Consider the following 144,179-nt stretch of genomic DNA (forward strand, 5'->3'; position numbering starts at 1 on the left):
CGTCACCCACCACTGAAACAGTCCATTGTCAGATATTTAGGCCCCGGCACCCAGGCAGAGGAGAGAGGTCCCGTAACAGAGAATCTGTCTTCATGTCAGCAGAGAATCAGTCTGCATGTCATAGCAGAGAATCAGGCTTCACGTCAGCCACCACTGCAACAGTCCATTGTCAGATATTTAGGCCCAGCACCCAGGCAGAGGAGAGAGGTCCCGTAACAGAGAATCTGGCTTCATGTCAGCAGAGAATCAGTCTGCATGTCATAGCAGAGAATCAGGCTTCACGTCACCCAACATTGGAACAGTCCATTGGCATATATTTAGGCCCAGGCACCCAGACAGAGGAGATGTTCATTCAACTTTGGGTTGCCCCGCAATATAATGGTAAAATGAAAATAAAAAGAGGATTGAATGAGGAAGTGCCCTGGAGTACAATAATATATGGTTAAGGGGAGGTAGTTAATGTCTAATCTGCACAAGGGATGGACAGGTCCTGTGGGATCCATGCCTGGTTTATTTTTATGAACGTCAGCTTGTCCACATTGGCTGTAGACAGGCGGCTGCGTTTGTCTGTAATGACGCCCCCTGCCGTGCTGAATACACGTTCAGACAAAACGCTGGCCGTCGGGCAGGCCAGCACCTCCAAGGCATAAAAGGCTAGCTCTGGCCACGTGGACAATTTAGAGACCCAGAAGTTGAATGGGGCCGAACCATCAGTCAGTACGTGGAGGGGTGTGCACACGTACTGTTCCACCATGTTAGTGAAATGTTGCCTCCTGCTAACACGTTGCGTATCAGGTAGTGGTGCAGTTAGCTGTGGCGTGTTGATAAAACTTTTCCACATCTCTGCCATGCTAACACTGCCCTCAGAGGAGCTGGCCGTGACACAGCTGCCTTGGCGACCTCTTGCTCCTCCTCTGCCTTGCCCTTGGGCTTCCACTTGTTCCCCTGTGACATTTGGGAATGCTCTCAGTAGCGCGTCTACCAACATGCGCTTGTACTCGCGCATCTTCCTATCACGCTCCAGTGAAGGAAGTAAGGTGGGCACATTGTCTTTGTAGCGTGGATCCAGCAGGGTGGCAACCCAGTAGTTCGAACACGTTAAAATGTGGGCAACTCTGCTGTCGTTGCGCAGGCACTGCAGCATGTAGTCGCTCATGTGTGCCAGGCTGCCCAGGGGTAAGGACAAGCTGTCCTCTGTGGGAGGCGTATCGTCATTGTCCTGCGTTTCCCCCCAGCCACGCACCAGTGATGGGCCCGAGCTGCGTTGGGTGCCACCCCGCTGTGACCATGCTTCATCCTCATCCTCCTCCACCTCCTCCTCATCCTCGTCCTCCTCGTCCTCCAGTAGTGGGCCCTGGCTGGCCACATTTGTAACTGGCCTCTGCTGTTGCAAAAAACCTCCCTCTGAGTTACTTCGAAGAGACTGGCCTGAAAGTGCTTAAAATGACCCCTCTTCCTCCTCCTCCTCCTCCTGGGCCGCCTCCTCTTCCATCATCGCCCTAAGTGTTTTCTCAAGGAGACATAGAAGTGGTATTGTAACGCTGATAACGGCGTCATCGCCACTGGCCATGTTGGTGGAGTACTCGAAACAGCGCAACAGGGCACACAGGTCTCGCATGGAGGCCCAGTCATTGGTGGTGAAGTGGTGCTGTTCCGCAGTGCGACTGACCCGTGCGTGCTGCAGATGAAACTCCACTATGTCCTGCTGCTGCTCGCACAGTCTGTCCAGCATGTGCAAGGTGGAGTTCCACCTGGTGGGCACGTCGCATATGAGGCGGTGAGCGGGAAGGCCGAAGTTACGCTGTAGCGCAGACAGGCGAGCAGCGGCAGGATGTGAACGCCGGAAGCGTGAACAGACGGCCCGTACTTTATGCAGCAGCTCTGACATGTCGGGGTAGTTGTGAATGAACTTCTGCACCACCAAATTCAGCACATGCGCCAAGCAAGGGATGTGCGTCAAACCAGCTAGTCCCAGAGCTGCAACGAGATTTCGCCCATTATCGCACACCACCAGGCCGGGCTTGAGGCTCACCGGCAGCAACCACTCGTCGGTCTGTTGTTCTATACCCTGCCACAACTCCTGTGCGGTGTGGGGCCTGTCCCCCAAACATATGAGTTTCAGAATGGCCTGCTGACGTTTACCCGGGGCTGTGCTGAAGTTGGTGGTGAAGGTGTGTGGCTGACTGGATGAGCAGGTGGAAGAAGAGGAGGAGGAAGCAGAGAAGGAGGAGGTGGCAACAGGAGGCAAAGAATGTTGCCCTGCGATCCTTGGCGGCGGAAGCACGTGCGCCAAACAGCTCTCCGCCTGGGGCCCAGCTGCCACTACATTTACCCAGTGTGCAGTTAGGGAGATATAGCGTCCCTGGCCGTGCTTACTGGTACACGTATCTGTGGTTAGGTGGACCTTGCCACAGATGGCGTCGCGCAGTGCACACTTGATTTTATCGGATACTTGGTTGTGCAGGGAAGGCACGGCTCTCTTGGAGAAGTAGTGCCGGCTAGGAACAACATACTGTGGGACAGCAAGCGACATGAGCTGTTTGAAGCTGTCTGTGTCCACCAGCCTAAATGACAGCATTTCATAGGCCAGTAGTTTAGAAATGCTGGCATTCAGGGCCAGGGATCGAGGGTGGCTAGGTGGGAATTTACGCTTTCTCTCAAATGTTTGTGAGATGGAGAGCTGAACGCTGCCGTGTGACATGGTTGAGATGCTTGGTGACGGAGGTGGTGGTGTTGGTGGTACATCCCCTGTTTGCTGGGCGGCAGGTGCCAACGTTCCTCCAGAGGCGGAGAAAGAGGCCGAGGCGGCAGCAGCAGAAGAGGCCGAGGCGGCAGCAGCAGAAGAGGCCGAGGCGGCAGCAGCAGAAGAGGTAGCAGGGGGAGCCTGAGTGACTTCCTTGTTTTTAAGGTGTTTACTCCACTGCAGTTGATGCTTTGCATGCAGGTGCCTGGTCATGCAGGTTGTGCTAAGGTTCAGAACGTTAATGCCTCGCTTCAGGCTCTGATGGCACAGCGTGCAAACCACTCGGGTCTTGTCGTCAGCACATTGTTTGAAGAAGTGCCATGCCAGGGAACTCCTTGAAGCTGCCTTTGGGGTGCTCGGTCCCAGATGGTGGCGGTCAGTAGCAGGCGGAGTCTCTTGGCGGCGGGTGTTCTGCTTTTGCCCACTGCTCCCTCTTTTGCTATGCTGTTGGCTCGGTCTCACCACTGCCTCTTCCTCCGAACTGTGAAAGTCAGTGGCACGACCTTCATTCCATGTGGGGTCTAGGACCTCATCGTCCCCTGCATCGTCTTCCACCCAGTCTTGATCCCTGACCTCTTGTTCAGTCTGCACACTGCAGAAAGACGCAGCAGTTGGCACCTGTGTTTCGTCATCATCAGAGACATGCTGAGGTGGTATTCCCATGTCGTCATCATGAGGAAACATAAGTGGTTGTGCGTCAGTGCATTCTATGTCTTCCACCGCTGGGGAAGGGCTGGGTGGATGCCCTTGGGAGACCCTGCCAGCGGAGTCTTCAAACAGCATAAGAGACTGCTGCATAACTTGAGGCTCAGACAGTTTCCCTGGTATGCATGGGGGTGATGTGACAGACTGATGGGCTTGGTTTTCAGGCGCCATCTGTGCGCTTTCTGCAGAAGACTGGGTGGGAGATAATGTGAACGTGCTGGATCCACTGTCGGCCACCCAATTAACTAATGCCTGTACCTGCTCAGGCCTTACCATCCTTAGAACGTCATTGGGCCCCACCAAATATCGCTGTAAATTATGGCGGCTACTGGGACCTGAGGTAGTTGGTACACTAGGACGTGTGGCTGTGGCAGAACGGCCACGTCCTCTCCCAGCACCAGAGGGTCCACTAACACCACCACGACCATGTCCGCGTCCGCGTCCTTTACAAGATGTTTTCCTCATTGTTATCGTTCACCACAACAACAAAAATATTATTTGACCCAATGTATTGAATTCAAATTCAGGCCTTTTTTTAAAGACACCTAACACTATCTGGCTATCTATTTAGGTACCGTATTACACTAATACAGGCACAGCAGTAACAACAGATTTAGCTGACTATAAATTTGAGGTATAGGTTTACTGACAGAATTAGACTTGGAAATGCACAGTAGCGGGTGTGTGAAGTTATTCAGAATGACCCTATGTGCACCTTGAATCTGATATACCCTTTTAGGGATACATTTAAAGTAGGCCTGATACAGCAGAAACCACTAAATTAGGAAATTGCTAAATTGGGAATTGTATTTCAACCCAGAACAAAAACTGTGCTTTGACGGACACTAAATAACTTGCCCAGCCACAGAAATAACCACAGATTTAGCTGACTATAAATTTGAGGCCTAGTATTTAGGCGCTGGGTGACAGGTATAGGTTTACTGACAGAATTAGACTGGGATATGGCCAAAAAATAACCACACTATTGATGGTTAAATGCACTTGGTGTGACAGCTTGACCAACCACACTATTGAGGGTTAAATGCACTTGGTGACAGGCTCAGCTTGCCCCTGATGTAGTATATGGCCAAAAAATAACCAGACTATTGATGGTTAAATGCACTTGGTGTGACAGCTTGACCCTGATGTAGGATTTAGCCAAAAAACAACCACACCATTGAGGGTTTAATGCACTTGGTGACAGGCTCAGCTTGCCCCTGATGTAGTATATGGCCAAAAAATAAACAGACTATTGCTGGTTAAATGCACTTGGTGTGACAGCTTCACCCTGATGTAGGATTTAGCCAAAAAACAACCACACCATTGACGGTTAAATGCACTATGTGGCAGCTTGTGCTGGCACACCACAAGACACAAAATGGCCACCGATCACCCCAGAAAAAAGTGACTGAAAAACGCTCTGAGCAGCCTAAAAACAGTGAGCAATTCAATAGCAGCAGTTCAATCATCCATAGCTGCAGATCTATCTCTGAATGAAGTCTTTTGGAGGAGTTAATCAGCCTAATCTCGCCCTACTGTCGCAGCTGCAACCTCTCCCTACGCTAATCAGAGCAGAGTGACGGGCGGCGCTATGTGACTCCAGCTTAAATAGAGGCTGGGTCACATGGTGCTCTGGCCAATCACAGCCATGCCAATAGTAGGCATGGCTGTGACGGCCTCTTGGGGCAAGTAGTATGACGCTTGTTGATTGGCTGCTTTGCAGCCTTTCAAAAAGCGCCAAGAAAGCGACGAACACCGAACCCGAACCCGGACTTTTACGAAAATGTCCGGGTTCGGGTCCGTGTCACGGACACCCCAAAATTCGGTACGAACCCGAACTATACAGTACGGGTTCGCTCATCCCTACTGGCCACAGATCACAGCTGAGCACGATGTGCGGGACAGCAGCGGCAAGCAGGGGCACAGCGGCGCACAGCAGCCGCTGTTACAATTTTTTTTTTAAATCACCATATTCTTACCATAATAACTTTTTTATAGTTATATGCTATATGTGTAGGGGCTTCATTTTTTGTGGAACAATCAGCAGTTGTTATTGATATGATTTTGGATATATTGTGACTTTTGATCACATTTTATAAAAAAAAATTGGCAATTTTGACCTTTTTTTCCTGTTACATTTATTCTAAGGTATTTCTATAGAATAAATATACTGAATAATTATTTTTTCATATATTTTGAAGCAGTTTTTTTATTCTTTATGATTTTGAAGGTCATATTTGAGCCTAAAAAAATTCATATATTTTTTTTTATTCTGAACAATCATGGATCTTTTAAATCCATTATTTGTACAGAATTGCTTATTTCATATTTTGGCCTGCCACGTTCTGTACAACATAAGAATAGCAGCTTCAATACCCTGGATTTCTTCAGAGAGACCAACTGCATTGAATTCAATTATCTTCATTGGATACAGAGGATGCCGGTAAGAAGCCCGGAAGTGCAAACTTCCGGGTTTTTCACCCGTTAGATGCCATGATCTCACTTGATCACGGCATCTAAAAGCTTTAATGACCGCAATTGGCATTATTGCCAGTCTTGGTCACTATCCATGGGCCTTTGCTGTTAAAAACAGCAGAGACCCGCCGGCCATGACACCCGCTGCACGTGCGAGCTAGCTGCATGTTTGCACTTCACTCCAGTATCTTATATGTACGGCGCTGGTAGCACAGGACTTAAACACACTGTATGTTATTGCCGTCAAATGTGCACTTAAACTCAGACATAATTTACTATTGCTGTCATTGCATTCTAAAGAGTTGGGGAGAAAAAAAATTCTATAAAAAATAAATAAAAATAAATAACACATTTTTCAAAAATTTGGCAAATCAAATCCGAAACGAATCTTGACTGGTTTGCTCATCTGTGGAATATGTAATGTCTTTTATGCTATTGTGTTTTACATAAGTATTAGCATTTAATTTATATCAAATTTGATTTTTTAAGCCATGCAGAAAAATACTGATTAGCCAAAACACTGAAACCATCTGCCTTGAGATCTGAAGATTGAGTCAATATCTGGAACTTTTTGTTGTTTATCTAAAACCATTCTTTAACAAATTTTGCATTGTGATAGACATGGCATATTGGCATATTATGAATGATGCTACTTCCATTAGGGAATACCAGTGCCATGGAGGATCGGGAAGTTACTTATCTATACAATAGAGAGATAAGAGAACCTGTCGAAGTTTAGTTCAGTTCAGGTTTGCCAAATTTTTCAAAAAGTTTGGCTAGGACCCAAAGCGGTTCCGGCCAACCAATTGTCCTCAAAATTGGTATGTAACACCCTCTATTCTCCTAGGACATAATTTTTAAGAAAACATGCTATCTCTTTTCATTTATTTTTTTATAAATTTGTGCTTTCTCTACCGCCCCTACATACGCTCTTGAATGCAATGACAGCAATATTAAATCATATCTGAGTGACAATAACATACAGTTGCAAGAAAAATTATGTGAACCCTTTGGAATGATATGGATTTCTGCACAAATTGGTCATAAAATGTGATCTGATCTTCATCTAAGTCACAACAATAGACAATCACAGTCTGCTTAAACTAATAACACACAAATAATTACATGTTACCATGTTTTTATTGAACACACCATGTAAACATTCACAGTGCAGGTGGAAAAAGTACAATACTGTCAACTAGCGCTACACCACGTGGAGTTCGCAGCGGTGTATTGGCAGTCCCGTAACTTGCCAATAAAGTAATGTGCAGACCAGCTGTACACAACGCAGATAAGTACCTGTAAATAAAAGTGTAACACCGCGCGCTATAGTAAAACTACTACCGAAGAAGTTACACAGACCGCTCTCCTCTTTATCACGTACTATGCAAACTGCTATAGATAATATATTTGAGTCCGGGTCCTACCTTCACTCAGATGTATCTACCGCGTTATAGTGTTCCGTGATGGTCCACGTGTCTGTTCTGTGTTTGATGCAGGGCAGGAGACGTGGGTCCAGGAGAGGATGGCTGTGGCGTCGGTTTAGTATTAAGGCACTAGGATATAGTTCGCCCCGGCCGGTAGCAAACTACACCTGTTACCTGTTTTTGATTAAAGCTCACGTCTGAGCTGGTGACGTCACCGCTGGTAAGCTACGGGTAGCAGTGGAGATCAATCCTACGCGTTTCAAGTGCAGCGGCACTCTTCCTCAGGGAATGTTACCTCCACTGCATTACTGCTTGTTATTTATAGTCCGTGCTGTCCATCCTTCCCACCCCTTTGTCTCTGTACTTATTCAAAACCAAATAGTTCAATTTCTGAGTTAAGGCCTTTGGGCAACATGGTATCCAGGTGAAATATCCATTCTGTTTCTTTTTTCGATTGTTTCTTAATGTAGTCTCCTCCTCGGGCATCTAATTCTACTTTCTCTATGCCCATAAAGGACATACCTTCTAATTGTCCTCCATGTTCCTCCGTAAAATGCCTAGATAGGGGATGTCCTATAGATTTTTTCTTTATATTATATATATGTTCGCTAATGCGTTTTTTCAATTTTCTCTTAGTGCGTCCAATATATAACTTATTACAGGGACATTTGATGGCATAAATAACCCCTTCTGTGTTGCACGAGATGTGGCTCCTTATTTTTTGTTCAAAAGTGCCCTCAAGGTTTTTTATGTGCTGCATTTTTACTGTATTTTTAGCTGTACTTTTACATGGGGCACATATTTTGCAGGGAAAAAATCCTTGCGGAAGATTGGTTTTTATATTTGCCTTTCTCCCCACAATTCCTGCACCTTTACTGGTCGAAGCAATCTTACTACCTATATTGGTTGCCTTTTTATATATGAAGACCGGTCTTGTTGGTATGAGGTTGCCTACAATTTTATCTTCTTTTAGTATGTCCCAATATTTTCCTACGATTTTTTTGAGGATATAGGATTGTGTGTTATATGGGATTATAATGGGTGGTATTTTATCTTTCATTTCTATTTCTTTCTGTTTTTTATCTTCATTTTTCTTTGTTATTAATTTTTCTCTTTCTATCATTTTTATTTCTTTTTTCTGACATTCCACTATATCCACATTATATCCTTTTGCTATAAACTTTTTTCCTAGGATCTCTGCCTCTTTCTCGTATTCATTAATTTCTGTACAATTTCTTCTTAGGCGAAGGAACTGACTTCTAGGGATATTATCCAGCCATCTGGGCAAATGACAACTCTCTCTATTGATATAGCTGTTTGAGTCTGTGGGTTTTGAATATGTTTTTGTGCTAATACAGTCCCCTGTAACATAGATAGTGAGATCTAAAAAGTTAATTTCATTGGTACTGTGCGTCAAAGTAAAATCCAAATAAAATTCATTTTTATTAATGTCTTCTAAAAATAATTTAAGTGCACATTCCCCTTTATCCCAAATAAAAATAACATCATCGATGAAGCGCCGCCAGAGGACGAGGCCCGCCCGGAGCTCGCCGTTGGGGTGGATATGATCCGCCTCCCACCGCCCAACGTATAAATTTGCGAACCCCGGTGCGAACCTCGTCCCCATCGCGGCCCCCCATGTCTGCAGATAAAATTCCTCCTTATACTTAAAATAATTTTTTTCCAATATAAATAAAATGCATTCCCCTATGAACTCTATTTGGACACTATCAAGTTCACTTTTCTGATATAAAAAATGTTTGGCTGCTGCGCATCCTTTTTGGTTTTCAATGATGGAATACAAGGATTTTACGTCTAACGTACCTATTATGTATCCTTCTTTCCATTTTATATCTTGTAAAATTTGCAATACATGATTCGTATCTTTTAAAAAGGAAGGTAGCATTTGTGCGCACGGCTGTAGGAATTGATCTATATACTTAGATAATGTACTGGTCAGGCATTCTATCCCAGATACAATCGGTCTACCTGGGGGTCTCTGTGTATCTTTATGAATTTTCGGATTTTGATAGAAAATTGCTATTTTTGGATTTTTTATGTCTATGTATATACTTTCGTTTTTATTTAGGATGCCTTTCATTTTGCCTTTTTGTATTAATTGGTTTAAGTCTTTTTTGTATTCCTCTGTGGGATCTTTTTTAAGGTGTTTATATGTTTTTTGATCACCCAAAATATTTAAGACCTCTTTCTCGTAATCATCATTGTTTAGTATCACAATGCCGCCCCCCTTGTCTGCGGGGCGGATGATGATTTTATTGTTTTGTTGCATATTCCGTATTGCATCTCTTTCTGCCTTAGTTGTATTACCCATATGATTTTTTCTATATTTATTGACATCTTTAGCTTTTCTTATTTCTCTAGTAACTAAATTTGCGAAGGTGTTTATGGGTATTGAATACTCATTCAATGGATCGAATCTAGACTTTGTTTTCAAATTTGTGTGTATGTATATATTCTCATTAGCATCTTGATTATGTCTCTTTATTATATTGTTTTTCTCTTTTTTCTTATAATATCTTTTTAACGCCAATTTTCTCATAAATTTCCTTATTCCCAGGAAGGCTTCAAATTTGTTAAAGTACGTGGTGGGGGCAAATTTTAACCCTTTCTTTAAAATGCCATTCTCTGCTTTTGTGAGGGTATGTTTACTCAAATTATATATTTTTTGTCCTAGATTTTCTATATTGTCATATTCTTTTGTTTGTGCCGCTATTATTTGTTTACTTCTTTTCCTTTTATTATGTTTGCCCCCTCTGCATCCTCTTTTTGTATATCTTTTTTGTATATCCTGAAAAAATCCTGTTGCGTTGACTTTTTTGCCATTTTTTTATTTTTATTATTAATACTGTTGTTTTTCCTCATACTTCTTGTTTTACTGTTATATTCCATCATTTGATTTTCCTTTGGTCTCACCACCATCTCCACTTGACTATTTGTATCCCTTTCTTCCTGATCTATATTACTTGTATTTTCTAAATTTCTATTATTTTGTCTTTCCTCACTATTTTCTCCAAGTGGTTTTTGTTTATTTTTGGATGCCTGCTCTTTATTCGTTTCTATAACTATATCTATATCTTGTCTCTGTTCATTTTCTAATGGCTCAAATCTATTTTCTGTTTGTATTGAAAATATTTCACTATTTATATGCCTTATTTCAGGATTATTTTCTCTATGTTCTTTATTTCTCCCTTTTCTTATCTCTGGGGTATAGTGGCTGCTCTCCTCCTCCGCATGAATTGTAAAATTGGAAGGTAGCTCCTCTAAATCTTCTTCTTCCGTTTTTTCTACTTCTATGCTACATTCGTCTACCGTCTGAAATGTATTCCCCTGATTTTCCGTCTCCTCTATTTGATATGGTATATAATCTCTATTGAATTTTCTTCTTTTTTTCTCTCTAATTTCATCTTCTCTGTTATGAATGCGCCTCTTGATGTTATCTACTAGTCCTGCAATGTCGGGGTCATCTTTCCACGGACGTAAGTCTTCAAATAGCTGTTTTATAGTATCATTTGTATTCATCAATCTTTGTTTCCTTTTCCTAATTATAAACTCTACTGTCTGCCGTGCAAAATCATGTAACATTTGTTTCCATTCTTCCATTATATTATAATCTCCCATGTCTCCTGATAGTGTTTTTTCAATTTTCAGACCTCTAGGGATTATATCAGATTCTAGATATTTTTCTAGAGATACAATTTCCCATAAGTCTCTCATTTCCAGAAGCAACATATTTTCTAGTTGTTTCAAGATGTTTTTGACATATAGGAGTTTTTGATTTTTAGTTGGTGTCATATTACGTCTTGAAACCTCTATTCCAAATAGCAGTTGTACTTTTTGTATACGTTCCTTTCTATCCCACCATAAACTTGCCATGTTTTTATTATTAATTAGTTTTATTAAATTATTAGGTTTTTGAATGTTAAAAGAAACCTATATACTGTGGTGTATAGCAGCCAATAGTTGTAACGGGTTTGTTATAGATCAACATACAATACTGTCAACTAGCGCTACACCACGTGGGATAGAAAGGAACGTATACAAAAAGTACAACTGCTATTTGGAATAGAGGTTTCAAGACGTAATATGACACCAACTAAAAATCAAAAACTCCTATATGTCAAAAACATCTTGAAACAACTAGAAAATATGTTGCTTCTGGAAATGAGAGACTTATGGGAAATTGTATCTCTAGAAAAATATCTAGAATCTGATATAATCCCTAGAGGTCTGAAAATTGAAAAAAAACACTATCAGGAGACATGGGAGATTATAATATAATGGAAGAATGGAAACAAATGTTACATGATTTTGCACGGCAGACAGTAGAGTTTATAATTAGGAAAAGGAAACAAAGATTGATGAATACAAATGATACTATAAAACAGCTATTTGAAGACTTACGTCCGTGGAAAGATGACCCCGACATTGCAGGACTAGTAGATAACATCAAGAGGCGCATTCATAACAGAGAAGATGAAATTAGAGAGAAAAAAAGAAGAAAATTCAATAGAGATTATATACCATATCAAATAGAGGAGACGGAAAATCAGGGGAATACATTTCAGACGGTAGACGAATGTAGCATAGAAGTAGAAAAAACGGAAGAAGAAGATTTAGAGGAGCTACCTTCCAATTTTACAATTCATGCGGAGGAGGAGAGCAGCCACTATACCCCAGAGATAAGAAAAGGGAGAAATAAAGAACATAGAGAAAATAATCCTGAAATAAGGCATATAAATAGTGAAATATTTTCAATACAAACAGAAAATAGATTTGAGCCATTAGAAAATGAACAGAGACAAGATATAGATATAGTTATAGAAACGAATAAAGAGCAGGCATCCAAAAATAAACAAAAACCACTTGGAGAAAATAGTGAGGAAAGACAAAATAATAGAAATTTAGAAAATACAAGTAATATAGATCAGGAAGAAAGGGATACAAATAGTCAAGTGGAGATGGTGGTGAGACCAAAGGAAAATCAAATGATGGAATATAACAGTAAAACAAGAAGTATGAGGAAAAACAACAGTATTAATAATAAAAATAAAAAAATGGCAAAAAAGTCAACGCAACAGGATTTTTTCAGGATATACAAAAAAGATATACAAAAAGAGGATGCAGAGGGGGCAAACATAATAAAAGGAAAAGAAGTAAACAAATAATAGCGGCACAAACAAAAGAATATGACAATATAGAAAATCTAGGACAAAAAATATATAATTTGAGTAAACATACCCTCACAAAAGCAGAGAATGGCATTTTAAAGAAAGGGTTAAAATTTGCCCCCACCACGTACTTTAACAAATTTGAAGCCTTCCTGGGAATAAGGAAATTTATGAGAAAATTGGCGTTAAAAAGATATTATAAGAAAAAAGAGAAAAACAATATAATAAAGAGACATAATCAAGATGCTAATGAGAATATATACATACACACAAATTTGAAAACAAAGTCTAGATTCGATCCATTGAATGAGTATTCAATACCCATAAACACCTTCGCAAATTTAGTTACTAGAGAAATAAGAAAAGCTAAAGATGTCAATAAATATAGAAAAAATCATATGGGTAATACAACTAAGGCAGAAAGAGATGCAATACGGAATATGCAACAAAACAATAAAATCATCATCCGCCCCGCAGACAAGGGGGGCGGCATTGTGATACTAAACAATGATGATTACGAGAAAGAGGTCTTAAATATTTTGGGTGATCAAAAAACATATAAACACCTTAAAAAAGATCCCACAGAGGAATACAAAAAAGACTTAAACCAATTAATACAAAAAGGCAAAATGAAAGGCATCCTAAATAAAAACGAAAGTATATACATAGACATAAAAAATCCAAAAATAGCAATTTTCTATCAAAATCCGAAAATTCATAAAGATACACAGAGACCCCCAGGTAGACCGATTGTATCTGGGATAGAATGCCTGACCAGTACATTATCTAAGTATATAGATCAATTCCTACAGCCGTGCGCACAAATGCTACCTTCCTTTTTAAAAGATACGAATCATGTATTGCAAATTTTACAAGATATAAAATGGAAAGAAGGATACATAATAGGTACGTTAGACGTAAAATCCTTGTATTCCATCATTGAAAACCAAAAAGGATGCGCAGCAGCCAAACATTTTTTATATCAGAAAAGTGAACTTGATAGTGTCCAAATAGAGTTCATAGGGGAATGCATTTTATTTATATTGGAAAAAAAATTATTTTAAGTATAAGGAGGAATTTTATCTGCAGACATGGGGGGCCGCGATGGGGACGAGGTTCGCACCGGGGTTCGCAAATTTATACGTTGGGCGGTGGGAGGCGGATCATATCCACCCCAACGGCGAGCTCCGGGCGGGCCTCGTCCTCTGGCGGCGCTTCATCGATGATGTTATTTTTATTTGGGATAAAGGGGAATGTGCACTTAAATTATTTTTAGAAGACATTAATAAAAATGAATTTTATTTGGATTTTACTTTGACGCACAGTACCAATGAAATTAACTTTTTAGATCTCACTATCTATGTTACAGGGGACTGTATTAGCACAAAAACATATTCAAAACCCACAGACTCAAACAGCTATATCAATAGAGAGAGTTGTCATTTGCCCAGATGGCTGGATAATATCCCTAGAAGTCAGTTCCTTCGCCTAAGAAGAAATTGTACAGAAATTAATGAATACGAGAAAGAGGCAGAGATCCTAGGAAAAAAGTTTATAGCAAAAGGATATAATGTGGATATAGTGGAATGTCAGAAAAAAGAAATAAAAATGATAGAAAGAGAAAAATTAATAACAAAGAAAAATGAAGATAAAAAACAGAAAGAAATAGAAATGAAAGATAAAATACCACCCATTATAATCCCATATAACACACAATCCTATATCCTCAAAAAAATCGTAGGAAAATATTGGGACATACTAAAAGAAGATAAAATTGTAGGCAACCTCATACCAACAAGACCGGTCTTCATATATAAAAGGGCAACCAATATAGGTAGTAAGATTGCTTCGACCAGTAAAGGTGCAGGAATTGTGGGGAGAAAGGCAAATATAAAAACCAATCTTCCGCAAGGATTTTTTCCCTGCAAAATATGTGCCCCATGTAAAAGTACAGCTAAAAATACAGTAAAAATGCAGCACATAAAAAACCTTGAGGGCACTTTTGAACAAAAAATAAGGAGCCACATCTCGTGCAACACAGAAGGGGTTATTTATGCCATCAAATGTCCCTGTAATAAGTTATATATTGGACGCACTAAGAGAAAATTGAAAAAACGCATTAGCGAACATATATATAATATAAAGAAAAAATCTATAGGACATCCCCTATCTAGGCATTTTACGGAGGAACATGGAGGACAATTAGAAGGTATGTCCTTTATGGGCATAGAGAAAGTAGAATTAGATGCCCGAGGAGGAGACTACATTAAGAAACAATCGAAAAAAGAAACAGAATGGATATTTCACCTGGATACCATGTTGCCCAAAGGCCTTAACTCAGAAATTGAACTATTTGGTTTTGAATAAGTACAGAGACAAAGGGGTGGGAAGGATGGACAGCACGGACTATAAATAACAAGCAGTAATGCAGTGGAGGTAACATTCCCTGAGGAAGAGTGCCGCTGCACTTGAAACGCGTAGGATTGATCTCCACTGCTACCCGTAGCTTACCAGCGGTGACGTCACCAGCTCAGACGTGAGCTTTAATCAAAAACAGGTAACAGGTGTAGTTTGCTACCGGCCGGGGCGAACTATATCCTAGTGCCTTAATACTAAACCGACGCCACAGCCATCCTCTCCTGGACCCACGTCTCCTGCCCTGCATCAAACACAGAACAGACACGTGGACCATCACGGAACACTATAACGCGGTAGATACATCTGAGTGAAGGTAGGACCCGGACTCAAATATATTATCTATAGCAGTTTGCATAGTACGTGATAAAGAGGAGAGCGGTCTGTGTAACTTCTTCGGTAGTAGTTTTACTATAGCGCGCGGTGTTACACTTTTATTTACAGGTACTTATCTGCGTTGTGTACAGCTGGTCTGCACATTACTTTATTGGCAAGTTACGGGACTGCCAATACACCGCTGCGAACTCCACGTGGTGTAGCGCTAGTTGACAGTATTGTATGTTGATCTATAACAAACCCGTTACAACTATTGGCTGCTATACACCACAGTATATAGGTTTCTTTTAACATTCAAAAACCTAATAATTTAATAAAACTAATTAATAATAAAAACATGGCAAGTTTATGGTGGGATAGAAAGGAACGTATACAAAAAGTACAACTGCTATTTGGAATAGAGGTTTCAAGACGTAATATGACACCAACTAAAAATCAAAAACTCCTATATGTCAAAAACATCTTGAAACAACTAGAAAATATGTTGCTTCTGGAAATGAGAGACTTATGGGAAATTGTATCTCTAGAAAAATATCTAGAATCTGATATAATCCCTAGAGGTCTGAAAATTGAAAAAACACTATCAGGAGACATGGGAGATTATAATATAATGGAAGAATGGAAACAAATGTTACATGATTTTGCACGGCAGACAGTAGAGTTTATAATTAGGAAAAGGAAACAAAGATTGATGAATACAAATGATACTATAAAACAGCTATTTGAAGACTTACGTCCGTGGAAAGATGACCCCGACATTGCAGGACTAGTAGATAACATCAAGAGGCGCATTCATAACAGAGAAGATGAAATTAGAGAGAAAAAAAGAAGAAAATTCAATAGAGATTATATACCATATCAAATAGAGGAGACGGAAAATCAGGGGAATACATTTCAGACGGTAGACGAATGTAGCATAGAAGTAGAAAAAACGGAAGAAGAAGATTTAGAGGAGCTACCTTCCAATTTTACAATTCATGCGGAGGAGGAGAGCAGCCACTATACCCCAGAGATAAGAAAAGGGAGAAATAAAGAACATAGAGAAAATAATCCTGAAATAAGGCATATAAATAGTGAAATATTTTCAATACAAACAGAAAATAGATTTGAGCCATTAGAAAATGAACAGAGACAAGATATAGATATAGTTATAGAAACGAATAAAGAGCAGGCATCCAAAAATAAACAAAAACCACTTGGAGAAAATAGTGAGGAAAGACAAAATAATAGAAATTTAGAAAATACAAGTAATATAGATCAGGAAGAAAGGGATACAAATAGTCAAGTGGAGATGGTGGTGAGACCAAAGGAAAATCAAATGATGGAATATAACAGTAAAACAAGAAGTATGAGGAAAAACAACAGTATTAATAATAAAAATAAAAAAATGGCAAAAAAGTCAACGCAACAGGATTTTTTCAGGATATACAAAAAAGATATACAAAAAGAGGATGCAGAGGGGGCAAACATAATAAAAGGAAAAGAAGTAAACAAATAATAGCGGCACAAACAAAAGAATATGACAATATAGAAAATCTAGGACAAAAAATATATAATTTGAGTAAACATACCCTCACAAAAGCAGAGAATGGCATTTTAAAGAAAGGGTTAAAATTTGCCCCCACCACGTACTTTAACAAATTTGAAGCCTTCCTGGGAATAAGGAAATTTATGAGAAAATTGGCGTTAAAAAGATATTATAAGAAAAAAGAGAAAAACAATATAATAAAGAGACATAATCAAGATGCTAATGAGAATATATACATACACACAAATTTGAAAACAAAGTCTAGATTCGATCCATTGAATGAGTATTCAATACCCATAAACACCTTCGCAAATTTAGTTACTAGAGAAATAAGAAAAGCTAAAGATGTCAATAAATATAGAAAAAATCATATGGGTAATACAACTAAGGCAGAAAGAGATGCAATACGGAATATGCAACAAAACAATAAAATCATCATCCGCCCCGCAGACAAGGGGGGCGGCATTGTGATACTAAACAATGATGATTACGAGAAAGAGGTCTTAAATATTTTGGGTGATCAAAAAACATATAAACACCTTAAAAAAGATCCCACAGAGGAATACAAAAAAGACTTAAACCAATTAATACAAAAAGGCAAAATGAAAGGCATCCTAAATAAAAACGAAAGTATATACATAGACATAAAAAATCCAAAAATAGCAATTTTCTATCAAAATCCGAAAATTCATAAAGATACACAGAGACCCCCAGGTAGACCGATTGTATCTGGGATAGAATGCCTGACCAGTACATTATCTAAGTATATAGATCAATTCCTACAGCCGTGCGCACAAATGCTACCTTCCTTTTTAAAAGATACGAATCATGTATTGCAAATTTTACAAGATATAAAATGGAAAGAAGGATACATAATAGGTACGTTAGACGTAAAATCCTTGTATTCCATCATTGAAAACCAAAAAGGATGCGCAGCAGCCAAACATTTTTTATATCAGAAAAGTGAACTTGATAGTGTCCAAATAGAGTTCATAGGGGAATGCATTTTATTTATATTGGAAAAAAATTATTTTAAGTATAAGGAGGAATTTTATCTGCAGACATGGGGGGCCGCGATGGGGACGAGGTTCGCACCGGGGTTCGCAAATTTATACGTTGGGCGGTGGGAGGCGGATCATATCCACCCCAACGGCGAGCTCCGGGCGGGCCTCGTCCTCTGGCGGCGCTTCATCGATGATGTTATTTTTATTTGGGATAAAGGGGAATGTGCACTTAAATTATTTTTAGAAGACATTAATAAAAATGAATTTTATTTGGATTTTACTTTGACGCACAGTACCAATGAAATTAACTTTTTAGATCTCACTATCTATGTTACAGGGGACTGTATTAGCACAAAAACATATTCAAAACCCACAGACTCAAACAGCTATATCAATAGAGAGAGTTGTCATTTGCCCAGATGGCTGGATAATATCCCTAGAAGTCAGTTCCTTCGCCTAAGAAGAAATTGTACAGAAATTAATGAATACGAGAAAGAGGCAGAGATCCTAGGAAAAAAGTTTATAGCAAAAGGATATAATGTGGATATAGTGGAATGTCAGAAAAAAGAAATAAAAATGATAGAAAGAGAAAAATTAATAACAAAGAAAAATGAAGATAAAAAACAGAAAGAAATAGAAATGAAAGATAAAATACCACCCATTATAATCCCATATAACACACAATCCTATATCCTCAAAAAAATCGTAGGAAAATATTGGGACATACTAAAAGAAGATAAAATTGTAGGCAACCTCATACCAACAAGACCGGTCTTCATATATAAAAGGGCAACCAATATAGGTAGTAAGATTGCTTCGACCAGTAAAGGTGCAGGAATTGTGGGGAGAAAGGCAAATATAAAAACCAATCTTCCGCAAGGATTTTTTCCCTGCAAAATATGTGCCCCATGTAAAAGTACAGCTAAAAATACAGTAAAAATGCAGCACATAAAAAACCTTGAGGGCACTTTTGAACAAAAAATAAGGAGCCACATCTCGTGCAACACAGAAGGGGTTATTTATGCCATCAAATGTCCCTGTAATAAGTTATATATTGGACGCACTAAGAGAAAATTGAAAAAACGCATTAGCGAACATATATATAATATAAAGAAAAAATCTATAGGACATCCCCTATCTAGGCATTTTACGGAGGAACATGGAGGACAATTAGAAGGTATGTCCTTTATGGGCATAGAGAAAGTAGAATTAGATGCCCGAGGAGGAGACTACATTAAGAAACAATCGAAAAAAGAAACAGAATGGATATTTCACCTGGATACCATGTTGCCCAAAGGCCTTAACTCAGAAATTGAACTATTTGGTTTTGAATAAGTACAGAGACAAAGGGGTGGGAAGGATGGACAGCACGGACTATAAATAACAAGCAGTAATGCAGTGGAGGTAACATTCCCTGAGGAAGAGTGCCGCTGCACTTGAAACGCGTAGGATTGATCTCCACTGCTACCCGTAGCTTACCAGCGGTGACGTCACCAGCTCAGACGTGAGCTTTAATCAAAAACAGGTAACAGGTGTAGTTTGCTACCGGCCGGGGCGAACTATATCCTAGTGCCTTAATACTAAACCGACGCCACAGCCATCCTCTCCTGGACCCACGTCTCCTGCCCTGCATCAAACACAGAACAGACACGTGGACCATCACGGAACACTATAACGCGGTAGATACATCTGAGTGAAGGTAGGACCCGGACTCAAATATATTATCTATAGCAGTTTGCATAGTACGTGATAAAGAGGAGAGCGGTCTGTGTAACTTCTTCGGTAGTAGTTTTACTATAGCGCGCGGTGTTACACTTTTATTTACAGGTGGAAAAAGTATGTGAACCCTTGGATTTAATAACTGGTTGAACCTCCTTTGGCAGCAATAACTTCAACCAAACGTTTCCGGTAGTTGCGGATCAGACGTGCACAACGGTCAGGAGTAATTATTGACCATTCCTCTTTACAGAACTGTTTCAGTTCAGCAATATTCTTGGGATGTCTGGTGTGAATCGCTTACTTGAGGTCATGCCACAGCATCTCAATCGGTTTAAGATCAGGACTCTGACTGGGCCACTCCAGAAGGCTTATTTTCTTCTGTTTAAGCCATTCTGTACTGTTGCAACATACAACTTCTGTTGAGCTTCAGCTGGTGGACAGCCTTAAGTTCTCCTGCAAAATGTCTTGATAAACTTGGGAATTCATTTTTCCTTTGATGATATCAGTCCGTCCAGGCCCTGACGCAGCAAAGCAGCCCCAAACCATAACGCCCCCACCACCATACTTCACAGTTGGGATGAGGTTTTGATGTTGGTGTGCTGTGCCTCTTTTTCTCCACACATAGTGTTGTGTGTTTCTTTCAAACAACTCAACTTTGGTTTCATCTGTCCACAGAATATTTTGCCAGTACTGCTGTGGAACATCCAGGTGCTCTTGTGCAAACTGTAAACGTGCAGCAATGGGTTTTTTTGGACAGCAGTGGCTTTCTCTGTGGTATCCTCCCATAAAATCCATTCTTGTTTAGTGTTTTACGTATCGTAGATTCGCTAACAGGGATGTTAGCATATGCCAGAGACTTGTGTAAGTCTTTAGCTAACACTCTAGGATTCTTCTTCACCTCATTGAGCAGTCTGCGCTGTGCTCTTGCAGTCATCTTTACAGAACGGCCACTCCTAGGGAGAGTAGCAGCAGTGCTGAACTTTCTCTATTTATAGACAATTTGTCTTACCGTGGACTGATGAACAGCAAGGCTTTTGGAGATACTTTTATAAACCTTTCCAGCTTTATGCAAGTCAACAATTCTTAATCGTAGGTCTTCTGAGAGCTCTATTGTGCAAGGCATCATTCACATCAAGCAATGCTTCTTGTGAAAAGCAAACCCAGAACTAGTGTGTTTTTTATAGGGCAGGGCAGCTGTAACCAACACCTCCAATCTCATCTCATTGATTGGACTCCAGTTGGCTGACACCTCACTCCAATTAGCTCTTGGAGATGTCATTAGTCTAGGGGTTAACATACTTTTTCCACCTGCACTGTGAATTTTTACAAGGTGTGTTCAATAAAAACATGGTAAAATTTAATTATTTGTGTTATTAGTTTTAGCAGACTGTGATTGTCTATTGTGGTGAGGCGGCTGCCTCGTGCGGCACCTTCTAGGGGAAGGTGGAGGGGGGGGCTGGCAATGTGAAGCTACTTCACAGTGACAGAATAGTACTCTATGCTCTGTTTCTGTGCTTGTGGAAGGCCAGTCTTGCCCTCAGGATGCACACACTCTCTGCTTTTATTGGGGAGCAGGCAGGACATTCGTTCTGAGACTGCACACAGCTCAGCCAGCCTAATAGCCATCGCTTGTGTCCACAAACACAGTGGAGGGATATGCACTCTCAGACTGTTACTCAGTACTAAAAAGACTACTGGAGTAGCTCAGGACATGCCGCCCCACTCTTAAAAGCAGTGGATCGGGTCCAAAGTCCTTACATCTAGTATCCAGAGCTGCAGATCTGATCGCTCAGTCTTCTGACAGTTTAGTCCCATCTGGCACCAACTGTCCTGTTCAGTTGTGGTCAAGGTGAATTTAGAAATATGAGCTGAGTCACTGGAAGCACAGTCCTGCTGACTAGTGTTGAGCGCGAATATTCGAATATCAATTTTTTTTTGCGAATATCGGCACTAATTTGTGAATATTTTGAATATAGTGCTATAAATTTCGATATTTCGAATATTCTTTTTTTTTTTTTTATTGTTATATTTTTTTCTTTCCCACTTCCCTAAAGTAGTTATTATCTGTCCTTAGGATTCCTGGCTTCCTGGCTGCTCCAGTCAGTGCACGTTGCCGCTTCTGCCGACTTCCCATCACCATGGGAACGTCTCCATACTAGAATGTACTGTCGGATTTGAGAATTACATTGAAATCGCAATTTGATTAATTCAAGTTATAATAATCAAATTGCTATTTCAACTTGGACCTGGTTTACTATGGTTAGCTTGGTAGAATTAGTGAATATGCCGAATGTATTGGTCATATTCCTCAAAACAAACATAACAAAGTATTCTCCATCTTCGTTTTAGCTACCTATTCGTCAACTTCGCTAATTCTAGCAATCATATAGGAAAGTTCACTATAGAGACAGCTAAGTTTAACTCGCTATGCGATTATATTACTTAGCTTTTTTTTTATAAATATAATAATTATGATAATTATCAAGTATTATAATTATTCTATTTATTAAAAAAAAAAGCTAAGTAATATAATTGCATAGCGAATTAAACTTAGCTGTCTCTATAGTCAACTTTCCTATTTGATTGCTAGAAGTTGACGAATATGGAGCCAAAACGAAGATGGAGAATACTTCATTATGATCGTTTTGAGGAATATGACAAATACATTCGTCATATTCGCTAATTCTACCAAGCCAACCATAGTAAACCGGGTCCAAGTTGAAATCGCAATTCGATTATTATAACTTGAATTAATCGCATTGCGATTTCAACTTGGACCTGGTTTACTATGGTTGGCTTGGTAGAATTAGCGAAGATGACGAATGTATTCGTCATATTCCTCAAAACGAAGATAACAAAGTATTCTCCATCTTCGTTTTAGCTCCATATTCGTCAACTTCGCTAATTCTAGCAATCAATTAGGAAAGTTGACTATAGAGACAGCTAAGTTTAATTTGTTATGCGATTATATTACTTTGCTTTTTTTTTAATAAATAGAATAATTATAATTATTCAAATTATTCTATTTATAAAAAAAAAAAAGCTAAGTAATATAATCGCATAGCAAATTAAACTTGTCAGCATGTCAGCAGTAGTGATGAGCGAGAGGTGCCATATTCGATTTCGACGAAATTTGCGTATATTCGCTAAAATATTAGTTTCATATTCTTCTAAATCGATTATTCGTCATTTTTCTAGTTATCGCGATTATTATGAGATTTAAATAATCGCGTATTGCGATTGTAACTTAAGGCAACTTTCCTATTGGTTTGATATCTAGAATTAGTGAAGATGAGGAATGTGACGAATGTATTCGTCATATTCCTCAAAACGAAGATAACAAAATATTCTCCATCTTCGTTTTAGCTCCATATTCGTCAACTTCGCAAATTCTAGCAATCAAATAGGAAAGTTGACTATAGAGACAGCTGTGCTTAATTCGCTATGCCATTATATTACTTTGCTTTTTTTTAATAAATAGAATAATTATAATACTTGATAATTATTATAATTATTCTATTTATAAAAAAAAAAAGCTAAGTAATATAATCGCATAGCGAATTAAACACAGCTGTCTCTATAGTCAACTTTCCTATTTGATTGCTAGAATTAGCGAAGTTGACAAATATGGAGCTAAAACGAAGATGGAGAATATTTTGTTATCTTCGTTTTGAGGAATATGACGAATACATTCAACATATTCCTCATCTTCGCTAATTCTACCAAGCCAACCATAGTAAACCAGGTCTAAGTTGAAATCGCAATGTGATTACTTCACTTTATATTAATCGCATTGCGATTTCAACTTAGAGCTGGGTTTCTAATGGGTCAGCTAGCTAGAATTAACAAAGTTAACGAATATGGAATATAGCAGTGCTAAGTTGAAATCGCAATGCGATTAATATAACTTGAATTAATCGAATTGCGATTTCAACTTAACACTGCTATATTCCATATTCGTTAACTTCGTTAATTCTAGCAAACTGACCCATTAGAAACCCAGTTCTAAGTTGAAATTGCAATGCGATTACTTCGTTATATTAATCACAATGCAATTTCAACTTAAAGGGGTATTATCATCTTAATGATCACTGTTAAATCTGCTAATGATTTAACAGTGATCATTTTTCTAAATATAGTTCATTAACAAATCCCCACCCCTTCGAAAAAATAAACCTATACTTACCTGAGTGTTGTCTTCCGTTACCCCTGGTTAATGCCACCGCTCTTCTCAGGAATCGTGGTGGCCGTGCGTGCGCAGACGACTTATTTTCTTTTCCCGGCCGGCCGCCCGCTGTACTGAACGCGCACGCCGAGTCCGCGCATGCGCCCTGGTGACTTCTTCCTGGCAAGTATACTATACTGGCCAGGAAGAAGTCACCAGGGCTCATGCGCGGACTCGGCGTGCGCGTTCAGTACAGCGCGCGGCCCGGCCGGAAGAAGACATCAATGAAGATGGAGCCCGACCCCTGCCGAAACCAGGAAGTGGACGGCGCGCCGGGAGCAGGTAAGTATTAAACCGCGTCTTGAGAAAACCCCTTTAATTCTCACATACGACAGTACATTCTATTATGGAGGCGTTCCCATGGTGATGGGGACGCTCCATGAGCACGGAAGTCGGCTGAAGCGGCAACGGGAAATGACTGGAGCAGCCAGGAAGTCTCAGAACAGGTAAGAAATACTTTTGGGAAGTGGGAAAGAAAAAAATATAACAATTAAAATAATAATAATAATATTCAAAATAACGAATTTATAGCGCTATATTCAAAATATTCGAGAATTAGCGTAGTGCCGATATTTGCGAAAAAAAATTGCTATTCGAATATTCACGCTCAACACTAAAGATTATTAGTAGAGTTGAGCGAACACCTGGATGTTCGGGTTCGAGAAGTTCGGCCGAACTTCCCGGAAATGTTCGGGTTCGGGATCCGAACCCGATCCGAACTTCGCCCCGAACCCGAACCCCATTGAAGTCAATGGGGACCCGAACTTTTCGGCACTAAAAAGGCTGTAAAACAGCCAAGGAAAGGGCTAGAGGGCTGCAAAAGGCAGCAACATGTAGGTAAATCCCCTGCAAACAAATGTGGATAGGGAAATTAATTAAAATAAAAGTAAAATAAATAAAAATTAACCAATATCAATTGGAGAGAGGTCCCATAGCAGAGAATCTGGCTTCACGTCACCCAGCACTGTAACAGTCCATTGTCATAAATTTAGGCCCCGGCACCCAGGCAGATGAGAGAGGTCCCATAACAGAGAATCTGGCTTCATGTCAGCAGAGAATCAGTCTTCATATCATAGCAGAGAATCAGGCTTCACGTCACCCAGCACTGTAACAGTCCATTTTGTTATAAATTTAGGCCCCGGCACCCAGGCAGAGGAGAGAGGTCCCATAACAGAGAATCTGGCTTCATGTCAGCAGAGAATCAGTCTTCATATCATAGCAGAGAATCATGCTTCACGTCACCCAGCACTGTAACAGTCCATTGTCATAAATTTAGGCCCCGGCACCCAGGCAGAGGAGAGAGGTCCCGTAACAGAGAATCTGGCTTCATGTCAGCAGAGAATCAGTCTTCATATCATAGCAGAGAATCATGCTTCACGTCACCCAACATTGGAACAGTCCATTGTCAAATATTTAGGCCCAGGCACCCAGGCAGAGGAGAGAGGTCCCGTAACAGAGAATCTGGCTTCATGTCAGCAGAGAATCAGTCTTCATATCATAGCAGAGAATCATGCTTCACGTCACCCAGCACTGTAACAGTCCATTGTCATAAATTTAGGCCCCGGCACCCAGGCAGAGGAGAGAGGTCCCCTAAAGAGAATCTGGCTTCATGTCAGCAGAGAATCAGTCTTCATGTCATAGCGGAGAATCATGCTTCACGTCACCCAACATTGGAACAGTCCATTGTCATATATTTAGGCCCAGGCACCCAGGCAGAGGAGAGAGGTCCCATAACACAGAATCTGGCTTCATGTCAGCAGAGAATCAGTCTTCATGTCATAGCAGAGAATCATGCTTTACGTCACCCAACACTGGAACAGTCCATTGTCAGATATTTAGGCCCAGGCAACCAGGCAGAGGTGAGTGGTCCTGTAACAGAGAATCTGGCTTCATGTCAGCAGAGAATCAGTCTTCATATCATAGCAGAGAATCATGCTTCACGTCACCCAACATTGGAACAGTCCATTGTCAGATATTTAGGCCCCGGCACCCAGGCAGAGGAGAGAGGTCCCATACAGAGAATCTGGCTTCATGTCAGCAGAGAATCAGTCTTCATATCATAGCAGAGAATCATGCTTCACGTCACCCAGCACTGTAACAGTCCATTGTCATAAATTTAGGCCTCGGCAGCCAGGCAGAGGAGAGAGGTCCCGTAACAGAGAATCTGGCTTCATGTCATCAGAGAATCAGTCTTCATATCATAGCAGAGAATCATGCTTCACGTCACCCAGCACTGTAACAGTTAATTGTCATAAATTTAGGCCCCGGCACCCAGGCAGAGGAGAGAGGTCCCGTAACAGAGAATCTGGCTTCATGTCAGCAGACAATCAGTCTTCATGTCATAGCGGAGAATCATGCTACATGTCACCCAACATTGGAACAGTCCATTGTCATATATTTAGGCCCAGGCACCCAGGCAGAGGAGAGAGGTCCCGTACCAGAGAATATGGCTTCATGTCAGAAGAGAATCAGTCTGCATGTCATAGCAGAGAATCAGGCTTCACGTCAGCCACCACTGTAACAGTCCATTGTCATATATTTAGGCCCAGGCACCCAGGCAGAGGAGAGAGGTCCCGTAACAGAGAATTTGGCTTCATGTCAGCAGAGAATCAGTCTGCATGTCATAGCAGAGAATCAGGCTTCACGTCAGCCACCACTGTAACAGTCCATTGTCATATATTTAGGCCCAGGCACCCAGGCAGAGGAGAGAGGTCCCGTAACAGAGAATATGGCTTCATTTCAGCAGAGAATCAGTCTGCATGTCATAGCAGAGAATCATGCTTAACGTCACCCAACATTGGAACAGTCCATTGTCATATATTTAGGCTGAGGTTCATTCAACTTTGGGTTGCCTCGCAATATAATGGTAAAATGAAAATAAAAATAGGATTGAATGAGGAAGTGCCCTGGAGTACAATAATATATGGTTAAGGGGAGGTAGTTAATGTCTACTCTGCACAAGGGATGGACAGGTCCTGTGGGATCCATGCCTGGTTCATTTTTATGAATGTCAGCTTGTCCACATTGGCTGTAGACAGGCGGCTGCGTTTGTCTGTAATGATGCCCCCTGCCGTGCTGAATACACGTTCAGACAAAACGCTGGCCGCCGGGCAGGCCAGCACCTCCAAGGCATAAAAGGCTAGCTCTGGCAACGTGGACAATTTAGAGACCCAGAAGTTGAATGGGGCCGAACCATCAGTCAGTACGTGGAGGGGTGTGCACACGTACTGTTCCACCATGTTAGTGAAATGTTGCCTCCTGCTAACACGTTGCGTATCAGGTGGTGGTGCAGTTAGCTGTGGCGTGTTGACAAAACTTTTCCACATCTCTGCCATGCTAACCCTGCCCTCAGAGGAGCTGGCCGTGACACAGCTGCCTTGGAGACCTCTTGCTCCTCCTCTGCCTTGGCCTTGGGCTACCACTTGTTCCCCTGTGACATTTGGGAATGCTCTCAGTAGCGCGTCTACCAACGTGCGCTTGTACTCGCGCATCTTCCTATCACGCTCTAGTGCAGGAAGTAAGGTGGGCACATTGTCTTTGTACTGTGGATCCAGCAGGGTGGCAACCCAGTAGTCCGCACACGTTAAAATGTGGGCAACTCTGTTGTCGTTGCGCAGGCACTGCAGCATGTAGTCGCTCATGTGTGCCAGGCTGCCCAGGGGTAAGGACAAGCTGTCCTCTGTGGGAGGCGTATCGTCATCGTCCTGCGTTTCCCCCCAGCCACGCACCAGTGATGGGCCCGAGCTGCGTTGGGTGCCACCCCGCTGTGACCATGCTTCATCCTCATCCTCCTCCACCTCCTCCTCATCCTCGTCCTCCTCATCCTCCAGTAGTGGGCCCTGGCTGGCCACATTTGTACCTGGCCTCTGATGTTGCAAAAAAACTCCCTCTGAGTCACTTCGAAGAGACTGGCCTGAAAGTGCTAAAAATGACCCCTCTTCCTCCTCCTCCTCCTCCTGGGCCACCTCCTCTTCCATCATCACCCTAAGTGTTTTCTCAAGGAGACATAGAAGTGGTATTGTAACGCTGATAACGGCGTCATCGCCACTGGCCATGTTGGTGGAGTACTCGAAACAGCGCAACAGGGCACACAGGTCTCGCATGGAGGCCCAGTCATTGGTGGTGAAGTGGTGCTGTTCCGCAGTGCGACTGCCCCGCGCGTGCTGCAGCTGAAACTCCACTATGGCCTGCCGCTGCTCGCACAGTCTGTCCAGCATGTGCAAGGTGGAGTTCCACCTGGTGGGCACGACGCATATGAGTCGGTGAGCGGGAAGGCCGAAGTTATGCTGTAGCGCAGACAGGCGAGCAGCGGCAGGATGTGAACGCCGGAAGCGCGAACAGACGGCCCGCACTTTATGCAGCAGCTCTGACATGTCGGGGTAGTTGTGAATGCACTTGGTGTGACAGCTTGACCCTGATGTAGGATATAGCAAAAAAACAACCACACTATTGAGGGTTAAATGCACTTGGTGACAGCTTGCCCCTGATGTAGTATATGGCTAAAAAATAACCACACTATTGATGGTTAAATGCACTTGGTGTGACAGCTTCACTCTGATGTAGGATATGGCCAAAAAATAACCACATTATTGATGGTTAAATGCACTTGTTGACAGCTTGCCCCTGATGTAGGATATAGCCAAAAAATAACCACACTATTAATGGTTAAATGTACTTGGTGGCAGCTTGTGCTGGCGCACCACAAGACACAAAATGGCCGCCGATCACCCCAGAAAAAAGTGACTGAAAAACGCTCTGGGCAGCCTAAAAACAGTGAGCAATTGAATATCAGCAGTTCAATGATCCACAGCTGCAGATCGATCACTGAATGAAGTCTTTTGGAGGCGTTAATCACTGCCTAATCTCGCCCTAACGTCGCAGCTGCAACCTCTCCCTATACTGATCAGAGCAGAGTGACGGGCGGCGCTACGTGACTCCAGCTTAAATAGCCATAGTGCTGGGTGGGTGGTTACTCCCCATGATCCAGGCCAGGTTTTGACTGGCTTACAAAAAGTCAGCCAGCAGGTTCAGGGGTGTGATTACCTGGCTGATGGTGGAGCTCTGTGTAGCTGTGTGTTTTTGGAGCCGATTGAAAACCGGAGGGTCTGTGCCGAGAGACAAAGGACAAAGCAAGGTCCCCATCCACTCCGTGGGGAGTACGGTACTGTGCCCTAATCCATTCTATGTGATTTGTTCAGATTCAAGACTGAATAGTTTTTTCTTTAAGTGTCGGCTGAAGTAAGCTGATCACTGCCGCCTGTTGAATTGTGGTGTGCAAACAATAAAATACAGTCGTGGCCAAAAGTTTTGAGAATTACATAAATATTGGAAATTGGAAAAGTTGCTGCTTAAGTTTTTATAATAGCAATTTGCATATACTCCAGAATGTTATGAAGAGTGATCAGATGAATTGCATAGTCCCTCTTTGCCATGAAAATTAACTTAATCCCCAAAAAACCTTTCCACTGCATTTCATTGCTGTCATTAAAGGACCTGCTGAGATCATTTCAGTAATCGTCTTGTTAACTCAGGTGAGAATGTTGACGAGCACAAGGCTGGAGATCATTATGTCAGGCTGATTGGGTTAAAATGGCAGACTTGACCTGTTAAAAGGAGGGTGATGCTTGAAATCATTGTTCTTCCATTGTTAACCATGGTGACCTGCAAAGAAACGCGTGCAGCCATCATTGCATTGCATAAAAATTGCTTCACAGGCAAGGATATTGTGGCTACTAAGATTGCACCTCAATCAACAATTTATAGGATCATCAAGAACTTCAAGGAAAAGGGTTCAATTCTTGTTAAGAAGGCTTCAGGGCGTCCAAGAAAGTCCAGCAAGCGCCAGGATCATCTCCTAAAGAGGATTCAGCTGCGAGATCGGAGTGCCACCAGTGCAGAGCTTGCTCAGGAATGGCAGCAGGCAGGTGTGAGCACATCTGCACACACAGTGAGGCAAAGACTTTTGGAAGATGGCCTGGTGTCAAGAAGGGCAGCAAAGAAGCCACTTCTCTAAAAAAAAAACAGCAGGGACAGATTGATCTTCTGCAGAAAATATAGTGAATGGACTGCTGAGGACTGAGGCAAAGTCATATTCTCCGATGAAGCCTCTTTCCGATTGTTTGGGGCATCAGGAAAAAGGCTGAAGCGCTACCATCAGTCCTGTGTCATGCCAACAGTAAAGCATTTTGAGACCATTCATGTGTGGGGTTGCTTCTCATCCAAGGGAGTGGGCTCACTCACAATTTTGCCCCAAAACACAGCCATGAATAAAGAATGGTACCAAAACACCCTCCAACAGCAACTTCTTCCAAAAATCCAACAACAGTTTGGTGAAGAACAATGCATTTTCCAGCACGATGGAGCACCGTGCCATAAGGCAAAAGTGATAACTAAGTGGTTCGAGGACCAAGGTGTTGACATTTTGGCTCAATGGCCTGGAAACTCCCCAGATCTTAATCCCATTGAGAACTTGTGGTCAATCCTCAAGAGGCGGGTGGACAAACACAAACCCACTAATTCTGACAAACTCCAAGAACTGATTATGAAAGAATGGGTTGCTATCAGTCAGGAATTGGTCCAGAAGTTGATTGAGAGCATGCCCAGTCGAATTGCAGAGGTCCTGAAAAAGAAGGGCAAATACTGACTCTTTGCATAAATGTCATGTAATTGTCGATAAAATCCTTTGAAACGTATGAAGTGCGTGTAATTATATTTCACTACATCACAGAAACAACTGAAACAAAGATCTAAAAGCAGTTTAGCAGCAAACTTTGTGAAAACTAATATTTGTGTCATTCTCAAAACTTTTGCCCACGACTATACAATTGTGAAATCCCTACAATTGGTGTCAGATGCGGGAACACCCAGGATTGCTTGAAGTAGCAACAAGTTAAATGTCAGAAGCTGTTTTTTTTTTCTCTGGTTGGACTCTTAAAGGGCCAGTAGCCTAAATTACTGAATGGACTTTTTTTGTTGAAAGCAAGTTTTTCAATTGATGTCCTGGATTAAAGCAGCAGTGGAGCTTCAACAAGAGTCAGTGAAAATGGAGGATCTTATCAAGCAGATGGTGCAGAGCAATCTGCAGCAGCAAAGGGCTCATGCAGAGGCTTTGCAGGCTCAACAGCAGGCTAATGCCCATCAGCAGGAGATGAACCACCTACTGTCGGAGTAAATTGCAACCATAAGAGAGAGGGTGGCAGCACAATCAGTGGGGTATGTGGCTGAACAGAATGTGGGCAGAATAAAAAACTTGCAATCTGCCTTACAAAAAATGACTGCAGAGGATGACGTAGAAGCGTTTGAGCGGATCACTGAGCGTGAGAGACTACCAGCTGAGCAATGGGCCAAGGTGCTGGCCCCCTTTCTCTCAGGCGAACCCCAGAAGGCGTATTATGACTTATCATTGCAGGATGCATGGGAATACTCCCGACTAAAGGCAGAAATATTGACACGTCTGGGGGTAACCATATCACTGTCTGAGAGGGTGCACCAGTGGGGGTTTCAGCAAGCCTCCCAGGTCCCAAATGTTTGATCTACTGCACCTCGTCCAAAAATGGCTACAGCCTGATGTCTGTTCCCCAGCCAAAATTGTGAAGTGGGTCGTAATGGACCGATTCATGCATGCACTCTCTAAGCCGGTACAGTGCTGGGTTGCACAAGGAAATCCACAGACTGCAGATAACTTAATATGCTTGGTAGAGAGGTACTATGCCGTAGAGTAAACCCTAGCTGCCTCAGGATCCTTGAACTCCCCCTACTGGAAGGCGCGGGTTGACTCTGAAGTGCAGAGAAAGGGACTAAACCCCCCCAGGGGTGGATGTTTTGAGGCCAAGAGTCAACCAGAACCAACACCATGACCGCCCTTAAGAGAGGTCATCTGCTGGAGGTGCCATGGCCTGGGACATATGGCAGCCCAATGTCCCATCAGCCCAGAACAAATGTACTGTTCTGTGGGTAGACGAACCTCAATGTTTACGTGTAGTGCGGTTCCTAATTTTAAGGAAGGACTTCCTTTTTGTACAATTCATGTGAATGGTAACCCCACAACGGGACTTATGGACTCGGGGTGCCTGGTCACGCTCCTAACGGCCCAGATTCCTCATAAGTTGGTTCCTGGGAAGACCTTGGGAGTCACCTGCATTCATGGTGATACCAAGGTCTACCCAATAGCCCAGGTAACCTTAAAAACAGAAGAGGGTACGGTATAGCACCAGGTAGGGGTCGTGAAGGGGATGATGCACGAGATGATTATTGTCCGAAACTGCCCTGTGTTCTGGGACCTGTGGGCCAAGGCAGTACCGCAACAATGCCCTGGGGCCTCATATAGTCCGGTGCTCCTTGACCCTGAGATGGTTCCTGGCTTTCCATTCTTGGACATGGTAGGCGAGAATGAGGAGGAGTCTGCCCTTGAGGAGATGGTCCTGGACTTAGATGTGTCTCGTGGAAACTTTGGGACTGCTGAGTTCTGAGATGAGACTCTGAAAGAGGCCTTAAACAATGTGGGGGTAGTCAATGGGGCACCCTAATTTTGCTATGAATGAAAACTTGTTGTATCAGGTGACTAAAATCCGGTAAGAATTAGTGGAACAGCTCGTGGTTCCTAAACCATACCAACGCATGGTAATGGATCTGGCACATAGCCATGTATTAGGGGGTGGTCACATAGGGGCTGATAAAACCCTTGAAAGGGTTTTGCAGAGGTTTTATTGGCCCGGGGGGTTACAGAGAAATTAAGGATTACTGCCAATCCTGCCCCACATGCCAAGTAACCTCTCCAGTAGCAAACTTCCGCAGCCCTCTAATACCATTACCAATTATTGAGATACCATTTGAGAAAATTGCGATGGATTTAGTTAGGCCTTTAGTAAAATCTGCGAGGGGGCCCCAATATATATTAGTGGTAATGGATTATGCTACCCGATACCCTGAGGCGGTGCCCTTGAGGAAAGCTACCTCTAAAGTTATAGCCAGAGAACTGTTCCAGATTTTCTCCAGAACAGGGCTGCCCAAGGAAATCCTGACTGACCAGGGGACCCCGTTCATGTCCAGGGTCATGCAGGATCTCTGTAAAGTATAAAAAATTACCCAGTTGTGTACCTCAGTGTACCACCCACAGACAGATGGCCTGGTGGAAAGCTTCAATAAAACTTTGAAGGTCATGTTGAAAAAAGTGGTCGAGAAACATGGCCGAGATTGGGATTACCTGTTGGCGTATCTACTGTTCTCAATCAGAGAGGTACCCCAAGTGTCAACAGGTTTCTCGCCTTTTGAGTTGTTGTATGAAAGGCATCCACGAGGCGTGTTAGATATCGCTAAAGGCGTGTTAGATATCGCTCTCCCCAAAGGGAGATAGTTTCCAAAGAGGTCCAGAGAATGTTAAAACTTGGAGTAATTGAGGAATCAAAAAGTGGGTGGTCTAGTGTCACAGCCTATTGTGTGTTTAGTGACATTTTCCTTCACTTGGTTGCCCGTGACTATGTTTGGTGTTGTATGCATGTGGTGGCAGTGTCTCGGCCTTCTGGCTGATCCCCAGGACATGGTTGCCATGCATGCCGTTGCCCGCGGCAAAAGGTGAAGTGTGTGCTTATTTATATAATTCCCCTTTAAGTGGCCGTCTACCCTTGCCTTGTGTTGGAAGGGTTAACTTCCTTCCTAGTGTGTGTGCACTGGGTGTGTCTGTGTGTGGGTGTGGCTATATGGGCTATTTAGCCTCTGCTGTGATCAGTAGTCTGAGGGGTACTTCAGCCATGGCTAGCTGGAGTCATCCTCCTGTGATATACCATCTGCCAGTGGGGGCCACCTTTGTGGTCATAGGTTCATGTATGGTATTATGAAGATGTTTCTTAGGTCTGTTTTTGTACCCCTTTTCCTTGCAGCTTGGCCAGTGAGACTCCTGTTCCTCCGTGCATAGGAGGAACAGGTTGTCTTACCCTACTCCTAGTTCAGGGCCACCCTGAGGGCTAACAGGGACTATTAGGTTCCGGTGTATGAGCCCTCCCACCATCAGGGTTGGCTCATATGGTTAGGAGTCAGGGTCAGGTTAGGGACGCGATAGGAGGTGACCTGATCCCTAATTCTGTCGTCCTGGCCGAGCAGCCAATAACATCTTCTGGCATCGCACGGCTGAGGGTTTTCCCCATCCTCAGCCGTGACATCTAGTCCCATAGTGCTAGTCCCGAAGCCCAATGAAGAATGGCGGTTTTGTAATGACTACAGCAAATTAAACGAGGTGTACAAAGTAGATGCTTATCCCATGCCCCAGGTGGATGAGCTCATTGAGAGTCTAGGGCCAGCTTGATACATAATGACCCTGGATCTTACAAAGGGATACTGACAAATTCCATTGTTGAGAGAAGCTAGGGAAAAAACTGCGTTTTCTACACCGGAAGGGTCATTCCAGTAAGTTAGGATGCCGTTTGGGTTGCAAGGGGCCCCCTCCACCTCCCAGAGAGCTATGGACCAAATCTTACGCCCACACCCGGAATATACGGCCGCTTACATGAATGAAATAGTGATCTTCAGTCAAGGTTGGAAGAGTCATCTCAGTAAAGTTCAGAGCATTCTAGATGCGCTACGAAAGGCCGGATTCATTATACTGTAAATCCAAGTAAGTGTGCCATGGGGTTGGAAAAGGCTTGATACTTGGGATATATTTTAGGAAGAGGAATAATAAAACCCCTGGTAACTAAAGTGGAAGCTATCAAAAAATGGCCCAGCCCACTTACCAAGAAACAGATTTGTTCCTAAGTGTGCAGAACTAGCAGTACCCCTGACCGACCTTACAAAAGGGAGGGGAAGTCTGCTATGATCAAGTGGTCCCCGGAGGCTGATAAGGCCTTCCAAAAACTTAAGTCCGCCCTCTGTAGACAGCCCATCTTGGTAGCCCCTGACTTATCCCGGGAATTTATTGTTCAGACAGATGCATCAGAAGTAGGCCTAGGGGCAGTAATCTCTCAAGTCATAAATGAGGAGGAACATCCCGTGTGTTACCTCAGCAGAAAACTGTCTCCGGCAGAGCGGAATTACTCTATAATTGAAATGAATGCTTGGCCAATAAGTGGGCCCTTGATTGTCTCCGATACTACCTCCTGGGACGGAGATTTACACTAGTCTCGGATCATGCCCCTCTGCAATGGTTAAGAAAGAAAAAGGGTAAGAATACCCGTATCACCCGTTGGTTTCTAGCCCTACAGGATTTTAGGTTTTTGGTAGAGTATAGGCCGGACAGGCTACAAGGAAATGTGGATGCCCTGTCCAAAGTACACTACATGTTTGCTGGAGTTGCCCAGACCCCTGGCTTTGGGCAGAGGGGGGTTATGTAGAAAGGCACAAGGGACCATCATAGATGGAAGATATGTGTCACCGAGGTTCCTGGCCTCGGTGAAGTAGGAGCCAGTAGTGTATATGTCCGCAGCAGTTGCTGATGGACACTTTGGTAGCTAGCATATCTGTGAAAAGCTAATCCGGGACAGCTCTTATTGGGAGTAGCCATAATGCTGGGCAGATGGCTACTCCCCATGATCCAGGCTGGGTTTTGACTGGCTTACAAAAAGTCAGCCAGCAGGGTCAGGGGTGTGATTACCTGGCTGATGGTGGAGCTCTGTGTAGCTGTGTGTTTTTGGAGCCGAGTGAAAACCAGAGGGTCTGTGCCGAGAGACAAAGGACAAAGCAAGGTCCCAATCTACTCCATGGGGAGTACAGTGCTGTGCCCTAATCCATGCTATGTAATTTGTTTAGATTCAAAATTGAATTGTTTTTTCTTTAAGTGTCGGCTGAAGTAAGCTGATCACTGCCGCCTGTTGAATTGTGCAGTACGCAGACCTGCAGGGTATTGCGATGTGGGGTCACGGTTACATAAGCAAACGAGGATTGCTCTGGGTTACTCACAGTTTGTAGGGAGACCCTGGGCAGGCGTACAGCAGTGATGGAGAGGCTGCCACAGTAGTCCTCTGGGGCACTCTCTGTATGTAGGGACCAGGCCTGATGTTGGGTGAGGTGCCCTGGATGTTGCAAGTGTTTAATGTGCCTGGGGAAAGGTCCCTTTTAAGATTTGTGACGTCAGTGCCTGTAACAGTGGCACACCGGTTGATAGTGGTAATAAGGGAGGAACACGTTGTTGTGGTGAACCAAAACTTCCTTTACTGGAAACATCAACTTTGTACAGTTTAAGTTCAGTTCCACATGGCAGTAGCAGTTATAAGCAGGCTTTCACAACAATGGCAGGTACAATGTTCTTTGCAAGATACTCAGAGGGTAAAACACTTACAGACCAGGCTGCACTTTTCCTCAGAAATCATGTTGTCACGGCCTATGGTGTGCGTAGTGACATTTTCCTTCAATTGGTTGCCCGTGACTACGTTTGGTGTTGTATACATGTGGTGGCAATGTCTCGGCCTTCTGGCTGATCCCCAGGACATGGTTGCCACGCATGCCGTTGCCCGCGGCAACAGGTGAAGTGTGTGTATATGCGTGTACTTCCCCTTAGAAACATAGAAACATAGAATGTGTCGGCAGATAAGAACCATTTGGCCCATCTAGTCTGCCCAATATATCTGAATCCTATGAATAGCCCCGGCCCTATCTTATATGAAGGATGGCCTTATGCCTATCCCATGCATGCTTAAACTCCTTCACTGTATTTGCAGCTACCACTTCTGCAGGAAGGCTATTCCATGCATCCACTACCCTCTCAGTAAAGTAATACTTCCTTATATTACTTTTAAACCTTTGCCCCTCTAATTTAAAACTGTGTCCTCTTGTGGTAGTTTTTCTTCTTTTAAATATGCTCTCCTCCTTTACCGAGTTGATTCCCTTTATGTATTTAAAAGTTTCTATCATATCCCCTCGGTCTCTTCTTTCTTCCAAGCTATACATATTAAGGTCTTTTAACCTTTCCTGGTAAGTTTTATCCTGCAATCCATGTACTAGTTTAGTAGCTCTTCTCTGAACTCTCTCTAGAGTATCTATATCCTTCTGGAGATATGGCCTCCAGTACTGCGCACAATACTCCAAGTGAGGTCTCACTAGTGATCTGTACAGCGGCATAAGCACTTCACTCTTTCTACTGCTTATACCTCTCCCTATACATCCAAGCATTCTGCTTGCATTTCGTGCTGCTTTATTACATTGTCTTCCCACCTTTAAGTCTTCTGAAATAATTACTCCTAAATCCCTTTCCTCAGATACTGAGGTCAGGACTGTGTCGAATATTCTATATTCTGCCCTTGGGTTTTTACGCCCCAGGTGCATTATCTTGCACTTATCCACATTAAATTTCAGTTGCCAGAGTTCTGACCATTCTTCTAGTTTTCCTAAGTCCTTTTCCATTTGGCGTTTCCCTCCAGGAACATCAACCCTGTTACATATCTTTGTGTCATCAGCAAAAAGACAAACCTTACCATCGAGGCCTTTTGCAATGTCACTTATGAAGATATTAAACAAAATTGGTCCCAGTACAGATCCCTGTGGAATCCCACTGGTAACATGACCTTGTTTTGAATGTTCTCCATTGACTACAACCCTCTGTTGTCTGTCACTCAGCCACTGCCTAATCCACTCAACAATATGGGAGTCCATGCTCAATGACTGCAGTTTATTGATAAGTCTTCTATGTGGGACAGTGTCAAAAGCCTTACTAAAATCTAGATATGCGATGTCTACTGCACCTCCACCGTCTATTATTTTAGTCACCCAGTCAAAAAAATCTATAAGATTTGTTTGACATGATCTCCCTGAAGTAAACCCATGCTGTTTTTCATCTTGCAATCCATGGGATTTTAGATGTTCCACAATCCTATCCTTTAATAGGGTTTCCATTAATTTGCCTACTATTGATGTCAGACTCACTGGTCTATAGTTGCTCGATTCCTCCCTACTACCTTTCTTGTGAATGGGCACGACATTTGCCAATTTCCAATCTTCCGGGACGACTCCTGTTACTAATGATTGGTTAAATAAATCTGTTAACGGTTTTGCCAGCTCACCACTAAGCTCTTTTAATAATTTTGGGTGTATCTCATCAGGCCCCTGTGACTTATTTGTCTTCACTTTAGACAGCAAACTTAGAACATCTTCCTCTGTAAAGACACATGCATCAAACGATTTAATAGTCATCCTTTCTAGTGGAGGTCCTTCTCCTTCTTTTTCTTTTGTAAAAACTGAACAGAAGTATTCATTAAGGCAGTCGGCTAGCCCTTTATTCTCTTCTACATACCTTCCGTCCTTTATTTTTAATTTAGTTATTCCTTGTTTTAATTTCCTTTTTTCATTTATATATCTGAAGAATGTCTTATCCCCTTTTTTCATAGACTGAGCTAGTTTTTCTTCTGCCTGCGCTTTAGAAGTTCTTATAACTTGCTTGGCCTCTTTCTGCCTAATCTTGTAGATTTCCTTATCTTCATTGCTCTGGGTTTTTTTATAATTACAAAATGCTAGCTTTTTATTTTTAATGATTTGGGCCACTTCTGCCGAGTACCACAGTGGTCTCTTCCTTTTTTTGCTTTTACTGACAAGTCTAATGCAATTTTCTGTTGCCTTCAATAATGCACCTTTTAAGTAGTCCCATTTCTCCTGGACTCCATGTAATCCGTTCCAGTCTGATAAGGACTCATTTATGACTAATTTCATTTTTGAAAAGTCTGTTTTTCTAAAATCTAAAACTTTTGTTTTTGTGTGGTGGGACTCTTTCACAGTTCTTATATTAAACCACACTGACTGGTGATCACTAGATCCCAAGGTTTCGCCTACAATGACATCATATACCGAATCCCCATTTGTGAATATCAAATCCAAAATGGCCTCCCTCCGGGTTGGCTCCTCAACCATTTGTTGTAGGGATAACCCCAGTAGGGAATTTAGAATATCTGTACTCCTGGTAGAACTTGCTATTTTGGTTTTCCAGTTTATATCTGGAAGATTGAAATCTCCCATAATGATAACTTCTCCTTTCATTGTCATTTTAGCTATTTCTTCAACTAGTAGATCATCTAGTTCTTTAACTTGATCAGGTGGTCTATATATCACACCTACACGAGTTACTGCATGATTAGCAAACTGCAACGTAACCCAAACTGACTCTATGTTGGCCTCACCAACTTGTATTAGGTTAGATTTAATGCTATCTTTCACATACAGGGCCACTCCTCCTCCTTTCTTGCCTTCTCTGTCTCTTCTGTATAAAGAGTACCCTGGTATGGTTATGTCCCAGTCATTTCTTTCATTAAACCATGTCTCCGTAACAGCCACTAAATCTACATTCTCAGATGCCATTATTGACCCAAGTTCATTGATTTTTTTACCTAAACTGCGAGCATTTGTAGAGAGGACTCTGAGCTTATCATTTCTTAACCTCTGTGCATCTGACCTGTTCTGGCATTGTTTCGGGGGGCAATTGGACTCTTTTATTTTCACTCTTTTGCCCCCCCTTCCTAGTTTAAATACTCTTTCGCAAATTCTTGGAGTTGTTCACTAAGTACATTTGTTCCTTTGAGAGAAAGATGCAAACCATCTTTTTTGTACAGTTCCTTTCTATTCCAAGTAGAGCTATCATGAGAAACAAAGCCAAATCCTTGCTCTTGACACCATTTACCAAGCCATATGTTAAACTCCTTTATGCGCCTCTGCCTATCATTCTGAACATTATGTACAGGCAGAACTTCAGAAAATGAAATGGTGGATGCAAAATCCTGTACGTCATTACCAAGTGTGATAAAAGATTTTTTCACCTCTGACACTTCATTGCAAGCCAGGTCATTTGTCCCTAGATGGACAAGAACATCCACGTCCCCTTCCTGCTTTGCTTGCTTAACAATATTAATAATACGTCTTCTATCTCTTCTAGCAGTAGCCCCAGGGAGACATCTCACAAAACCATTTTCTTTAAGCTCCACACTTCTTATGATTGAATCACCCAGCAACAGCTGCTTCCTTTGAGACTTCACTTTATCTTTTTTGTCCTTGGCTGCAGTCTTGCCTACATTAGTCATAGGAGTCGATGGTTTCTCACCCTCTACGCTTGAGTCCATAACCATGTTGTCCTTACATTCTGAGAGTGCTGCAAATGAATTTTGGAGAATCACCGACTGTGGGACATGTCTTCTATCCACCACTCTAAGTCTTCCAGAACCTACAGTAACCCATCTGCCATTTCTGGGGGTCCTCTGTGGCAGTGGCATTGCAGCAGTCCTAGCTGGAGTTTGTTTAACAGATAATTTAAATATCTCAGATTTTAAAAATGCAATTTCCTGCTGCAGTAAGGAGAACTGTCTACAGATCTGACAGCATCCGAATCTCCAAAGAGTGGAACATGAAATAAATGCACAACAATTCCTGCACTGAACCAAGTCTGCCATTTTAAAGAGGAGAAAAAAATGAAAAAAGAATAAAAATTTGTCAATTTAAATCAAACAAATCTTACCTTTTTTTTTTTTGTATTGTTTCCACCTTCCAGCCTACCTCCTGACTATCTCCTGCAATATCTCTTCACTGTACTTAATGTAGTACTTGAAGGTAGAACTTGCAGCTAATGAATTAGGCCAGCTAATGAGTGTGTCTCTATATATACACACACTCCTTCACAAGCTCCTCCCCCAGCAACAAATGTAACAGCTCAATGAGCTAGGCTCATTAGCAAATGCACAATAGCAAACACCTGAACAAATTCCTTACCTCTTCTCAAGCAATGGTTAGCAAAAGAACACACAGATGAGCAGTTGCAAACTCCAAGCCAATCTCTTGCAGTGTGTGTATATGCATGTACTTCCCCTTTAAGTGGCCATCTTCCCTTGCCTTGTGTTGGAAGGGTTAACTTCCTTCCTAGTGTGTGTGCACTGTGTGTGTCTGTGTGTGGGTGTGGCTACATGGGCTATAAAGCCTCAGTTAAAATCAGTAGTCTGAGGGGAACTCCAGCCTTGTTTGTAAGCTGGAGGCACCCTCCTGGTCCCTTATACCATCTTCCAGTGAGGGCCACCCTTGTGGTCATAAATGTTATATGTGATGTTAAGTTGACGTTGCCTTCCTTTTCATGTTTATTACAGCTATAGATGTCCTGGTTTCCTGTGTGTTTTGTGTGTTCTGTCTCCTTAGTGTTTGTGTGGACAGCTATACCTGGTGCATGGGTTCCAGTTAGCAAGGCTGTGGCAGGTTAGTTTGGAACCAGTGTTGTTCACCTGCCATATCTATATGTCTGTATATGTCTCCCCTTCCTTGCAGCTTGGCCAGTGAGACTCCATTTCCTCTGTATCCAGGAGGAACAGGTCGTCTTACCCTGCTCCTAGTAAGGGCCACCGTGAGGTAGTAGGGACCTAAAGGTTCCGGAGTATGAGCCCTCCCACCATCAGGGTCGGCTCATATAGCTAGGAGTCAGGGTCAGAATATGGACGTTATAGGAGGTGACCTGCTCCCTGATCCTGTGCTCCTGGCCAAGTGGCGATTAACATCTTCTGGCATCGCACGGCTGAGAGTTTTCCCCATCCTCAGCCGTGACACCTGTGCACTATTCCTCAGAACTCCTGGCTGTCTCAATTCCAAGGCCCGTATGCCCTAATGCTGGCTTTATCCTTGGTCACCAAAAACTTCCTCAGGTATATATTTATCCTTGCTTTTACTAAGATCCTTCTGCCCTTCAGCTCCTCTCAGGTTGGCTGGAATACTCTTCTGCTCTGCTCTGCTCTCTGGTTATGGGAACTGCAGGTTTCTTTCAGGAGGCAACTCTTCCCCTGCTGACAATCTTCTGAGCTAATTCTGGCTCAATATCCTCAGGCAGGCTGGACTGCATTCACTAGCCTCCTGGTGGCAACTGAAAGCCTGGGCTGTCTAGCTGCCTTTTAGGAGGAGACCCTCAGCTTCTCTCTGTCTCTACACAGACTCCTGACTACACAGACTGGCTCTTCCCTGTCTGGGCCAAACTATATATATTAGGGGCGCCCTATCTCCCTCTAATGTCTAGGAGGAGGAACTACACCCTAATAGGCCTGCTACACACATACCATGGAAAATACACATAAATACATATAAAAATACATTAAAATGGACTGTTAAATACACTGCCACTGTCCCTCAGGAGTAGGAGAACCACATGGCCCAATTGACCCTTTTGTAGTGCCCACATTTACCTAGTGGGACACTACATAGCCGTTGCTGTGATGTTGCCCGTCCTCGGCGCAACATAAGGGGCCCTGCCCAGCTGGAGACTGCACCTGAAAGACAAAAATAATGTAAAGCAGGCACACATATCCACATTTGCAATAAACATCAGGCAGCTTCACTGGAAAAAGGAACAAGTCCGGTGAAAAGGGGCGTCGTTCTCTTCTCTCAGGATAGTATAAGGGAACAGGGGGCGCTGACCTGGTGCAGCGTGTCAAGGATACCAGGATAGTCCATAATAAAATACAGTAGTCCCATAAAACAACATCTCAGAGGCCCACTTGAATTTAGGGTCATCTCTGGGTTCATCACTTTTAAGTTCCAGATTGCACATAAAAAGTCACAGCACACAAAGTCCAAATCATAAAATAAGTGCTATAATGTCTCTTAATCAACCTGAAAATGGGATTAAAAGGGTTAAAGTGCAAATAAAAATAAACAGGCACAACTTGGAAGCAGGCAGGAAGTCCTGTAAACTGGATGGCCCTTAAAGCACTTGGTATTTTCAGTGGCCTACCACCACCACTGAGCCGTGGGTAACTGGCAGCAGCTCATAGGGCCAAAAAGGACTCCTGTCCTGAAAGGGTTAAATCCGCTGTAAAGGGTCCCTCAGCAAAAAAAAATCTAAATCATGGCCTGGCAGGCCTACTTACAAATGGGTGTCAAATTCATACTGGTCATCAGTTGCACCCCTTGGCTCTGCTCTAGGTCCTGGCCTGGATCGAGGATCCATGATTGGCTGGGCCCACAATATAGTGTCAATAGGCAGTTGAATCAGGAATAAGCCTCTCACTGGCATAGGCCCCATGGGTCTGGGGGTGAAGACTGTCGGAGGTCCCATGTATCTAGGTGTACTCAAGGCAGGAGGCTCACTGGATCTGGGCTGCGCTGGATGAAGGCCACAGACCTGGCTCCTGGCATAAGTAAGTCTCTCCGGTGCCGCGACAGCAGCCGCAGTCACAAGGGTCGCCCGACTGGAAGGGACTAGGACCCTGACTAAAGGGCACCTGCGTCCTTTGATAACTCCTTCCTCTCAGGCGACGAAGGCGCCACTCGGGATGTGGCAAGTTGGCGCAGGCCACGAAGATGAAGTTCCAGTCAAACAATCTGGTCTTCCAAACTTTCGGATGCTTTGACACTGCAGGGATCCGTCGCAGTTGCAGCAGGTTCAGGTATGAGATCGAGACTGTTTGGCACGGCCGCCGCAGGTTCTGGTGCCGTGTCGGCCCTTTTTCCTCGCCGTATATTATCCAGAGCGGCATGGAACCTTTCCAGGTTCTCGATCTCCTTGATGGTTTTCTCCCGGCGGGGCAGTTCAGGTGAGGGGTAAGGACTCACCCCTTTTTCAAGTACGGTGGGCAGCCAAAACACGTTGGGCCCGGTAAAGGAACCCCGTTCCCGATATGTATTATGCACCGGCACTTTTCCTCAGAACTCCTGGCTGTCTCAATCCCAAGGCCCGTATGCCCTAATGCTGGCTTTATTCTTGGTCACCAAAAACTTCCTCAGGCATATATATATCCTTTGGAGTAAGTAGTTGTGGATAGCTCACCACCTTTCTCAGTGTGGTAGAGGTGCTCTAGTCTAAGACTGATCACCCAATCAGTCAGAATAAAGTGGAAAATTGTAAAAAAGCGACTGGCACTCGCTATGTGGGTCACAACATCGGCATTTATTAACATAAAATAGCAAGAATTACAGCATGATATTAAAACATCTCTGTATATACAAGAGTCATTACATAAAATGTCTACCTAAATGGTATTAAACAATAAGGCCAGCAATCCACTGGTCTGTAAGCCCTATATGTAAAACAAGGCCTGTCCTAATGACTGAATAAAGTTCCAATGTCCGCTTGTGATGTTTGCAGATTTAAAACTGCATCCGGGTAATGTTTTCTATCCTAAAGTTTATATATTCAGATCTCAATGTCCACAAAGTCCACAAACTGTAGCGTCAGATACCTCTTTCACCGTAGTTTAATAGTATTTGGTGGTCAAATGCTGTGGGGAGATGTCGCTTACCGGTATCTCCAAATGTCCGGCACTCTCGTTCCCCAGCTTTCCACACCACGCTGCTGCACTTGCTTCCGGCGTCCTCGCTCTCTGTTGTGAGTAACATGTTCTTCCAGAGATGTCGCGGGACTTGGTAACTCTGTTCCGGTATTCAAATGCGGTTGTGCTCGCAGCAAGAAGAGAAAAATGGAGCGCTCCAAATTTGAAAGATGGTTTAGATGATCTTGATCATATCCGGATTAATAATCAGGACAGGGATTTAACGCCAGACGCGTTTCGGGGACTTCACTCCCCTTCCTCAGTGGCTAAATCCCTGTTATACATCACATCCTTTTATATCACCATTACATCTGGACTGGAGTATGTATTATGCACATTGCGATATTATTGCGTTTTGCATGCGTTTTTTATGCCACACATGTGTTTTTTCTGTATTTTCATCGTAGTGTTATAATAAATATAGACAGTAAAGGACAAGTTACTACCAAGTTGCTTTTCAATAATAAATATGAAAATGTAAAAAATTTATAAAAAACTGTATAAAACCTTTATAAAATCAACATATGATATATAAGAGGGAAATTATATTCGCTTCTAAGGTCTATATCAATATAGAAGGCTGGTTCTTAGAATTAAAAATAGCAGAGTCATCATTATAATCACATTATCTCCCTTTAGAACTTTATCATTTCAGACTGGTCTAGTGTTGTATAAGTAGATATGGTCTAGTGTTGTATAAGTAGATATGGGGAAGTGGGCCTATCACCAAGGGGGGTCACAGCGCCGATAAATGGCCAGAAATGTGATCCCCCATTGGATGAGAGGCACACCGCCCAAACTCATAGAAAGCCAAAGATCTCTAGTTCTGCATTTAGACCAACTGGTATCATACTTCCAAAATTGAAAATTTGTTTGGATTCTGCTCTTGACATCCGCTCAATGTGATTCCCACCTCTCCAGTGCTTATCGATCTTCTCCAGGGCCACAAAAGTCAGCCCTGTGGGATCTTGACCGTGGGCTTCTTTGAAGTGCCTTGAGAGTGAGTGTTTTAAATATCCTTTCTTAATGTTTGCAATATGTTCGGATATTCTCACTCTCAAGGCTCTTTTCGTCCGCCCAATGTATTGTCTAGAGCATGGGCACTGGACGAGGTAGATCACGCTGACTGAATTACACGTAAGAAAATGTTCTATCTCCCATGTGAAAGAGTTTTGGGTAGAAAGAACCTTCTTTATGTTTCTTGGGGTTTTCGTTATTTTGCAGCAGATGCATTGTCCGCATTTAAAAGAAACCTTTTAAGTTCATCCACCCTCCAAGGCCTGATGCTTCAATTTGGTTCGTCTTAATGGAATGGGCCACTTTAATACCCAAGTTGGGTGCTTTCGTGTATGTTATTTGTGGTTTTGGTGGTATTAACCTACCTATAATTTTGTCCTGCAATAGGTGGTGCCAATGACGTTTGACTATTTCTTCCACTTTCCTCCTTTGTATTGTATAGGGGAGAATTATCCTAAATTGGGAGTCTATTTCATTCTTTTGTACTGTTTTCACTGTCAAAAGTGAACTCCTCGGTAGCCTTCTTACTTTTTCTAATGAGCCCTCTAGTATATTACTAGGATATTGTTTTGCCAGGAATTTATCTCTCAAGTGCATGGCTTCCACTTCGAATTGTGCCCCCTCGGTACAGTTCTGTTTCAGCCTACGGAACTGTCCGAAGAGCACATTCAATAGCCAATTCGGCAAGTGGCAGCTTGAGTGTAAAATAAATGCATTTCTAGCAGAGGGTTTCTGAAAGGTCTTACATACATATTTTTCGCCTATTTTTGTGATTGACAAGTCCAAAAATTCAGTCTCTGTATTCTCAGTGCTTTGAATGAAAACCAAATTAAGGTTACTTTTGTTTAGTTCAGATATGAACATGTTTAAACTTTTTTGGTCTCCTTTCCAAATTACAATAACGTTGTCTATATAACGTCGCCAGAGCACCAGGTCGCCCCCTCTATGCGGGTCTATGGCCCCCCGTTCCCATTGTGCAAGAAACAGGTTTGCATAGCTGGGGGCAAACCTGGTGTCCATGGCGGTTCCTCTGATCTGCAAATAAAAGCTTCCCTCAAAGTAAAAATAATTGTGCTGTAAAATATGTTGTATCCCCTCTAAAATAAATTCTGCTTGCTGTATCTTCATTTCTTTATTCCTTTACAGTTGAGCTTTTATAGCTCTTAAACCAGCTTCATGGTCTATCACTATGTAGAGGGACTGGACATCTAAAGTAGTCATTATCCAGTCCTTTCCCACGGTCAATCCTTCCAATATTTAAATAATTTGGGTAGTGTCTCTCAAATAAGACATCGTGGTTTTGACCATCGGTTGTAGCCACGTATCTACATATCTTGAGAGATTAGATGTTAGGGAGCCTATACCTGAAACTATGGGGTGGCCCGGAGGACTTTCCATGTCCTTATGTACCTTTGGAAGGCAGTAAAAGATCAGGAGTCTTCCGGGCGTCCCCATAATAAATTTTCTGATTCCTGTTTTGACAGGATTCCCATTCCGGCTCCTCTCTGGCAGTATTCCTCTAACTTGTCGTAAAATTTTGAGGTTGGGTCAGCTTCGAGTTTTTGATATGTGGTACTGTCAAACAATTGTCTGGAGCACTCCTGTATGTACTTTACCGTCTCAAGGATTACAATCGCCCCACCCTTATCGGCAGGGCGAATCGTAATAGTGTCATTTTTCTACAGTTCCTTTATTGCTGATATTTCTCTATTCGACAGGTTTTTCCTATAAAATTTTTTCTCTTTTATTTTCCTAAGGTCTGCTTCTACGTTTTTTTGAAAATTACCCACTTCTGGACCTATTTTGCTTCTGGGGAATTTCTTAGATTTCTTTTTCAGATTGGTATGTTTAAAACCATCTTCTGTTTGTAGAGTTGTGGAGATCGGATTTTTTATGAAGTATTTTTTCAGGCAGATATTCCTAATTAATTTTTGAATCCCAATATAAGTATTAAATTTATTTAGCTGTACGCTGGGTGCAAATTTCAGTCCTTTATTTAGCAGGGAACTTTGTGATGGTGTGAGAGTTGTGTTACTTAAATTTATAATGTTCTCCTGTTCTGTAGTGACTGTGTCTATCTGTGGTTCCTTCTTTTTCCTTCCCCTTCGTGTCTTGTTGTTCCTATTTGTTGGTTGTGATAAAACTGGTTCTGGGTTTCCCTCTGATTGTGTATTAGTGGAGTTCTCGGGTAATCTCTCTGTCTCAGACAGCGTGTTTGGTGAGGTGAGTGATGTGATTCTTCCTGTCTGTTGTGGTGATTGTGGTGTCTCAGGTTGTATTGGTGTTTCTGAGGAGTTTGTGCCCTTCTGTTGTGTTCTGGTGATCGTGGATGTCTGGGTTTTAGTCTTGGTGAGTGATGTGGTGGAGTCCCGTCTAAAAAAGGCTGCTGTGCTAGTGTCTCCAGCCTATTTCTAGTTGGAATGGTGGGTCTCGTTAATTCTATAGGAATCAATATATCTCTATTTTCTATCTCACTGTAGTCATTATTTTGTAGTCTGGGGACAAATCTGTGTTTTTTACTTTTTTTTGCAATTATCTCTAGTTCCGTCCTATCCAAGCTACTACATATTCTATCCTGCCATATATTAAAAATACTATCTTTAGGCAATAGATCTATTTTAACTTTCATCCGATTAATATTCTCTGTAATGGTCCCTAAAATCTGGACTCTCCTTTTTATAATCAACTCGACTAGTGCTCGTGATTGTATATGAAGAAGGTTTTCCCATTCAAGATTGAAATCTTCTCCATATAAGTCCTGAGCTGGAGTCTTTAGTAATTGTAGTCCTTTTGGGATCCTGTCTAATTCTAGATATTGGCGCAGAGATCTGATCTCCCAATTTTGCCTCAATTGCTTTACAACAAGTCATGGGTAGATTTTGTCCCCATATTCCCCACTACTGGTGTATCAAACTGGAAGGTATCTACTTTTAGTTTTTTTGCCTCGATGTGACTCCACATATCCATATTGAGATTGATGGGAGCTAAATCCACGTATAGGGTGATACAGAAAATTTGGAGTAAGTAGTTGTGGATAGCTCACCACCTTTCTCAGTGTGGTAGAGGTGCTCTAGTCTAAGACTGATCACCCAATCAGTCAGAATAAAGTGGAAAATTGTAAAAAAAAAGCGACTGGCGCTCGCTATGTGGGTCACAACATCGGCATTTATTAACATAAAATGGCAAGAATTACAGCATGATATTAAAACATCTCTGTATATACAAGAGTCATTACATAAAATGTCTACCTAAAAGGTATAAAACAATAAGGCCAGCAATCCACTGGTCTGTAAGCCCTATATGTAAAACAAGGCCTGTCCTAATGACTGAATAAAGTTCCAATGTCCGCTTGTGATGTTTGCAGATTTAAAACACTGTTCCTTTAAATCAAGGCAATGTGCATCCGGGTAATGTTTTCTATCCTAAAGTTTATATATTCAGATCTCAATGTCCACAAAGTCCACAAACTGTAGCGTCAGATACCTCTTTCACCGTAGTTTAATAGTATTTGGTGGTCAAATGATGTGGGGAGATGTCGCTTACCGGTATCTCCAAATGTCCGGCACTCTCGTTCCCCAGCTTTCCACACCACGCTGCTGCACTTGCTTCCGGCGTCCTCGCTCTCTGTTGTGAGTAACATGTTCTTCCAGAGATGTCGCGGGACTTGGTAACTCTGTTCCGGTATTCAAATGCGGTTGTGCTCGCAGCAAGAAGAGAAAAATTGAGCGCTCCAAATTTGAAAGATGGTTTAGATGATCTTGATCATATCCGGATTAATAATCAGGACAGGGATTTAACGCCAGACGCGTGGGCGGGGCTAAGCTCTGTTCACTTGAATGGAGCTTAGCCGCGCCCACGCTAGTTGATACAAGTCGTGACGTCAGTGGGCCGGCGGTAAACAGTGAGAAGGCCGCGTAGCTGCTGGAGCGCCGCTGCCTTCTCAAACAGCTGATCGGCGGGGGTCCCGCGTGTCGGACCCCCGCCGATCAGAAGCTGATCTATCCAGAGGATAGATCATCAGTTAAATGACTGTGCAGAACCCCTTTAAAAGCTAATTTTCTGATAATGCATTCCATTTAGTTCAGTTGAAAGTTGTAACATAAAATTATCAGACCCTTCACTACAAATAAAAAAATAAATCACCAGTAGACAAAGCAGTGTTCTACCATTAACTCATGCTTGGTTATCCTAATCATGCATCTAAATCCCTGGCCTTTTTTGTTGGTGTCCCTAACACTCAGCCTCTGGGGGCACGTGCCCCCCCTTCCCCCCAGCTTTGCCCTAGATATAGATATTATTGGTGTTTTACCAACTGGTAGCGTACATTCACACATTCACAGGCTATTTTGGTCTTTATAAAAGCCATATGTGGTCAGATGTGAGGCATGGCTGTTTTCATCATCAGAAGCCTTTTGTTACTTGGGGAACTTGAAGCTACACACTAAATCTATAATTTTTAAGTATAAACTTACTAAATGTTTCATTTAGGGCATTCACAATATCTTTGTTCCTCAAACTATAGATAATGGGGTTGACCACTGGGATAAACACAGTATATAGCAGTGATAGGATCTTATTAATGGTTGATGTTTGTCCTTTTGTTGGAAATACATAAACACTGTATAGAGTCCAATAGAATATGGAGACCACAATGAGGTGGGAGCTACAGGTGGAGAAGGCTTTCTGTCTACCAGTACTGGATGGGATCCTTAAGATGTTGACAATAATATTGACATAAGATGCAATAATGATAATGCTTGGTATAATGACTACAGGTATGCTTACTATAATCACCTGAATTTTTACAATGAAGGTGTCAGAGCAAGCTTTTTCTAGCAGAGGAACATAATCACAAAAAAAGTGGTCAAGAATATTTGGTTTGCAAAACTTTAGCATTGACGTTGTTATGACATAAATTAGCACAAGGGTGAAAGCTGCAACCCAACATATACAGATTAACTTCACACAATGTCCTCTGGTCATTATAGAGGAGTAATGGAGGGGATTACAGATGGCCACATATCTGTCATAGGACATCACTGTGAGAAGAAGGCATTCAAATACCTCAAAGACACAAAAGAAATATAACTGAGTGATACATCCAGTAAAAGTAATGATGCCCTCATTATTCAGTAGAATGTAAAGCATGTTGGGAACAATATCAGTGGGTAGTAAGATGTCACTGATGGACAGTTGTGAAATTAAGAAGTACATTGGAGTGTGGAGGTTCTTGCTGGTGGACACCAGGATGATGATCAGGATATTCCCAGTTATTTCTCCACAGTAAACCACAAGCAGCAAAGAGAACAGGAAAATTCTTAACTGTGGACCAGTGTGAAATCCTAGGAGAACAAACTCTACGACCACAGTCAGATTACTCTTCTGTATTTAGGGACAAAAAAATAAGACATTAAATAAAAACATAAGGGGTCAATGATCAAACTGGTGTAAAATAGAAATGGCTTATTTGCCCATAGCAACCAATCAGATTAATTCCTCCTTCACGCTTTGGCACGTCACCTCGCGAGACGCGAGATTACGCGCATAGCCAGCCCGCGCATGCGCATTGCGGGCCGGCAAAAGTTAAAGGAGGAGTTCGTCACCAGCCTGCCAGCCAATGATCGTCGCTGGCAGGCTGATGATTTTCAAAAAATCAAATCACAAGCCAGTTAACACATTATATTTATAAATATAATGTGTTAAATTGCTTCTGTGCTCTCTGCTGGTCCTTTTCGTCGGTTGGTCCCAGCAGAGAGCACACATCACTGTAAGTACACAAGACACAACACATTTAGCCCCAGATCACCCCCCCATCACCCCAATTAACCCCTTGATCACCCCAGTCAATCACTAGTGAAAGGGAAAAAAGTGATCAGTGTAAACTGTCACTTTTTTTTTCCACCAGTATTGACTGTTAGGTTTTAGGATAGTTTAGGGCCCTTTGGTAGGTAGTTAGCGTCAGTTAGCGCCCAGCCCACCGCACCGCAGTCACTGATTCGCTGATTAGCGTATCGCTAATTAGTATTGGTACTTTTATAGTATCTGTAAGTGATCAGAACTGATCACAGTCAGATCTATAATAGTATTAGTGTCACCTTATCTCGCCCTCCACCCAAAACACAGTGTTTGCCTGATCAGGCCTGATCGGTCGCCCACACGTGCGTTCACCTACGCCCGCCCCGCCGCAGTGACAATTTTTTTTATTTTATTTTTTATCACTGCACAATCACTTTACAACTGCTGTGGCGATAAAAAAAAAATCAGTTTTGATATTTTTTATCAATCGCAGCGGCTTCCTGTACTTCGCTAGCCTCCCATTTGTAAGAGAGGCTAGCTTTTTTTCTTGGGTAGTCTCAGGGAATACCCCCTAAATTTAGTTGACCAAATGGCAAGTAAGGGGTATTCTTCTGAAGAGGCCTACAGGCTTCTGACCCAGTCGGATGAGGAATGGGAACCCTCATCTGACGAACGGGTCAGAATACAAACCTGTAGAAAGTTCGGACGATGAGGTTGAGGTCCCTGATACCACTAGGCGTACCCGGCCCCGTGTTGCTAGACCACAGGTTGCGCAGGATCCACTTCAAGGGCAGCAGAGTGAGGCTGGCGCTGTCGGATTACGTGGTGAGGCATACACCAGCAGCGCAGCCCATCCTGGTCCTAGTACCGTAGAACATGGTGAAGTGTCGAGTACCAAAAGGGCAGTTGAAGCTGGTACGGTGGCACGTGCATTAGTTCCCCCGTCGCAGCCACCGCACAGACAGGCCTGTAGATCCCCTAGAGTCCCTGAGGTGCTGGCAAACCCTGATTGGCAGCCCCCAACTTCAGCCGCACCAGTAGTTCCGCCTTTCACCGCCCAGTCTAGAGTTCGGATTGAGACAGCTTAGATCGGATCGGCACTGGGGTTTTTTGAGCTGTTCTTGACTGCGGAGCTCTTGGACTTAGTCGTGGCAGAAACAAATCGGTATGCCACTCAATTTATAGCCGCCAACCCAGGAAGCTTTTATGCCCAGTCTTTCCGGTGGAAACCCGTCCAAGTTTCCGAATTTAAAGCTTTTCTGGGCCTTCCCCTCAACATGGGCCTGACAAAAAACCATGAATTGCGGTCATATTGGTCCACAAACCCAATTCATCACATGCCCATGTTCTCTGCTGCTATGTCCAGGACACGATTTGAGACCATCCTGCATTTCCTGCAGTTTAGTGACAACAGCACCTCTCGTCCCAGAGGCCACCCAGCCACCCATACCTCTGAGCAAAACATTTGCATAGACGAGTCCCTTATACATTTTACCGGGCGCCTTGGCTTCAAACAATACATCCCAAGCAAGCGCGCCCGGTATGGGGTCAAATTGTATAAGCTCTGTGAAAGGGCCACAGGCTATGCGCACAAATTTTGAGTCTATGAGGGTAAAGATCAGACCCTGGAGCCGGTCGGTTGCCCTGACTACCTGGGGAGCAGTGGGAAGACAGTCTGGGACTTGGTGTCACCCTTATTTGGCAAGGGGTACCATCTTTATGTGGACAATTTCTACAGTGTGCCCCTCTTCAGGAATTTGTTTATAGAACAGATTGGCTGCTGTGGCACCGTGCGACCTAGTCGCCGGGGCTTCCCCCAACGGCTCGTTACCACCCGTCTTGCAAGGGGGGAGAGGGCTGCCTTGTGTAACGAAGAACTGCTCGCGGTGAAATGGAGAAACAAGCCTGATGTTTATATGCTCTCCTCCATTCATGCAGACACGACAATCCAAATAGAACGAGCAACCAGTGTCATTGAAAAGCCCCTCTCGGTCCACGACAATAATTTGCTTATGGGAGGCGTGGACTTCAATGACCAGATGTTGGCTCCTTATTTAGTGTCCCGCCGCACCAGACGCTGGTATAAGAAGGTGTCTGTATATTTAATTCAGTTGGCTATGTACAATAGTTGTGTTCTCTACAGTAAGGCTGGGAGAACAGGATCCTTCCTCAAATTTCAGGAAGAGATCATCGAGAACCTCCTGTATCCAGGAGGTTCCGTGGCCCCATCCACCAGAGTAGTGAGCCGACTACACAAGCGACATTTCCCCAATGTCGTTGCTGGTACCTCAACCCAAGCGCCACCCTAAAAAAGATGTTGTGTCTGTAGCAGGAGTGGAATAATGCATGACACCCTCTATTTCTGTCCAGACTGCCCTGACCACCCTGCCCTATGCTTAGGGGAGTGTTTCCGGAAGTACCACACACAGGTACACTATTAGCATAGGGATTGCGTGACACAGGACAGGCACACAGGGCTCTTAGGACCCTTTCACTCACAGCTGCTGCAAACCTCTCCTTTCACCTGGGACAAAGTGCATAATGTACTTCGCCACATCTCTGGACGATTTGTGCTTTGTACATTGTCCTATGGGGAAGGAGAGGTTTGTCCTATAAAAGAAAAATCATCGGTAAGCAAAAAAGTTAATGTTCTGTTCCAAAAGTTCAATAAGGTTTATAAAATTTTATGTTCAGTTCAAATGTTATATAAAGTTAATGTTAATAAATTTGCATTGTGGCCTGTTTTTTTTTTGTTTTGTTTTCTTTTTTTACCTTCCAGGTGGACCAACCGATTAACCTGCTGGAGCACTGATGTGCATTCTGACAGAAGCATTGTGCTGCTGTCAGATTACACAAAAGTCGGTGTATGCGGCGCTGCAAGACAAGATTTCTCCTCTGCAGTAAAAGATACGTTTGCCGAGGCATATGAGCTGAGGGGGCGGCAGTGTTCATATGCTTTGGCAAACACTTTGTATATAAAAAAATAAATAAAAAATCCCGGCAATGATTTATTTAACCACATCGATTGATGTGAATGGAGAAAACGGGTTTGCCAGGGCATACGAGCTGAGTGGGTTTGGCTGTTGGGCGGAGCTGATATGTCCTGGCAGATGCCTTTCCCCTCCTTTTTTTGGCAGAGATTTTTTCATCCACATTGATCAATGCGAATGAAGAAATCTGTGCCGTTCATTTTTTCTTTAGCCCAGAGGCTGAACGGAAAAAAAAAAATCTCATTACCTGTATGCTCAATATAAGGAGAATAGCAAAAACTTCTAATGCTGGCCATACATGTAATGATTGTGGAGACTCTCAAATGCCAGGGCAGTACAAACACCCCACATTTTGGAAAGAAGACACCCCAAAGTATTTGCTGAGGGGCATATTGAGTCCATGAAAGATTTAACTTTTTGTCCCAAGTGAGCGGAAAGGGAGACTTTGTGAGAAAAAACTTTAAAAAAAACTATTTCCGTTAACTTGTGCCAAAAAGAATATTCTATGAACTCGCCATGCCCGTCATGGAATACCTTGGGGTGTCTTCTTTCCAAAATGGGGTCACATGTGAGGTATTTATACTGCCCTGGCATTTTAGGAGCCCTAAAGCGTGAGAATAAGTCTGGAATCCAAATGTCTAAAAATGCCCTCCTAAAAGGAATTTGGGCACCTTTGCACATCTAGGCTGCAAAAACATGTGTCCACACATGTGGTATCGCCGTACTCAGGAGAAGTTGGGCAATGTGTTTTGGGGTGTCTTTTTACATATACCCATGCTGGGTGAGAGAAATATCTCTGTCAAATGACAACTTTGTATAAAAAAAATTGGAAAAGTTGTCTTTTAGAGAGATATTTCTCAAGATATTTCGTGAGGGGCATGGCGAGTTTATGTAAAATTTGATTTTTTGGTCACAAGTTAGTGGAATATGAGACTTTGTAAGAAAAAAAATATATAAAAAATCATTTTCCGCTAACTTGTGCCCAAAAAAATAAATTCTAGGAACTCGTCATGCCCCTCACGGAATACCTTGGGGTGTCTTCTTTCCAAAATGGGGTCACTTGTGGGGTATTTATACTGACCTGGCATTTTAGGGGCCCTAATGAGTGAGAAGTAGTTTGAAATTCAAATGTGCAAAAAATGCCCTGTGAAATCCTAAAGGTGCTCTTTAGAATTTCAGCCCCTTTGCCCACCTAGGCTGCAAAAAAGTGTCACACATGTGGTATCACCGTACTCAGGAGAAGTTGGGCAATGTGTTTTGGGGGTGTCTTTTTACATATACCCATGCTGGGTGAGAGAAATATCTCTGTTAAAAATGCTTGTATAAAAAAAATGGGAAAAGTTGTTGTCACAACCAGACAGCTGAGAAGCTCTGACAGAAGCCTTTCAGAAACTCCTCCTTGAGTTCTCTTTGTTGTGGTATTCAGTTCCTCATCTCGTTAGCCTCTCTCAGCTGTCATGTAGTTGGACTAATTGCTTCCCTTTAAATTCCGCCCCATAATGCATTACTGAGCGGCTTATACTTCTTCCTGGAGTGTGTGTGCATGCTTATCCTGTTTTCCTGTCTGCTACAAAGTTAAGTGCTGTACATTTATCTGTTATTTTCTGTTTGCTGGATCCCAGGTGACCCTGACTCCCTCCGTGTCTGGTGTAGGGAGCCGGTGGTCGTGTCCCCTCACTATTGTAGGGTGTTCAGGGGTTATATAGTCGAGGTACATGGCTATGCAACCATCCACCTCTGGGATCTTTGCATAGGCTGAGCAGCCAGGGAAAGTGCTAGGTCTTGTGCAGGGGTCTCCCCTTGGTTCCTTAGCTTTGGATCTAGTGAGTCATATATGCATGTTGCATTGTCTTGTTTCCCGTACACCGTCCGTGACAGTTGTCTTTTAGAGAGATATTTCTCTCACCCAGCATGGGTATATGTAAAAAGACACCTCAAAACACATTGCCCTACTTCCCTTGAGTACAGCAATACCACATGTGTGACACTTTTCTGCAGCCTAGGTGGGCAAAGGGGCTGGAATTCTAAAGAGCACCTTTAGGATTTCACAGGGCATTTTTTACACATTTGGATTTCAAACTACTTCTCACGCATTAGGGCCCCTAAAATGCCAGGGCAGTATAAATACCCCACAAGTGACCCCATTTTGGAAAGAAGACACCCCAAGGTATTTCGTGATGGGCATAGTGAGTTCATGGAAGTTTTTATTTTTTGTCACAAGTTAGTGGAATATGAGACTTTAGAAAAAATTAAAAAAATCATAATTTTCCACTAACTTGTGACAAAAAATAAAAACTTCTATGAACTCACTATGCCCATCAGCGAATACCTTAGGGTGTCTACTTTCCGAAATGGGGTAATTTGTGGAGTGTTTCTACTGTCTGGGCATTGTAGAACCTCAGGAAACATGACAGGTGCTCAGAAAGTCAGAGCCGCTTCAAAATGCTGAAATTCACAATTTTGTACCATAGTTTGTAAACGCTATAACTTTTGCACAAACCAATAAATATACACTTATTGCAATTTTTTCTATCAAAGACATGTAGAACAATACATTTAGAGAAAAATGTATATAGAAATGTAGTTTTATTTGAAAAATTTTAAAACTGAAAGTGAAAAATGAAATTTTTTGCAAAAAATTCATTAAATTTCGATTAATAACAAAAAAAGTAAAAATGTCAGCAGCAATGAAATACCACCAAATGAAAGCTCTATTAGTGAGAAGAAAAGGAGGTAAAATTAATTTGGGTGGTAAGTTGTATGACCGAGCAATAAACCGTGAAAGTAGTGTAGTGCAGAAGTGTAGAAAGTGGTCTGGTCATTAAGGGGGTTTAAGCTAGGGGAGCTGAGGTGGTAAAATATCATTTTCAATATCATTAAAATATCATTTTTCTCAGCAATGCGGGCACATAAGAACATGGGGCCAACACAAATGCCTTCAGCTGTCAAGCGCACATGTAACAGGTCAGCCAATTTCATAGGTACAAAACTGCTGACAGATGCCCTTTAAAGCCTATTACGATTGCTGGGACTCCTACCTCTCCAGTGTGTTCTGTGCACAGCAGCGCTCCTTCCTATCCACAGTGGAAATACACAGCTCCCTTCTAAAGGTTAGGGGCATTGCTATGCAGGGAAAATCTATGATTGAACAGCAGTGCTCAACCAGATTTCTATGGAATCGGTGAGGGTCTTGCCAATTGGCTATGATATGTAATCATTTACTTTAAAGGGAAACCCCTCTTTATATACTCTACATACTAAATACAGTCAAAGTAAAATCAATGGGGATTATAAAGGAAATAATGAATAATTCGAGGTTATAAAAGAAATTGATAAACCGTGCCATGGTGATCAGGAGGGCAATGATGCTCATCGCATGGTAAAATTGCGCTAAATGTTGTATTAGATATACAGTAATACAAAATACAGTGTGTGGTAGAAGGACTGGGAGAATAATGGCTGAATCCAGGCATGAATCCTCTGCTCCATTGTTTGCACTGGTTGCTTTCAGAAACACTGGTCCACAATATCCATAGAGGTATGTGGTAATGGACAACCTTGCGCCTAGTCATCCGGCTGTGTCCAGGTGCTGTAAGGCTTCTCTCAGTCACTGGTTTACTCTGGTCTGTGCAAGATAGGCTGTTCTCCCTACTCCCTCAGCTTGGCCAGGGCCAAGGGACTAAGATAGCAGTTAAATATTGGACTTTGCTTCTCCTGCTCCTCAACTTCCAGCCTGTTGTAGGGAATTTGCAGCTTAATACATAGAAAATACAATGGGATAAAATGACATACATGAGATTGAAGTGGCCCACTTCCAACACAAAGTGGGACACTGCACTACTGCTGTTGATTTTGTACCTTTTCAATTTCAATACTGAGACAGGATCCATTATCACTATGTTCCTAACCAAACATGCTACCAGCTACCTGGATGTCTACTGGGGACAATCCTAAAGACCATTATCTGGATATTTCACCAGTAAAGTCAACACCCCTTTGAAGGAGGACACCTTTAAACTCAAGCCAATACCAACTTGAAAACAGTCTGTAGGAACTGTTTTCTAAAAAAGCTTTGAATCTTCCACTATTACATGGTTATGCACCTGATTCCTTATAGTACCATAAATAAAGATGTGCCCTTGGGGTCACATCTTATTATAGAACTCAATGCTAACTTCACTACATTATATAGAGATTGTCCTATCTACCATCTGTGACTAATGTAGACGTCAGAGCTATGAGGGAAGCAAAATGAGATTGAGATGAAGAGTCTGATGGCCCCAATGACCAATGAAGGGCTACAAAGGTCAGAAGTACAGTATTTTGATAAATGACTAGTTGAGAATACAGTAGAGGTGTGATGACAAGTGTAGTGATCAGTACTTACATCAGATATTTCCATGTTGCTGAATAAATGTATTCTATTAATAAACATTTCTTGGCATTGCTCGATCTGTGCTCAGAATGTGTATAATATCTGTGTTGTACCGAGACTCCTGGTGCTTCAGTGAGATGTGGCATAGGGATCATTTATAAAACACATGGCTGTATATATGGGCACGATAATGGCATGGGACTCCATGAAGTGTCTCTGTGCAGATAATTTCATGTTTTCTCCTGTGTATCCTGTCTTCTAAATTTAAACTGTATTCACATAACAAAACATAAAACCAAAACAGGCTTAATACAACAACAAATCAAATCAGGGTATGCACATTTACCAGAACATATACCTATAATGTTGCTCACTCCCAAACAACAAAGACATACCCAATATAGTCAAAAATATATCCACTTTATTGCATAAAAGTCCATGTACACAATATATAACAATATAATAGTAATAATTATATTTTTTCTTTTCTAAAATGACTGCTGCACTTGTTACAAAGGGAAAGTAAGAAGCCTGGGAAAGCGATATGACCATGCAGACCATACCATGCAGCTAGCCGATCTGCAGGTAGCCATCCCCTGTGATTTCATAGCCCTATAAAACCCTTATCCCGCTCTGTTACTGCTATTTCACTGTGAGCCAAGCTTAGGGAAAGACGTAACAAATGCTTATGCGCTAGGGACAGTGTTGTAGATAGAATATTGGATGGGGAGAGTGCAGTGACAGTGCAGTGACAGTGTGGAGAGATCGTAAGGAGAGATTTTAGAGACTTTAGGGAGAACATAGGGAGACAACAGAGACAGTGCATGTAATTGCCGTGTGCATGTTGTGGAACTGCTGCCACATTCCCAGTTCATTTGTTAGTTTATACTGTGGCTCAGTATTAAAGGGCGATCTAATATATCGCCGTCAGCATCTTGTTCAACTGCTGCCACATTCCCAGTTAATCTGTTACTTTATACATAGAATTACTGTGCCTCAGTATTAAAGGGCAGCGTAATATATCACCACATTTATCTTGTTCAACAGCTGCAACATTCATAGTTATTTAATCTGTTACATTACTGATGCAGTTACTGTACACTATGGCCTACAGCTTCCTGGGCCTCCAAAGGAACAGACAGTGGCAAAAAATGTTGCTGTAGCAGGCACAAGTAGCAAGCAAGAAGCAGGGAGGAATAATGTTTTCAGATGAAAAAAATGACGAATATTCTAAAAACGAATATATAGCACTATATTTGAAATATTAGAAAATTCTCGAAGTTACAATATTTGCGATGAAATATTCATAATTCAAATATTTGCGCTCAACACTAGTGATAAAAAAGTTGTAAGTACCACAAAAATGGTACCAATAAAATCAAAATTTTGTCCCACAAAAACAAGCCCTCATACAGCTCTGTAAACAGAAATATAAAAAAGTTATTTCTGTTAGAAAATGGTGATGCAAATATCTATATATTTTTTTTAAGTGTTTATTTTTTTAAAGTAGTAAAACCCAAAAAATATATTTGTAAGTTTAGTATCATCATATTCGTACTGAGCCACAAAATACATTGTATGCAGTATTAAATCTTGCCATTACACAGTGCAACTTAGGCTGAGTTCAAACCAGCGTTCAGCCTTTCCGTTCTCCTGCTCTGTTATAGGTTTAAACCTAACGGACCCCATTATAGTCTATGGGGTCCGTAGGCTCCGCTCGCCTCAGTTATGTTCCCAATCCGTCCTTTCCGTTCTCCTGCTCCTATAACGGAGCAGGAGAACGGAAAGGCTGAACGCTGATGTGAAGGAGGCCTTATCTCACAAAAACAAGCTCTCATGCTTCTATATGAATAGAAAAATAAATAAAAAAGTTATGGCTTAGGAAAGGCAGGAGGTGAAAAACAAAGCTGTTGAGCTACTTGCTACTGTAGCAACCAAAACTCAGCTTAGCAGATCTGCATTACAAAACCAACCAACCTTTCCAAAGCTTTTTTTCAGATCCTCAAGTTTCTACAGTTCATTATTACCAGCACAGTATCCCATCAGCATTCTGCTACAAACATTGAGCAATTATATTTTTTTTCAATGATTGTGTGTTGGATAAGACCTGGGAGACAGATCAGCTCAATAACAATAACAAGTCACAGGTTCAGTACACTGATTATTAAACAGTAGCAAAATTGCATTTTTGTTGTTGTTGGGGGGTCGGACAGAGGTACAGTTAAACATCCCTTTCCGTTTACAAACATTACTGACAATTTACAATGGTTTATTGACACAGTAAAATCAGCAATCACATTGTACATGATAATCTCTAACAGCCCATGGAGATTGTCCCTTCTCGAGGGTGGTGGTTGTCCTGTCAACTACAGTTGTTGACAGTTGAAGGTTGAAACTAAGCATGTGCATCCATCTCAGTGTGGTGGACAGAGAAGTTAGAAAAAGACCAAATAGCAGGATGAGCTATACTTATACATATCATTAAATACATTTTCAATTAGATGCAATCAAAAAAGTATTCAGAAAGATCCAGGTGCTAGTTTGAAAACTGTAGTGTAACATGGGGCCGGCGACGCGTGCTTCCTTCGCAGCGCCGCCGGCGCTCTGTGCAAGGAGAGGGTCAAGAACGCAGCCAAGTCGAGCAGCAGAGGAGCTGAGCGCCGACAATGATGATCGGTGCTCAGCTGTGTACTGTGAGTCACGTGACGCAGGCCACGTCATGTGACTCACCAGCCAGGGCTATTTACACAGGCAACCTGCTGGCCACAGGTTGCCTGTGATTGGTCTTATTTCATTCGCCAGCATATTGTCTGTTAGTGTTTGTTGTGTTTTGACCTCAGCTCCGTATTTTGACCTCGCTCTTGCTACCTCCTGCATTTGACGTGACCTCTAGGCTTTGACTCCGGCATGAGTTTGACTTGATCTTGTTTTTCCCTTTTGTATTGTTGTTCATCCTGGCTCCTGATCTCATCTTATATTGACTTTGATATTTGATTAACCCCTCAGTGCCCCCCTGTCACTTTGTTTATTGCTTTCTTCTTTATTGTATTCTTACCTTTAAGGCCCTGCACATACTCAGATTGGGGACCGCTGTCAAGTTGTACACCGTCGCCTAGGGTGGACCGTGCAAGTAGGCAGGGATAGAGGTGAGGGTGAAGCTCAGGGCGACACACACTCCTCCCGTACGTGACTTGTAGAATGTTTTTTTGTTGGCCAAACCCTTGAAACTGGTCTACTAATGCAGTAAAATGCTGGTATATTGATTAATTAAAACATGTTAAATTAAATTGGTACAGTGATACAGAAAAATATATTGAATTAATCTGGCATATTGACATATTAACCCCTTAAGGACTCAGCCCTATTTCACCTTTAGAGATGTCGCGAACATAAAATTTTCCGTTCGCGAACGGCGAACGCAAGTTTTTCGCTAATGTTCGCGAACGGGCGAACCGCCATAGAATTCAATAGGCAGGCAAATTTAAAAAAATCCACAGGGACTCTTTCTGGCCACAATAGTGATGGAAAAGTTGTTTCAAGGGGACTAACACCTGGACTGTGGCATGCCGGAGGGGGGTCCATGGCAAAACTCCCATGGAAAATTACATAGTTGACACAGAGTCTGGTTTTAATCCATAAAGGACATAAATCGCCTAACATTCCTAAATTGTTTGGGATAACGTGCTTTAAAACATCAGGTAAGATGTTGTATCGATCAGGTAGTGTAAGGGTTACGCCCGCTTCACAGTGATAGACCAAACTCCCCATTTAACGCACCGCAAACAGTCCATTTGCACAACCGCAAACTCCCCATTTGCACAAGGTTGGATACCAAGCTAGCCATGTCCCGTTCCTTGTCCTCACTGATGTCATTGAAGGTCTCTTCCTCCACCCAGCCAAGTACAACACCAAGGGTCCCCGAAAGGTGACAACAAGCCCCCTGGGACGCCTGCTGTGGTTGGTCTTCCACCTCCTCAAAGCCACCTTACTCCTCTGACTCATCTTCTTCAGAATCCTCTCTCTGCGTTGCCTCTCTCTGCGTTATTATAAGGCGTGTCAATATCTGCAGTTAAGGCTATCTGTCGGTCGAGTCGTTCTCTGAGGGTGGACCCCAAAGCGCTGTGGCGATGCGTAGGACTTAAAAAGCTCTGCATGTCCTACATCAACAACACGTCTGTAAAGCGTCCTGTCCTTGCCGGCGTAGTCGTGGGATGAGGAGGATTACTTTCACCTCTTCCCCTGTTAGATTCCCTTTGTGCTGTGACAGCACCCTTATATACTGTGTAAAGCATACTTTTTAATTTATTTTGGAACTACTACATCCTTTCTGACTTCCGGTAATTCAGTAACATTTCAGACACTTTCTGCTAATACCGGGGGTCTAGTAGCGTGGCCACCCAGTACAGGTTGTTCTCCTTCAGCCTTTTTATACGAGGGTCCTTTAACAGGCACTACAGCATGAAAGACCCCATTTGCACAAGATTGGATGCCGAGCTACTCCTGTTGCCTCTCTCTGCGTTATTATAAGGCGTGTTAAGTAGTACTATTCCTATCAGTTTAATCCCTGTTACGTCCCCTGTCAGGGGACGTGTATATGGAATCAATTTTAGGAACCGGGAGATGGAAAAAGATGCTTGGTCGGTCCTCCTACTTTCAATTTGGGGCACTGCGAGTGCAATCTACTGTGCCACCAGATAGGAGTGGTGTGTTAAGTAGTACTATTCCTATCAGTTTAATCCTTGTTACGTCCCCTATCAGGGCACGTTTGTGGAATAGATTTTAGACAACCGCAAAAAGAGTTGTCAATAGTTGACACACTCATGACATAAATTTTATACCTCTATGCGTCAATCTTGGTGTAGTGATGACTGTGCTCGTGCACACGTTTGGGAGATTGCAGGCGATGGGGTTTTTTCAAAGCCTATGGTCGTGCTGATGTAGTTCACTGACAGTTAAGTGATCCAGAAAACAATGATTCTGCAGTGTGGGCCCATTGTTGGCCTAGTAGGCCTTATTGATCACCTTAGATGATCACAAAGAAAATTTATGTTTTTTCTATGCAAAATTATCCAGCCGATCGCTTTTGGTCTGTTCACAATGAAGCAACAACCTTATCATCTGCGGTGTGCCAACATTGCCATTGCCAACACACTCATAGAGGTGGTCGCTTCATTGTGATACGCAAGCCCCTTCACCACAACAAGGCAACAATCACGAAGGGGAATTGACACATGTATGTGCCTTTTTTTTTGTTTGGTTTTTGAAGCCACAGTGCAGCACCAGCGGCCAGAAAAATTGATGTTTCCCAGGCAGAAAGTGCCCTAAAACATTGCGGCTTGAACCCTAGTTGGTGGCGGATAAGTCACGCAAGTCATCCGGCATTCAGAGATAAAATACAGCAGCGTGTGGACCATTTTTAGCCCAAGGCAGCTCATCTCATCAGGCCTTTTTTAGTCGAATGTATCGCCCACTGTCAGTCCCTTCGGGATCCATCCCTCATTCATCTTAATAAAGGTGAGGTAATCTAGACTTTTTTGACCTAGGCGACTTCTCTTCTCAGTGACAATACCTCCTGCTGCACTGAAGGTCCTTTCTGACAGGACACTTGAAGCGGGGCAAGCCAGAAGTTCTATTGCAAATTGGGATAGCTCAGGCCACAGGTCAAGCCTGCACACCCAGTAGTCAAGGGGTTCATCGCTCCTCAGAGTGCCAATATCGAGTCGTTCTCTGAGGGTGGACCCCAAAGCGCTGTGGCGATGCGTAGGACTTAAAAAGCTCTGCATGTCCTACATCAACAACACGTCTGTAAAGCGTCCTGTCCTTGCCGGCGTAGTCGTGGGATGAGGAGGATTACTTTCACCTCTTCCCCTGTTAGATTCCCTTTGTGCTGTGACAGCACCCTTATATACTGTGTAAAGCATACTTTTTAATTTATTTTGGAACTACTACATCCTTTCTGACTTCCGGTAATTCAGTAACATTTCAGACACTTTCTGCTAATACCGGGGGTCTAGTAGCGTGGCCACCCAGTACAGGTTGTTCTCCTTCAGCCTTTTTATACGAGGGTCCTTTAACAGGCACTACAGCATGAAAGACCCCATTTGCACAAGATTGGATGCCGAGCTACTCCTGTCCCTTTCCTCGTCCTCAGTGATCTCACTGAAGGTATGTTCTCCCCCCCAGCCACGTAGAATACCACGGGTACCAGATAGGTGACAACGAGCACCCTGGGATGCCTGCTGTGGTTGGTCTTCCTCCTCCTCCTCAAAGCCACATTCCTCCTCTGACTCCTCTTCCTCACACTCCTCTTCCAGCGTTGCCGCAGGTACGGCAAGCGATGATGACAAGGCTGTTTCTGGTGGTGATGGTGACCACAACTCTTCCTCTTCCTCTTCACACTCATCTACGGCCTGATCCAGCACTCTTCGCAGGGCACGCTCCAGGAAGAAAACAAATGGGATGAGGTCGCTGATGGTGCCTTCGGTCCGACTGACTAGGTTTGTCACCTCCTCAAAAGGAAGCATGAGCCTACAGGCAAATAAATTCCCAGCTCCGCAGAGGCTGTCCTAGCAATCTGGTCATACAAATACTCATTGACGGCTTTTTCTTGTTGGAGCAGGCGGTCGAACATTAGGAGTGTTGAATTCCAACGTGTCGGGCTGTCGCAAATCAAGCGCCTCACTGGCATGTTGTTTCGCCGCTGGATATCGGAAAAGTGCGCCATGGCCGTGTAGGAACGCCTGAAATGGCCACACACCTTCCTGGCCTGCTTCAGGATGTCCTGTAAGCCTGGGTACTTATGCACAAAGCGTTGTACGATCAGATTACACACATGTGCCATGCACGGCACATGTGCCAACTTGCCCAAATTCAATGCCGCCAACAAATTGCTTCCGTTGTCACACACCACTTTGCCGATCTCCAGATGGTGCGGAGTCAGCCACTGATCCACCTGTGCGTTCAGGGTGGACAGGAGTTCTGGTCCGGTGTGACTCTCTGCTTTCAGGCAAGTCAACCCCAAGACGGCGTGACACTGTCGTATCCGGGATGTGAAATAGCCCCTGGGAAGCTGGGGGGTGCCATTGATGTGGAGCAAGACTCAGCAGCAGAAGAGGACTCAGCCGAGGAGGTTATCGAAGAGGATGGAGTAGGAGGAGTAGAGGAGGTGGCAGCAGGCCTGCCTGCAAGTCGTGGCGGTGTCACCAACTCCTCTGCAGAGCCACGCATTCCATGCTTGGCAGCCGTCAGCAGGTTGACCCAATGCACAGTGTAGGTGATATACCTGCCCTGACCGTGATTTGCAGACCAGGTATCAGTGGTAAGATGGACCCTTGCCCCAACACTGTGTGCCAGACATGCCATGGCTTCCTTTTGCACAATCGAGTACAGGTCGGGGATTGCCTTTTGTGCAAATACATTTTGGCCGGGTACCTTCCACTGTGGTGTCCCAATAGCTAAAAAATTTTTGAAGGCCTCAGACTCCACCAGCTGGTATGGTAAAAGCTGGCGGGCTAAGAGTTCAGACAAGCCAGCTGTCAGACGCCGGGCAAGGGGGTGACTTTGTGACATTGGCTTCTTACGCTAAAACATGTCTTTGACAGACAATTGACTGTGGGCAGATGAGCAGGAACTGCTCAAGGCGAGAGACGGAGTGGCGGATGGTTGAGAGGGGGCAAGGAGGACAGCAATGGTTGACGTGGCTGAAGATGCTGGACCAAGAGGAGGATGGCGGCTTTGAGTTTGTGTGCTGCTTATACTCATATGTTGATCCCATAGGCGTTTGTGATGTGCGATTATGTGCCTTCACAAAGCAGTTGTACCTAGGTGGGTGTTGGACTTCCCACGACTCAGTTTCTTTTGGCACAGGTTGTAAATGGCATCACTGTTGTCAGAGGCAGACACACAAAAAAAATGCCACACTGCTGAGCTCTGCAATGATGGCATTCTGGTGGTGGCAACAGCATGCGTTGATTGGCGTGCTGTCTGGCTGACCCCGGGTGCCGATGTATGCTGTCTGACTGTGCCACTAGCTCCTTGCAACGACCTCCCCCTGCTTCCAACTCGTCTCCCCCTCCTCTCTGTCTCCCCAATAGAACTTTCCACCTGTTCTTCTTCTCTTCGAGCGGGCACCCACGTGACATCCACGGACACATCGTAATCATCAACCGCTTCACTTGTATCTGACAACTCAGCAAAGGAAGCAGCAGCGGGTACAACATCATCATCATCACACTGTACGTCCATGTGTGTAATGCTGCCTGACTGAGACATATCCCTGTTATCTACATCCTCTGGCAATAATGGTTGCACATCACTCACTTCTTCCAACTGATGTGTAAATAACTCCTCTGACAGATCAAGTGAAGCGGCTGTGGTGCTAGTGTTGGTGGTGGCGGCAGGCGGGCGAGTGGTAACTTGAGAGGTGCCCGAAGCTGAGCTGGAGGAGGATGGAGCGTCAAGGTTCTGAGCGGAAGCTGTAGAAGATTGGGTGTCCTGTGTTAGCCAGTCAACTATGTCCTCAGAACATTTCGAGTTCAGGGTACGTGGCCTCTGAACACTGGGCATTAGTCTAGGACCAAAGGGAATCACAGCACCATGACCACGACGGCCCCTGCGGGTGGCCTGCCTCTGCCTGTTATTTTTTTTTGGATTAGTTAAGTTGTACTATGCGTGCAAGCTACTGTGACACCAGATATGAGTTGCGTTGGTGACACTATGCACTTGCTGCTGGGCCTTAAACACACAAACACGTGTGCAACTGACTGCTATTTATTCACAGTCAAAATTGTTGTTTTTCTTTAAATCTAATCAAATGTGACACCAGATATGAGTTGCGCTGTTGACACTATGCACTTGCAGGGCATGAAACACACACGCGTGCAGGCAACTGACTGCTATTATATTACAGTCAAAAAATGTATTTATTTTTTTAAATGCAAGCTATTGTGACACCAGATATGAGTGGTGGCACTGTGCAAGTGGGCACAGTATGCGCTGTGAGCCTGACACACACGCTGGCAGGCAACTGCAATTAGATTACACAGAAAAAAATAATGAAAAAAGCAGACTTATGTTCTAGTCCTAAAAAGGGCTTTTTGGGGTGCTGTCCTTACAGCAGAGATCAGATGAGTCTTTCAGGACTGGAGTGGACACTGAACACTGCCCTAGCTACCGATTTCCCTATTGAATCAGCAGCAGCTGCACTGTCCCTCCTCTCACTAAGAATGCAGCTTCCGAATGAATCTAAAATGGATGCTGTCCGGGAGGTGGGAGGGTCTGGGAGGGAGGGTCTGCTGCTGATTGGCTGGAATGTGTCTGCTGACTGTGAGGTACAGGGTCAAAGTTTACACAATGATGATGAATAGGAGGTGGACCGAACATCGCATATGTTCGCCTGCCACGGCTAACGCGAACAAGCTATGTTCGCTGGGAACTATTCGCCGGCGAAGAGTTTGGGACATCTCTATAATCACCTTAAGGACCAGGCCATTTTTTGCAAATCTGACCAGTGTCACTTTAAATGCTGATAACTTTAAAACTCTTTGACTTATCCAGGCCATTCTGAGATAGTTTTTTCGTTACATATTGTACTTCATGACACTGGTAAAATGAAGTAAAAAAATAATATTTTTTATTTATAAAAAAATACCAAATTTACCAAAAAGTTTTAAAAAATAAAAAATTTCCAAGTTTCAATTTCTCTACTTCTATAATACATAGTAATTCCTCCAAAAATAGTTATTACTTTACATTACCCATATGTCTACTTCATGTTTGGATCATTTTGGGAATGATGTTTTATTTTTTGGGGATGTTACAAGGCTTAGAAGTTTAGAAGCAAATTTTAAAAATTTTCAGAAATTTTCAAAAAACCAATTTTTAGGGACCAATTCAGGTCTGAAGTCACTTTGCGAGGCTTACATAATAGAAACCACCTAAAAATGACCCCATTCTTGAAACTACACCCCTCAAGGTATTCAAAACTGATTTTACAAACTTTGTTAACCCTTTAGGTGTTCCACAAGAATTTATGTAAAATAGAGATACAATTTCAAAATTTAACTTTTTGGGCAGATTTTCCATTTTAATAATTGTTGTCCAGTTACAAAGCCAAACAGCCAAACCAAACTCAATATTTATGGCCCTGATTCTGTAGTTTACAGAAACACCCCATATGTGGTCGTAAACCGCTGTACGGGCACACGGCAGGGAGCAGAAGGAAAGAAATGCCATACGGTTTTTGGAAGGCAGGTTTTGCTGGACTGCTTTTTTTTTACACCATGTTCCATTTGAAGCCCCCCTGATTCACTCCTAGAGTAGAAACTCCATAAAAGTGACCCCATCTAAGAAACTACACCCCTCAAGGTATTCAAAACTGATTTTACAAACATCGTTAACCCTTTAGGTGTTCCACAAGATTTAATGGAAAATATAGATACAATTTCAAAATTTCACTTTTTTGGCAGATTTTCCATTTTAATTTATTTTTCCAGTTACAAAGCAAAGGTTAACAGCCAAACCAAACTCAACATTTATGGCCCTGATTCTGTAGTTTACAGAAACACCCCATATGTGGTTGTAAACTGCTGTACGGGCACACGGCAGGGCACAGAAGGAAAGGAATGCCATACGGTTTTTGGAAGGCAGATTTTGCTGGACTGGTTTTTTGACACCATGTCCCTTTTGAAGCCCCCCTGATGCACCCCTAGAGTAGAAACTCCATAAAAGTGACCCCATTTTAGAAACTACGGCATAGGGTAGCAGTATTGTTGGTACTAGTTTAGGGTACATATGATTTTTGTTTGCTCTATATTACACTTTTTGTGAGGCAAGGTAACAAGAAATAGCTGTTTTGGCACCGTTTTTATTTTTTGTTATTCACAACATTCATCTGACAGGTTAGGTCATGTGATATTTTTATAGACCAGGTTATCACGGATGTGGCGATACCTAATATGTATACTTCTTTATTATTTATGTAAGTTTTACACAATGATTTCTTTTTTGAAACAAACAAAATCATGTTTTAGTGTTTCCATAGTCAGACGGGAGGAGGGAGGTTAGAACAGAAACTAAGGGCGGGCAGACGCGGCGGAGGGGGAGTGCCTTCGTATGAAAATGACCCAGGGGCCTGGGCACAAGCCGTTGTAACGCCGGGCACCTTCACAGACTCATTTGCATGCGGATTAAAAGTGTTTTTCTCCACAACGATGCTAGCAAGGAACATATATATTTTTTTACTCTTTTTTCAGGTCCATAAAGACCAGTCGACACTTGGATGTAGGACTCATTGATGTTATGGTACTTAGCCTCCTGCTCCTCTTTGTATATATATATCTGACACATTTCTTTACTTTCTGTCTACGTACAGAATGGCACTTAGCTTGGCACTATTGCACTTTAATTTACCTTCGGCAATTGTAATTAGTTCAACCCCTTGGCTGCCCTCCCTATTGGGACATCTTCTCTACATATAGTGCACTGTTTTTTAATACTATTTGTATTTAGTATATTATATGATATGATATGTGATGTTGTCTATATAGAACTATAATATTGAAGATCTAATATGCTGTCCCTTGTTCCCGTGCTTCCATCAATTAATTTTGTACATGTACTTAGTTTTTAAGTGTGCATATCTGCTCCTTTCCTACTTTTGCGCTTGCGTGTTTGGCCCCCTTCCTCCCTGGTGCATGGTCCTCCGCCCTGTGGTCTGCCGAGGCTTTGAGCTCAAGGATACGCGTTCAATGATCATTTATTTATGTATTTATTTATAATTATGCTTTTTGATTGTAATAGTAATTTAATAAATAGATTTTAGGGTTATAAATGCGGATCGTGCAGGGCATGGTCAGAGTGTACAAATGCATGAATTATGTACAAGGTATGCATACAATTAATTGTCCTGATCATAGACGGACCGTGGTTCATGGTTTTTGTCTTTTTATCATTGGGTATATCTATGGAGTCATTATTGATTATGCTTTGTTTATTATATTTGTAAATCACTGCCTTGAATATAGATCTACTATAGTCACTATTGATTGTGTGTTATCGATAATACATATTTATTTATCACTCATTATTTTTCTATTATTGCACCACAATCATGTGATCACTAGTCTCTTATATTTAATTTTATTTTTATTATTCTTTTATTGCAGTACAATCATGTTTTTATCGGTTTCTTATATTATAAAATCATGACCGTGTACTCACCGCTCTGTAGTGAAGACGCTATATGGATTTAACTGGTCTGTGTATCCCTGCTGCTTGCGTTCCATTGCGCTCTTTGCTCTCTGCGTTCCACGGGCCGGATTTGCGCGATCTGGCATCCGGACGTGACGTCGGGGCCGCCGTGCGTTTCCGGTCTGTGGAGCGCATCGCGGTTTCGGCTTCCGGTTGGGCGCCATCTTGCGCAGGCGCAATTGCCTTTCCATCACGCCTGTCACGTACCTGCAGGACAGGTAGTGGATCCTCTGGACCAGAGAGGCGATAGTGCGGGTTGTACTAAAGGACTGGTTCTAAGCAGTTACTGGTCTTCACCAGAGCCCGCCGCAAGGCGGGATGGATTTGCTGCGGCGGTAACTACCAGGTCGTGTCCCCAAATAACAACTCAACCTCTCTGGCAGCTGATAAGGCGTGGTACACAGGGAGAAGGCAAGAGCGTAGTCAGACGTAGCAGAGGTCAGGGCAGGCGGCAAGGTTCAAAGGCGAGTAGACGGTAGCAACGGGTTCGGCAACAGGCAAGGCAAACTAACACAGTGGAACGCTTTCTCTGAGGCACAAGGTACAAAGATCCGGCAGGAAGCTGTGGGAGGAGAAGGTATAAATGGGCAGTGCACAGGTGCAGCCTAATTAAGTCAGCACTGCCTCTCACAAACCTTAACCCTTAATAACCCCTTTGGACCAGGCACCAATCACTGGTGCACTGGCCCTTTGAATCTAAGAGTCCCGGCGCGCGCGCGCCCTAGAGAGCGAGGACGCACACGCCGAGACACTGGAGTGCTGCCTGAGGGCATACGCTGTGAGCGCTCCGAGGCCAGCAGGGGACCCGGAGCGCTCAGCGTAACAGTACCCCCCCTTTGGTCTCCCTCCTTTTTTGGTACCGAAGAACTTGCGGATGAGACTGCAGTCCAGGATGTTCTCCTCCGGCTCCCATGACCTCTCCTCAGGACCGCAGCCCTCCCAGTCAACCCAAAAAAAATATTTTCCCCCGGGAGATCTTGGTCGCCAAGATCTCCTTGACAGAGAATATATCGGAGGTACCGGCGACAGGGGTGGGAGAAACAAGCTTGGGAGAAAAACGGTTAAAGACAGCAGGTTTAAGAAGGGAGACATGGAAGGAGTTATGGATTCGGAGGGAGGGAGGAAGATGGAGCTGATAAGAAACTTGATTGATATGACTCTTGATTTTATAGGGTCCCATGAAACGAGGGCCCAACTTGTAACTTGGGACCCTAAATCGGATGTACCTAGAGGAGAGCCACACCTTGTCACCCGGGCAAAATTCCGGAGGAGATCTGCGTCTCTTGTCAGCTTGAACCTTCATACGGGCGGAAGCCTTGAGGAGAGCAGTGTGGGTTTCTCGCCAGATGGAGGAAAAATCCTGTACAAGACTGTCAACGGCAGGTACAGAAGAAGGAGTGGGAGACTGCGGCAGAGGTGGAAGAGGATGACGGCCAAAAACTACAAAGAAAGGAGACTTGTTAGAGGCAGAGGATTGTTTGTAGTTGTAGGAGAACTCCGCCCAGGGAAGTAGATCAGCCCAGTCGTCATGGCGTGAGGATACAAAGTGACGCAGATAGTCACCCAAAATTTGGTTCACCCGTTCTACTTGGCCGTTAGACTGAGGATGGTACGAAGAAGAAAAGTCCAATTTGATCCCGAGCTGAGCACATAGAGCCCTCCAGAATTTGGAGACGAATTGTACCCCACGATCCGAGACAATATGTTTGGGAAGGCCATGGAGACGGAAGATGTGTTGGAAAAATTGTTTGGCCAACATGGGTGCAGAGGGTAGACCGGGCAGGGGTACAAAGTGAGCCATCTTGGAGAAGCGATCCACCACGACCCAAATAACGGACTTGCCATGGGAGGAGGGAAGATCTGTAATAAAGTCCATGGCGATGTGAGACCAGGGAACTTCAGGTAGAGGTAAGAGGAGACCCGCTGGTTTCTGGCGAGGCGATTTATCCCGGGCGCAAATCATACAGGCCTGGACAAAGTCCGAGACATCTTTCTCCAGAGAAGACCACCAGTACCTTTGGGAGATTAGTTGGAGAGACTTTTGCCCCACTTGAGAATTCGCAGCCGCTGACGTGGAGGTACGTAGGATTTGCCAGGAGGAAGAAGGCGCAGGTCCACGGGAGCGACTGTAATAAGGCGTTCTGGAGGGATAATATATTGAGGTGTTAACTCGTCGCCCACCACATCAGAGGAGCGAGACAGAGCATCTGCCCTAATGTTCTTACAAGCCGGACGGAAATGGATCTCAAAATTAAAGCGGGCGAAGAACAGAGACCAACGAGCCTGACGGGGATTTAATCTCTGAGCAGACTGGAGATAAGCCAGGTTCTTGTGGTCCGTGAAGATGTACACAGGATGTGTAGCGCCCTCGAGTAAATGTCTCCATTCCTCCAGTGCCAATTTAATAGCCAGCAGTTCCCTGTCCCCAATGGAGTAATTTCTCTCTGCGGAAGAGAATGTTTTTGAAAAGAAGCCACAAGTAGAAGTCTTGCCCCGGGAAGACTTCTGGGTGAGGACAGCTCCGGCTCCCATCGAGGAGGCATCCACTTCAAGAGAGAAAGGCTTGGTGGAATCTGGTCTAGAGAGAACGGGTGCAGAGGCAAAGGCAGATTTCAGGGACTGGAAGGCTTCCTCGGCTTGGGAAGGCCAGGATTTGGGGTTAGCTCCTTTTCTTGTGAGGGCCACGATAGGAGCTACCAGAGTGGAATAGTGAGGGATGAATTGCCTGTAGTAATTTGCAAAGCCCAGAAATCTTTGTATGGCTCGGAGACCAGAGGGGCGTGGCCAATCCAGAACCGCCGAGAGCTTGGCTGGGTCCATTTGAAGTCCTTGGGCTGAGATAATGTATCCCAGGAAAGGCAGGGAGGTCCGTTCAAAAATACATTTTTCAAGTTTAGCGTACAGGCGATTTCTCCTAAGACGAGTAAGAACTTGTTGCACATGGACCCTGTGTTGATCCAAATTGGAGGAAAAGATGAGGATATCATCCAGGTATACGACCACGCAGGTGTAAAGTAAGTCCCTGAAAATATCATTGACGAATTCCTGGAAGACAGCAGGTGCGTTGCAGAGGCCGAAGGGCATCACCAAATACTCAAAATGGCCGTCCCTTGTGTTAAAGGCGGTCTTCCATTCGTCTCCCTCACGGATACGGATCAGATTATAGGCCCCTCGAAGGTCCAATTTAGTGAAGATCTTAGCCCCTCGGAGACGATCAAATAGCTCAGAGATTAGAGGCAGAGGGTAACGGTTCTTGATGGTAATTTTATTAAGACCTCTGTAGTCAATGCAGGGGCAGAGGGAGCTGTCTTTTTTTGTCACGAAGAAAAAACCGGCCCCAGCAGGAGAAGAAGATTTTCTTATGAATCCTCTCTGTAGGTTCTCACGTATATAGTCGGACATGGCAAGAGTCTCAGGAGGTGAGAGAGGATAAATTCTGCCCCGAGGTGGAGTAGAACCGGGTATCAGGTCGATCGGGCAATCATAGGATCGGTGAGGAGGAAGGACCTCAGCTTGTTTCTTGCAGAAGACATTCGCGAAGGAATGGTATGGCTTGGGCAGCCCAGAAGGAGGAGAAACTTGCGGGTTCTGTTTGACCAGAGCAGGCTTGAGACAGCGGTCCGAACAGGAGGAACCCCAACGCAGGATCTCACCGGTGGACCAATTCAGGACAGGACTATGACGTTGAAGCCACGGCAGACCCAGGAGGAGTTCGGAGGAACAGAAGGGAAGGACAAAGAACTCTATAGTCTCGGTATGAAATATTCCAATGTCCATCTGCAGAGGCTGGGTACGGAACTGCACGGTGGCAGAGAGTCTCTCACCGTTAACAGTAGAGATGAAAAACAGCTTGGTTAGACGGATTACTGGAATACGGTACTTGTCAACCAAGGAGGCGTGAATGAAGTTGCCAGCTGAACTGGAATCCAAGAAGGCGGCTGCGGAGAAAGAAGACTTGGAAGAGATGATCAACTGTACGGGTATGATGAGACGTGGAGAGGAAGAATCCACACCTAGCAACGCCTCTCCCACGTTTACTAGGTGTGAGCGTTTCCCGAACGCGGTGGACGGAGAGGACAATCTCTAAGGAAGTGCTTGGTACTGGCACAGTACAGACACAGGTTCTCGTTTCTGCGGCGGCTTCGTTCTTGCGGAGTCAGGCGTGACCGATCCACCTGCATGGCTTCCACGGCGGAAAACCCAGTAGCGGGTTGAGGTGGACGCAGAAAAACGGGAGCCAGACGAGGAAAGCGTCTAGGAAGAGCTTTTTCCTTTTCAAGGAGGAGTTCCTCTTGTCTTTCGGCGAAACGTTTGTCTATCCTAGTGGCCAGCAAGATGAGGTCACTAAGAGTGGAAGGAAGCTCACGTGCAGCCAGAACGTCCTTTACTTCACTGTTAAGTCCCTTCTTGAAGGTGGTGCAAAGGGCTTCATTGTTCCAGTTCAGCTCAGAGGCCAGGGTGCGGAACTAAATGGCATAGTCACCCATGGAAGAACCTCCTTGGGTCAAATTTAGTAAGGCAGTCTCTGCGGAGGTAACCCGGGCAGGCTCCTCAAAAACATTCCGGAACTCTAGGCAGAAGCTCTGGACGGAAGCGGTGGCAGGATCTGCGCGGTCCCATAGTGGTGTAGCCCAGGCCAGGGCCTTCCCGGACAGTAAACTGAGAATAAAGGCTACCTTGACTCGCTCAGAAGGAAACTGGTCGGACAGAAGCTCGAGGTGGAGAGAGCACTGCGACAAGAACCCACGGCACTGCTTAGGATCTCCGTCATATTTGTCTGGTAGGGACAAACGGATTCTGGAACCGGTGGCAACTGCAGGCGGAGGTGATGCAGCAGGAGCAGACGGAGGAGCTGGCTGTTGCTGAGAAGGCAGGAGCTGCTGCAACATAGCGGTCAACTGGGCCAGCTGTTGACCCTGCTGGGCCACAATAGTGGTGAGGTCCGCTAGGCTTGGCAGGGGAACATCAGCGGGATCCATGGCCGGATCTTACTGTCATGTACCGGCAAGACAGGTAGTGGATCCTCTGGACTAGAGAGGCGATGGCGCGGGTTGTACTAAAGGACCGGTTCTAAGCAGTTACTGGTCTTCACCGGAGCCCACCGCAAGGCGGGATGGATTTGCTGCGGCGGTAACTACCAGGTCGTGTCCCCTAGTAACAACTCGACCTCTCTGTCAGCTGATAAGGCGTGGTACACAGGGAGAAGGCAAGAGCGTAGTCAGACGTAGCAGAGGTCAGGGCAGGCGGCAAGGTTCAAAGGCGTGTAGACGGTAGCAACGGGTTTGGCAACAGGCAAGGCAAACTAACACAGTGGAACGCTTTCTCTGAGGCACAAGGTACAAAGATCCGGCAGGAAGCTGTGGGAGGAGAAGGTATAAATGGGCAGTGCACAGGTGCAGCCTAATTAAGTCAGCACTGCCTCTCACAAACCTTAACCCTTAATAACCCCTTTGGACCAGGCACCAATCACTGGTGCACTGGCCCTTTGAATCTAAGAGTCCCGGCGCGCGCGCGCCCAAGAGAGCGAGGACGCACACGCCGAGACACTGGAGTGCTTCCTGGGGGCATACGCTGTGAGCGCTCCGAGGCCAGCAGGGGACCCCGAGCACTCAGCGTAACAACGCCGGCTTGTACCGGCGGTTGCAGCAGCGCATGGACCATGCACCGGGGAGTTTTCAGGTGGCCCTTTCTCATGCCCCCACCCAGTCTCCTCCTTCCAACAACTTGATAGGTTTGACCACAGCTTCATTCAATTGTAGACTAATTATTGTAACTATAAGAATTGTGAAACTGTGTCTTGTACCCATATGGACCTCTGATGAAGCTAATCTGTGCACTAGCGATACGCGTGAGGGTGTTTTTGCCCTCCTCACTGAAGGACTGTTAATTCACCCTGTTTTACCACTGTGCTATTTTAATAAGAATATTTTTGAGGAATTGTGGATTGTATTTTGCCTTCCTGCCTTAGCACTGTTTAGCTTAAGGTGACATTGGGTGCTATTGTTTATATTATCCCACCCTTCAGTGGGGTTAGGCCATATGTTTTCATGGTTTTAATCTATATGTCTTAATAAACTTTGTCTTATTTTTGGATGTGCGGCTTAGTCATGGTATTTCTTTTCTTGGTTTAGCTTATGCCTGTTCTTATACCAGACCTGCACTCCTTTGTATCATTATTGGTGTGCCCCCCGCTAGTATTGCAAGGAACAAACGGTAAGCACAGTTTTAATAGGGGGGATGCCGTGGACACAACACTGTTATTAGGTTAATAGGGTGAATCTGCGTGAAAGACTCCCTTTAAAGAGAACACACTATACACAGTTTCTACTGTGCACTTCTAAACAGTAGAAAATAATTTCTGGGTTGCTCTGTCCCTCTGTGCAGGCTGCATCCTCCTTATCAGCATGGCCTCCCCTCTACTTGTAGGGAACACACACGCCCCCTTTCAACTATTAAAAGGCTAGCATGCTTACACCCTAATCTGCTGTAGTCTATCACTGGCTACTCCGTTCTAGAGTGTCTGAGCTATATGTTCCAAGTTTACTGGTATCCTGCTAAGGTGTGCTATATTTTGTTCTCTGCCCATGTTACAAACTTCTGCTCATTTCCTGGAAATTGACCCTCCGATGCCCGAGAGTTGCCTGTTCTCCGTTCTGACCCTTTGCTGCCAGCCTTATCCTTGGACTGTTTACCATATAGACATGCTCTGTCTGCCTTGACCTCAATTTGTCCTTGACTACAGATTTCCCTGATCTCTTGGTCCTCTGCACTGGTTGTGTCAGCAAAACATAGACTTCGCCAGGAGGTAGACCTCTGATAGTTTCCCTGCAGCGAAGTCCAGATCCCAGTACAGGGGTTAAAGTCAGAAAAAAGCCCTTAGGAGTAGTCTAAAGTCAAAGTTGTTGGTTGACAGAGTGATTCCACACTTACTACCATAACAGTAAGCCCTCTATGCCCCAGAAGAAGATCCAAAATGAGTTAAACAATAGACTTAGCATGCTCCATGTTGTCCTTGTGGATTTCATTTGCCTTTGTATCCTGCTGATTGTGTGAGTATAATAATAAGTAAACATCTGGCAGTGTTGTACTAGAATCTGTATTTTAACCCCTTAAGGACCGGGCTCATTTTCACCTTCAGGACCAGGCCATTTTTTGCAAATCTGACCGGTGTCACTTTATGTGGTGATAACTTAAAAATGCTTTGACTTATCCAGGCCATTCTGAGATTGTTTTTTTGTCACATATTGTACTTCATGACACTGGTAAATTGGATTTAAAAAAAAAAAAAAAATATTTATAAAAAAATACCAAATTTTTCAAAAATTTTGAAAAATTAGCAAATTTCCAAGTTTCAATTTCTCTACTACTATAACACATATTAATAACCACAAAAATAGTTATTGCTTTACATTTCCCATATGTCTACTTCATGTTTGGATCATTTTGGGAATGATATTTTATTTTTTTAAGATGTTACAAGGCTTAGAAATTTAGAAGCAAATCTTGAAATTTTTCAGAAATTTTCAAAAAACTAATTTTTAGGGACCAGTTCAGGTCTGAAGTCACTTTACGAGGCTTACATAATAGAAACCACTCAAAAATTACCCCATTCTAGAAACTACACCCCTCAAGGTATTCAAAACTGATTTTACAAACGTTGCTAACCCTTTAGGTGTTCCACAAGAATTAATGGAATATAGAGATACAATTTCAAAATTTCACTTTTTTGGCAGATTTTCCATTTTAATATTTTTTTTTTCAGTTAAAAAGCAAGGGTTAACAGTCAAACCAAACTCAATATTTATGGCCCTGATTCTGTATTTTACAGAAACACTCCATGTGGCCCTAAACTGCTGTACGGGCACACGGCAGGGCGCAGAAGGAAAGGAACGCCATACGGGTTTTGGAAGGCAGATTTAGCTGGACTGCTTTTTTTGACACCATGTCCCATTTGAAGCCCCCTGATGCACCCCTAGAGTAGAAACTCCATAAAAGTGACCCCATTTTAGAAACTACGGGATAGGGTGGCAGTTTTGTTGGTACTAGTTTAGGGTACATATGATTTTTGATTGCTCTATATTACACTTTTTATGAGGCAAGGTAACGAGAAATAGCTGTTTTGGCACCGTTTTTATTTTTTGTTATTTACAACATTTATCTGACAGGTTAGATCATGTGATATTTTTGTAGACCAGGTTGTCTCGGATGCGGCAATACCTATTATGTATACTTTTTATTTATTTATGTAAGTTTTACACATTAATATCATTTTTGAAACAAAAAAAATCATGTTTTAGTTTCTCCATATTCTGAGAGCCATAGTTTTTTCAGTTTTTGGACGATTATCTTTTTTGCGGGATGAGATGACGATTTGATTGCCACTATTTTTAGGTCCATATGACTTCTTAATCGCTTGCTATTACACTTTTTGTGATGTAAGGTGACAAAAAATGGTTTATTTAGCACAGTTTTTATTTTTTATTTTTTACAGTATTTATCTGAGGGGTTAGGTCATGTGATATTTTTATAGAGCCAGTCGATACGGACGCAGCGATACCTAATATGTATACTTTTTTATTTATGTAAGTTTTACACAATAATATCATTTTTGAAACAATATAAAATGATGTTTTAGTGTATCCATATTCTGAGCCATAGTTTTTTTTTTTTTTTTGGGCAATTGTCTCCGGTAGAGGCAAAAATTTTTGCGGGTTGAGGTGAGGGTTAGATTGGTAATATTTTGGTAGGCAAACGCCTTTTTGATCGCTTGTTGTTGTACTTTTTGTGATGTAAGGTGACTGGGCCTGACAGCAAATTTTTGATTCCCCCCCCACACTTCGCAACTCCCTCCTCCTGTGTAAACCCCATTCCTTTGGAAAGTCACGATCTAGACCGGACCAGGCTGCCACGCAATCCTTTTCCTATATAATATATATATATATATACACACACACACTATCTGTCATGTAGTGCCATTGTATAATACTGTTGTGAGGGCCCTGTCAAAGTCTTAACCCTCCTCCCATGCAACCCCACACTCCTATGACGAGTCAAGATCACCCCTTATCCCCCCCTACACACACACACATCCCTTACAGCCCCCTTACACGGTATTACATTTCTATTGCTCATCCTCTTACAGAATCATTATTTCTGGGGAACAGGCTGCTGATAACACAGCGCAATCAGCTGAAAAGGAAGGAGGATTCTGGTGTCCACATGAACACGTTTCTTTGCTGGATGACAGGGTGATCTGCAGCACGTTTAGGGCTTTTTCACACAAGCGGATCCTGTGCGTGGAATCCGCTGCGTAAAAGTGAGCCAAGCCCCGTTCCAGACAGCAGGAACGGAGCATTAACATAATTGACCCCCAAAAGTTGAAGTCCCAAAGTGGGACAAAAAATTAAGTGAAAAAAAGTTGAAGAAATATAGTTTCCCCCCCAGTTTCAAGTAAAAATAAACAAAAATGTAATTTTCTCGAAACAAAGTTAAAAGAATTGGTAGAAAATAGGGGGACAAAAATAGTTGACAATCGCCCAAAAATTTTAAAACTATGGCTCAGAATATGGAGACACTAAAACATAATTTTTTTTGTTTAAAAAAAGCTGTTATTGTGTAAAACTTACATAAATAAAAAAATGTATACATATTAGGTATCGCCACGTCCTTATCGACCGGCTCTATAAAAATATCACATGACCTAACCTCTCCGATGAACATCGTAAAAAATAAAAAATAAAAACTGTGCTAAATAAACTATTTTTTTTGTCACCTTACATCACAAATAATGTAATAGCAAGCGATCAAAAAGTCAAACGCACCTCAAAATAGTGCCAATCAAACCGTCATCTCATCCTGCAAAAATAATACCCTACCCAAGATAATCGCCTAAAAACTAAATAAACTATGGCTCTCAGACTATGGAAACACTAAAACATACATAAATAAATAAAAGTATAAATATTAGGTATTGCGGTGTCCGTAATAACTTGCTCTATATAAAAATATCACTTGACCTAATACCTCAGGTGAATACCGTAAAAAAATACAAATAAAAATGGTGTAAAAAAAGCAATTTTTTGACACCTTACATCACACAAAGTGTAATAGCAAGCAATCAAAAAGTCATACGCACCCCAAAATATTGGCAATCAAACCGGCATCTTATCCTGCAAAAATCATACCCTACCCAAGATAATCTCCCAAAAACTGGAAAAACTATGGCTCTCAGACTATAGAAACACTAAAACATGATTTTTTTTTTGTTTCAAAAATGAAATTATTGTGTAAAACTTACATAAATAAAAAAAGTATACATATTAGTAGAGTTGAGCGAACCCGAACTGTAAAGTTTACGTAAAAGTTCGGGTTCGGTGTTCGGCGATTTTTATGGCGCTTTTCGAAAGGCTGCAAAGCAGCCAATCAACAAGCGTCATACTACTTGCCCCAAAAGGCCATCACAGCCATGCCTACTATTGGCATGGCTGTGATTGGCCAACTACAACATGTGACCCAGCCTCTATTTAATTTGGAGTCACGTAGCGCCGCCCGTCACTCTGCTCGGATAAGTGTAGGGAGAGGCTGCAGCTGCTGTGAGGGAGAGATCAGGGAGAAATATTATCAAGAACTGGTTTATGTACTCAGCGATCTACAGAAAAAGTGTTTTGTGGGTGCAGTGCACAATTTTTTTAAGCCTGCCCTGAGCCAACTACTACTAAAAACAAACTTTTTTTTCTTTAGTTAGTCAATATGAATACATAATCGGCAGCCATTTTATGCAACGATAGTGCACCAGCATAGGCTATCTGCAAGTTCAGAAATACAGCTTTGGCATACTGGGGTGAAAAACCCTATAATATACTGCACATCTGGGATTAGACAAGCATAAGTGACTGTCACATTTAGGACAGAAATACGGCTTTTTGGTTAGGGTGAAAAAAACCTCTAATATACTGCACATCTGTGATTACACGTGCATAAGTCACTGTCACATTTAGGACAGAAATACAGCTCTTTGGTTAGGGTGAAAAAACCCTGTAATATACTGCACATCTGGGATTACACATGCATAAGTGACTGACACATTTAGGCCATAAATACGGCTTTGGCATACTGGGGTGAAAAACCCCTCTAATATACTACACATCTGGGATTACACGTGCATAAGTTACTGTCACATTTAGGACATAAATACAGCTTTTTGGTTACTGGGGTGAAAAAACCCTCTAATATACTGCACATCTGGGATTACACATGCATAAGTCACTGTCACATTTAGGACAGAAATACAGCTTTTTGGTTAGGGTGAAAAAACCCTCTGATATACTGCACATCTGGAATTAGATGTGCATAAGTGAGTGTCACATTTAGGCCACAAATGCCGCTGTCATATAGAGTTAAAAATAAAAGAATAAAAGAGTGCAATACCCTACATCAGGGTTTATATTGTCGGTTAATTATTTTTAACATACTTAACCACTTTTTACTTTGCTTTGTGAATGCTAATTATGAGGCAAACATCTAATAAGGGACGCTGTCATGGTCGCGGTGGTGGTGTTGGTGGAGCCTCTGGTGCAGGGTGAGGAGGTGGCCGTTCTGCCACAGCTACACGTACTACTAAACCTACTACCTCAGGTTCCAGTAGCCGCCAGAATCTACAGCGATATTTGGTTGGGCCTAATGCCGTTCTAAGGATGGTAAGGCCTGAGCAAGTACAGGCGCTAGTCAATTGGGTGGCCGACAGGGGATCCAGCACGTTCACATTATCTCCCACCCAGTCTTCTGCAGAAAGCGCACAGGTGGCACCTGAAACCCATGCCCATCAGTCTGTCACATCACCCCGTGCATATCGGGGAACCTGTCTGAGCCTCAAGTCATGCAGCAGTCTCTTATGCTGTTTGAAGACTCTGCTGGCAGGGTTTCCCAAGGGCATCCACCTAGCCCTTCCCCAGGGGTGGAAGACATAGAATGCACTGATGCACAACCACTTATGTTTCCTGATGAGGACATGGGAATACCACCTCAGGACGTCTCTGATGATGACGAAACACAGGTGCCAACTGCTACGTCTTTCTGCAGTGTGCAGACCGAAAAGGAGTCCAGGGAGGAAGACTGGGTGGAAGACGATGCAGGGGACGATGAGGTCCTAGACCCCACATGGAATGAAGGTCGTGCCACTGACTTTCAGAGTTCGGAGGAAGAGGCAGTGGTAAGACCGAGCCAACAGCGTAGCAAAAGCGGGAGCAGGGTGCAAAAGCAGAGCAGCCGTCGCCAAAACAGTTCACCTGCTACTGGCCACCGTCAACAGGGACCAAGCACACCAGAGGCAGCTTCAAAGAGTTCCCTGGCATGGCACTTCTTCACACAATGTGCTGACGACAAGACCCGAGTGGTTTGCACGCTGTGCCATCAGAGCCTGAAGCGAGGCCTTAACGTTCTGAACCTTAGCACAACCTGCATGACCAGGTATCTACATGCGAGACACGCGCTGCAGTGAAGTGAGCACCTTCAAAACCAAGAAAGGGCTCAGGCCCCTCCTGCTCCCTCTTCTGCTGCTGCCTCGGCCACTTCCTCCGCCTCTGGAGGACTGTTGGCACCTGCCGCCCAGCAAACAGAGGATGTGCCACCAACAACACCACCTCCGTCACCAAGCATCTCCACCATGTCACACGGAAGCGTTCAGCTCTCCATCTCACAAACCTTTAAGAGAAAGCATAAATTCCCACCTAGCCACTCTCGATCCCTGGCCCTGAATGCCAGCATTTCTAAACTCCTGGCCTTTGAAATGCTGTCATTCAGGCTGGTGGAGACGCACAGCTTCAAACAGCTCATGTTGCTTGCTGTCCCACAGTACATCATTCCCAGCCGCCACAACTTCTCCAGGAGAGCCGTGCCCTCCCTGCACAACCAAGTATGGGATAAAATCAAGTGTGCACTGCGCAACGCCATCTGTGGCAAGGTCCACCTAACCACAGATACGCTGACCAGTAATCACGGCCAGAGATGCTATTTCTCCCTAACTGCACACTGGGTAAATGTAGTGGTGGCTGGACCCCAGGTGGATAGCTATTTGGCGCACGTCCTTACACTGCCAAGTAACGCAGGGCAACATTCTTTGCCTCCTGTTGCCTCCTCTTCCTACTCGGCTTCCTCCTCCTCTTCTACCATCTCCTCATCCGGTCAGCGACAGAACTTCACCACCAACTTCAGCACAGCCCGGGGTAAACATCAGCAGGCCGTTGTGAAACTGATGTGTTTGGGGGACAGGCCCCACACCGCGCAGGAGTTGTGGCGGGGTATAGAAAAACAGACCGATGAGTGGTTGCTGCCAGTGAGCCACAAGCCCGGCCTGGTAGTGTGCGATAATGGGCGAAATCTCATTGCAGCTCTGGGACTAGCCGGTTTGACGCACATCTCTTGCCTGGCGCATGTGCTGAATTTGGTGGTGCAGAAATTCATTTACAACTACCCCGACATGTCAGAGCTGCTGCATAAAGTGCGGGCCGTCTGTGCGCGCTTCCGGCGTTCTCATTCTGCTGCCGCTTGGCTGTCTGCTCTACAGCGTAACTTCGGCCTTCCCGCCCACCGCAACATATGTGACGTGCCCACCAGGTGGAACTCCACCTTGCACATGCTGGAGAGACTGTGCGAGCAGCAGCAGGCCATAGTGGAGTTTCAGCTGCAGCACGCACGGGTGAGTCGCACTGCGGAACAGTACCACTTCACAACCAATAACTGGGCCAGTAGCGATGACGCCGTTATCAGCGTTACAATACCACTTCTTTGTCTCCTTGAGAAAACACTTAGGGTGATGATGGAAGAGGATGTGGCCCAGGGCGAGGAGGAGGAATAGGGGTCATCTCTAACACTATCAGGTTAGTCTTTTAGAAGTGGCTCAGAAAGAGGATTTTTGCAACAGCAGAGGCCAGGTACAAATTTGGCCAGCCAGGGCTCACTACTGGAGGACGAGGAGGAGGAGTAGGATGGGGATGAAGCATGTTCACAGTGGGGTGGTATCCAACGCAGCTCGGGCCCATCACTGGTGCCTGGCTGGCGGCATATGGAGGACGCAGACGATACGCCTCCCACAGAGGACAGCTTGTCCTTACCTCTGGGCAGCCTGGCACACATGAGCGACTACATGCTGCAGTGCCTGCGCAACGACTACAGAGTTGCCCACATTTTAACGTGTGCGGACTACTGGGTAGCCACCCTGCTGGATCCCCGTTACAAAGACAATGTGCCATCCTTAATTCCCTCACTGGAGCGTGATCGAAAGATGCGCTACTACACACGCACGCTGGTAGACGCGCTCCTGAGAGAATTCCCGACTGACGCCGGGGGACAATGGGAAGCACAAGGCGAAGGCAGGGGAGAAGGAAGAGGTCACCAACGCAGCTGTGTCAGCACCAACACCTCAGAAGGCAGGGTTAGCATGGCCGACATGTGGAAAAGCTTTGTCACCTCGCCGCAACAACCGGCCCCAACTGCTGATATGGAGCGTGTTAGCAGGAGGCAGCATTTGAACAACATGGTGGAACAGTACCTGTGCACACGACTACACGTACTGACTGATGATTCTGCCCCATTCAACTTCTGGGTCTCCAAATTGTCCACATGGCAAGAGCTTGCCCTGTATGCCTTGGAGGTGCTGGCCTGCCATGCAGCCAGTGTACTCTCTGAAAGTGTATTTAGCACGGCAGGGGGCATCATTACAGACAGACGCAGCCGCCTGTCCACAGCCAACGTGGACAAGCTCACATTCATTAAAATGAACCAGGCTTGGATCCCACAAGACTTGTCTGTACCTTGTGTAGAATAGACAATTCTAACAGCCTCAAGCATTCATCCTTGTACTCAAGTCAAGTGCAATGATTCTTTGTTTTATTTATTTTTATTTGTCCCAATATTTTGGGGGCTACCTACCCCAATAAAAAATGAAAAAAAAACATTGTTGGCTACCTGTTCCTCCACACACTACTGCCCTGCCGTAATATGACAGTAAGTGAAGAGGAGCAAAACTGGGGGGGGGGGTCTTAAGGAAGCTCCAGGGAGATTTTTTAAGGTAGCAGCATAAGCTGCTGCTGACAAGAGCTGCTGTTATCGTCAGTGTGGCCCTCCACTGTACGCTGCCTGTGAGGCCAGAAGTTTACATTATAGTACATGCAACCCTGCCCTGCTAACACCCCCGCTACTGCTCCCGGGCCCCTTCTAAGCTCAGGGCCCCGAAGCAGCTTCTTCCCCTGCTTCCCTGATAGTTACGCCCCTGAATGAACCCCTGCTGTGCCTGGATGACAGGGGCCTAAATTTAGTGAAAACATCTGTTACTGATCGGAAGATGCGCGACTACAAGCGCACGCTGCTGGTGGCATTTCCACCTGACAGCGGGGGCACAGTGGAAGCACAAGGCGAAGGCAGAGGAGGAGGAAGAGGTCGCCAACGCAGCTGGGGCACCACCAGCACCTGAGAAGGCCGGGTTAGCATGGCCGAAATGTGGAAAAGCTTTGTCAGCCTTGGAGGTGCTGACCTGCCCTGCAGCCAGTGTATAGTGTGAACGTGTGTTTAGCCGGCAGAGAGCATTATCACAGGCCGCAGTCAATGTGGACAAGCTTACGTTTATTAAAATGAACCAGGCATGGATCCCACAGGACTTGTCCGTACCTTGTGCAGAATAGACATTTATACCAGCCTTAACCATTCATTCTTGTACTCAAGTGCACTTATTTTTAGTTTTATTTTGTTATATGTCCCAATATTTTGGGGGATACCCCAATTTAAAAATAAAAAAATAACAAATCAGTGTTGGCTACTAGAGTTGAGCGAACACCTGGATGTTCGGGTTCGAGAAGTTCGGCCGAACATCCCGGAAATGTTCGGGTTCGGGATCCGAACCCGATCCGAACTTCGTCCCGAACCCGAACCCCATTGAAGTCAATGGGGACCCGAACTTTTCGGCACTAAAAAGGCTGTAAAACAGCCCAGGAAAGAGCTAGAGGGCTGCAAAAGGCAGCAACATGTAGGTAAATCCCCTGCAAACAAATGTGGATAGGGAAATGAATTAAAATAAAAATTAAATAAATAAAAATTAACCAAAATCAATTGGAGAGAGGTTCCATAGCAGAGAATCTGGCTTCACGTCACCCACCACTGGAACAGTCCATTCTCAGATATTTAGGCCCCGGCACCCAGGCAGAGGAGAGAGGTCCCGTAACAGAGAATCTGTCTTCATGTCAGCAGAGAATTAGTCTGCATGTCATAGCAGAGAATGAGGCTTCACGTCAGCCACCACTGCAACAGTCCATTGGCATATATTTAGGCCCAGCACCCAGGCAGAGGAGGGAGGTCCCGTAACAGAGAATCTGTCTTCATGTCAGCAGAGAATTAGTCTGCATGTCATAGCAGAGAATGAGGCTTCACGTCAGCCACCACTGCAACAGTCCATTGGCATATATTTAGGCCCAGCACACACACAGGCAGAGGAGAGAGGTCCCGTAACAGAGAATCTGGCTTCATGTCAGCAGAGAATCAGTCTGCATGTCATAGCAGAGAATGAGGCTTCACGTCAGCCACCACTGCAACAGTCCATTGGCATATATTTAGGCCCAGCACACACACAGGCAGAGGAGAGAGGTCCCGTAACAGACAATCTGGCTTCATGTCAGCAGAGAATCAGTCTGCATGTCATAGCAGAGAATCAGGCTTCACGTCAGCCACCACTGCAACAGTCCATTGTCATAAATTTAGGCCCAGCACCCAGGCAGAGGAGAGAGGTCCCGTAACAGACAATCTGGCTTCATGTCAGCAGAGAATTAGTCTGCATGTCATTGCAGAGAATCAGGCTTCATGTCAGCCACCACTGCAACAGTCCATTGGCATATATTTAGGCCTAGCACACAGGCAGAGGAGAGGTTCATTCAACTTTGGGTAGCCTCGCAATATAATGGTAAAATGAAAATAAAAATAGGATTGAATGAGGAAGTGCCCTGGAGTCCAATAATATATGGTTATGGGGAGGTAGTTAATGTCTAATCTGGACAAGGGACGGACAGGTCCTGTGGGATCCATGCCTGGTTCATTTTTATGAACGTCAGCTTGTCCACATTGGCTGTAGACAGGCGGCTGCGTTTGTCTGTAATGACGCCCCCTGCCGTGCTGAATACACGTTCAGACAAAACGCTGGCTGCCGGGCAGGCCAGCACCTCCAAGGCATAAAAGGCTAGCTCTGGCCACGTGGACAATTTAGAGACCCAGAAGTTGAATGGGGCCGAACCATCAGTCAGTACGTGGAGGGGTGTGCACACGTACTGTTCCACCATGTTAGTGAAATGTTGCCTCCTGCTAACACGTTGCGTATCAGGTGGTGGTGCAGTTAGCTGTGGCGTGTTGACAAAAGTTTTCCACATCTCTGCCATGCTAACCCTGCCCTCAGAGGAGCTGGCCGTGACACAGCTGCCTTGGCGACCTCTTGCTCCTCCTCTGCCTTGGCCTTGGGCTTCCACTTGTTCCCCTGTGACATTTGGGAATGCTCTCAGTAGCGCGTCTACCAACGTGCGCTTGTACTCGCGCATCTTCCTATCACGCTCCAGTGCAGGAAGTAAGGTGGGCACATTGTCTTTGTAGCGTGGATCCAGCAGGGTGGCAACCCAGTAGTCCGCACAGGTTAAAATGTGGGCAACTCTGCTGTCGTTGCGCAGGCACTGCAGCATGTAGTCGCTCATGTGTGCCAGGCTGCCCAGGGGTAAGGACAAGCTGTCCTCTGTGGGAGGCGTATCGTCATCGTCCTGCCTTTCCCCCCAGCCACGCACCAGTGATGGACCCGAGCTGCGTTGGGTGCCACCCCGCTGTGACCATGCTTCATCCTCATCCTCCTCCACCTCCTCCTCATCCTCGTCCTCCTCGTCCTCCAGTAGTGGGCCCTGGCTGGCCACATTTGTACCTGGCCTCTGCTGTTGCCAAAAACCTCCCTCTGAGTCACTTCGAAGAGACTGGCCTGAAAGTGCTAAAAATGACCCCTCTTCCTCCTCCTCCTCCTCCTCCTGGGCCACCTCCTCTTCCATCATCGCCCTAAGTGTTTTCTCAAGGAGACATAGAAGTGGTATTGTAACGCTGATAACGGTGTCATCGCCACTGGCCATGTTGGTGGAGTACTCGAAACAGCGCAACAGGGCACACAGGTCTCGCATGGAGGCCCAGTCATTGGTGGTGAAGTGGTGCTGTTCTGTAGTGCGACTGACCCGTGCGTGCTGCAGCTGAAACTCCACTATGGCCTGCTGCTGCTCGCACAGTCTGTCCAGCATGTGCAAGGTGGAGTTCCACCTGGTGGGCACGTCGCATATGAGGCGGTGAGCGGGAAGGCCGAAGTTACGCTGTAGCGCAGACAGGCGAGCAGCAGCAGGATGTGAACGCCGGAAGCGCGAACAGACGGCCCGCACTTTATGCAGCAGCTCTGACATGTCGGGGTAGTTGTGAATGAACTTCTGCACCACCAAATTCAGCACATGCGCCAAGCAAGGGATGTGCGTCAAATTGGCTAGTCCCAGAGCTGCAACGAGATTTCGCCCATTATCACACACCACCAGGCCGGGCTTGAGGCTCACCGGCAGCAACCACTCGTCGGTCTGTTGTTCAATACCCCGCCACAACTCCTGTGCGGTGTGGGGCCTGTCCCCCAAACATATGAGTTTCAGAATGGCCTGCTGACGTTTACCCCGGGCTGTGCTGAAGTTGGTGGTGAAGGTGTGTGGCTGACTGGATGAGCAGGTGGAAGAAGAGGAGGAGGAAGCCGAGAAGGAGGAGGTGGCAACAGGAGGCAAAGAATGTTGCCCTGCGATCCTTGGCGGCGGAAGGACGTGCGCCAAACAGCTCTCCGCCTGGGGCCCAGCTGCCACTACATTTACCCAGTGTGCAGTTAGGGAGATATAGCGTCCCTGGCCGTGCTTACTGGTCCACGTATCTGTGGTTAGGTGGACCTTGCTACAGATGGCGTTGCGCAGTGCACACTTGATTTTATCGGATACTTGGTTGTGCAGGGAAGGCACGGCTCTCTTGGAGAAGTAGTGCCGGCTGGGAACAACATACTGTGGGACAGCAAGCGACATGAGCTGTTTGAAGCTGTCTGTGTCCACCAGCCTAAATGACAGCATTTCATAGGCCAGTAGTTTAGAAATGCTGGCATTCAGGGCCAGGGATCGAGGGTGGCTAGGTGGGAATTTACGCTTTCTATCAAATGTTTGTGAGATGGAGAGCTGAACGCTGGCGTGTGACATGGTTGAGACGCTTGGTGACGGAGGTGGTGGTGGTGGTGTTGGTGGTACATCCCCTGTTTGCTGGGCGGCAGGTGCCAACGTTCCTCCAGAGGCGGAGGAAGAGGCCGAGGCGGCAGCAGCAGAATAGGCCGAGGCGGCAGCAGCAGAAGAGGTAGCAGGGGGAGCCTGAGTGACTTCCTTGGTTTTAAGGTGTTTACTCCACTGCAGTTCATGCTTTGCATGCAGGTGCCTGGTCATGCAGGTTGTGCTCAGGTTCAGAACGTTAATGCCTCGCTTCAGGCTCTGATGGCACAGCGTGCAAACCACTCGGGTCTTGTCGTCAGCACATTGTTTGAAGAAGTGCCATGCCAGGGAACTCCTTGAAGCTGCCTTTGGGGTGCTCGGTCCCAGATGGCGGCGGTCAGTAGCAGGCGGAGTCTCTTGGCGGCGGGTGTTCTGCTTTTGCCCACTGCTCCCTCTTTTGCTACGCTGTTGGCTCGGTCTCACCACTGCCTCTTCCTCCGAACTGTGAAAGTCAGTGGCACGACCTTCATTCCATGTGGGGTCTAGGACCTCATCGTCCCCTGCATCGTCTTCCACCCAGTCTTGATCCCTGACCTCCTGTTCAGTCTGCACACTGCAGAAAGACGCAGCAGTTGGCACCTGTGTTTCGTCATCATCAGAGACATGCTGAGGTGGTATTCCCATGTCCTCATCATCAGGAAACATAAGTGGTTGTGCGTCAGTGCATTCTATGTCTTTCACCGCTGGGGAAGGGCTAGGTGGATGCCCTTGGGAAACCCTGCCAGCGGAGTCTTCAAACAGCATAAGAGACTGCTGCATAACTTGAGGCTGAGACAGTTTCCCTGGTATGCATGGGGGTGATGTGACAGACTGATGGGGTTGGTTTTCAGGCGCCATCTGTGCGCTTTCTGCAGAAGACTGGGTGGGAGATAATGTGAACGTGCTGGATCCACTGTCGGCCACCCAATTGACTAATGCCTGTACCTGCTCAGGCCTTACCATCCTTAGAACGGCATTGGGCCCCACCATATATCGCTGTAAATTCTGGCGGCTACTGGGACCTGAGGTAGTTGGTACACTAGGACGTGTGGATGTGGCAGAACGGCCACGTCCTCTCCCAGCACCAGAGGGTCCACTAACACCACCACGACCATGTCCACGTCCGCGTCCCTTACTAGATGTTTTTCTCATTGTTATGGTTCACCACAACAACAAATATATTATTTGGCCCAATGTATTGTATTCAAATTCAGCGGGATATAAATTTGAGGCCTAGTATTTAGGCGCTGGGTGACCGGTATGGATTTAGTGACAGAATTAGACTTGGAAATGCACAGAAGCGTGTGTGTGTGTGAAGTTATTCTGAATGACCCAATGTGCACCTTGAATATTATATACCCTTTTAGGGATAGATTTCAAATAGCTCTGATATAGCAGAAACCACTAAATTATGAAATTGCTAAATTGGGAATTGTATTTCAACCCAGAACAAAAAATGTGCTTTGACGGACACTAAATAACTTTCCCAGCCACAACAGGACAGCGTTAACGAGAGATTTAGCAGGATATAAATTTGAGGCCTAGTATTTAGGCGCTGGGTGACAGGAATGGGTTTAGTGACAGAATTAGACTTAGAAATACACAGTAGCGGGTGTGTGTGAAGTTATTCTGAATGACCCAATGTGCACCTTGAATATTATATACCCTTTTAGGGATAGATTTCAAATAGCTCTGATATAGCAGAAACCACTAAATTATGAAATTGCTAAATTGGGAATTGTATTTCAACCCAGAACAAAAATGTGCTTTGACGGACACTAAATAACTTTCCCAGCCACAACAGGACAGCGTTAACGAGAGATTTAGCAGGATATAAATTTGAGGCCTAGTATTTAGGCGCTGGGTGACAGGTATGGGTTTAGTTACAGAATTAGACTTGGAAATGCACAGAAGCGTGTGTGTGTGAAGTTATTCTGAATGACCCAATGTGCACCTTGAATATTATATACCCTTTTAGGGATAGATTTCAAATAGCTCTGATATAGCAGAAACCACTAAATTATGAAATTGCTAAATTGGGAATTGTATTTCAACCCAGAACAAGAAATGTGCTTGAACGGACACTAAATAACTCGCCCAGCTACAGCACTAAGGACAGATTTAGCTGGATATAAATTTGAGGCCTAGTATTTAGGCGCTGGGTGACAGGTATGGGTTTAGTGACAGAATTAGACTTGGAAATGCACAGTAGCGGGTGTGTGAAGTTATTCTGAATGTCCCTATGTGCACCTTCAATATGATCTACCCTTTTAGGGATAGATTTCAAATAGCTCTGATATAGCAGAAACCACTAAATTATGAAATTGCTAAATTGGGAATTGTATTTCAACCCAGAACAAGAAATGTGCTTGAACGGACACTAAATAACTCGCCCAGCTACAGCACTAACGACAGATTTAGCTGGATATGAATTTGAGGCCTAGTATTTAGGCGCTGGGTGACAGGTATGGGTTTAGTGACAGAATTAGACTTGGAAATACACAGTAGCGGGTGTGTGTGAAGTTATTCTGAATGACCCAATGTGCACCTTGAATATTATATACCCTTTTAGGGATAGATTTCAAATAGCTCTGATATAGCAGAAACCACTAAATTATGAAATTGCTAAATTGGGAATTGTATTTCAACCCAGAACAAGAAATGTGCTTGAACGGACACTAAATAACTCGCCCAGCTACAGCACTAAGGACAGATTTAGCTGGATATAAATTTGAGGCCTAGTATTTAGGCGCTGGGTGACAGGTATGGGTTTAGTGACAGAATTAGACTTGGAAATGCACAGTAGCGGGTGTGTGAAGTTATTCTGAATGTCCCTATGTGCACCTTCAATATGATCTACCCTTTTAGGGATAGATTTCAAATAGCTCTGATATAGCAGAAACCACTAAATTATGAAATTGCTAAATTGGGAATTGTATTTCAACCCAGAACAAGAAATGTGCTTGAACGGACACTAAATAACTCGCCCAGCTACAGCACTAACGACAGATTTAGCTGGATATGAATTTGAGGCCTAGTATTTAGGCGCTGGGTGACAGGTATGGGTTTAGTGACAGAATTAGACTTGGAAATACACAGTAGCGGGTGTGTGTGAAGTTATTCTGAATGACCCAATGTGCACCTTGAATATTATATACCCTTTTAGGGATAGATTTCAAATAGCTCTGATATAGCAGAAACCACTAAATTATGAAATTGCTAAATTGGGAATTGTATTTCAACCCAGAACAAGAAATGTGCTTGAACGGACACTAAATAACTCGCCCAGCTACAGCACTAAGGACAGATTTAGCTGGATATAAATTTGAGGCCTAGTATTTAGGCGCTGGGTGACCGGTATGGATTTAGTGACAGAATTAGACTTGGAAATGCACAGAAGCGTGTGTGTGTGTGAAGTTATTCTGAATGACCCAATGTGCACCTTGAATATTATATACCCTTTTAGGGATAGATTTCAAATAGCTCTGATATAGCAGAAACCACTAAATTATGAAATTGCTAAATTGGGAATTGTATTTCAACCCAGAACAAAAATGTGCTTTGACGGACACTAAATAACTTTCCCAGCCACAACAGGACAGCGTTAACGAGAGATTTAGCAGGATATAAATTTGAGGCCTAGTATTTAGGCGCTGGGTGACAGGTATGGGTTTAGTGACAGAATTAGACTTAGAAATACACAGTAGCGGGTGTGTGTGAAGTTATTCTGAATGACCCAATGTGCACCTTGAATATTATATACCCTTTTAGGGATAGATTTCAAATAGCTCTGATATAGCAGAAACCACTAAATTATGAAATTGCTAAATTGGGAATTGTATTTCAACCCAGAACAAGAAATGTGCTTGAACGGACACTAAATAACTCGCCCAGCTACAGCACTAAGGACAGATTTAGCTGGATATAAATTTGAGGCCTAGTATTTAGGCGCTGGGTGACAGGTATGGGTTTAGTGACAGAATTAGACTTGGAAATGCACAGAAGCGTGTGTGTGTGAAGTTATTCTGAATGACCCAATGTGCACCTTGAATATTATATACCCTTTTAGGGATAGATTTCAAATAGCTCTGATATAGCAGAAACCACTAAATTATGAAATTGCTAAATTGGGAATTGTATTTCAACCCAGAACAAGAAATGTGCTTGAACGGACACTAAATAACTCGCCCAGCTACAGCACTAAGGACAGATTTAGCTGGATATAAATTTGAGGCCTAGTATTTAGGCGCTGGGTGACAGGTATGGGTTTAGTGACAGAATTAGACTTGGAAATGCACAGTAGCGGGTGTGTGAAGTTATTCTGAATGTCCCTATGTGCACCTTCAATATGATCTACCCTTTTAGGGATAGATTTCAAATAGCTCTGATATAGCAGAAACCACTAAATTATGAAATTGCTAAATTGGGAATTGTATTTCAACCCAGAACAAGAAATGTGCTTGAACGGACACTAAATAACTCGCCCAGCTACAGCACTAACGACAGATTTAGCTGGATATGAATTTGAGGCCTAGTATTTAGGCGCTGGGTGACAGGTATGGGTTTAGTGACAGAATTAGACTTGGAAATACACAGTAGCGGGTGTGTGTGAAGTTATTCTGAATGACCCAATGTGCACCTTGAATATTATATACCCTTTTAGGGATAGATTTCAAATAGCTCTGATATAGCAGAAACCACTAAATTATGAAATTGCTAAATTGGGAATTGTATTTCAACCCAGAACAAGAAATGTGCTTGAACGGACACTAAATAACTCGCCCAGCTACAGCACTAAGGACAGATTTAGCTGGATATAAATTTGAGGCCTAGTATTTAGGCGCTGGGTGACAGGTATGGGTTTAGTGACAGAATTAGACTTGGAAATGCACAGTAGCGGGTGTGTGAAGTTATTCTGAATGTCCCTATGTGCACCTTCAATATGATCTACCCTTTTAGGGATAGATTTCAAATAGCTCTGATATAGCAGAAACCACTAAATTATGAAATTGCTAAATTGGGAATTGTATTTCAACCCAGAACAAGAAATGTGCTTGAACGGACACTAAATAACTCGCCCAGCTACAGCACTAACGACAGATTTAGCTGGATATGAATTTGAGGCCTAGTATTTAGGCGCTGGGTGACAGGTATGGGTTTAGTGACAGAATTAGACTTGGAAATACACAGTAGCGGGTGTGTGTGAAGTTATTCTGAATGACCCAATGTGCACCTTGAATATTATATACCCTTTTAGGGATAGATTTCAAATAGCTCTGATATAGCAGAAACCACTAAATTATGAAATTGCTAAATTGGGAATTGTATTTCAACCCAGAACAAGAAATGTGCTTGAACGGACACTAAATAACTCGCCCAGCTACAGCACTAAGGACAGATTTAGCTGGATATAAATTTGAGGCCTAGTATTTAGGCGCTGGGTGACCGGTATGGATTTAGTGACAGAATTAGACTTGGAAATGCACAGAAGCGTGTGTGTGTGTGAAGTTATTCTGAATGACCCAATGTGCACCTTGAATATTATATACCCTTTTAGGGATAGATTTCAAATAGCTCTGATATAGCAGAAACCACTAAATTATGAAATTGCTAAATTGGGAATTGTATTTCAACCCAGAACAAAAAATGTGCTTTGACGGACACTAAATAACTTTCCCAGCCACAACAGGACAGCGTTAACGAGAGATTTAGCAGGATATAAATTTGAGGCCTAGTATTTAGGCGCTGGGTGACAGGTATGGGTTTAGTGACAGAATTAGACTTAGAAATACACAGTAGCGGGTGTGTGTGAAGTTATTCTGAATGACCCAATGTGCACCTTGAATATTATATACCCTTTTAGGGATAGATTTCAAATAGCTCTGATATAGCAGAAACCACTAAATTATGAAATTGCTAAATTGGGAATTGTATTTCAACCCAGAACAAGAAATGTGCTTGAACGGACACTAAATAACTCGCCCAGCTACAGCACTAAGGACAGATTTAGCTGGATATAAATTTGAGGCCTAGTATTTAGGCGCTGGGTGACAGGTATGGGTTTAGTGACAGAATTAGACTTGGAAATGCACAGAAGCGTGTGTGTGTGAAGTTATTCTGAATGACCCAATGTGCACCTTGAATATTATATACCCTTTTAGGGATAGATTTCAAATAGCTCTGATATAGCAGAAACCACTAAATTATGAAATTGCTAAATTGGGAATTGTATTTCAACCCAGAACAAGAAATGTGCTTGAACGGACACTAAATAACTCGCCCAGCTACAGCACTAAGGACAGATTTAGCTGGATATAAATTTGAGGCCTAGTATTTAGGCGCTGGGTGACAGGTATGGGTTTAGTGACAGAATTAGACTTGGAAATGCACAGTAGCGGGTGTGTGAAGTTATTCTGAATGTCCCTATGTGCACCTTCAATATGATCTACCCTTTTAGGGATAGATTTCAAATAGCTCTGATATAGCAGAAACCACTAAATTATGAAATTGCTAAATTGAGAATTGTATTTCAACCCAGAACAAGAAATGTGCTTGAACGGACACTAAATAACTCGCCCAGCTACAGCACTAACGACAGATTTAGCTGGATATGAATTTGAGGCCTAGTATTTAGGCGCTGGGTGACAGGTATGGGTTTAGTGACAGAATTAGACTTGGAAATACACAGTAGCGGGTGTGTGTGAAGTTATTCTGAATGACCCAATGTGCACCTTGAATATTATATACCCTTTTAGGGATAGATTTCAAATAGCTCTGATATAGCAGAAACCACTAAATTATGAAATTGCTAAATTGGGAATTGTATTTCAACCCAGAACAAGAAATGTGCTTGAACGGACACTAAATAACTCGCCCAGCTACAGCACTAAGGACAGATTTAGCTGGATATAAATTTGAGGCCTAGTATTTAGGCGCTGGGTGACAGGTATGGGTTTAGTGACAGAATTAGACTTGGAAATGCACAGTAGCGGGTGTGTGAAGTTATTCTGAATGTCCCTATGTGCACCTTCAATATGATCTACCCTTTTAGGGATAGATTTCAAATAGCTCTGATATAGCAGAAACCACTAAATTATGAAATTGCTAAATTGGGAATTGTATTTCAACCCAGAACAAGAAATGTGCTTGAACGGACACTAAATAACTCGCCCAGCTACAGCACTAACAACAGATTTAGCTGGATATGAATTTGAGGCCTAGTATTTAGGCGCTGGGTGACAGGTATGGGTTTAGTGACAGAATTAGACTTGGAAATGCACAGTAGCGGGTGTGTGAAGTTATTCTGAATGACCCTATGTGCACCTTGAATATTATATACCCTTTTAGGGATAGATTTCAAATAGCTCTGATACAGCAGAAACCACTAAATTTTTAAATTGCTAAATTGGGAATTGTATTTCAACCCAGAACAAAAAATGTGCTTTGACGGACACTAAATAACTTTCCCAGCCACAACAGGACAGCGGTAACGAGAGATTTAGCGGGATATAAATTTGAGGCCTAGTATTTAGGCGCTGGGTGACCGGTATGGATTTAGTGACAGAATTAGACTGGGATATGGCCAAAAAATAACCACACTATTGCTGGTTAAATGCACTTGGTGATGGGCGCAGCTTGCCCCTGATGTAGTATATGGCCAAAAAATGAACAGACTATTGCTGGTTAAATGCACTTGGTGTCACAGCTTGACCAACCACACTACTGAGGGTTAAATGCACTTGGTGACGGGCGCAGCTTGCCCCTGATGTAGTATATGGCCAAAAAATGAACAGACTATTGCTGGTTAAATGCACTTGGTGACGGGCGCAGCTTGCCCCTGATTTAGTATATGGCCAAAAAATGAACAGACTATTGCTGGTTAAATGCACTTGGTGTGATAGCTTGACCAACCACACTACTGAGGGTTAAATGCACTTGGTGACGGGCGCAGCTTGCCCCTGATGTAGTATATGGCCAAAAAATAAACAGACTATTGCTGGTTAAATGCACTTGGTGTGACAGCTTCACCCTGATGTAGGCTTTAGCCAAAAAACAAACGCACCATTGAGGGTTAAATGCACTTGGTGACAGGCGCAGCTTGCCCCTGATGTAGTATATGGCCAAAAAATAAACAGACTATTGCTGGTTAAATGCACTTGGTGTGACAGCTTCACCCTGATGTAGGCTTTAGCCAAAAAACAACCACACCATTGAGGGTTAAATGCACTTGGTCGCAGCTTGTGCTGGCGCACCACAAGACACAAAATGGCCGCCGATCACCCCAGAAAAATGTGACTGACAAACGGTCTGGGCAGCCTAAAAACAGTGAGCAATTGAGGATCAGCAGCTCAATGATCCACAGCTGCAGATCGATCAGTTAATCAAGTCCTTTGGAGGAGTTAATCTGCCTAATCTCGCCCTACTGTCGCAGCCGCAACCTCTCCCTACGCTAATCAGAGCAGAGTGACGGGCGGCGCTATGTGACTCCAGCTTAAATAGAGGCTGGGTCACATGGTGCTCTGGCCAATCACAGCCATGCCAATAGTAGGCATGGCTGTGATGGCCTCTTGGGGCAAGTAGTATGACGCTTGTTGATTGGCTGCTTTGCAGCCTTTCAAAAAGCGCCAAGAAAGCGTCACAAAAGTGCGAAGAAAGCGACGAACACCGAACCCGAACCCGGACTTTTACGAAAATGTCCGGGTTCGGGTCCGTGTCACGGACACCCCAAAATTCGGTACGAACCCGAACTATACAGTTCGAGTTCGCTCATCCCTATTGGCTACCTATTCCTCCTCCACCGCCGCTACCACCTATACCGCCACATCAACCTACACCACCACATCCACCCATCCACCGCCTCCTCAACCTCCTACTCCTAGATCAAGATTGTATTTTTTGTTTTTCTGTATTTTGTTATTTTAAGTCATTTCCCTATCCACATTTGTTTGCAGAGCAGTTGTCATGCTCTTAAGCACATTTTGATGCCTTTTGCAGCCCTCTAGCCCTTTCCAGGACTATTTTAAAGCCATTTTAGTGCCAAAAAGTTTGGGTCCCCATTGACTTCAATGGGGTTCGGGTTCCGGGTCAAGTTTGGGTCCTGAACCCGAACTTTATTTTCAAGTTCGGCCGAAACTGCCGAACCCGAACATCCAGGTGTCTGATTTCCTCTTCAAGGACGCAAAGCAGTTCCTCCCCGGTTTACTCAGAAAAATCAGGTGCAGAACTACGTGACACCGCTGTGCTCTGCACAGGTAGTATGCTGGACTAGCACTCCGAATTGTGCCGGCAGTGGAGGCTAAGGACAAGGTGGAGGATGAGGAAGCAGAGGAGGACATTGCTGCAAGACCCAGAGCTTAAGAACGCGGAGGCGGCAGTGTCATCAGCTGGCCAAGTTGCTGGTGTGGCTGGGCAGGAGCCTTCCCCTGTGTAACTTTGATGTTAACCAGTGGCAGCTAATGCATGACATCTGCCGTTTGCTCAGACCCTTTGAGGAGGCCACTTTATTTGTCATTTGCCAGGACTATGGGATGAATGGCGTAATTCCACTCCTTAATGTTTTGGAGCATATGCAGATAAATCTGGCTGGACAGGGGACAGGAGATGAGGTGCCTACATCTCATGCCCACCTGAGCCCTCTGGGGGCTAAACTGCAGGAGGAGGAGATTCACACACAAGCAATGTATACAGAAATGGGTGTTTTTTCTGCACAAGTGACAAGAGAGAAGCAGAAGCAGGAGGAGTTAGAGGGCAAAGAGGAAGACCAGGCAGATGACCCTGACTGACCATGGTAGTATGGAGTGGAGATGGAGGCAGGGAGTCCCTCCGAGGCCCTTGTGCAAATGGCCATAAGGCATATTTAGTTGCTTGCGTAATGACAGCAGTATTATCACCATTCGGCAGAGGGATGACTACTGGCTCTCCACCATGTTAGACCATCGCCACTACCGAGACATCCTATGTACTCAGTTGGCTGCTGCCTATGTGTTAACTTATCCATCCTTACGAAGGTCTGAGCAGGGGGTTCCTCTGTGCTCACGTTCCACTGCCATGGCTGCTGGAGGAGGGTGCGAGGGCAGGAGCAGCAACAGCTCCATCAGAAGCAACTAAAGTCTGGAGTCTCTAATGGGCAGTTTTCTTCACCCACCTACTGAAGAAACCACCCACAAGCAGCAGCAGCAGCAAGACACCTGAAGCAGCAGGTGATGGCATACTTAGACTGCACCCTGCTACCTGACTTCTAAAATCTTACTATTCAGACAAACTTGATTTGTGGCCGTAACTGGTTGAGTTTGCCCTGGACAAACTTTCCTGCCTTCCCAGTAGTGTGACATCAGAGCGGGTGTTTAGTGTGGCTGTGGGCATAGTTACCCCATAGAGAACTCACCTTTTTACCCAAATTGTGGGAAGACTGACCTTTGTGAAGATTAATCAGGCGTGGATCAGCCAGGATTTCCACACACCAGTGCCTAATGCATCAGACTAGATCATTCTGGGTGCCACATCTAAACTTTATCAAAAGAGACCTGTTTCTTCTGGCCACTTGCTTCAGCCAGTATGCTGATACTACCAGCCACCTGATGCCACACACCTGCGGCCTCTGCTTCCATGTTCTTCTACTGCCACCCACCATCTTGTGCTGTTACTTCCACTGCTGTTGCCCCCCACCCTGTGACTGGGCCACTGTGTTAACTACTCATGCATTTGCCACCTTATCAATCTGTGACTGACCACTATGTAGACTTCTCATGCAGTTGCCACCCTTACCATTCTCAAACTGGACCACTGTGTTGACTCCTCATGTTGTTGCCATCCTCCCCACTCTGTGCCACTGTTTGGCCTTGTTCACATTACAATTTATTTTGTCCTTCTTCTGATCTGTCAGAAGGACGGAAAAATGAGAAACACAACAAATCCTGTCTATGTAGCAGCTGTAAGGCCTGTATCACACAGTCCTTATTTTGCATCAGGATATGCTCATGATTTGGAAGCCAAAAGCAGAAGTGGTACCATCCACTCCTGTTTTATTTTGGCCTTAGCAATACTGATGGATTACTAACAGAGTGAAGGCGGATGCTCAACAGACAGGATCAGAGGAAGGACAAAATAATCAGTGACTTCAACAGAAACTTATTGCTGACCCCCTCTCCACTCTGTTGGGGGGCTCTACTTGTATAAATGTTTTATAGAACAGGTTCTGTAGAAATCTATGTGGTGACGGTGGCGACTCCCTATGAGTGTTTCTGCAAGGCACAGTGTTCTACACCACTATAAAGGCTCTCTACAGCCAGAATAGCAAATTTTTTAGGCAATTCAACTGAACAAATTCAGATCAAATTGAATGTTTTGGGGAAATTCAGCGATCCTTTTGCAGCCCTGTGGCGCTTTTATGACTTTTTTAGAGCCATTTTTCAGCCTCAAAGTCTTATTGAATTATGAGTTTGGTGTTCAGAGTAAAGTTCAGAACCCATCGAACCTGAACATGCATTGTTCCGCTCATCACTAGTCATTATGTGTATGGCCGGCTTTCTTTTTCCATCTACAAGATTGTACCTATTAGACAGTTACAGCAGCTTTTACTTTCTTCAACATTTTTACTCAAGTAAAACTTTTTACCTGAAGAAACTTTGTTTAATCTCTTGACAACTAATTATCAGAAGTTTCCTGGAGCCCAGGAGACACATGAGCTCATGGTGAAAACTTTCCATGCTCCATTCCCTTTACTGTATGTGTGTGTATATATATGGCCATGTGCCTGATCTCCTCACACAAGATCTCTGCATTATGAAGGGTCTGGATTTCCTTATTTATCGATGCATTAGTAATGTAAAGATGAAAAGTATTTCCAAGGAAACATCTGCTGTAAGTACAGAATCAGTGTACATTTGTGTATTTTTGCTAGTAGCAGTAATAATAGTAGTATTACTAATAAACATGGTTTGTGTATATGATGCTGTCATCTTCAGTAACATTGTATAAAATACTATAAAATCTTTTATAGATATAATAATTACACATAGATATATGTAGACAGTGACGAGAAGTAAAACCCAACTCTCGGCCGAGCTTCCAGTGCAGGATGAACCCTCTCACCATAGGCTTCCATACATTTCTTATCCTGGACTGTATAAGAACGTCCTGTTTCCAAATCCACTTTGTTTCTTCATCAAGTCTGTATTCTATGTGTGCTCCTGGCTGCAGATCTCCACTGATCAGCAGCTTCTTCTGGGTATAATGTAGAGAAGAGATTATAAACTGTAGGGGTTCTAAGAATTGCTGCTGAATGGAAGTGCAGACTAATAACATGTGCAGAATGTTGATCAAGAATATTCAAATTTAGAGTTTTTATCGCAAATATAGGTACTTCAAAAATTTGCGAATATTTTGAATATAGTGATATATATTCGTAATTTTGAATGTTCAATTTTTTTTTTTTATCAGTACACATGATCCCTCCCTCCTTCTAGCTTGTGGGCCAATGGGAAGGCTGCAGTATATTTGACTTTAGGAGTAGTGTTGTTTGCAAATTTTCGTAAGGCAAATTTTCGTAATGCAATTTTTTTATTGCAAATTTTTCAACTTACAACTACTTTAAGACAAAGAAGATTATAGCACTATATCAGCTAAACTGCTCTATATTTGTTTTTTTTAATATTCGCTATATTTCTATAACTTAGTTTTTTCGAATATTCTTAATATTCTAAAACAAGAATATATAGCAATATAGCGAATATTCGGAAAAAAACGAATATAGAGCACTTTAGCTAATATAGTGCTATAATCTTCTTTGTCTAATAGTTGTAAATTAAAAAATGTGCAATAAAAATTCGCATTACGAAAATTTGCATCTTACGCGATCATTACCAGGCCGATTTTTCGAGTAAAAAATCGTAGAATATAGCGAATATTCGACGAATATTCTACAAAATATTCGCGAAATATCGCAAATTCGAATATGACCCCTGTCGCTTATCACTACTGATGAGGTGTCTTCAGGTTCTTTAGACTCCTTATTTACATCAACAGAAGAAGACTTCACAAAGACAAGGACTTATAGCCAGGAAATTGGAGAGAAAGGTTCACTGTGGACATTGCAATGTAAAGGGTTTGGCCGGCCTTTAAAAAATGTACAAAAAGTAGAGAAAATGCTAAAACATGAAAAATAACTGACACTTACCTGGTGAATCCTCCATGGCACAGCTCTGGTGGTCCTCACCAGTATTGTCAGTGATGATGTGCTCTACATACTGATATGACAGCTGCAGCCGATCTCTGGCCTCAGCGCTAATGCCTGTATATTCAGCAGAAGACAAAGTGATTGTCTGCAGTAGTCACACACTCATGGCGTGTCATCACAGCAGGACAATTCATACAGACTGGTGGGGACCCCCAGAACTGCATTTCTGGAGAGGACGAGTATAAGCAAATTTTTTAAGATTTTCTTTGCTTTAACAACATTTTTTATAAACTCTATGGGGGGGCATTTACTATTAGATATACAACAATTTTCTGGTGAATATCTGTTGCAGATTGAGAAACAAAGGTTATTTCCACCATCACGGCAGGTCTAAATAAGAAGAGGCGTAGCATGAGCGGGGAAGGAGCAGGTCCGTCTGAGTTATCATTTTCTACGTGTTTTAAGTGTAGAAAATTGTGTAAATGTAAGACACTTTGGATGGTGTCTTGCATTAGACACTTTGGATGCTGTCTTACATTTAGACACTTTGGAAGCTGTCTTACATTTACACACTTTGGAAGCTGTCTTACATTTACACACTTTGGAAGCTGTCTTACATTTACACACTTTGGAAGCTGTCTTACATTTAGACACTTTGGAAGCTGTCTTACATTAGACACTTTGGAAGCTGTCTTACATTAGACACTTTGGAAGCTGTCTTACATTAGACACTTTGGAAGCTGTCTTACATTACACACTTTGGAAGCTGTCTTACATTAGATACTTTGGAAGCTGTCTTACATTTACACACTTTGGAAGCTGTCTTACATTACACACTTTGGAAGATGTCTTACATTTAGACACTTTGGAAGCTGTCTTACATTTAGACACTTTGGAAGCTGTCTTACATTTACACACTTTGGAAGCTGTCTTACATTAGACACTTTGGAAGCTGTCTTACATTAGACACTTTGGAAGCTGTCTTACATTAGACACTTTGGAAGCTGTCTTACATTACACACTTTGGAAGCTGTCTTACATTAGACACTTTGGAAGCTGTCTTACATTAGCACACTTTGGAAGCTGTCTTACATTAGACACTTTGGAAGCTGTCTTACATTAGACAACTTTGAAGCTGCTACATTTATAACACTTGGAAGCTGTCTACATTACACCTTTGGAAGCTGTCTTACATTTAGACACTTTGGAAGCTGTCTTACATTAGACACTTGGAAGCTGTCTTACATTTAGACACTTTGGAAGCTGTCTTACATTTACCACACTTTGGAAGCTGCTTACATTAGACACTTTGGAAGCTGTCTTACATTTAGACACTTTGGAAGCTGTCTTACATTTAGACACTTTGGAAGCTGTCCTTACATTAACACTTTGGAAGCTGGTCTTACATTAGACACTTTGGAAGCTGTCTTACATTAGACACTTTGGAAGCTGTCTTACATTTACACACTTTGGAAGCTGTCTTACATTTAGACACTTTGGAAGCTGTCTTACATTTACACACTTTGGAAGCTGTCTTACATTTAGACACTTTGGAAGCTGTCTTACATTAGCACACTTTGGAAGCTGTCTTACATTTAGACACTTTGGAAGCTGTCTTACATTTAGACACTTTGGAAGCTGTCTTACATTTAGACACTTTGGAAGCCTGTCTTACATTTAGACACTTTGGAAGCTGTCTTACATTTACACACTTTGGAAGCTGTCTACATTTAGACACTTTGGAAGCTGTCTTACATTAGACACTTTGGAAGCTGTCTTACATTTAGACACTTTGAAGCTGTCTTACATTTAGACACTTTGGAAGCTGTCTTACATTTAGACACTTTGGAAGCTGTCTTACATTTAGACACTTTGGAAGCTGTCTTACATTACACACTTTGGAAGCTGTCTTACATTTAGACACTTTGGAAGCTGTCTTACATTTAGACACTTTGGAAGCTGTCTTACATTAGACACTTTGGAAGCTGTCTTACATTAGACACTTTGGAAGCTGTCTTACATTTACACACTTTGGAAGCTGTCTTACATTTACACACTTTGGAAGCTGTCTTACATTTAGCACACTTTGGAAGCTGTCTTACATTTACACACTTTGGAAGCTGTCTTACATTTAGACACTTTGGAAGCTGTCTTACATTTAGACACTTTGGAAGCTGTCTTACATTTAGACACTTTGGAAGCTGTCTTACATTTAGACACTTTGGAAGCTGTCTTACATTTAGACACGTTGGAAGCTGTCTTACATTAGACACTTTGGAAGCTGTCTTACATTTAGACTACTTTGGAAGCTGTCTTACATTTACACACTTGGAAGCTGTCTTACATGTTACACACTTTGGAAGCTGTCTTACATTAGCATACTTGGAAGCTGTCTTACATTTAGACACTTGGAAGCTGTCCTTACATTAGACTACTTTGGAATGCTGTCTTACTTTAGACACTTGGAAGCTGTCTTACATTAGACACTTTGGAAGCTGTCTTAACATTAGACACTTTGGAAGCTGTCTTACATTTACACACTTTGGAAGCTGGTCTTACATTAGACACCTTTGGAAGCTGTCTTACATTACACACTTTGGAAGCTGTCCTTACATTTAGACACTTTGGAAAGCTGTCTACATTAGACACTTTGGAAGCTGTCTTACATTAGACACTTTGGAAGCTGTCTTACATTTAGACACTTTGGAAGCCTGTCTTACATTTAGACACTTTGGAAGCTGTCTTACATTTAGACACTTTGGAAGCTGTCTTACATTTAGACACTTGGAAGCTGTCTTACATTTACATCACTTGGAAGCTGTCTTACATTTAGACTACTTTGGAAGCTGTCTTACATTACACACTTTGGAAGCTGTCTTACATTTAGACACTTTGGAAAGCTGTCTTACATTTATACACTTTGGAAGCTGTCTTACATTTACACACTTTGGAAGCTGTCTTACATTTACACACTTTGGAAGCTGTCTTACATTAGACACTTTGGAAGCTGTCTTACATTTAGACACTTTGGAAGCTGTCTTACATTTACACTTTGGAAGCTGTCTTACATTTAGACACTTTGGAAGCTGTCTTACATTAGACACTTTGGAAGCTGTCTTACATTTAGACACTTTGGAAGCTGTCTTACATTTAGACACTTTGGAAGCTGTCTTACATTAGACACTTTGGAAGCTGTCTTACATTTAGACACTTTGGAAGCTGTCTTACATTTAGACACTTTGGAAGCTGTCTTACATTTAGACACTTTGGAAGCTGTCTTACATTACACTTTGGAAGCTGTCTTACATTTAGACACTTTGGAAGCTGTCTTACATTTAGACACTTTGGAAGCTGTCTTACATTTACACTTTGGAAGCTGTCTTACATTTAGACACTTTGGAAGCTGTCTTACATTACACACTTTGGAAGCTGTCTTACATTAGACACTTTGGAAGCTGTCTTACATTTAGACACTTTGGAAGCTGTCTTACATTTACACACTTTGGAAGCTGTCTTACATTAGACACTTTGGAAGCTGTCTTACATTTACACACTTTGGAAGCTGTCTTACATTAGACACTTTGGAAGCTGTCTTACATTTACACACTTTGTAAGCTGTCTTACATTAGACACTTTGGAAGCTGTCTTACATTTAGACACTTTGGAAGCTGTCTTACATTTACACACTTTGGAAGCTGTCTACATTAGACACTTTGGAAGCTGTCTTACATTTAGACACTTTGGAAGCTGTCTACATTAGACACTTTGAAGCTGTCTTACATTAGACTACTTTGGAAGCTGTCTTACATTTAGACACTTTGGAAAGCTGTCTTACATTTAGACACTTTGGAAGCTGTCTTACATTTAGACACTTTGGAAGCTGTCTTACATTTAGACAACTTTGGAAGCTGTCTTACATTAGACACTTTGAAGCTGTCTTACATTACACACTTTGGAAGCTGTCTTACATTTACACACTTTGGAAGCTGTCTTACATTTACACACTTTGGAAGCTGTCTTACATTAGACACTTTGGAAGCTGTCTTACATTTAACACTTTGGAAGCTGTCTTACATTTAGACACTTTGGAAGCTGTCTTACATTAGACACTTTGGAAGCTGTCTTACATTTACACACTTTGGAAGCTGTCTTACATTTACACACTTTGGAAGCTGTCTTACATTAGACACTTTGAAGCTGTCTTACATTAGACACTTGGAAGCTGTCTTACATTTAGACACTTTGGAAGCTGTCTTACATTAGACACTTTGGAAGCTGTCTTACATTTACACACTTTGGAAGCTGTCTTACATTTAGACACTTTGGAAGCTGTCTTACATTTAGACACTTTGGAAGCTGTCTTACATTTAGACACTTTGGAAGCTGTCTTACATTAGACACTTTGGAAGCTGTCTTACATTAGACACTTTGGAAGCTGTCTTACATTAGACACTTTGGAAGCTGTCTTACATTAGACACTTTGGAAGCTGTCTTACATTTAGACACTTTGGAAGCTGTCTTACATTTACACACTTTGGAAGCTGTCTTACATTAGACACTTTGGAAGCTGTCTTACATTTACACACTTTGGAAGCTGTCTTACATTAGACACTTTGGAAGCTGTCTTACATTAGACACTTTGGAAGCTGTCTTACATTTACACACTTTGGAAGCTGTCTTACATTTAGACACTTTGGAAGCTGTCTTACATTTACACACTTTGGAAGCTGTCTTACATTTACACACTTTGGAAGCTGTCTTACATTTAGACACTTTGGAAGCTGTCTTACATTAGACACTTTGGAAGCTGTCTTACATTTAGACACTTTGGAAGCTGTCTTACATTTACACACTTTGGAAAGCTGTCTTACATTAGACACTTTGGAAGCTGTCTTACATTAACACTTTGGAAGCTGTCTTACATTTAGACACTTTGGAAGCTGTCTTACATTAGACACTTTGGAAGCTGTCTTACATTTAGACACTTTGGAAGCTGTCTTACATTACACACTTTGGAAGCTGTCTTACATTAGACACTTTGGAAGCTGTCTTACATTTACACACTTTGGAAGCTGTCTACATTAGACACTTTGAAACTGTCTTACATTTAGACACTTTGGAAGCTGTCTTACATTTAGACACTTTGGAAGCTGTCTTACATTATACACTTTGGAAGCTGTCTTACATTAGACACTTTGGAAGCTGTCTTACATTTAGACACGTTGGAAGCTGTCTTACATTTAGACACTTTGGAAGCTGTCTTACATTAGACAACTTTGGAAAGCTGTCTTACATTTACACACTTTGGAAGCTGTCTTACATTTACACACTTTGGAAGCTGTCTTACATTACACACTTGGAAGCTGTCTTACATTTAGACACTTTGGAAGCTGTCTTACATTTAGACACTTTGGAAGCTGTCTTACATTAGACACTTTGGAAGCTGTCTTACATTTACACACTTTGGAAGCTGTCTTACATTAGCACACTTTTGAAGCTGTCTTACATTTAGAAACTTGGAAGCTGTCTTACATTTAGACACTTTGGAAGCTGTCTTACATTTAGACACTTTGGAAGCTGTCTTACATTTAGACACTTTGGAAGCTGTCTTACATTACACACTTTGGAAGCTGTCTTACATTTACACACTTTGGAAGCTGTCTTACATTAGACTACTTTGAAGCTGTCTACATTAGACACTTTGGAAGCTGTCTTACATTTAGGACACTTTGGAAGCTGTCTTACATTAGACACTTTGGAAGCTGTCTTACATTTAGACACTTTGAAGCTGTCTTACATTAGACACTTTGGAAGCTGTCTTACATTAGACACTTTGGAATGCTGTCTTACATTTAGACACTTTGGAAGCTGTCTTACATTTAGACACTTTGGAAGCTGTCTTACATTAGACACTTTGGAAGCTGTCTTACATTAGACACTTTGGAAGCTGTCTTACATTAGACACTTTGGAAGCTGTCTTACAGTTAGACACTTTGGAAGCTGTCTTACATTTACACACTTTGGAAGCCTGTCTTACATTTACACACTTTGGAAGCTGTCTTACATTTACACACTTTGGAAGCTGTCTTACATTTAGACACTTTGAAGCTGTCTTACATTAGACACTTTGGAAGCTGTCTTACATTAGACACTTTGGAAGCTGTCTTACATTTTAGACACTTTGGAAGCTGTCTTACATTTAGACACTTTGGAAGCTGTCTTACATTTAGACACTTTGGAAGCTGTCTTACATTTAGACACTTTTGAAGCTGTCTTACATTAGACACTTTGGAAGCTGTCTTACATTTAGACACTTTGGAAGCTGTCTTACATTAGACACTTTGGAAGCTGTCTTACATTTAGACACTTTGGAAGCTGTCTTACATTAGACACTTTGGAAGCTGTCTTACATTAGACACTTTGGAAGCTGTCTTACATTTAGACACTTTGGAAGCTGTCTTACATTAGACACTTTGGAAGCTGTCTTACATTAGACACTTTGGAAGCTGTCTTACATTTAGACACTTTGGAAGCTGTCTTACATTACACACTTTGGAAGCTGTCTTACATTTACACACTTTGGAAGCTGTCTTACATTTACACACTTTGGAAGCTGTCTTACATTAGACACTTTGGAAGCTGTCTTACATTAGACACTTTGGAAGCTGTCTTACATTTAGACACTTTGGAAGCTGTCTTACATTTAGACACTTTGGAAGCTGTCTTACATTTAGCACACTTTGGAAGCTGTCTTACATTTAGACACTTGGAAGCTGTCTTACATTTAGACACTTGGAAGCTGTCTTACATTTACACACTTTGGAAGCTGTCTTACATTTACACACTTTGGAAGCTGTCTTACATTACCTTTGGAGCTGTCTACATACACTTTGGAAGCTGTCTTACATTTACACACTTTGAAGCTGTCTTACATTTAGACACTTTGAAGCTGTCTTACATTTAGACACTTTGGAAGCTGTCTTACATTTAGACACTTTGGAAGCTGTCTTACATTTAGACACTTGGAAGCTGTCTTACATTTAGACACTTTGGAAGCTGTCTTACATTTAGACACTTTGGAAGCTGTCTTACATTTACACACTTTGGAAGCTGTCTTACATTAGACACTTTGGAAGCTGTCTTACATTTAGACACTTTGGAAGCTGTCTTACATTTAGACACTTTGGAAGCTGTCTTACATTTAGACACTTTGGAAGCTGTCTTACATTAGACACTTTGGAAGCTGTCTTACATTTAGACACTTTGGAAGCTGTCTTACATTTAGACACTTTGGAAGCTGTCTTACATTTACACACTTTGGAAGCTGTCTTACATTAGACACTTGGAAGCTGTCTTACATAGACACTTTGGAAGCTATCTTACATTTAGACACTTTGGAAGCTGTCTTACATTTAGACACTTTGGAAGCTGTCTTACATTTACACACTTTGGAAGCTGTCTTACATTTACACACTTTGGAAGCTGTCTTACATTTACACACTTTTGAAGCTGTCTTACATTAGATACTTTGAAAGCTGTCTTACATTTAGACACTTTGGAAGCTGTCTTACATTTAGACACTTTGGAAGCTGTCTTACATTTAGACACTTGGGAAGCTGTCTTACTTTTACACACTTTGGAAGCTGTCTTACATTTACACACTTTTGAAGCTGTCTTACATTAGATACTTTGGAAGCTGTCTTACATTTACACACTTTGGAAGCTGTCTTACATTTACACACTTTTGAAGCTGTCTTACATTAGATACTTTGGAAGCTGTCTTACATTTAGACACTTTGGAAGCTGTCTTACATTTACACACTTTTGAAGCTGTCTTACATTAGATACTTTGGAAGCTGTCTTACATTTAGACACTTTGGAAGCTGTCTTACATTTAGACACTTTGGAAGCTGTCTTACATTTACACACTTTGGAAGCTGTCTTACATTACACACTTTGGAAGCTGTCTTACATTTACACACTTTGGAAGATGTCTTACATTTAGACCGTCGGTGTATGCACCAAAGTCATGTAGAGACCGGCGCCAAAAATTCTTTCCTTACTAAATGTGCCCCTATATTTTTATAAATCCCCCTGTATGTTTACGCCGCCAACCGTGCGTGTACCCACAGCTATGTATGTCAGTGTCACTCAGACATTATTTACTATTGCTGTCATTACATTCAAAAGCTTAAGGAGGGGGAGGGAAATAACAAGTTTTCCTAATCCTCAGAGTCCTAGGAGGCTAGAGGGGGTTATCTACCGACTTTCATGGCAATTGGAGCAACTTTAGTTCGGCTTAAATTGATTTAGGTCCAAACCAAACATTTAAAATTTGGCGAACCGGACACAAAATTTATCCTGACAGCTTGGCTCATCTCTAATCCGTACACTCTGCATCTATTATACCTCATACCTCACATATCAGTACACTGCTGTATATACTATATATCTGTACACACTGCATCTATTATACCTGTTACCTCACATATCAGTACACTGCTGTATATACTATATATCTGTACACACTGCATGTTTTATACCTGTTACCTCACATATCAGTACACTGCTGTATATACTGTATATCTGCACACACTGCCTCTATTATACCTGTTACCTCACATATCAGTACACTGCTGTATATACTGTATATCTGTACACACTGCATCTATTATACCTCATACCTCACATATCAGTACACTGCAGTATACACTATATGTCTGTATACACTGCCTCTATTATACCTCGTACCTCACATATCAGTACACAGCTGGGTATACTATTAGAGATGAGTGAATCGAAGTTGACAAAGTGTAATTCGATCTGAATTTCAGGAAAAATTAGATTTGCCCGGAAGTCAAATTTTCTCGTGCTTTGTCGTAACAAATCATATTTTTTCTAAAATGTGATGCTGCACATTTTAGATAGAATAGGAAAAAAGTCCCATAATGCTGTGCAGAGAGCCATTGAGCAGCTAGCCAGCCCTTGTGATGTCACAGCCCTATAAAAATTCTCCTCATGCCCGGTCCCCGAAATTTTACATTGCACTTAGTGCAGTGCAGGGATAGACGTTACAGGCACTAGGGACAGTGATCAGGAAAGACTTTATTCATTGGAAATTACTATTGAGCAGTTCAGGGAAAGATTATTTATTCATAGTGTAGGCAAAGGATAGGGAGGCGTTATCCACAGTGCCGGAAAAGATCAGGGACCAATAGGAGAGTGTAAAGCCTGGGTAATAGGAGCTATTGTATTACACCTTGCTGCACTAATTGGGGTTAAAAAGTGATCTATTACTTCAGATTTTAGGTTGTTGGCATTCTTTTATACATCAGTAATTCCATAAATCTTTTCTTCTGCTATTGGGGTGAATTTGTGGTCAGATTCTACAGTATTTATTTTTTAAGGGGGTTAACAGTGTTTTTATAAATAATTAAATCTGTTAATCCTTGGTTCCCCTGATATGCAATGTTTCGCCCCATTGGAACTCCACCCTCCACATGTTGGACCTACTATATGAGCAGAGAAAGGCCATAAACTAATTCTTGATTATGCAGGCGGACAGGAGCACTATTCTGTGTAACTTTGACGTGAGCCAGTGGCAGCTCATGAGTTACAACTGCCATTTTCTCAGGTCCTTTGAGGAGACCACTTTATTTGTCCATCGCCAGGACTACGGTATGAATAACTGAGGCAGATCCACAGCAGGGCTTTATTAATTCCAGCGTTTAAAATGCCGGTCTTATTAAATGTGCCCCAACATTTTTAATTACATGCAATTACAAAAGTATTCAGATCCAGGTTTGAAAACTGTAAAATATTTTTTTTGTGGGAGAACCCCTTTAACTTCTGGATTAACATCTAATCTGCTTCCCCTTAATCACTAATGTTGCCTCTGAGGTGTGCTGCAGAGTGACCTGCTTATCCATGTCTTGTGCTGAGGCATCCATGAAGAGCTGACAGTCTCCACCCAACAGCTCTGAAAAAAAATCTGTATTGCAGATAGAAAAACTACTAAAAATGCCAGATACAAGTTATGTAATAGACAGAAATAGGCTCCTTTCACATGAACAAGTTTTCCATATGGGTGCAATGCTTGAATTGAATTGCACCCCCATTGAATCCTGACCCATTAATTTCTATGGGTCTGTGTACATGAGCGTTGTTTTTCACGCATCATCTCTGTGTTATGTGAAAATCTCAGCATGTTCTATATTCTGCATTTTTACGCAGCCCAAATCCCTTAGAAGTGTATGGGGCTTCTGTAATGACACATAGTGCCATTACCACTCTTTGCACCTTGCTACTGTCTTCAATGTGCTAACTTGTGTCATCAGAATATATTTTATTCCATATCTGACTAATGTGCATATATATTTCCGTGAAACTGTTTTTGTTCATGTAATTACCTGGTTTACCACGGCATATCTGGCAGAGCTGTATTATATAGAATGGAACCCTTCTTCCATTCTATTCCCCTCTCTAGAGAGGGAGGAGTTTTAGCTAGAGTAGTGAGTTCCTTCCTACCACTCAGTGGGAGAGGTTGTGTGTCCAGCTTGTCCCCTGCTGGGGAAGAAAGCAGGCCTTTTCCTGTTTGGACAGGCCCTGCCTGTGAGTTTCTACATGGTTGCATGTCCCCTCCTGGGCTTGCATTTCCTAAAAGCCAAGCTAAGGAAGCTTGAAGCCAGGAAGAAGTTTTCCTAGGATTACAGTGAGAGTCAGACTACAGAAAGCTAAGTTGCAGCCTACAACAGAAAGCTAAAGTAAAAGTTTCTATTTAAGCCAGCCAACATAGCAGAGCTGAAAGAGTTCAGATATAGCAGAGCTAAAAGTGTTTGCCTTTTAGAACTTCATGCCAAAGCTTGCTGGAAACCAAGACCAAGTTTGTATATTGTTTGGATTACCGTTTACCCAAGTAAAGCTGAATTGCAATTATATACAAAGTCTGGACTCAATCATTCCTTCATCATCTAAGTTAGCTACCCGTTTTGCACTGCATCGGACGACTATGTCTGGGATCCAAGAGTATTCATGTAGGAGCACCTTGACACATGCTTAAAACATCTACAGCAGGCATCCTCAAACTGCGGCCCTCCAGCTGCAACTCCTACAATGCCCTGCTGTAGGCTGATACCTGTAGGCTTTTCGGGCATGCTGGGAGTTGTAGTTTTGCAACAGCTGGAGGGCCACAGTTTGAGGATGCCTGATCTACAGGGACATTGCAGGCCCACCTACACCACTGTAGCATTCCTACCCTGGGTATTACCACCATCATACATAAAGGGGACTCCATGTCCTCGTTGCTTCAGTGCAACTGGTGTCATGACTTCTTACTCTATAAGAGGGACATATATCGTAAAAACCTCCTAAGGTGCAATGGATACCCTAGACGCGGAAACCGTACATTGCACTTCCGTTAAATATGCATTGCATCCAAATGGAAAGCGTTTTTAATTGATAGTTGCTAGGGGATGTAGTTCGTTATTCTACTTTTATTTTTTTTCATGCGCATGTAAAACACACCAAAACTGATAACATTCGCATGAAAAAAAAAAATTCTAATTAAACGCTGAATGCAGTCGCAAACAAAACTGCGCTTGTATTAAAAACCAAAGTTTTTTTCCTTGACAGATCCAGACACAATCTGTATCATTCTTGTGAAAGAGGCCATATTGTTATATTGCATATACACACATGAAAAATTAACTGAAACAACAATTATACAATAACAACTTGTGACCACTGTGGCCAATCACTGGCCTCAGCATTACCATTTTATGCCTTTGTCCTAATGTGGTATCATCTCAGAAATCTCCATTTGTAAGGATGAGAGATTTAGGCTACCAACATATGGTTCATGCCCCATATCTAGTGGATGCCATAGTCTTATGTCTACTAATCTGGTCTTAAAAAAATAAAACAAAAAATCACAGCCTGGCTTAATGTTATTAGATGTTTCCTTTAATTTCTTATTCTACTTGCAGACAAATCTGACTGTGGTCGCGGAGTTTTTCCTTTTAGGATTTCAAGGCAGCCAACTTTTGAGAAATCTTCTATTTCTTCTGTTCCTTGTTGTTTTTGTTGCCACAATATGTGGGAACCTCCTGATCATCATCCTCGTGTCCACCAGCAAGAATCTTCACACCCCAATGTATTTATTCATCTCACAACTGTCCATCAGTGACATCCTATTACCCACAACTATTGTCCCCAACCTGCTCCACATCCTACTGAATAATGGAGGAACCGTCAGTTTTATTAGTTGTTTGACTCAATTTTATTTTTTTGATTGCACTGAAGTATTTGAGTGTTTTCTTCTCGCCGTGATGTCTTATGACAGATATGTGGCCATCTGTAATCCCCTCCATTACACCTCCATCATGACAAATAGATTTTGTGTTACATTAATCATTATTAGTTGGTTGATGGGTAATGGTATTTCATTCATTGGTACCATAACATCATCAAAACTAAACTTTTGTGGGTCAAATATCATCGATCATTTATTCTGTGACCTTGTCCCCTTACTAGACCTGTCCTGTTCTGACACCTTCTCTGTTCACTTGGTGATTTTTGTTTTGGGAGCTCCAACTCTAACGGTCGCAACCTCAATTATTGTAGTGTCTTATACTTACATTGTGATATCAGTCTTAAGGATCCCATCCAGTACTGGTAGACAGAAAGCCTTCTCCACCTGTAGCTCCCACCTTATTGTGGTCTCCATTTTTTACGGGACTATATTTAGTGTTTACGTTTTCCCTAAGAGAGAACAAACTTGGGTCAGTAGTAAGATCCTCTCTCTGCTGTATACTGTATTTACTCCATTTATTAACCCCATTATATACAGTCTGAGGAATAAAGACATAAAGAAAGCCGTACAGAAAACATTACATAAACACATATCCCGTAATAAACATTAATACACATTTAGAGACAAGCAAATCACTCAAAATGTTAATTATTCAACCTATTTGATTTGAGTGCAAATTGACTCTACCCAAATCAAAAGGGCTCTGACTGGCCTGAAAATGTTTGTATAACACTAGTCTCATAGGACCCATATTCTCTCTTTTTTTTGTTTTGTTTCTCTCTCTCTCAGACTCAGATGCAACTTGAGATCTTACAAAATATGGTTGGAATTTGATTCAATTAGAATTGATTTGCTCATCTCTAATTGATGCTGTCACTCACTAGTGATCAGCGGATCTGGATTTCAGGATTAATTTGATTCGCCCCAAAGCCGAATTTCCTCCTGCTTCGTGGTAGCGAATTGATTTAACCTGAAATAGTGTAAAAAAATTAATAAATTGCGTTGGCCACCATTTTGCTTGACGATATTGCACGAAATCCTGTGCGTCCTGTCGACTGGACTTTACATTCTATTATGACAGATCAAAGTCTTGATCTTGACTTATGTAAGCATTTAAAATACACCTTTAAGTATTGCCACAGGTGCACCTCAAATTAACTCAAGTGACATCAATTATTATCGTGTCAGAAGCTATAGTAAACCAGAACATCATTTAATGGAATTTTCCAAGTTTTTTTTTAAGGTACAGTAAACTTGGTGCATGAAAACTTTTGAGCTACTGGGAGTGTGGTGAAAGAATTACAAGCTGAAATAAACCATTGTCTCTAATATTCTTCTGACATTTCACATTCTCGAAATCTAGAAGTGACATAAACCTTGAGGTATACTACTTATAACCCTGGACCTTTCTAAATAGGAATCATTGATCATAACTCTCTGGACACAGTCCTTCAGCCAGTTTTCAATCCAATTACAAATGATACTTTCCAAGACTATAGACCTTACTTTAGCCATTAAACATCTATGAGGGACAGTATCAGAAGCCTTTACAGAATCTAATAACACTACATCCACAGCTGCCCCTTAGTCCAGGCTTCTACTCCCCTTCTCATAAAAACAAATCAGGTTAGTCACAACTCAAGTTCTTGGTGTTAGAGCTGATTGGCCTAGGAGACAGGAGCCGCACAGCCGATCACTTTCTAAAGTGCATTAAGCAGCAAATATTCTACTGGCTCTCTCCGCCAAAACAAGGTGTTCATTGACAATGGCCGCAAGATTGTGTCCTCAGCATTAGACCACTGATTGGTGATTGGCTGCAGCAGTAACATGCTATATACCAGTAAGTTCCCGCTGCAGTTTGTAAACAAGCAGCCCCATGATGGGGGCACCACTTCCTGTTCATTACACTGTCCATCGTCTCATAAATATAAAGAGGCTACACAACCCCTTTAAAGACATTTTTGGATGGACATTACATACAGCTCAATAAAAACAAACAGGGTAATACAGCAACACATATCTGTTATATTCAGAAACATCTCTTCTCTGATGTAGATTTTCTCTTTCCTCATCTTCTTGATTTGGCTCAGACCTTCATCATGAGTTCTTTCAGCCACACCTTCTCTCTAGAGTTTGCACACAGACATCCTAAGTTCCTTAATTTTTGTATCATCCTCATTCTGGTGCCCCAACATAGTTATCCGGCTGCTACCCTAAAAACAGTGCCAATTATGTGCCCCAATGCACCCAAATACTATACTGTAGAAATAATAGTGCCATACAGACAGTCCCTCTGTAGTAACAGTGCTCCCTATAGTCCCACTAACACTAATAATTCTTACCTGGAGTGCCCTCATTAGTAAGAGTGCCCTAATAGTGATAATGCTCCCCAAAAGTACCCCTTTTAGCAGTAGTGCCCTCCACATTGTAATGATAAAACCCCTCAATAGTACCCCTGGTAGTATTAATAGTGCCCCATCATAGAAATATTTTTTCTCATAGTGGCTCCAATTGTAATAAAGCCCCCCATAGTAAGCCAGCAGTAAAAATGTCCTCAACATGCTCCCAGTATTGATAAACACCCCAATAGTTCTCCTAGTAGTAATAAAACCACCATAGTGCACACAGAAGTAATAAGGCCCCTCTATAGTGCCCCAGTAGTTATAATGCTACCATATAGTACCTATAGTAATTTTAATGCCACCACAGTTTAAATAGTCCCCTATAGTGCACCCAGTAGTGTAACTAGTCTGCTTTAGTTTAAAAATCCCCCTATAGTGCCCCAAGTATTGTAAATAGCCCCCTATAAATAACCATTAACAGATTTATTTAACCAATCACTGGCAACAAAAGTCGTCCCAGAAGATTGGAAATTAGCAAATGTTGTGCCCATTCACAAGAAAGGTAGTAAGGAGGAATCGGGCAACTATAGGCCAGTAAGCCTGACATCAATAGTTGGGAAATTAATGGAAACCATACTTAAGGAGAGGATTGTGGAACATCTAAAATCCCATAGATTGAAAGATATAAAACAGCATGGGTTTACTTCATGGAGATCATGTCAAACTAATCTTATTGATTTTTTTGATTGGGTGAATAAAATAATAGATGGAGGATGTGCAGTAGACATCGCTTATCTAGACTTTAGTAATGCTTTTGATACTGTCCCACATAGAAGGCTTATCAATAAATTAGAGTCTTTGGGCTTAAACTCCCATATTGTTGAATGGATTAGGCAGTGGCTGAGGGACAGACAACAGAGGGTTGTAGTCAATGGAGTATATTCAAACCATGGTCTTGTTACCAGTGGGGTACCTCAGGGATCTGTTCTGGGACCCATATTGTTTAATATCTTTATCAGTGAAATTGCAGAAGGCCTCGATGGTAAGGTGTGTCTTTTTGCTAATGACACAAAGATTTGTAACAGAGTTGATGTTCCTGGAGGGATGCACCAAATGGAAAAGGATTTAGGAAAACTAGAGGAATGGTCAAAAATCTAGCAACTAAAATGTAATGTTGCTAAGTGCAAGATAATGCACCTGGGACGTAAAAACCCAAGAGCAGAATATACAATCAGCGATACAGTCCTAATCTCAGTATCTGAGGAAAGGGATTTAGGGGTCATTATTTCAGAAGACTTAACGGTAGGCAGACAACGTCATAGAGCAGCAGGAGATGCTAGCAGAATGCTTGGGTGTATAGGGAGAGGCATTACTAGTAGAAAGAGGGAGGTGCTCATGCCGCTCTACAGAGCATTAGTGAGACCTCATCTGGAGTATTGTGCGCAGTACTGGAGACCATATCTCCAGAAGGATATTGATACTTTGGAGAGAGTTCAGAGAAGAGCTACTAAACCGGTACATGGATTGCAGGATAAAACTTACCAGGAAAGATTAAAGGACCTTAACATGTATAGCTGGGAAGAAAGACGAGACAGAGGGGATATGATAGAAACTGCTAAATACATAATCAACAAGGTAAAAGAGGAGAGAATATTTAAAAGAAGAAAAACTGCTACAAGAGGACAGAGTTTTAAATTAGAGGGGCAAAGGTTTAAAAGTAATATCAGGAAGTATTACTTTACTGAGAGAGTGGTGGATGCATGGAATAGCCTTCCTGCAGAAGTGGTAGCTGCAAATACAGTGGAGGAGTTTAAGCATGCATGGGATAGGCATAAAGCCATCCTTCATATAAGATAGGGCCAGGGGCTATTCATAGTATTCAGTATATTGGGCAGACTAGATGGGCCAAATGGTTCTTATCTGCCGACACAGTCTAGGTTTCTATGTTTCTATAGTGCCCCAAGTAGTTTAAATAGTCCCCTTTAGTTCCCCCAGTAGCTTACATAGCCCTATTTAGTGCCACACACTGTGTCCCTTCTAGTGCCACACACTATGTCCCTTTTAGTGCCACACACTATGTCCCTTTTAGTGCCACACACGGTGTCCCCTCTAGAGCCACACACTGTGTCCCCTCTAGAGCCACACACTGTGTCCCCTCTAGAGCCACACACTGTGTCCCCTCTAGAGCCACACACTGTGTCCCCTCTAGTGCCACACACTGTGTCCTCTCTAGAGCCACACACTGTGTCCCCTCTAGTGTCACACACTGTGTCTCCTCTAGTGCCACAGTGTTCTTCCTCTAGTGCCACACACTGTGCCCCTTATAGTGCCACACACTGTGCCTTCTTTTAGTGCCACACATCTGTGCCCTTATAGTGCTCCACTGCCGCTGTATCTCTAAAAAATAAAATAAAATAAATACTTACCTGATTCCTACTCCATGCCACAGTCTGAGGTGTATGGCGCACATCTCTTCCAGGTTAGCCTGCAGCCTATCACCGCACCGCAAGATGATGTCATTCCACACACGCAGGTGCCGCCTGCGCCGGGACAGAGAGGTCACATTCTGCAAGCTGACATGGAAGAACCTGCAACCTACATAATGTACGGTGGCCACAGTATTCATGGTACATGTGCCGTCAATTCTGAAGAAAATTTACGGTTGTGATTATTCGGGTTTTGCGGACTGTCTGTAAATCTACGGACAGTTTCCAACCCTGTACACTGTTTGATCAGTGATGTTCCAACTCGCTGTAATTTCACTTTGCACATGCTAGAGCGTCTGTATGCGCAGCAGAAAGCTATCAACAATTTTGTCATGCACCAGACAGACTCAACAGGGAACATGTGTTGTTTTGAGGGAGGCCAAGGGAGAAAGGGAAAGGCCAAATTATTAGGGATGAGCGAACCCGTGGATGTTCAGATTCGCTGTGTTTGGCCAAACTTTATTTCAAATTTCTGTTTGGGTACCCGAACTTGACCCTGAACCCCATTGAAGTCAATGGGGACCCAAACTTTGGGGCTGTAAAATAGCTATTAAAAAAGCCATAGAAAGGGCTAGAGGGCTGCAAAAGGAAGCAAAATGAGGGTAAGAGCAGGACAATTGCCCTGCAAACAAATGTGAATAGGGAAATGACTTAAAATAACAAATAATACATAACAATAAAAAAATAATAATCTTAAACCAGGACGCAGAGGTTGTCAGAACTATTGGGTATAAATAAAGTCCATAAGTATAAGGCCTATATAAGATGTATGGACATGAGCCTAAGAAACAACCATTTTGTCTTATTTTAAAAGTGCAGGGTGAGTTCAGGATTTTAATTCTGAATTACTAACCTATGATTTACGATATGTACCAAAGTGTTTACCTAAGTCTGTTTTTGTGAGAAGGAGATGTCCCAAGGTCTAATGAGTAATTTCCTAGATAAGACAATGTATTAGAAATGTGCTGAGTTTTGATGATTTTCAGTGAATAGAAAGACTCTAATCTTTCTTTGGGGTTTTTATATTAATCAATGTATGAGTAGATTGATTTTTATATCATCAATTTAAATACGTGTGCTGTATATATAAGAGTGTGGTCCTTATAAATATATTCAGTTTTAAGGTTAGAAATGAGGTACAAACTCCTATGTTATTTTTAGAATCTCTCTCAGTGTAACACGCAAGTTAATTATTTCTTTCCTTGAGGTTTTCTTGAATGGAGAAATGTGGACACAGGTGATCATAAACAAACACTGTCTTTTCCCCAGAACAATGACTTGAGTATGGTCATGTGTATCTTAATTAAATTAGGTCTGGTCAAAAGACGAAGGGCTATGCAAGGTGTTTGACTAAATACAAAAGTCATTGTCTATTCGAGATCTCCTCAAGGTTTTGTCTGAAACTTTAGTTAAAATTTATTGCTAGTAAATGAATAAGAGAATATATAGAAAACATAAATAAGTGCCTCGACTTTTGTATGGAGTACTAGTGCCATCTAGTGTTAGGGTAACATAAAGGTTTAGGGTGTAGGGGGAGGTTCTATTAATTATAAAGTGAGGTCACTAGTTAATGATAAAACTTGGCCAAGCCCTTTCTAAGATAGGATAAAAAGATGGTATGGGCTGACAGAAAGAGGCTATCTAGATCTCTCTAGATCTCTCTCTCTTTAGCTCTCTCTGACCATCTTCAAAAGACCATCTTTAGAAAGACCATCCCCAAGGGACGATCATCAAGGGAAAAGACCATATCCAGCCCTAACCACCTTTTCAGTCATTCGAGGCAGCCATCTTAGAACCATTGAAACTGATTTCTGCTAGCTGACATTTTGGTATAGTATTACCTTACCTATATTTTATAGGATAATTAATTAATATAATACATATCTATAGATATTCAATTAACCATACCTTGTGTATAGTATCTGTTTTGGAATAAGATTGGGGTGTACCTGCAGCATCATCCTGAAAATTAATCCAGGAAGATTGAAAATATACTGGTGAAAACACGGTATTATCTCCAAGAAATTGAATTTAATTCTAGACCGGTATGGTTTTTTATATATATATATATATATATATATATATATATATATATATATATCTGTATAGGTAAAAGATAAACCAGATTTGGGTTTAATCGGACATTTGTCAGCTGAGAGAAATCAAGTATTAAATTGATTTTAAATATAATTGAGGGGTATCATTATAAGAAGGCATAATTGTGTATATATATATTCTCAATTACTTTTAAATTTCTCACTATTTTGCATATCATTGATTGAATTTTATTATCACCAATTTTATTATATATTATTTTGCACTATAAATTGTATTAATAAATTACATATATATTTTGTCTGTAACTGGGTTTTGTCTTCAATTCAACACACATCACGAGCTTGTTTTAGCTTGATATTTATGATAATAAATTAGAATCTCCTTTATTACAGATTTTAATTTATTCACATAAATAATATAGACTGTCAATCGGAGACAGTATAAATATTCCTACAAGGTCTAAGTGGAGTAGGAAGTTGAAGAGGCTGAGGACGCGGCGGTGTAGGTGGAAGAGGTGGAGGAGGAAGCCAACACTGTTTTTGTGGGGTTTTTTGGGGGTGGTTCTTTATTTTTTTTATTTATTTTTTTATTTGTCTGTTCTGTCTTATTTCTGTGTGTGACCTTTAACCATTTTTGGGGTGTGGCCGGTATACTTCTCTACTCATTTGACATCATAACAAATAATAATCTTGAGCCAGGAGGTGGAGGTCTGAGTGGAGGAGGAGTTGGACATGGCGGTGTAGGTGAAAGAGGCGGATGAGGCAGTCAACACTGTTTTTGTATCGGTGTTTTTATTATTATTTTTTATTTGGGGAGGCCCCAAAACATTAGTAAATGGCAAACAGAATGCACAAACTGTATTAGAGTATAACAATGGCTGGATATGGCGGGTATACTTCTCTACTCTGATATTATAACAAAATATAATCTTGAGCCAGGAGGTGGAGATGTGAGTGAAGGAGGAGGTGGATGTGGCAGTGCAGGTGGAAGACAAGGAGGATGCGGGGGAGGAAGTCAAAACATTGGGAACTGGCAAACAGAACGCACAAACTGCACTGGAATATAGCAATGGCTGGGTGCAGCTGGTATACTTCTCTACTCTGCCTAAAGTATGGACAAGTCCTGTTGGATCCATGCCTGGTTCATTTTACTGAATGTGAGCTTGTTCTCATTGGTTGTTGTCAGGCGTATGCACCTGTCCGTGATCACACCCACTGCTGTGCTAAACAAATGTTCGGACAATACACTTGCTGCAGGGCAGGCCAGCACCTTCAAAGCATAAAGGGCAAGCTCAGGCCATGTGTCCAATTTTTAAAACCCAATATTTGAATGGGGCAAACCCATTAGTCAGTACGTGCAGACTTGTGCACAAGTAGTGTTCCACAATGTTGCTGAAATGCTGCCTCCTGCTAAGACGGTCCGTATCAGATGTTGGTGCTGGATGTTGTGGCGTGCTGACAAAGCTTTTCCACATTTCTGCCATGCTAACCCTCCCTTATGAGGTGTTGTGGTGCCCCAGCTGCGTTGATGACTTCCTCCTCCTCCGACTTCTGCTTCCACTGAACTACCGCTGTCAGGAAGGAAAGCCGTCAGTAGCGCATCTACCAGCGTGTGCTTGTATTCACACATCTTCCAATCACGCTCCAGTGATGGAAGTAAGGACGGCACATTGTCTTTGTAGCCACCCAGTAATCAGCACTGGTTTCAATTAGGGGAACTTGGCGGATGTTGCGTAGGCACTGCAGCATGTAGTCGCTCATATGAACCAGGATGCCCAGAGGCAATAACAAGCTGTCCTCTGTGGGAGTTGTATCATCTGTGTCTTCTCTATCCCTCCAGCCACGCTCCATTGATGCCTGTGAGGTGATTTCAGTGACACCCTGCTGTGAATGGGGATCCTCCTCCACCTCGTCATCCTTATCATCATCCAAAACAGTGCCCTGGCTGGAAAGTTGTGTACCTGGCTGCTGTTGGTGCAGGAACCCACCCTCCGAGCCACCTGAGGACAACTGGCCTAATAACGTCAGAAATGATCCCTGTATCTCTCCCTCTTCCTCCTGTGTCACATCCTCATCCATCATCGCCAAGGGTTTCTTCAAGCAAGCACAAAAGTGGGATAGTAACGCTAATTACGGCATCATCAGCACTGGCCATGTTGGTGAAGTACTCGGAACAGCGCAACACGTCACATGTCCCACATGGAGGAACTCGTTGGTGGTGCCAACATGAATACTGTTTAATTAAAGTTCAAGACTGTTATTTATTGTTCAGCCACCAGATGTCGCTATTTCCCAGTCACAGCTCACTGACTGCTCGGATTACAGTATGCATAAAAGGGGTGGTTAACAAGCTGCAGGGAAGCAGGAAGTCGGCGCCATTTTATTGAGCAAACAAGGAGACACAGAGGGAAGTGAATCTTTTGACATCCAGGTGTGAGAGCCCTCTTTTGCTACTGGAACTACAGTCAAGGGAAGCAGGTCTCATCCAACACCAGGATCTTGTACTGAAGGACGATTTCTGCTACAGATATCGCTGGTGGGAACTGAGGAGCGAAGCAGCGACACGACTGTGCCGCACGCGTGTGGAAAGGACATTGTGCAGTTCGCAGTCATCAGCAGAGACAAAGCAGACCCTGGTCGGTAAGACGGACCATGCACGCAGCTTGTTTTAGTATTGGCGCCTGGAAGATTAAAGACTGTGAGCCTGTAGCTAGTTAGTTAGGGTTACTGTGTAAAGCTGGCCGCCAGGATTGTGGACTATTCGCCATAAGGATTTATTAATTATAAGTCATTGTTCGCACCGGAGATCACAAACCAACTTTACCGTAGATTTCATCCGGTTCAGTGTTGATCGGGAGTAACACCGGCACATGCCACAGAAACAGTTGTGGGGAAGGGTTAGGGAATTAATACATAGTTCAGTAGGATTGTAAGATTTTGTGCTGCACCGCGGGCTAACCCTTACCTCTCACCCCACACAATTGTCCCCGCCTTTAGGGTATTAACAGGTACGGCGAGGCAGTGGTATTCGTGCTCGCCATATGCAAAATTATAGTAATCGTGTCTCCCAGCAAACATCAGGGGGCGCCCTGCTGTGCAGCACAAGGGTCTCGGTCCCGGCTGAGTGTATGTAAATATCTTTTCTGCTCTTTGCATGTGGGGTTATATTTGATATCACTCTTCAGTAAAGTAAAGTTTGTTTTACAAGAACTGGTGTCGGAGATGCTTTCTTCGTTCGTGACTTCACTGTATCCTGGTACACGGCTTACTCATGTGCATGGTAGAGTTCCACCTTATGGGTATGTTGCATATGAGGAGTAGTGATGAGCGGCAGGTGCCATATTCGATTTTGACGAAATTCGCGAATATCCGATAGAATATTCTTTTTATATTCGTCGAAATCGAATATTCGTCATTATTCTTGTTATCGCGATTAATATGCGCGTATTGCGATTTTAACTTAATGACTACTCTCCTATTGAAATAGCAATGCGATTAATTCAAGTTATAATAATCCAATTTTGATTTTAACTTAGCACTGCTATATTCCATATTCGTTAATTCTAGCCTAATATAGAATATAGCATTACTAAGTTAAAATCGAAATTCGATTATTATAACTTGAATTAATCGAATTGCGATTTCAACTTGGACCTGTTTTACTATGGTTGGCTTGGAAGAATTAGCGAATATGACGAATATATTCGTTATATTCCACAAAACGAACATAACAAAGTATTCTGCATCTTCGTTTTAGCTACCTATTCATCAACTTCGCTAATTCTAGCAATCATATAGGAAAGTTTACTATAGAGACAGCTAAGTTTAATTCGCTATGCGATTATATGACTGCTTTTAAAAAAAATAATAATAATTGAATAATTATAATACCTGATAATTATTATAATTATTCTATTTATATAAAAAAAGCTAAGTAATATAATCGCATAGCAAATTAAACTTAGCTGTCTCTATAGTAAACTTTCCTATATGATTGCTAGAATTAGCGAAGTTGATGAATATGGAGCTAAAACGAAGATGCAGAATACTTCGTTATCTTCGTTTTGTGGAATATGACGAATACATTCGTTATATTCGTTTTGTGGAAAAAAAAAAAGAATATTAAAAATATCGAATTTATATCACTATATTCGAAATATTCGCGAATTAGCGAAGTGCCGATATTCGCGAAAAAAAAAATCGATATTCGAATATTCGCGCTCAACACTAATGAGGAGGTGAGCGGGAAAGCATAATTTACACTGCAGCACAGACAGGTGAGCAGCAGCAGGGTAAAATGCTGAAAGCTTGCACAGACAGCTCACACTTTATGCAGCAGCTCTGACATCTCAGGGTTATTTGTCAGGAACCTCTGCACCTCTAAATTCAACACATGCGCTTTACATGGGATATGTTTTACATCGGCTTTGCCAAGAGCTGTTGCGAGATTTCGCCCATCGTCGGACACAACCAGGCAGGGGCGGATTGGCCATAGACTCTACAAGGAAATTTCCAGGTGGCCGATGCCCAGGGGGCCACTCAAGCTCTCTTGCTCAACAGCCAAAGGTGCCCTCCTGAATGCAACTGTATGACTGTCCTCATGATGGTGATACAGTTGTATACTGTGGTTAGGGCGGCAGTATTTTGTGCTGCCCTGTGGTACTTGGTTCTGCTGGGACATTATTCTGTGCTGCACTACAGTATTGCAGACACTGCCTACTTCTGTTGTCCCTGCCTACTTGATTTGTCCTATCATCTGTCAATTTGGACCCACCTACATCAGGGGGCCACTTTTAGTTTTTTTTCCAGGGCCACTTTAGGTTCCCAGTCTGCCCCTGCAACCAGGCTGGGCTTAAAGGGACACTGACAGGCCCAATAACCATAATTAGCTGTACATATCCATGCACAGGTCTTCTAATGTGCATTTAAAACATATAAGTATCCCCCCTGTCCACATTATGAATACTGCAAACTCGTGTTTTATAACCTGAACTAATCTCTGTTCTTTCTGCCCAAGCGGCGGGGTTTCCACTTCTCGTGCCCAGAGAAGCTGAAACCCCGCCCCTTGGGCAGAAAGAACAGGGATTAGTTCAGGTTATAAAACACGAGTTTGCAGTATTCATAATGTGGACAGGGGGGATACTTATATGTTTTAAATGCACATTAGAAGACCTGTGCATGGATATGTACAGCTAATTATGGTTATTGGGCCTGTCAGTGTCCCTTTAAGGCTCAGCGGCACCAACCACACATTGGTCTGTTCTTCAATGCCTTTTCTTCAACACATGCACCAGGTAAGGGATGTCCTTTAAATCGGCTTTGCCAAGAACTGCTACGAGATTTCACCTGTTGTCACACACCACCATTCTGGGCTTGAGGCTCAGCGGCACAAACCACTCATTGTTCCATGCCCGTCCACAGCTCCTGCGCGGTGTGGGTTTTTTCCCTACAAACAGATGAGTTTCAGAACAGCCTGCTGTTGTTTCACCCTGGCTGTGATGGAGTTGGTGGTGCAGGTGTTACGCTGACCAGATGAGGAGGCGGTAGAGGAGGAGGAGGCAACATTAGGCACCGAGAAACGTCCAGCTATCCTCTGTGGCGGTAGGACATGCACCAACTGCTTTCTACCTCAGGCCCAGCCGCCACTACATTTACCCAGTGAGCAGTTAGGGAGATATAAAAATCCTGTCCGTGCTTACTGGTCCATATATAGTTGATTATGTGGGCCTTGTCACTGATGGTGTTGCGCAGCGCACACCAGATTTCTTCCCACTTGTTCGTGCAGGGCAGGGATGACCGCCTGGAAAAGTAGTGGTGGCTGGGAACCACTTACTGTAGGATAGCCACAAAAAATGGCTTTGTGTCACCGACACAATTAACACACTGATTACCTCTCCAATTACAGTATGAAGGATGCAAAGGAGGTATTTTGCACCCCAAAAATGGCTATAGGACACTGACAGAATCACATAATCTGGCATTTATGCACGCTGGGTCATGTGCTACGCCGGCCTAGCACAGCTACGCCAATACTAGGCATGACTGTGATGGCTTCCGAGTGCCCACAGCGTAAAAGCTTGTTGATTAGCTGAAGCCTGTCATTCAACAAGCATTCTTTAAAATCCGAACAGCAAACCCGAACACGGATTTTTAAGCCAATGTCCGTGTTCGGGTGCCCAGACACCGTAATGTTCGGTACGAACCCAAACATTATGGTCCGGATTCGCTCTTCCTTTCAAATTATTTCATTATCAGGAAACACTGCTATTGCAGCCTGCCACAGCTTTCAGCAGGTAGACGTCTGTACCCGCAGAGTTACCCACCTCCCACCATCTCCAATGCAACAAGCAGCAGTAGCTGCAGCAGAAAGCCAGTCAGTCTCCTGAACATGTGCAACGTGCCGCCCCCCAGGGCCGATCGTTTCCCAGGTTTATAGGAATGCCGAGTGGTGCAGCCTTAATAATTTATGTGTGTGTCACGGTGTTGCTACCTGGATTCCGTCGCTCCCCAGGGTTACACTCTGAAGCAATAATAGTGAGAGTTGTAGGAGGTGGAGAATTAGTTAAGTCCAGACTTGGTGAAAGCTCGACAGCTTGACTTGAATAAACTTGCATCCAGACAATATTCGGTCTTTCACTTGGTTCCAGCAGGTTTTGGGATAAACTGCCAGGCACTAGCCCACTTCTGCCCAAAATGGGGAGAATGGAATGGTAAGTTCCATTCGATCTAAAGATGTCTGCCATATCCGCTGCCACCTGCTGGAGAACCAGACACATTACATGAACATAATAAATAATAGTTACATAGCAATACCATTAAAGAGGTTGTCCGGTCCCAAAATCAATTTTTTTTAAATGTGCTCCTAACACCCCTCACCATGCATACATATGCCCGCCTGGAAGACATCAGATTATCCTGGCAGATCTATTTACTTTCTTCCCTACTTGTTTTGTTAAATACATAACTTTATTGATACACAAGCCTGGCTGCACTGCACAGAGATGAGTTACAGGCTGGGCACGCCCCCCACTCTGCTCTGCCTGCAGCCGCTACTCCCTCTATAACTCCTGTGTCTTTTAACACCCAGACATCAATCTACTTCTCACCCAGTGTCTAAATCCCATTACTGACCATCCACAGGCTCTGCCCTCACATGTGTATGTAATCCTATCCTGTGTGATACTGCCTGCTGAGCGGTGTATCTAATCCTGTCCTGTGTGATACTGTCTGCTGAGCTGTGTATCTAATCCTGTCCTGTGTGATACAGCCTGCTGAGCTTTGTATCTAATCCTGTCCTGTGTGATACAGCCTGCTGAGCTTTGTATCTAATCCTATCCTGTGTGATACTGCCTGCTGAGCTTTGTATCTAATCCCATCACTGACCATCTGCAGGCTCTTCCCTCACCATCTCCAGAGTGTGAAAAATTGCTGAAGCGCTGACACCCACATACTGCGGCGGGGCACAGGAGCGGAGCGCATAGTTCCCTGCCCCGCCGCCGATCAAGGCCATAAGCTTCAGGCCTAGAAGGCCTGAGGCCTATACGGTAGTAAAATCCCGACGCAGGCGCGCGCGATGACATCACCGCGTGTGTGTCTATGCTGGGACTCAGCAGCACAGTCCCGGGACCCTGCAAGCAACCGCAGGTGAGTATTTAGCTTTTTGTTTTTTATTTATTATTGTATGTGTTAACTTTGGGGGGACATGATGGGGGTGCACACAGGAGGACATGTGGGGGAAAATATGGTGGGATACTGTGTGGGGGCAAATTATTTTTACTTTATTTTATGTCCCAACTTTGGGGGACATGAGGGGGATGCACACAGGAGGACATGTGGGGGAAAATATGGTAGGATACTGTGTGGAAGCAAATTATTATGGGAGGGATTACTATGTGGGGGCAAATTACTATATGGGCAATGTGGGGGAAACTACTGCGTAAGGGGGCAATGTGGGGGAAACTACTGCGTGGGGGCAGTGTGGGGGAAATTACTGTGTGGGGGCAGTGTGGGAAAAACTACTGTGTGGGGGCAGTGTGGGGGAAATTACTGTATGGGGCAGTGTGGGGGAAACTACAGTATGGGGGCGGTGTGGGGGAAACTTCTGTGTGTGGGCAGTGTGGGGAAAACTACTGCATGGGGTACACTACTGTATGGGGGCAGTGTGGGGGACACTACTGTATGGGGGCAGTGTGGGGGAAATTACTGTGTGGGGGACACTACTGTGTGGTTAAAGTGTGGGGGGCACTACTGTATGGGGGAAACTACTGTGTGGGGGACACTACTGTATGGGGCAGTGTGGGGAAACTACAGTGTGGGGACAGTGTGGGGAAAACTACTGCATGGGGTACACTACTGTATGGGGCAGTGTGGGGGACACTACTGTATGGGGGCAGTGTGGGGGGAAATTTCTGTGTGGGGGACACTACTGTGTGGTTAAAGTGTGGGGGACACTACTGTATAGGGGAAATTACTGTGTGGGGGACAGTACTGTGTGGGTAAAGTGTGGGGGACACTACTGTATAGGGGAAATTACTGTATGGGGGAAACTACTGTGTGGGGGCAGTGTGGGGGGCACTACTGTATGGGGGAAACTACTGTGTGGGGGCAGTGTGGGGGAAATGACTGTGTGGGGCAAATTACTGTATGGGGCAGTGTGGAAGAAATTACTGTGTGGGGCAAATTACTGTATGGGGGCAGTGTGGGGGAAATTACTGCGTGGGGCAAATTACTGTATGGGGGCAGTGTGGGGACAGTGTGCGGGAAATTGCTATATGGGGGCAGCATGGGGGGCCTTGCTTTTGGGGAGGCACTGTAGGGACAATTCTATTATTTCTGGGAACACTATACAGGGATTATTACCTGGAGCACAATATAGGGTGTTATTAATTCTGGGGGCACTCTAGGGGACATTATAATTGCTGTGGACACCATAGGGACATTTGGGGTAATTTATCAAACTGGTGTAAAGTAGAACTGGCTTATTTGCATAGCAGCCAATCAGATTCCACCTTTCATTTTTGACAGCTCTTTTGGAAATCCAGTTCTACTTTACACCAGTTTGATAAATTACCCCAATTATGTCACTATTTTTTCAGCAGTATAGTACCTGGGGCATTGGGGGGCACAATGGGCACAGTATTGGGAGTGGCAGCAGGATGACACTGTGGGGACACCAGTATGGGGAGGTTGATGGAAAAATTTTGAAATCGAATGTGTCTGTGTTACAAACTCTGTAGAGACGAGATGCGGCTGAAAGAATTTGTCATGGCGGTCTAACGGAGAAGAAGAAGGAAAGAGAAAGACTACATGACAGGAGATGTCCCTGGATGTAAGAGGTATGTGGTCAAGTATTGGGGGGCTGCCAGAGAAAGGACCCGCCCCGGGTGCCAAACACCCTAGGCACGCCACTGCTATCCCGTGTGATACAGCCTGCTGAGCGGTGTATCTAATCCCATCACTGACAGACCACAGGCTCTTCCTTCACTATCTCCAGCGTGTGCACACGACCGTATCCATTTTGTGATCCACATTTTTTGAAGTCCCATTGAGTTCCATGATTTGAGGTCCTCATTTTGAGGACCAGAATAGGACATGTTCTGTCTTTACTGGAACTGACATACGGATGCAAAAAACACACTGATGACGTCCCTGTGCTTTCCACATCTGTATGTCAGTTCTGCGAAAGATAGAACATGTCCTATTATGGTCTACATAATGCAGATCTAAAACCCAAAAATGTAAATCGCACACGGACAGCAACCTTATTTAATGGATCCACAACTTGCAGACCGCAAAACAGATACGGTTCTGTGCTTGAGCCCTATCACTTATATCTATCACTCAGCTCCCATAACAAAGACAACCACAGTGCCCTCATAACAGTGACGTCCACCGTGCCCCCATAACAGTGACATCCACATCGCCCCCATATTATGCCCCCATCTACATGCCCTCATAACAGTGATGTCCACAGTTCCCCAATAACAGTGACATCCACAGTGCCCCCATAACAGTGACATCCATAGTGCCCCATAACAGTGACCTCCACAGTTCCCCCATAACAGTGACATCCATAGTGCCCCATAACAGTGACATCCACAGTGCCCCCATAAAAGTGAAATCCACAGTGCCCCCATTTGTGCATACATTCCACCCCTTTGCACACAAGGTCCAACAGATCTTGCGTAAACACTGGCACCTCCTACACCAGGCATACCCACATATCAAAGCATTCTCGCTTCCATTCCTACCATGTAACAGACGCCCTAAGAACCTAAGGGACATGCTTGTAAGGGCAGATGTGGGCTCCAACATCAGGATACCAAGACAAATGCTCTTACAGACACAACGTAGAGGCACATCTCCTTGCCTACATTGTACACAATGCTCACATGTCACTAAGGGCGACAAGATTTTCCACCCCCTAACCGGCAAAGGGCTCCCAATACGGGGCTTTTTCACATGCGAGTCCACCAATGTCATTTATGTAATCAAATGCCCCTGCGGCCTGACTTATGTGGGCGAAACGACACAGACCATTAGGGACAGAATATGTCAGCATAAATCCAACATCCGCTGTGAAAATAATCATCTGCCCATTCCCGCGCATTTCGCAGCCAAACGTCACACTATTGCCCAACTGCGATTTCAGGTGGTGGAACAAGTAACAGTTCCCAGAAGAGGCGGAGATTTATCCCGCCTCCTCATGAACAGGGAAGCCATGTGGATCCACCGTCTTCAAACGTTGGAACCCAAGGGGCTCAACCGGGAATACGAAATAGGAGGCTTCATATAGCCCCTACAGTAAAGCAACTTCTCCCTCCTTCTTTTCCGTTCATAAAAGACACGATAGTCATTCATATCAAACATGGACAATATCAGCGGATGAAATGCACAACTTAATATGTATAATCCAGTTATTTTGAAATATGATTGACAGGGACCTTGGCATTAATAGGCTTTAATTTGAATATAACAACAACATGCACGTTTATTGTACGTTTCTGTATATATGCTTTATTGACTTAATATTAATCACATGTATTTCTGTATGTACTACTAAGAGCATGACCATTAGTCGCCAATATTGAGCTGTTTTCATACCCAAGATAGCACTAATAGTACCTCTATTCTTATTCTAGAGCAGATATTGACTCTCACCAGTCCCAACAAGAGCTGAATAGATCATATCCTCTTTGGCATATCCTTTTGGTTATAAGCTTTGGCTAAATATTGTGAACACAAACATCATCATACAGAGTCTCACCCTTTGCCACAACAGACTAGCATATGATCCACCATCTTAATCATATCCCCTTTTCTAAACCTATAGACCTAGGGCCCCCCCCCCCCTCCTGCGCAGTACACGTTTGCAGCATCAGTCAGCCCCGGACGCATGCGCGATCTTAGACACTGGCCCCGGCAACCGGCCGCCCCAACGCACGCCAAGACGCTGCGATCGCATGCGCAATTGATTCACAGGAGCTCATCTTTGATCTCCCGGAAGTGCGTCAGCCAGTACCCGCCCCTCCAATCACGCCGCAACGCCGCCACGCCGAGTCTCTTCATAAGGGGATCGGAGACACAGCTACCCCTATGGCAATCCGGTGCTCAGGCCTTAGCCTCCCGGAACGCATGCCAAACAGGGCCATAGAGCCCACGTGAAACGCAGCATCCTGCCACCCACTGAAGATAATGCTCATCTTTACACTGTATGCGGCCTAATCCGGGTAAGAACTAACCAAAAGAACTAACTAATACACTTCCACATGCCATGGTATACATGCCACTATTGCTACTGCCTCTCTGCCTGTACAATGTATGACTTTGATTGTAACTCACACTATGTCGGACTCTGCACAATGTTAGACTCTATAGCATGCCTGATGAAGTAACATGTTTGATTCCACAGTATGCCTGTTAAAGATTCCTGATAAGTGTAGCAACTCATCCATGTACCTACCCAGCACTAATAACGGCCATACCACAAGGGGCACAATATGATATCTAGCACTACAAGACCCCGCATACTCTATACCCACCTTCTAGCCTCAGACAGGATGTACATTATGTTGTAATTACTCCTTAATTCCACCAACCCGCTGTACACCTTTGCACATATAGTACTATAATGCTTTTTGCCCAATTTCAACCCCTGCGAAATATCCAAGTGATCCATTGGAGAATGAACCCACCTCCTACGTCCGCCAACCTGCTACAGACACCACCGATGATAAGGATCCCCCAGGATCCCCAGATGACAGACTGCGCTCTCTCATTATGCTATATCGACATGTTTTTTTCTTCTTCTGTTTAAATTATAACTGATATACTATGTGCTGTACAACTATTGCACACTTATTGTGATACTTTATATGCCTTTCCAGTTGTACTGAAGAAGGCTGTTTAGCCGAAAACGTTGTTTTGACTGGAACCGCACAAAATAAAAAGCATTATATTGAAACTCAAGTGGAGTACAGGAGTCTTACTAAATTATATGACTTTCAGCGGTGACACCATTTGAACGTCAGACGTCTGATTTGTGACTGCCCAACACGCTGGAACTCCACCTTGTATATGCTTGATAGGTTGCTCTTGCAGAAATGTGCCGTTAACGACTACATGTTCGAACTATGCGGCAGGACAGGTTCTGAGAGCTTGGTTTCTTTTCACAGCGCCAGTGGCTGTTCATGCGAGATGCATGCAGACTTCTGCGGCCATTTGATGATATCACCAAACTGGTCAGTCGCAGCCAGGGCGCCATCAGTGACATCGTACCTTACACCTTCTTTCTGGAGCGTGCATTGCGTTGTGCCATTGATCAAGCCGTCAAGGAGCAGGAGCTAGAAGATAAAGAAGTCGCAATGCTGAATGAATTCCCAGTGGGGGCTAATCAATTTGAGACAAGTCAGCAGGAGTCTGAAGAGGAGTCAGAGGAGGATGGTGGCTGGGGGGTGGAGAAGGAGGAGGAGCAAGAAGAGCAGGCTTTAAACTTTTCGGGGATCCCTGGTGTTGTCCGAGACTAGGTGGAGGAGACCAAGGACGACATTTTCCTGGGCGATGAGCAGGAACCAGGGCGCTCCACCTCTTCCAATTTAGTGCAAATGGGGGTCTTCATGCTCCAGTGTTTGAAGAGGGACCCCGTATAAAAGCATAAAGGTCAAGGACCTGTACTGGATGGCAATGTACTTAGACCCCCGGTACACACACAAAATGGCGGACATGTTACCAGCATCACAGAGGGCTGTCAGAATGGAGCATTTCCAGGCCTTGCTGTGAGAGGTGCTGCATTCTGCTGTTGCGGGCACTGGCAGAGAAATTTCCACCAACAGCGAAACAGGTGCGGGTACCAATCCTACCGTGCCTGCAAAAAGAAGGCGGTTTGAAGATTTGTTGGTCACTTCGGATATGAGCTCATTCTTGCAGCCAACCCATCATCGACAGCCGCCCTCCGGATCCAGCCTCACGGAACGCCTAGACCTTGCACATGCTGGCCAGACTGTACAAGCAGCAGCAGGTGATGGTGGAGTTTCAGCTGCAGCACGCACGGGTGAGTCGCTCTGTGGAACAGCACCACTTCACCACCAATGAGTGGGCCTCCATGCGAGACCTATGTGCCTTGTTACGCTGTTTCGAGTATTCCACCAACATGGCCAGTGCCGATGACGCTGTTCTCAGTGTTACTATCCCTCTTCTATGCCTCCTTGAAAAAACACTTCGGGCGATGATGGAAGAGGATGTGGCACATGAGGAGGAGGAATGATCATTTCCAAGGGTTTCAGACCAGTCATTCACAAGTGGCTCCGAGGGTGGATTCCTGCACCCACATATGCCAGGTAATTAATTGTCCAGCCAGGGCACAGTTCTGGAGGATGATGAGGTGGAGGATGAGAAGGAGGAGATGGAGAGGGAGGAACCGTGTTCACAGCAGGGTGGCACCCAAACCAGCTCATGACCATTACTGGTGCATGGCTGGGGGGGATTCAGAGGACACAGATGATACACCTCCCACAGAAGACAGCTTGTCGTTGCCTCTGAGCAGCCTGGCACACATGAGCGATTACATGCTGCAGTGTCTCTGCAATGACTGCCGAGTTTGCCACATTCTTACTTGTGCTGATTACTGGGTGGCCACGCTGCTGGATCCCTGTTACAAGGACAATGTATCGTCCTTAATTCCATCACTGGAGCGTGATCGTAAGATGCGCGAGTACAAGCGCACGCTGGTAGAAGCACTGCTGATGGCATTCCCACCTGACAGCAGGGGCACAGTGGAAGCACAAGGCGAAGGCAGAGGAAGAGGAAGAGGTTCTGAGGGGCACCGCCAGCACCTCAGAAGGCAGGGTTAGCATGGCCAAAATGTGGAAAAGCTTTGTCAGCACGCCACAATAACCAGCACCACCAGCTGATATGGAACGTCTTAGCAGGAGGCAGCATTTCAGCAACATGGCGGAGCAGTATATGTGCACAGAACTACACTTACTGACTGATTGGTCTGCCCCCCTTCAACTTATGTGTCTCCAAATTGGGCACATGGCCTGAGCTTGCCCTTTATGCCTTGGAGGTGCTGGCCTGCCCTGCAGCCAGTGTATTGTCTACACGTGTGTTTAGCACAACTGGGGGTGTTATCACAGGTTATATTTGCCAATGTTTTGGGGTGTACCCTAATTTAAAAAATAAATAAATAAAATTTAAACCAAAAAACAGTTTAGGCTACCTCCTCCTCCTTCACCGCCGCTTCCACCTACACCGCCACATCCACTGCCTCCCCAATCTCCTACTCCTCGTCCTCCTAGATCAAGATTATTATTTTTTATTTTTATGTATTTTATGTTATTTGAAGTCATTTCCCTATCCATATTTGTTTGCAGAACACTTGCCATACTCTTAACCACATTTTGCTAGCATTTGCAGCCCTCTAGCCCTTTCCATTACATTTTTACAGCCATTTTAGTGCACAAAAGTTCGGGTCCCCATTGACTTCAATGGGGTTAGGGTTAGGGTTCAGGGTCAAGTTTGGGTCAAGTTCGGGTCCCGAACTCGAACTTTATTGTGAAGTTCGGCCGAACCCGTCGAAACCAGAACATCCAGGTGTCCGCTCAACTCTAATCACAATGCAGCCATTGACCTCCCTTGGATGTGGTATCCCTTTGTCACGCTCCCTCTCCGGCGTGGAACCCTGATTCAACGCTAACCATGATCAACATGGTAGGCGCAGAAAAGAACATTGGAAGTTTATAGAGAAGATATCCAATTGGATTGTGAACATCACGGGGACGTGCAACATGGTGGGGCAGTATGTGTGCACACGACTACAAGTACTGACTGATGGGTCTGCCCCCTTCAACTTCTGAATCTCCAAATTAGGCACATGGCCTGAGCTTGCCCTTTACACCTTGGAGGTGCTAGCCTGCCCTGCAGCCAGTGTATTGTCTGAACATTTGTTTAGCATGGCTGGAGGGGGTTATCACAGGTTATATTTCCCAATGTTTTGTGGTGTAACCTAATTTAAATAATAAATAAATAAAATTAAAACCAAAAACCAGTGTAGGTTCCACCTACACCGCCACATCCACAGCCTCCTTAACCTCCTACTACCTATGGACCTTGTCCTCCTAAATCAAGATTATTATTTTTTATTTCCACGTATTTTATGTTATTTTAAGTCATTTCCCTATCCACATTTGTTTGCAGAGCACTTGCCATGCTCTTAACCACATTTTGCTGGCATTTTCAGCCCTCTAGCCCTTCCCATGACAATTTTTAGAGCCATTTTAGTGCTCCAAAGTTCGAGCACTAAACGGCCGAACCCGTCGAACCCGAAACATCCAGGTGTCCGCTCAACTCTATTTATGGCCTTTCTCTGTTCGTTCAGTTGGTCCAACATATGGAGGGTCGAATTCCAACTGTGGAAAAGTCGCATATCAGCCTATGTTGGGGTATGCCGTTCTGCCGCTGCAGCTCAAGGAGGGTGTGCTTTGCGGTGTACGATTGGCTGAACTGCATGCAAACTTCCTGGCCATTTTTAGGATGTCTTGCAGATGGGTGGAAGACTTCAGGAACCACTTGACAACCAGATTGAACACATGTGCCATGCAGGGTGCATGGCTCAACCCTCCTTGATGCAGCGCCGACAACAAGGAGAAAGCCAGGATTTGATTTCTTAAAGAAGGACATGGAGAAGTTCCTCCCCTGTGTGACTCCATTCGCCCAGGCAAATGAGGTGTAGAACTGAGGACAATGTGGAGGATGAGGAGGCAGAGGCTGACATTGTCGCAGGACCAACGGCGTGACAACGTGGAGGCGGAAACAGCCTCACCTGGCCAAGTTGCAGGTGTGGCTGTGCAGGAACCACATTCACGCAGTGGGCAGTAAAGGAAATGTATTGTCCTTGATTGTGGTTACACCTCCACACGTCGGCACTGCCGTGCACTTTGGCAGACACCAACAGGCTCAAGGACTGGCCCACCTTCTGATCTACATGTGTGTGCAGGGCTGGTACTGCCTTTTTTCGCAAAGAAATGATGGCTTGGGACTCTCTACCTCGGTTCGGCACAAGCCATCAGTTCTCTGAAAGGTGCAGTCCACCACGTGGAAAGAGAGGGACTGCAGCACCAGCAACTTGGACAGGAGCACATTCAGCTTCTGCGCGGTTGGATGAGTGCACGCATACTGTTGTCTCTTGGCAATCGCTTCGGCGATCGATTGCTGACGGAATGAGTGATGAGGAGTAGGAGTGGAAGGAGCATGAGCATCAGGACCAGCAGATGATGGGAAGGACATACAGCTCCCTTCGACTGAAACACCATGGCCACGCTTCACCTTCTGCCCACAGATTTTACATATTGCCATGTTCACCAACTCCGGCGGCTTAACAAAAAACTGCCACATTGCCAAGTAGGTGATTTTACCCCGAACACTACGCACTGACTGACTGCTACTGCCGTTGCCTCCGTGAGCCCGTGCACTGCTACTTCCCGGGCAGGTAGGCTCCTGCGAAGCGGATGGTCTACCCGGGGCACGTTTGGCTACCGACCTCCCACTGCTGCCACCCTCCTGACTCCCGGCCACACTAATGACTTGCTGGCTCCGCCGTTGCCTCACGGGCAAGCTGCCACACTCTTCTCCCTATGATGAAGCCCCTTTGTCATCCGGCTCTCAAGTGCGATCAGCTACATCATCATCGAGTACTGTCTGCACGTCACTGATGTCCTCCACAACCATCTCTGGGTCAGAAGCCTGACCGCTCGCAACACCAGCTCGCACACCACTCTCCTCATCACTACTTGCCTGCCTAGTGGAGGAAGCGGCGGAAGTCTCCTCCACATCTTGCCAGTAGCTGCTTCCTGTCTTCTAGTACAGTAGCTCATCCTCACTGTATAGTGGAGCTAAGCCCACAGCACACAATACTTCTCTGGCTGAAGGAAAAGAAAAGGACAGAGGCAGGTTGAGGACAGGTGAGGGCACAGGGCCTGCTCCCGGGCCATGCCAACTAAGGGTTGTGTCTGATGAACCCACTGACTCTTGGGATGAAGTGGATGACCGAGTCAACCATTCAAGAAACGCTGGGTTGCTCGTCAAGACACGACCACTAGATGACACCGAGAGCTCAGTCCTCTAGCTGCGACTCCTACTGCCACACCCCCTTGCTCTGCTGTGACCTGTGCCTGCGCCAGAAACATTAAGGCCTCTGCCTCTCCCCTGGGCCTGGCACTTCTCTGTCTGACATACTATTAGATAAAATAAATAAATAAATAAAAAGGAAATTAAAAACCCCCCAAAAAGTCTGCAATTTTCTCACTTCACCACACAACGGCTAATAAGCCCTTTTTCCCCCACTAATACACACAAAAACGGCTTTAGAACATATAACTGCACAGCTGAACGGCAAATATATTTTTCTTTTGCCACTTATACACGACAAAAAGGGCTTTAAAACATATAACTGCACCGCTGAACGACAAATATGCCTTTTTTTCCCACTTATACATGCCACAAAAGGCTTTAGAACATATAACTGCACCTCTGAACGGCAAATATATTTTACTTTTGCCACTAATACACGGCAAAAAGGGCTTTAGGACAAATAACTACACCGCTAAACGGCAAATAAATGTTACTTCTGCCACTAATACACGGCATAAAGGGCTTTAGAACATAAAACTGCACCGCTAAACGGAAAAACTTTTTTTTTTACTTATACACGCCACAGAGAGCTTTAGAACATATAACTGCACTGCTGAATGGCAAATCTATTTTACTTTTACCACTGATACACAGCAAAAAGATCTTTAGAACATATAACTGCACCGCTGAACGGCAAATTGGCCCTTATTTTTTCCACTTATACACGCCACAGAAGGCTTTAGAACATTTAACTTCACCGCTGAATGGCAAATATATTTTACTTTTGCCACTGATACACGGCAAAAAGGGCTTTAGAACATATAACCGCACCACTGAATGGCAAATATATTTAACTTTTGCCACTAATACACGGCAAAAGGACCTTTAGAACATATAACTGCACGGCTGAACGGCAAATATATTTTTATTTTGCCACTATTACATGACAAAAAGGACTTTAGAACATTAACTGCACCGCTGAACGGCAAATATATTTTTATTTTGCTACTATTACACGACAAAAACAGCTTTAGAACATATAACTGCACCGCTGAATCGACAAATAGGCCTTTATTCTTTTCCACTTATACATGCCACAGAAGGCTTTAGAACATATAACTGCATCGCTGAACAGCAAATATATTTTACTTTTGCCACTAATACAGATGTACCATGGTTAGCACTCCCGCTGTTAACTCAAATTTCTTAACTCATTTTATTATCTTGAGACAAAAGCCATTGGAAAGCAATTGAAGGTGTTTGCTTAGATTAGATAACCAAACTCAGAAATCTCTGAAAAACGGAGTGCTAACCATGGTACATCTGTACATGGCAAAAAGAGCTTTAGAACATATAACTGCACCGCTGAACGGCAAATATATTTTACTTTTTCCACTAATACACAGCAAAAAGGGCTTTAGAATATATAACTGCACTGCACAAGGGCAAATAAGACGGAGAAATATTGCACTCAAATAAGAAAGGTTTGCTGGAATTACAGAGCTGTATAATGGAAATTTGGATCCCCAGTCAGTGCAGCAAGGTGTAATAGGATTGTTCCTATTACCCAGGCTGTCACCTCCCCTAGTGAACCCTGTTTAACATAAATGCTGTGGGATGATTCCTCCCTATCCTTTCCCCACAGATTGAATAATCTTTCCCTGCACTGGTAAATATTTTTTTTTAGCACAATGAAGTTTTTCCTAGCACTGTCCCTAGCGCCTGCTGAGGTCTCTCCCTGCACTAATTACACTGGAAAATGGCAGAATCCAAGTTGGCTGAGGCTATTTAAAGGGCTGTGACATCACAAGGTTGGCTGGCTGCTGATTGGCTGCATGCATGGCATTATGGGTGATCCCGCCTTCCCCGCCATGCAGGTCTTTACTTCAGCCACCAAATGGCTATGGTGGGTTTGACTGATGCATCATGATTCATGACACATAAAACGCTGCCCGCTTGAGGTCAGGCTGGTCTCATCGGGGATGCATTTGAGTTGCCTTGTGGTGTGTCAGAATCTTTTGCATATAGACCTTTTGTTTTTGAATTTTTGATATCTAAGTATGTTGTGCATGGAATACTTGGTGTTGATCGGGGATGTAATGTTATGGTCAACCTGGCCATTATCATGGATTAATTCAAAGTCCCGATGGCTAACTGTATACTACTTCATGCTTACATACAGACAGCGCGAACAGACGCTATTGATATCCATTATAGCTGAAGGAGCACTAACTGGCTGCCTGCTCCTGTACCACTGGATATAATTCTTACCGTGATTATGTCCCATTACGATATTTCTAATGTAAGCGATCAGTGACGGGTGCTTGGCCCACGGGGAGGAGGGGGTGTGCTTAGTGGCATCAGCCCGCCCACCCACCTCCTGACTGGAAGCCTGGCCTGATTAGCTCCACACTTGGGGGGAGAGGCTTGCTCTTTAAAAATCAGCTGTGCCGGCGGCCGTGTACGGCCATATCAGCGCCGGTAGGCTCTGCCATGAACAGTGTGGCGGGGTAAGCACTTTACATACCACTGAACCTTAGCTCCTTATTAGCTCCTGATAAGATTGAAAACAGTCAGAAACGCGTTGAGTGTGATATAGAAAGGAAGCGCTGGTTTGAATAAGTCTCAGAGAATTTGGTATCTATAGTAGCATGGTCATATAGCCTACATCAAGCTACTGATATAGGCCTCCCTAGACAGGGAGTTTAAATACCCCTATACTAAGTACATTGCTGTTGGCTGTCTTTTGTTTCACTGGGCATTGTTGAGTCCCGACAATTGGGGCTACTGTGTGAGTGGTATCTGGGGAAGGATGATCATTTGCAGACCTCTCCCAACTTCCCATCACTGTTACATAGTCCTTTATCCTGGGCAGCCACTACTCCTCTCGGCATTTACAGTGTATTTTAAACAAAAAAAATAAGTGGGTCACACCGACCAACTTACCTGGCTGAATAACTATGATATATCGCTGTGATAGTGGCAAGTACAGTGTTTTTTAAACCAAAATAATAGGTAGATCACACAGACCCAATTATCAGTCTGATGTACTATTATATATCCCTGTGACGGTGACAAGTAAAGGTTTTTTCACCCCCCAAAAAAGGTAGGACACACTGACTCAATTACCTGGCTGAATAGCTATTATATATCCCTGTAATGGTGGCAAGTACAGTGTTTTAAACATCAAAAAAAAGAAGGCCGATCAAATCGACCCAATTAACAGGCTGATTTACTATTATTTATCCCTGTGACAGGGAAAGGTAAAGGTATTTTTACCAAAAAAATAGGTAGGTCTCACCCACACAATTAACAGACTGATTAACTATTATATTTCTCTGTAAATGGTGCAAAGGAGTGGTATTGCACCGAACCAAAATGCCAACACGTCACCCTCAGACTGAACAGCAGGATTAAGTCTGGTATTTCTGTCTCGCTGGTGCAGAGGAGCCGTATTGTACCCATCAATAATGCCTACAGGACACCAGCACACTTTTTAAAACTAATAAAAGCCTAACACTCTCCTCGTCCTGTCCTACACTAGTGAGAGCAGAATGGCGGCGCACCAAGTGATCCAGCATTTATGTATGCATGGTCACATGGTGCGTCGGCCAATCACAGCCATGCCAATACTAGGAATGACTGTGATGGCTTCCGAGTGCCCACAGCTTAACCGCTTGTTGATTCGCTGAGCTGCAGCCAAGCTTTATTTAAAGTACGAAACAAGTAACCCGGACACAGACTTTGGCGCCAAAATCTGGGTTCGGTACTTTGACACCTAAGGCCCCCTGCACACGATCAGGATTGCGTGCGGATTTTCCGCGCGGATTTGCGCGCGGAAAATCCGCACCGTAGGTCATGTTTATTGTATTCTATGAGAATTTGAAATTCTCAATGCACACAATGCGGATTTTTTCCGCGCGGATTTTGACCTGCGGTGCGGATTTTTAAATCCGCGACATGTCAATTAAATTTTTTTTTCCTGACCGGATTTTCTTAATTCACTTAGTGAAATCCGCATGCAGAAAATCCGCACCAAATCCGCACGCAAATCCGCATGCAAATCCGCATGCAAATCCGCACCAATTAATGCGGATTGACCGCACGGATTTGCCTGTGAACACCTGCGGATTTCAGTGCGGATTCTCCGCACATGAATCCTGAACGTGTGCATGTAGCCTTAATGTCCGGTACAGTCACAAACTTTGCAGTCCAGGTTCGCTCATCCCTAGTCACAATATGTGGAAATCTCCTGATTATAGAAGAGCAAACTTTTCAAAAATTTGATTCGGACGATTTGCAAATTTTTCCAAACAGTTTCAATTCAATCCAAATTTATTTTTGACAAATCACGTAAAAAGCAGCTATTTCCCGACTACAGAGAGCCTGTATATCGGTGTAGAACACTGTGCATTGCAGAAACATGCTTAAGTAGTCTGCTGTGGTAGTGAAACAGTTACCTTGAGTCTGTATGATGGGCAGTTGACAGT

General features: G+C 43.5%; 2 protein-coding genes across 2 annotated transcripts; one reads left to right on the forward strand and one right to left on the reverse strand.

Annotated features, from left to right (window-relative positions):
- Window positions 1-44,761: 44,761 nt before the first annotated feature.
- Window positions 44,762-102,885, reverse strand: LOC122925459 (olfactory receptor 1009-like). Its single transcript, XM_044276816.1, has 5 exons — window positions 102,870-102,885; window positions 101,786-101,988; window positions 49,451-50,360; window positions 48,522-48,602; window positions 44,762-45,087 (listed from the first exon to the last, which is right to left on the reverse strand). The coding sequence occupies exons 1-5, from the start codon at window positions 102,883-102,885 to the stop codon at window positions 44,762-44,764; spliced, it is 1,536 nt and encodes a 511-aa protein (XP_044132751.1).
- Window positions 102,886-114,811: 11,926 nt separating this feature from the next.
- Window positions 114,812-115,789, forward strand: LOC122925461 (olfactory receptor 1468-like). Its single transcript, XM_044276817.1, has one exon. It carries the CDS (start codon window positions 114,812-114,814, stop codon window positions 115,787-115,789), a length of 978 nt encoding a protein of 325 aa, XP_044132752.1.
- The last annotated feature ends 28,390 nt before the right edge of the window (window positions 115,790-144,179 follow it).

The sequence above is a fragment of the Bufo gargarizans genome, chromosome 2, assembly GCF_014858855.1.
Source record: "Bufo gargarizans isolate SCDJY-AF-19 chromosome 2, ASM1485885v1, whole genome shotgun sequence".
Lineage (NCBI taxonomy): Eukaryota > Metazoa > Chordata > Amphibia > Anura > Bufonidae > Bufo > Bufo gargarizans.

Bases quoted from the DNA above. Each gene is read 5' to 3' on its own strand.
- LOC122925459 (XM_044276816.1), bottom strand. The intron at 48,603-49,450 runs GTAAGTTTATAC...TACTCACAACAG, and splicing joins TGCCCTAAATGAAACATTTA to AGAGCGAGGACGCCGGAAGC. The intron at 45,088-48,521 runs GTAAGCGACATC...CGTGTAATTCAG, and splicing joins CCGGACATTTGGAGATACCG to TCAGCGTGATCTACCTCGTC.
- LOC122925461 (XM_044276817.1), top strand. From the start codon at position 114,812: ATGTTATTAGATGTTTCCTTTAATTTCTTATTCTACTTGCAGACAAAT.